The sequence below is a fragment of the Amblyomma americanum genome, chromosome 3 (genome assembly GCF_052857255.1).
Source record: "Amblyomma americanum isolate KBUSLIRL-KWMA chromosome 3, ASM5285725v1, whole genome shotgun sequence".
Lineage (NCBI taxonomy): Eukaryota > Metazoa > Arthropoda > Arachnida > Ixodida > Ixodidae > Amblyomma > Amblyomma americanum.
Genome location: NC_135499.1, coordinates 113,069,242 through 113,191,239, shown reverse-complemented (window position 1 = coordinate 113,191,239; position 121,998 = coordinate 113,069,242). Strand labels below are relative to the sequence as shown.

Below are 121,998 nucleotides of genomic sequence, written 5' to 3'. Positions count from 1 at the left end.
ATCGCAGAGGATACGGCTGCCAGGACATGAAGGGACATACTCGATAGACTAGGGCTCCCATTCATTTGGTCTATTGAGAACAGAGAGGACTTGGGAGATTAGCTTATAAGCAAGATCGAGGTGCAGTCCATTTCGAGCAATATGCACCCCGAATAGCATAAGAAAAGAAGGGAGGCGAGGGCGAACGCCATCAGGAGAACGTGGGGCGCGATGGAAGAGGCAATTTACGCGGACGCGACAGGACCGGTCAACGGCTTATCAATGATAGCATGCGCGGATGCGCAAGAGAAATTACTTAATGGGACATCAATTCGATGACAGAGAATCGCCCAGGCTGAGGAAGCGACGATAGCTTTGGCGATGGTTTCCAGGAAGGTCTTATGTGTTATTACGGACTCCCAGACTGCATGTCGTAGCTATACAAGAGGAATGATTGGTAAGCATGCAAACAGAATACTCAGAACCCAAGAAGATACAGACTTTAAATCCACTGTAATATAGACCCCAGGACAATCTGAGGATGTTGGAAACGAGGGCGCTCACGCCGCTGCCCGCGCGCCATTACCCCTGGTCCTCCAACATTCGCAGGAACACAGTTATTCTGAACCACTATTAAGCTACAGGGATTTACTCTAACATTTGAGATTAACGAAGAAAGTATACGCCGAACCACACAAAAATCTAAACAGGGAACAAGGGGTCATTTTATGGAAATTGCAATCGCATACTTATATAAATACTGTCAAAATCAGCTATATGTTTCCAAATTCGTATGATCTGCACTGCACCTTCTGATGTGAAGTGGCTGGCCCAGCTATACCAAGATTCAATGAATCAACAACTGATGACTGGGAGGCGGCGCTGTCCAGCTCACATTCGGAGAACCAGCTTTCGCTGGTGAACTGCGCAAGAGTGCCGGCAAATGCCAATGACCTCCTGGAATGAGGGCCCACCCAAACATTCTATCCATTAAACGTCTTTCTCTCTCTCTCTGGCTTCGATGTCCCGCGCACTGCGCACAGTCAGAAGCTGGTTGCCGAGAACTATAGGAAAGTAATTATCCGGGTGGACGCGGGAGTCGGCGCTCACCACTCATATCACGTGATTACGATGGCCTGGCCCATGGGCCAACAGCAGAAGGCACAAATTAGATGAGTTGCCGTCTCCCTCCCAAATGGCGATTCCATCCACCGTGGAGAAAGTACACTGCCTTTGTGGAAGAAGAAACCGAAGAGCACTAGCCGCCCCGCTCACGGCGAGAAAATTCATTGGCAGCCACCTCATTGCATTAAAATTGCACTGCCTGCAACTGCAGCCGATATCCTGTACAGACGTGGAGCTTGTCAACGTCGCGTACCGGTTATGTACGTGTAAAAGCAGTGAGTAGATCTCTGTACCTTCTCGGCACTACACTCTCACAAAGTATGCGCATTGTTGATCCTGTCCCGGGTATGCACCCATAAATTGATTGTTACGCATTCTGTGGCAAAAGATGTAGGCTCCTTCACTTGTACGCCAACCAAAAGAAAGTTAATTCAAGAGAGTAATTACCTATTAGCAACCTTACACAGCTATAGCCAATCTAAACGGTTTTCTCACATTTGAGTAGTTGTAGAAAGATTCTTCCCGATCCGGAATTGGAATCCATGGGACCATCGCCGCTTCAGGCAGTCGCTCTGGCACCTAAGCCAACCAGCATGACTTGCCCAATAAACTCGAAGCGGAAACAATGCGAGTCCAACGTACCTACTATACCGACGCCATACCGCTACAGACGCAATATCTAGAGCTTCTCCAAGTATTCACAGGTGAAGAACAGTTCACCGTGGTCCATGGCTCGAATCTGGTACCATCGATCTTCCATGGCATTCACTGCATTAAATAAGCCAACCAAGACGGGCTATAGCTACGCGTGCGTAGAAAGTTGTAAGATGACGCACATCTCGCATAGGAACAATGGACACGCAGAATAACGGGCAGCCTAAAAATAACGTCCAGAAGAAGAACCCGAAAACTGCGCAGACGGTCCCGCCGTTCAACGGCGCTATCGTCACATGCAGCGCATTTAAGTACGAAAACTCGGCACTTAAGTCTCCAGATAGGCAATCAATCCAATCGAGGGGACCTCCTTACTCGGTACCGGTAGCTAGATTACACACAGCAGTTGTATTCAGCGCCGTGGACGACAGCGTGAGAGTGCAGACGAAGGTCTAGAACACTGCATCGAGCTGTCGCTGTTTCAATTCCTGTTTCTGTTCCAGATTTCAAACCACTAAACTGACCACCCGAATCAGCTGCGTTTCCAGTCACTGCGCCGAGCGTGTCACTATTTTTTTTAATGCTTTGAAGTGAGAACCTCAAACCGCCCGTAAATGCCGTTGTAGAGAACCATGCGGTTGTTTCGCCAAAACGCTTATATATTTGCCGAGGATCCGCCCCCTGCGGACTCTCCCGAGAAAGGAACGTAAAATCAGCTTTTAAGACTTCTCTTCAATGACTGCTCTCTAATAGCATACCGCAAGAAAAAAACTGTTAATGCACGTGCGAGCGAGATGCAAAGGAATAAAGTTTTAAATTGTGAATTGTGGGGTATAAGATCCCGAAGCAAGACATGGACTGGAGGGACGCCGTAGTAGACGACTCCGGATTAATTGATACACCACTTATTGTTTCTTTGAACAGAGAAAGGCACAGCGCAACTGAGACAGGATGAAGGAAGTAGGCAGACACTGGGCTTCCTTCTCCCTTCCTCGTGTCTCAGCTGTGCCTTTGACTTTTCAACATCCGATTAGCTCAACTGAGCAATGTTGTGGTGTTCTTTACCGTGTTCTCACGTTTCACCTCAAAGATAAGACCATAGACAAAGACGGGGAAAGCAGTAATGATACACAGTATTGAATATTCCCCTCCATTTCTGATCAATTCTTGCAGTTTCAGAGAACCGCGCCACAGAATCGTTAAACGATCCCGCGACGTCCGACTGCACCAATGTAGTCGTATCGCTCTGTGCCTTCACCTGTACCGTCACTCTGCCTCGATCGGCGAACCACTCTAGGTCATTATGCTTGCGTACGCAAAGGCTATCGACTAAAACAACGAATCTGCTGCGCGTTTTAGACCTGTCAACTGCTACAAACGAGCCATCTTCACTGAGCGTACAGAAGCAGCCCGAAACGCTTTACCTTCTCATGGTATCGACCTGATGAATTAACGGAGAGACAGTCTACGGTGCAACACTCTCCATCGTCCCTCGCCGGGCAAATGTCAATAGAGCTGTTTGTTGAGCCACGGTAATTTCCATATAACGATCTCGGCGCAAAGCGTACCGTGACTCTGAAGTGAATCAATGACTTGCCGACTTACGCAGACAGGATCGTGCAGAATATGGGCCTCCGCCAGGACCGTTCGCTTTCACTTATCATTCCACTGCGTCCACGTTTGTGTGAGCGTCGTAAGCAGTATGCCTCAAAGGCAACCAGGAAAGGAAGTGTACATTCTTTGTTTCTTGCACAATCCCTAATACACACAGCCGGGAACGGCCGAGAACGTTATATCGACGTCACGATCGCGCTAAGCAACGTGGTGCGGGTCATGTATAATTGATCCGCTCTATTTTCCCGAAAGTCACTGCGTCATTTATGCAGCCCCGGGAGTGAAACGAATCCGACAAATGAAAGGAGATAGCTAAAGTATGCGAGGGACGAGACATCTTGCATCTGTCTACAAACGGCAGTGAACGAGCCGCTTAAATTGGGTTAGTAGGGTCCCGCGTCTCCTTGTTTTCGCATGTGTTCACTCCCGGATGGTTGTCGCAAGTGTCAATTCGATCAAAGCGCGCCCACGCTTCGCAAGTACCCGAGGTCAGTGAGCTGCGAGTGAAAATGCTTCAGGGCAGCCCCTTACGCTAACTGCGACTGACGTGCCCGCTGTGTGCGACGTTGTAATCGTGATCGTGCCATCGCCCCTGCCCTCCCCTCTCTGCAAGCGGTGAGAGGGCTACCGCGACGAAGCATGGGGAACAGCTGCTTGACGCGGACGACCCGAGTCACGCCCGAGGTAGTGGTGCAGCCCTGGAAGCATGCCGCCGCCGGAGACAGGCTGCAACGTCTCGGATGGGAAGTCGGACCTGAGCCGCTTCCAGAGCGCATGACCGACGAGGTCAGTTTTGCCATTTCTTTGCTGCTGTGTTTAAATTCCTGGCAATGGAGTTAGGCCGGAACAAATTCCCAGTGCGTGCGAACAAGAGGTCCGACGTCTGCGACTGCTTACCTGACGGCTTATATGCCACGTCAAACCGCAGTTATGCAGCTGACGACACCTAGCGAGTGCACTGAGCAGCTATAGATTAAAATATCTTCCATACGCAGTTCGGGAGTCCTGACATGTGCCAGGGTCAGGGAGTTGAGCCGAGCGGAACTCCAAGCACGCGAGTGGCAAAATGTAGGCAGTCGTGACGGCAGTTTCTGTACACAGCTGCATGGTGTAATCAGAGCCACCGTGCTCAGAGACTGGCACTAGCCCACAAAGCAGCAATTCATTCATTCACGCCAGTGACTTGATGCAACCCAACAAACACGAAACCTCCCCAAAATCTCCCAGAAATATTCCATCAGGACATTTGGAATGTCCCCAGGAGGTCCTCATTATTCCCGAAGACATCCAAAAAACGTCCCTACAACTAGCCGTGTCCAAAAAGTTGTACGTCCCACGGACGGCCCCAAAAGGTTACTGCTAGATTTCTCGGCTCCGGCTCAATAAAATTATTTCTTCTTTTTCATGCAGACTTCAGGCATCTAAACGCACATATGTGCGAAATTTCAGGCACATGCTTACGTTACAGGTGGCGTAATACATGTGTCCACTCGCGTGAATGCTTGCTGGCTTAGCCATTCAGACTTTCCTCTTTACATCAAATGTGCTTTAACCTGGTGAAAATTTGGGCTGGTTGGTGCATGATCTTGTGACGGGAGCAGCGCAGCACAAGACAAAGAGAGAGGCGGGACACGACGCTGAATAACAACCGGATTTTTAATGCACGTTCGTCGAATATATACATCTCGCTCGTATAAGAAGGAAAAGAAAGAAGCGGTAAAAACGCATAAGATGTACACGTGGTGCAATATTAAGACATCGTACGCAGATAACCGATTTCTCTGTCACGAAGCGCTATTGCAGGTATGCAGACGCATATGTCGCTCTTTGGTCGGATGTTGAAGGCTTCTTCAATCTCCCTGGTCCGTTGGTCAAAATTTGACAGGATGACCATTGTGTTGATAAGCTGCGGAGCGCATTCATGATCTCTGCAATGTTTTGCTAATTCACTGGTGATGGCGTCCTTTAGGGATCTTTTGTGCTCTCGAAGCCGTTTATTCAAACAGCGCCCTGTTTGACCAATGTATGTGCGTCCGCATGACCGAGGTATTTCATAAACCCCGCTTTTCACACATTTCACATTTTTTTTTCAGGTGCTTTTTCTTGCATTGATTTTTTCTTTGCTCGCTGTTGACTTTGGCACACAGGCTCCTTAACTTGTTAGGTGCTGACATGAGCACTTTTACACCAGCTTTTACATCACCTTTCTAAAGGGATAGTACGGTTAAGTAGAAGTTGGCCTGTATCAATAGGGCACTGCATTCTAATCACAGAGAGACTACTCACTGAAAATGGAACTTACATAAGACAGAAAAGAGCACGAAACGAAATGCACAGGTCGCCGTGCGCCGCTGGCCAACTTTGCATGCATCAACATCAATTTCTGGGCACAGGCTACACCACCAATCACTTCAAAATGGTGGCAACCCATGCTTTTCAGCATGGACGTAACAAGTTTGAAACGACTGGCAGGAAGATTGTTAAATCGAATTTTGACACTTAAGGCACAGCTACCATGGTAGTTTTCATTTCATCCCAATGACATCACCAAGAGGCAAGGGTGAGTGTTGGGGGAAAAGGGTCTTGATGGGAGGCGTAGTCAGAGGAGCGAGCGAGGTCAAGTGGTTTAGCAGCGAGTGAGAGGGAATGATTGTGTGACCTCTCGCGTCCAGTATGCAGCAATGGCAACGTTCGCAACCCTATTGGCAGTGTTCTGTTTGTGCTAAGGAGTGTCAAGTTGGGGTTCGCTGCAGTAAATTGAAAGTTTTCAAAAATACCACCAAAGTCGATCCTTACCTACTGCGCACAGAGTGTTGAATTATCGAATGCCTGCCAACCCCCCTCGCCCTCTTCCCCACCTTATGCAAAGAAACCGGAAAACACTTTGCATCACACTCAAATATTTCTTTGGTGAAAAACTGAGCAATGGCCGGTCTGCTGTTAAGATAAAAACAACGAGAAAATGGCGATTTTTTGCAGTTTTGTTAAATGCTTAGTGTGTCCACGCTGTAGGGGGTGTCTAAGTAGAACTGCTTCATAATGCATTCTTCGCAGTGCGATGTGGTACCGGCGTGTTGTCCACTAATATGCAGCGGCGGCATTTGTGAGGCAGAATCATTGCACAAACAGCGACTGGAGGGTGACGAGCGCATAGTTTGGGCACGCATCAGCGCAGGAACAGCCAGGCACTTTTCTAGAAAAAAAAAAAGACCAGCAAAGAGCAAATCACTGCCCGAAACTGCATGCAGCCCGGCTCGGCTGGTTGGTCTTCATAGGGCTGATAGCCACAATCACCGCGAGCTGGCAGAAAACCTGGAACAGCTAAACCAAAACTATACAGCCAGGTTATTCTAGAGTCAAGCGATGGCGGTCTACCGATCGTCATCGCATTTGCCATTGCCCGCAGGCAACGATGCCATAATGCACCACGAAATTCAAGCTTGAGGAGAGATATTTGGTCGCTCACTTGCAGTGGTGGCCACATCTCAAGACAGCCTCCCGTCGGGGGCCCATTCGAATACGGTTAGCGGCGTCCGAATTAAGATTGTCCGACGCCACAGACTTACATCAACGTTGGCGGGGACCGTGCCGGCAGTCCGATTTATCCGGATCTGCGAATTAACGAGGGTTGAGTTATCGAGTTTTTACTATCAAACTTGTAGCTGTTGCAATACACGACTGCCAGGCAAAAACATGGTTCACAAAGTATAACATTATAATTTAAAAACTGCTACAAATGCCAAGCAACACAATCTACCTATATACACAATTTTTATTCCTACAAACTATCAAATCAAGCCATGGTCTTTCGTTTTTGGTGCAAAGGAAATGTCTTCCTTCTTCCTTGCTTGCTCGACATGAAGGTCGATAAACGTACGAATCTTCTGCTTCACTTGCATGGTGTTCTTGGCATCCCTTGCTATGATCGGAATGATTTCGTCGAAGTTCATGATTTGTGATGGCCTGATGTCTTCGTCCAGTAAGGATGCTGAAATTCAAGAAGCGAACAAGATGCACAATGGTTTTGCAGCAAACAAACCTCTCCCCTTTCCTCACAACACAGTGCTCGAGAGGGCAAGTTGGTTCCACACTGCATAAACCAGTCATCTTTGACATAAGAAAAAAATGACAGTCAATTTGCACAGTTAGGTCAAACGCGAATTAGGAGCCGGTGTTCGGATCCACTGTTAACGGATTGAAGTTGCTCGGATAGAGATTACAAGGTAATGCCCATATATGTGGATTTGGTCATTCTCTACTTAACATTCATAGACCCCTAGGATTCCTCATACTGCTCCTGGCACAGTGATGCAGTGGTTAAGCGATGCGCCACTGCCCTGCAATAGCAGGTGCTGCCAGCAGTGGGGCCTGTCAGACCCATGTTGCTCTTCCCGAACAACCTCTCGTGAGCAAACAATAACTGAACTGCCACCTTCTATTGTGGGCAGTTGCTCACAATCCGGTGGGAACGTAGCAAGGTGTATGTGTGTTTCACACACAAACACACACCTGGACAAGTAGACAGCCTGCCACAAAGCAGGCTTCAGATAAACAAACAAAAAATATAGACAAACAAATGAACAAACACACAACGGCTAAATGTGGGGAATGGCCACTATAGCCACACTGGGGAATGCATAAAAGAGGCACAAAGCATCATGCTGCAATGAATATGCAACGAAGAAAACGAACAAAGGAACTGTAAAGCTATTTGGCATAAAATGACAGCTGTGGGTGTTTTTCAAGGTCACTGTATTTTAATGAAACTTATACTGTAGGTGCTCTTCTCGCCCCAGATTTTTTGGTTTATGTTTTATGGGGGTCAAACGCCCCAAAGTGACTCAAGCTATGAGGGACGCCGTAGTGAAGGGCTCCAGAAATTGTGACCATCTGGTGTTCTTTAATGTGCACTGACATCGCACAGTTAATGGGCCTCTTCGACTGCCACGACAGGGACCGAACCCGTGTCTCTCAGGTCAGTAGCCGAGCGCCATAACCACTGTGCCAACGCGGCAGCTCCAGATTACTCCCACTAGGTTTGGCAGCCATGCGGCATTTCATTCTGGCACAAATCGATTTTCCATTTCCCTGGCCTCAGCTCAGGTGACTTCTACAAGCAACACTGCACTTGCAACATCACAAATATTCCCCACATGTTAAGATCTGCTGCCTACTTCACTAGCAATATTTTGAGGTTCGCAGTAGGTCATCTCAGGCATTTTATGAAAGGACTCATCGTTTTCAGTCACAACTTCAGCCATTCAATGCGGGCGCAAGTGTTTTTCTAGTAATGCTTGTGATGTCTTTGATGCGTCCCTGCAAGCATCATCCCAGGCCAAGGACCGAGTTTCAGTTTTGGTTTTCCGCTTTCATTGCTTTAAAGTATTTGGTATTTAGCATTTTGGAATTTGGCAAAATGTTTTTTTTGTGGCGGAGAGAGCGGACTCGGAGAAAATGCAGATTTATGGGTCACTTTAGATGGGGCGGTTGGCGGGAAGGGGGTGGTTTTTCATCTAAACCATGTATTTCTTCTACTTTTTTGGCCGAAAAATAGAGTTTGGCATGGTTTTCTTATGAAACATTTCTCGCTGTAACCCCAACTGCCCCCTCCCCGCTCTCCGTGTAGGAATCTGATATGACTATCAACTCAAAGTGTCCAAAAGGCACCGAGAGTTGCCATTTATGCAAGGCTGGTCTGTTAGACACTCTTCAAAAGAGCAAACCAAAATGATTCACTTAAACAGTGCAGTGCTACAATCTGCTAATACACCAGCCAGCTTCGCATAGCATCTTGTTTGGTCTGCATCCCATGGCCACAAAACATTCGGTCAGTCTCTATCATATGCATAAGAGTTTTGTAATACTATTAAAAAAAAAAAAACTGTTTGTGCACTATGCACGTTTAAAAGTTAAAACTTTGACCTTTGCAGACTACCTATACGTGTGGACTATAGAGTATATTTTCTACTTCAATACTGTCCATTATAACATATGCCTAGTATGAACCTCCACTATAACACTGTTTTTTACTGTCATACTTGCAATGTGCTGCGTGCATCGTGTGGCTGACTGGTTTTGCACCTATTTACTGGCTTCTTGATTTCAAATTGCATTGCTCACATGACTTGTCGTTAATCATGTAGCATATCATAGGTATCTCTTTTTCATAACACATGTATCACTGGGTGTTATGACCCACCAGCAAAACCGTGGTAAAGTCAGTGCAGTAGAAACATTTCAGAATGTCCATTTATTAACTGTTCAATGCTACACCTACTCTTGATATTGTTCATCTAAACAAAGCTGCTGAATTGCACAAATACCTTGACAGTAGAATTACCCGTGAATTTAATGTATGAATTGCTGATGGAAGCTTCATTTGGGTGAGAAAAAGCTCTATTCAGGGATAACAATACTAGTAGAATGCATCTTGAAACCACCCAAAAAAGACAAGGGACGAGGAAGAAACCAACAGGACAGAGTGCGGAACTTCAACTGGTTTATTACAACAGTGCGTCACATTTATACAATCATCATAATCACATTATAACATGACAAACGATCATCACGTAACATTTGTGCGCAGGCGTGTATGGGACACACACAAATGTTACGTGATGATCGTTTGTCATGTTACAATGTGATTACGATGATTGTATAAATGTGACGCACTGTTGTAATAAACCAGTCGAAGTTCCGCGCTCTGTCCTGTTGGTTTCTTCCTCGCCCCTTGTCTTTTTTGCGTGGTTTAAAGATGCATTCTACTAACAGTCACCAACTAGCCCGTCTCTCTCGATTATATTTATAACAACACTGGAAAACTTTATACTTTTTTTTAACATCACATACTTTTATCAGCAACATTCTATGACAGTCCTCAAATGATTGCTATTGTTTCTTTTTAGGTATTATTATTAACAAAATAAGAGACCAGGCTTCCCAACATTACAGTCTGCTAAATCAGCAGTGCCTGGCAGGCAGCGACAAAAAGTTTAAATGTGATGTAAAAAAAAAAAAAGAAAACGAAAGAATACTTCATAAAGACCTCACTCCAGTCTCACAGAAACAACTCTAAGGATGCACACATGAATGTTTTCCTGTCACTTCAGTGCATTTCTCAGTCTGGAAAACTTGGTTATATTATAGTCACCACGTGGCAATGGCCACTGCTGCCAGATATGCTTAGGCAATAGATGCACATGATTAAAATTTCTTCTGCATTAATTTCCAATCCATGGGAATATCGTAACATGCTTCCACTCAATGAGAACTGCAAGAAACGGAGCACAACAAATTGAAGACGCACTCAAAAATGTTTTAAAATGTGCACCCCAACTCCTCTTCTTACTTCTATCCTGCCTTGGTCTCATCGCCTCTCCCCTGTTCTGGTCTCCTTCCTCACGCCTTGCTAGTGAGTGCAGGCACATGTCCTCACTGCATCAACCCAAAGGCAGAATGCAGCAGGAATACACTGAGCATGTAACACATGCTATTGAGCATTAGTGCCATTCAGAAGTGACAAACCTTTGGCAACTGTTTGCACAACTTTGTGAAATTTTCCTAAACTGTCTGCATGGAAAAAATAATGCAACAATATGCACGTGCATCAAACCCCCTGAATGTCCCTTTTTTCCATGTTAAATCTATGCAAGCCAAGGTGAATTTTCACAGAAGTCAAATCATCAGATAAAACTGGTTCGGGCCTGACAGTACTATAGCTTTTTTATTCACACTAGCATGACCTTTGACAACGAAAATGAAAGAAGTCTGTATTATTCGCCTTTTTTATTTTTGAATTTTGCATATCACTACACTAATAACCTAGACATGCTGTGGAAACATGAAACAGCCCGATCCTCAATATGCACACACTATTTCAGTATTTCAGTCAATTACGATGTAACACCAACGAAACATCTATGAAATGCATGCTTTTGTGCCTATAGAGCCACTAAATGCGATAAGACAGAATTTAGAAGATAACTTACTTGAAAAAAAAAAAAATTGAAAGCAAATGCAAAGCTGCTTTTATAGCAGTCCAAATCTAAATACTTCCTTTTCCATTTTTCTTTGACTGAAACTGCCAGCCAAGTTTAAAGCAAAATAGTAACATCACAGTTCTTTTGCATGCATGTTCTTTTGCCTAGGTCACGGTTTCCATGAAAGCCCGGAGCCCCCAGTTTTCCAATCCTTCTGTATTACTCCCTCATACTGATTACCTTATCTGGTGGTGATACAACAATCAAAAAGGTAGTACTGAGGCTTCTGATAGCAGGATGGACTTCAAATGTATCGAGCACTACTTACTTTTCATCATGTACATTCACCAACTTGCCCAACATATTATTTATGTCATTCCCATGGCAGTGATAATTTTCAAGTCAACAGTAGAGCTCTTGTGCGTAACAAGCGTAAGACTTCAGTGCTGAGCACTGCCACGAGTGCTCATCACTAGATGCAGCAGCTGAAGTTCTTCCAAAAAAAATGTTGGAGCACATTTACAGACTCAATACGTCAGTAAGTTAACTTTCTCAATGCATCAAATTAAATCCTGTGAGCGAATTTAGCACTTGTAAGAAGCAATAATGTAGTGACATGCGCTGCACTGTTACTAATATAGCAACCATAGCGTCGCACCTATTGTTACTGTAGCCACAGCACAAAAGATACAAAAGAAAAATGCTCCATTACACAGCCATTGGCAATGTGAATCATGCGCTCATCACTTCCTACAGTGGCCTGCACGTACTTGAAGAATACCATCCGTCAGTCTTTTAATACAGCTCTAGGAGAGGGTAAATACTAAAGAGGGCGTAAATAACCAAACCACTCACTGTCTTGTTTCTCAAGGTTTTCAAGGAGCTCTTCATACTTGTCCATGGCACCCTCAACGTCCATCTTGTTCACAGCCAAAATGGCTGGCTTTGTGAGGAGGTCCTCTTTGTACAGTTCTAACTCCTGAAAAGTTGATGGGCAGCATTCAGGGCGGTGTTCAGGTGTGCAAAGTGCTCTATCACAGCAAATGCTGCAGGCCTAGTTCATCTGCAGCAGATAAACTGCACTGTCAACATGTGCAGTTTCTATGCCTTGAACAAACTAGCTCAATTGATGAACCATGCTTCTATGAAGGAACAATCTGTCTGTGTTTCTGCTGTTCGTTTAGATGGATCTGCTCTAGCACTTCTCCTGTCCTGTCTCCTTTCCAGTCAGAGTCCTTAAAGGGACTATGCAATAAATTAATTGAGATTACATAAAGCAGACAAGAGATAGGCATTTCATCACTCGTCACCCCAACGCAAGAATTTTTAAGCTAGCATCAACAACAACGAAGATATAGACGATTAAAAATTACGCTCCTCCTCTCCCCCCTCAACTCGTACATGAGGAGCACCAGAAAAAAATAAAGAGAACAGCTCTGGGACTGAGCCCTGCCCATGAATACGTCATCCGCTGACGTTTATTTTGCAACTTCCGGTTGTCGCTCCTAGCCCCCCAGCAGCAGCGTCGGCGGCGTGGCGGCATCTCTCCGGTCTCTTCACCTTCGTGGATTGTGGCGCGCGTCGGGTTTCTTTGCTTGTCATCTGTGGTAATCAGCAGTAATAAGCCCGGACCTTGAGGTGCAACTGCTCGCTCTTATGGCCGCGATGGGCATCGAGCCCTATGCGTGCGCACGAAGAGCCGTGCGAGTGGCTCCGGAACTCCCGACAGAAGGAGGCGGCAGAGGAAAATTGAAACTATATGCGCGAAGGCAATGCCCTGGCTCGCGCTTGCCCGAGAGGCTTGAGCGGTGGCACGAGCAGACGATTTTCACAACTACTGGAAGTGTGCCCGTGACGTCGTGGCTGCCGTGGCTCCAGCGAATGAGAACGTGTGGTGGCCTGGCAACGTCATGGTACAGTGACGTCTTTGTTCCACGATTTTAGTTCCAAAATCGGTCACTACGAGCACACCAATCGGCTCGCGAATTTTGAAAAACACGGTTTTTAAAAGTTCATAATAAATTGCCGGCTCTGTTCTGAAGACTCATACTTGGTGTGAATGCTTCTTAGCATCATTTCTAAGCATTGAAAACATTTACAAGTGACTTTTTATTCGTTGCATAGTCCCTTTAAGTGCACTGTTGACATGTATACAACTTATAAGAACTATCATAGCCCACCGAGAAAAAGGTGCCCTGGTCTATATTGCGATTTGTGATTGTGACTTTACTGCAGTCGTGGCCAACTTCATTCAGCAAAAATATTATCTCTGCTCTGCAAGATCTTCTCGCCGACCTTGAAAGATGAGCTCTGTCCAGAAAGCATCTGTCCAAATTTCTTATCTTCAGAACCAGTGGCTTAGCTTGCCGCTCATTTTGCTGTGAGCTACGTCACATGCATGAGTCACTACCTTTATCTTTGTTTGCTTCATCATCAAGGAGACATCAGTGAACGAAATAGTGAGCAGCAAGTCATTCACCAGTGCGACTCAATCTGTGCATTTGCGTTGAATTCTCCTTATGCACTGCGTGTTGGTTCATGGAAATTATCCCGGCGATTCCTAAATGGTTTTGGGAATGATTCCACAAATACTGTGGTGAAACGACTGAAAAGAATTAAAAAAGAAAAATATCCCAGCCAATGGCAGCGATCCCACAGGTAAAATGCAGACAGATTTCTCACACCGCCAGTTCAGTGGTGGCAATAGTGACAGTGAGGCAAGTGTGCCGATTAAGCCACTCCGCCTTTCTGAATGCAATGCTGCCACTGCCTGTCACCTCCTCTAATGGTGTCTCACTTTCGAACTGAGCTCATGAATGGGCATGTGAGAATATTCGATTCGGTACGAATTCTTGGTATTCGAAATCTCCAAGTACTCATCTCAAACAAACAGAATTTCCGGACAGCTTGCTTTCTGTGGTTTCAGTCCGAAGTACTTCCTGCAGGATGGCATTGCGACGCGCGTACAGCTGAATGCAAAAGCCACACGACAGACCAGCAGTCGGAGGGAAGCGGTGATTACAGAGGACAACATGGCGCAACTTTCATGTCTTCCACTCGCATTTAGCTGGGCTCACTAAGCGGCTAACCAACTCAAATGAGCTGCCGTGGTCCTGTATTTTCGGATCCTAGCATGGTACAAGCTCCGGAGGTTACCACAAGAACTGAAAGTTCGCTCTCGCGCTACCTACTGCTTGTCTGAGAAGGTGACCACCAGCATTGACTGAGCCAGGTAAATGGCACGCAATTCTAATTTTCATTAACGAAGCTGATTTGCATACAAATTGCTTCATTTTTTGCTACATGCAGCTCCATGAATCATGGCGATAACAGGCACCACCATGATGTGCGTAATATTTACGGCTTGGCTCAGCCTATTCAGACACCGTAGATAGGAGGCTGGCGTAAGCTGCCTTCCTCACTTTTGAATGGTCAATTGTGCTAAAGGTTGGCACAGCTTGAATGAATGTGACAAAACTTCAATGCACTCTTTTTTTTTCTTTCATGTATTGACCTTGTCTGCCAAAAAGATTTCAAATATTTGAAATATTTGCTGCGAAATTATCCGGAAAAAAATACGATTCACTTCAAATTTGCTTGAAACCAAAAAAAAAAAAAAAACGCTATTCGCGAAGGCCTGCTAATGGCACAGGCATCAACAGTAACGTCTCCTCTAACAGACAGTCAAATGAGAAGCAAACTCAGGCACAGGGTTGTGAACCATTAAATCTAGTTAGGAACTTCCTAAAGCAGCCTCATTTACTGAAGCTAATAGCCTAGCGACCATGCTAAATACAGAATCCATCTGCCAACACTGGTAATTAACGTATGCAGTATCAGGTTATAGCCAGTGCCAATGACTACACAGATCATCCTTCAGTGGGTAAAACATGGCAGCCTTTCTCTGCTGACCAAACCTGCATGCACACACACACGTGGATGACAAGCGGCAAGGTACACTGACTAAAAGCTTTTGCACCATGCAAAAGAATGAAGTTACTTGACCACGATACAAATCAAAGACTAATATGACTGCCAATGGCAGCTGGTAGTCAAAACATTAAAACAGTGCACTGAACAGGTGCTCTTGCATCTTAGAGCTGGCTTTGCTCAAGATGAACAAAAAAAAAAAAACCTTTTACAAGTTATAGGTTGTGAATGAGAGCAAGAATGATATTTATGCGGTTCTATAATGATAGAATAACCTTATCCCATTCAGTTGCAAATTATGATCCGGAGGGGGAAAAGTTTTCATAATATTTTCGTAAGCAGCATACCAGGACTCCACAGATAAATTCTCACCTTTCCAAATAAGTATTTTATGCAATTTATCTCTGGTACTCATAAATCTACATTGTCACTCTACATTATCTTCAAGGTCTCAACTGTACTTCTTTTCATTCATTCCTGTCACAATGGGTCATTATGCAAAAAATAAATACGTTTTAAACACTAAAGGGTTCATATTTGCAAAACGCACAAACGAAAACTGACGCTCACCGTTGCCATGCCAGAGCTGCCAAACACAGAGGCATAGATTTAAGAAAACAAACTCCTTCGTTCATTTCCCCTGCCCGACCTTTCTATGCAAGGTTCTTCAGAATTCCATGCACTTTTTGCAGCAACATTTTTGGAAAGTGCCCCTGGTATAGGCGACATCTGATTCTGCACCCAACCAGGAATTCTCCAATCCATAGCTTTAAGAATTTTGGTGGGTTGTTGACACAGCAGACACATTGAATGCTATTTACTTATTTCTAAATTTCAGTACGACAGCAAAAAAAGCTAGAGGGGACACTTAAGCTCTGCCTAAAAGGTGCACTAAAGAGGATTCTGAGCTTGTCTTTTTACCACGGGAACTCGATCTACACGCTTTGAGCATTTTTAGAAACTTCGCATTATTGTCCTGTGTGGCCAATTTCTTTATGAAACCGGATTAATCGTCCCGGCTCCCGCCTTGTTTTTTCTAACTGACCTCCGAGTGTAGGAGGAGTCAAACAACGCGTGAAGTGCCTTTTAACCAAATGCGTGGTGGCTTCACTTTCAATTTTTTTTTAAGTTTCCGTGAGTAAATAGTTCCAGCCGCAGACATCATAGCCACAAATTACGCCCAGGGAAATAAAAATAAACGTGGGCTCTTTGCTTTTGCAGATCATTCCGTGTATTACTATGTATTGATGGCACAGCAGCAAGCCATCACGCGACTAGCTGAAAGGCACTCCCATGCATTGGTTGACTCTTACTCTCGGGGGTCAGTTACAAAAAAAGAAGTCGGGAGCCAGTACGTTGAATCCAATTTATTAGAGAAATCAGCCACACAGGACAATAATTCAAAGTATCTAAGAATGCTTGGGGCGTGTAAATCGAGTTCCCATTGTAAAATGGTGAGCCTAGAATCCTCTTCAGTGCACCTTTAAGGGTATAACGTGATAGTGTTAATGGGTTAATGCCAGTATATGTGGAATTCGTAATTCTCAACTTTACATTCATAGATCCCTGAGAGTACTCATACCCCTCCTGGTGGAATGGTGCAGCAGTTAAGCGATGCGCCACTGCCCTGTGATGGCAGGTGCTGCCACCGGCAGAGCTTGTGCAACCCAGGTTAATCTTCCCGAGCAACCTCTCGTGGCCAATCATTAATTTAACTGCCACCTGCTAAGGTGGGCAGTTGGCTTGCAATCCACTGGGAAGGTTATGATTACGCGACAAGGTCGCATGACCTACGTGGTTTACCTAGGTTACCGGAGCGGCTGGTTGCTCTAGCCACATCAGCTAAGAGGCTTCCAACGGCTGCCAACACCGACGCCAGACAATTTTTCCCATCATGGGGAGTACTAAAGCTCTCCCATTAAAATTTTCTCTCCATACCAACAAGCAAGTGACCAAGTGCAAATGAGTGCTGGCTTCATAGCTTTAATTCTCAAATAAAAAGCTCAAAGACCAAGATACCTATTGCACTATTTGAAGCGGCACACGTATCTTGGAATATATATATATGTAGCGCTAGTTTTGCCCCTTTTTTGGCAAAAAAAAGGAAGCCCAATGCCACTGCCATTTTGCTTGGAAACTTCAGCCACTCATTCATTACAGTTGCACTATCTGAGCACAAAAAGGAATTAGTTTAGCTTGTACTGCATGGAACCAGCGTGAAGAGTGATATGTGGGAATAGGAGAGGACAGTTTCTGACCTTGTTGAGGGACATGACTGTCTCGTACGCACTCCTATGGGCGGAAGACTCATTGAGGCGGAAGCCATTGACATCAACAATGAAAAGCAGCATGCTTGTCCGCTCAACGTGCTTCAGAAACTTGTGGCCCAGGCCAAAGTTGCGGTGGGCACCTTCGATGAGCCCCGGCAGGTCGGCCAGGGAGATCTGCGTAATGGCAGCCCAACACGAGAGGGTCAGAGAATGATGCACAGATGAAGATAAACAAGCACCTTCTCAGTCTTGCACTGTTCCTTTTTGCAACTGCATGCCACACAAACCAATATACAAAAACAAAAAGACTGGTAGATAACTGTTTGCAAAGTGTGCCCAATTAAATTGCCAAAATGAGGAAAAACATGGAGGTCAATGCAAAGCCAAGAACCAGAAACAACAAAAATTATGTAAATAAGCTAGTACATATAGCGTTCGTCACATTTTCACAATTAGACGCTAGCTAAAACATGTTAGTGACAGCTGCATCCGTCCCAGTATGTTGCAATAAAGGTTCTAAGAAACCTGTCCTCTCAATCAGATAAAAAATATTTAATGGCACTCCATAACAACAACAATCATTTATGCCACGCGTAGAAAAAAATCATGAGTAGGCAAAACAAATGGCCTCCATTTCACTCCAAATTTTCAAACAAACCCAAGCGTGATTTCAAAAATTCAAAAGTCACTTCTGTAGCAACACTGAAATAATTTGCTCACGTTGTACAGTGCAAGCATTGCTATAAATGCAGTATGGCCTGTATCTGAAATTTCTGCACTAACTGAAGAACCACACAAAACTACTGGCCTATTTGCACTCAACACCCTGAAAAATACAAGGCACAAGAAGCGCACATGTAAAAGCCAGGAAAATTCTTTCCTGTTGATGGCTAAAGATGCAAATCATAAAGAATTAAAATGCTAAGAATATTTCCTTTCGGCAAGAATTGTCCACTAGCCATGGCAACAACTCAGTATGATTGCACACCATTTCATTCCTAGCTACATGAAGATGGCGATGCTTCCAATTTGCTAAATCAATATTGAAACTTAGAGACAGATGTTCCTATGAAAACACTGTTAATAACTCCAAATTGCACAGTCTGGTCATTACATAAGTACCACATAAAAGTGAACAACACACATCTATACTATTAAGTGACTAATACAACTGTAGACAGCAGCTGTGTGTTGTTAGCAACCAAATGTCCCCTGCTTACCTGTCTGTGGTCTGCATACTCCATGATTCCAATGTTTGGGCTAATTGTTGTAACTAAAAAGAAAGAAGCACCAAATTTGTACTAACTTTCTGTCATGAAGTGACTTGTGCATTAAGCACAAGCTGTAGTCCATTAATACAAAGGGACCCTGAAATGATTTCGATGGGCATATTCTAGTGCAACAGACTTGTAGAGGTGGTCTTTGTGGGTATTCGAGACAAATTTGAAAGCTCTGCATGGACCGTATTATTTAGAAATAATTTTTAAAAATCACTGCTCCTAGTAGCTCGCAACCGATTAGGGCGACACACCTCACCACACATCCTCCTACCTTGATGCCGTCAGTGGCCAGACGGGGCGAGCTTGAAAGCTGGCTCTTCTGCCCACTGACGTCAATGTGTAGGGGACGCGCGGTGAGGTGTGTCACCCCAATCGGTTGCGAGCTACTACGAGCAGCGATTTTCAAAAATTATTTCTAAATTATAGGGTCCACTTAGAGCTTTCAAATTTGACTCAATATCCACTAAGACCAATTCTACAGGTCTGTTGCACTAGAATAGTATGGCCATGGAAATTACTTCAGGGTCCCTTTAAGGGGCATATCTAATATGGCAACAAACAGGAGATGAATGCACACTTCGAGACATTATCAATTCCATCAATGATTACAAAGTGCAGTTGCTGCTTTCAGTAGAAAAACAAGACCATCTGTACATATTTGTGCCCCCGCAAAAACAAGCAGCATATTTCTCTTCTGTACATATAAGTACTATATCAGCTACGATACACTCAATCAACTACAGTGGAAAAACCTTGCGACAATTCTTAACCTACCCTTAAGAGTACAATGCAATAGCATCAGAGATCCCACCTCCACAAGTGCTCCTTCCCTCTCACAGACTCATAAATCACAGGGAGTCCTCATATCACTGCCGGCGTGGTGGCCCTGCAATGCACTGCAATGCAGCAGTGCACGAATGCTCTGCAATGCAGCAATGCACTACTGCCCTGGCAGGTGGTCGTTTCAAAACAGCTTCCAGTGTGGCTTGTGAGACACAGTTTGCTCTTCCGAGCAATGTGAGAAGGAATAGCTTTCGCAAGCTTAATTTTTGTACAGGTAGTTCTTCAAGAGCCTGTATATCTCTCGACCAACAAGCTGAAGCACAGTGCCATGGTGGGTAGATGGCAACTGCATTGAATTAAATTGAATTAATTTCACTGCCAGCTGCCATGGTGGGCAAGTTGACCACAACCCATTGGGCATGTTGCCACCTGCCAACTGTGGAGGTGGGCTACTTGCTTTCTTTGTGACATGCATGGATGGACACGTGCTTTTCTTAAAAACGGGATGTCCAATGCTATTGCATCAATATCATAGCAAAGTAAGCGCTAGCAGGATTTAAGATCAGCACAAATTTACCTTTGTACACTGACATGATATGTGGAAGCAACTGCTGCATCAGTTTGCAGTCAAAATATGAGCAATACAGCTGGAAGCAAAACAAACTACTTTAGCTGCTCTGCCATGCTTTAGGACCTGTGGACATGATGTAGGATCCGCATTTGCCAGATCATGAATGCATTATGAGCATCCGCAATCATCTGGAACCGCAGAAGTGTTTTTTCTGGCCAACTAACAAGTAGAAAAGCACAATTATCAAGTGAGTCTTACACATTTTGTACACTCTTCAAATTATAAATTGACTCAAACTATTTGCAGCATTATTATGCGAAAAAAAAATTTTTTCCGGTGAATAATGCCCATCAATTTGTTTCTAAGACGCCCCTCAATGCTGCAAATGTCTGCTGTTCACATGCTGGTATGTGCATTCATATGGCTTGCAATTTAATGATGACTTGAATTCCATACAAACAGCGGTAACAAACAAACTTCCTTGACGTTACCTACTGTTTTCTTTTCCCAATTCCAGTTTGTAATAATTTGTAATTTCAAAGCCAACATCTATCTAATGAATAGCATTAAGCTCACAGTTTGAGTTAGGTACTTAACAAATAAGGCCATACAATATTCGCTTCACGACTGCCATTAAATAAATAGAAATATACAATCACTCAGAGTTAAAAAAAAACATACACAAGCCAGCCAACAAATTTAGAGTGATTTCATTATTAAGAACTTAATGAAAACAATAGCAGCCCCTAACATAAGTCCAGGCATGCAACTCTGGGAGCAGCAGGCAAGTGCAATGTCATGGTGGCAAAAACACTTGGCCAAATTCAATATTACAGGACTTGTACATACAGGGGTAATTGGCAACCTTGGGTGCAGCCCTTGAAAGTGCTCTAAGAAGCGTTGATTTGCCAGCATTGGGAAAACTGCAGAAGAAAGAGAGAAAAAATGAGAGGGGGGAAACATACTACACCGCACGCTCTGCAGTGGAGCATCAGGCACACAATTCCAGCCCGTCCGCACCTGCCCAAACGACTGTGCAAACTCAATGCAACAAGACAGAGACAGCACTACAATGCAAGCCTTACTAGGAGAAGGTTCTCTGGCATGTTCCCACCAGACCAGGGAATTTTTTTTTTCAATAAAAGTTTCCTCTCCCTCTCTCTCTGTCTTGACGGCTGTGAACGCTTATCTAAATCCACTGGTTGGGCTAGCTAGTAAAAATTCAAGATGGAAACAATCAGCATAATCAAAACGAATGGCAGGCAGGAGAGGCACCCACTGGTGCACACTGGTCAGTGCTGGTGTGCATGTCTCCCTTGCCTGCCCCCAGTATTGTGCATCATTTTTCTCGCAAATGCTGCATTTGTTCTGCCTTTAAAAGTAAAGCACTATGTAAAGCACTAGCACTAAAAGTAAAGCAATGTGAGGTGCTCATGGCCCTTGAAGAGTGCTGTGTTAAATTCATACCATTTCAGTTGTTTCCTTCAAAGAAACTTCACCACAGTTCCAGCTGCACTTTCTGGACTTTAAATGAAGCCCTCAGGAGACTACACAATCGTTACGTGACTATGCACTCCCATGTTGCGATATTAGCACTTTTGAACACACTCCGATTGAAGGAACTCTGTTGCACAAAGCTGCAGTGAATGAACAGGCCAACAGTCACAATAATGATCCCACATTAGGTGCAAGAACCTTATTTTGTTGGAATCATGATGTTGCAGTAGAAGCACGACCATACCTTCACTGTTCTACATCATAGCGCAGGTATACTCCATCCCAGTAGTTCCTCGCAGCACTACCAAAGCTGCAATGAGTGCACAGGTAACGTTCTGATGCAGCAGAATGTAGTGCCAGTATAAAAAAGGCATACAGGCATATGGGACTGCGTGCTTTAAAGTGTGCATGTGCCAAGCACTATCTTATATCAAACCTTACCGTAAAGCTCGCAGTACGTGCGCTATTTCCCGAGTTAATCGTGCATGACTCTTGCATGCTTTAAAAGATCACTTCCAAAATCTCTAGCACCTTTTTTTTTTTTTTTGACCACATGCAACCAGCTCGGCTGTTTAGTTAATTTGGAGATAATGTGCTGGGCAGCTGTTTTGGCTAGTTGGTAATGAATCCACTCTTGCATATTCAACAGCGCAAAAGACAGCACCCCTGTTGTTGTTTCGTATATCTTGTCACCGCTGTATATTGTGCACTGTGAAATGTGAAAGGTTTGGCCACTGTCAACTAGCCCAAACTGCCTTCCTGCTACAACACATTCTTTGTACACCGGATGCCTTCCTATCCATTCCAAGAGAAGTACAGTAAAACCTCGTTGATACATTTTAAAAAATGGGAGGGGAAACATATTATCTGGGAAAATCTATAATCCAAAACACAATTTTGAAAAAATCTAACTGCTGAAAGAGGCACAAAAGCATTTACAGATAATTTTACTTCTTAAACGAAGAAGAAAAGCTCCCTTTCTAGTGGTCGCCAAATTCATTCCGCATTTGCATTGTCTTTAGCGCGGAACAAACTTCGAAACACATTCGGTTCGTTATGGCAAAGGCGAAAGTATTAGGGATTTCTTTCCCACAGTCTTCTTGTGCTTCGCCCCATTGCATAAATGCACTGTGGAAAAGCCACCGTGGCTGACCCCGGACGGCTTTCTTGCGTGAAAACGTATCGTTGTAATTGTCAGATGCTTCGCCGCCTCTTGCTGTTCGCCACTGCGCAGAATCCGCTGCATATTTTCGCGTCGCGTCCGTGCCAGCACGGCTTGCTTGTAAGTTACCACACTAGCTTTTTTTTTTTTGGCTTCACCCCTTTGTACCTAGGCAAAGCAGAGAAGTCACCATGACGGGTGAGTGCTACTGCATTTCAGCTTTTCACGCCTCCTGCCCCAGGTTCGGCCCACTCGTAGGTTTGCACATGTACAGTAAGTTGCTAAACATATTATGCAACCAGAGTTTGTCAATATTTTGAACATAGTAGCTGACCAACCCTGTTATTCGGAAACATATTAAACGGAAGAAAAATAGTGCAACCCTGTTATTTGAGAACATGATTTTGAGTGTATGAACCGGGAACATATCAACGAGGTTTTACTGTACTCTATAGGCACTGCCTGTGTGCCTTTAACTGTAACTGTGGACCATCACCTGCGTAGGAAAAAAAGAAAGTCTGCACTGGCATAGTCATTATTCATGTCTTGTCATCCTCTTCTATTTTGCATTGTTAAACATGGAGGAATAAATGCCGGGCTGCAACACATTCTCACCCCACAAAGCCAACGTCGGCAATGAGCTTCAGGCTGAGAGTTATGTTATCGACTTGTCCCTTCTGGCCGTGGAACTGGTTCTGGGGGTGACCCCCCATGCCTCCTCGCACTACCAGGATCCGTTCATCAGGCTTGATCAGGTCACCTAGTGTAAAGAGCACAAGACAAAGGTTACTGCACTTAAGTAAAACTTACTGCTGGGACAGTTGGCATTTCCTTCCGTTTGATCAGAACAAAGGGTGGACGTGTAAAACTGTGTTCGGGACAGGCATGGAAAAGTAAAAATGTTGGCACATGGAAGACAATAGAACAAATATCTGAAACATGGTTTGGAAAGTTACTCAAGAACAACTCATCTAAACATGGTCACTGTCAGCACATGACTAATTTAATGCCTACGACAGGCGTTCTTATTAAGGCGGAAACTTTGGCTAGTTGCAAGGTATTTGAAATCATTTTGTTAGCGCTTAGTGAACACACAAGACGAATACAAATACACAGGACAGACGCTAGTCTTCAACTGCCGTTATTGTCATATATTGAATGTTTTTCGAATAAACGGCAGTTGAAGACTAGCGTCTGTCCTGTGTATTTGTATTTTTTGTCTTGTGTGTTCACTAAGCACTAGCAAAATGATTTCAAAGGCATTCTTAAACTGTGTTAGGTGGAACCTCTCATTTCCTTGGGGTGCAAGCCCCAACCGCCACCTTTTCCTTCACTCACTCTTTTGGGACTAATCATACTATGACTACTTATAGCAGACGCTTTCATAAAACAGTCAGGCATTTTTAATTGAATTTGGGCATTTTTTTCAGTGTTGTGTGTCTGGATGCTCTAATTTGCATGCATGTCAGGCAGGAGGAGACGGAAGCCAAGACATGCGGGGTTCCTCAGTACCTCTTAGCAACCAGTGGCACTGTCCAAGGCTAGAAAGACTAATAGCCCATGTTCTGCATCAACGAGGCTCGGACTCCAATACATACTGTAAATGACAGCTTTTGCGAGCACCTAATTTTCACTTTTCTTGCGAAGCACGAATATTTGTAAAAAAAAATTGTTGCCACTAACAACATAAGACAAAATGTGAACGTAATTTTAGCAAAAAAAAAACCTTTTTAAAAAGAGCACGCTGTTCCTATCTTTATTATGTATTTGACACAAGTTAATGATGCCAGGCAGAATTCACACTTAATCAAATACATTTGAGTTTGAGGAAACACTTGGTTTCCTGTACCAAAAATTTATCTTTTACGTGACTGAAGAATTCGACTTCTCCGTTGTTCTACATATAAGTTTCTTTTTTGAAACTTGTATGTTTTGTAACAAGTTGTAGACAAATATTATTCTTAACTGCTAGTCCTATGCTGCCTTATAATGCAGCCATGCTACTACCAAAACATGCTCAGATTTCCCTATGCCAAAACCATGCAGCAACTTGTTTAGTGCATTAGTTAAAAAGTTGACTAATTTTGTGATTTCCAAGTGAATTACTAACGACCAAAAAGCAATTTTAGATTTCTAGTGGTATGCTAATGTCTGACAATCACAGACTGGGCTTTTGTCATGTGACAACATTTCACCAAGTGACTGATAAACACAACAAAAAAAAGGCAATTTACCAAACTCTCTTCAGAATTTGGTACCCACATAAACCAATAATTTTACTTCTAGATTCTCAACAACTCTGAAATTAAAATAATGCCATAAGTGGTGCAATGACAGTCCTAAATGATGCCAGTGACATGAAAAGAACAGGCATGCATGCCACTCAAACAAACTTTTTTATTGGATGAGCCCGTGGCCATAAAAAATTGAACAACTCGGTGGCATCAAAGGTCAAAATTTCTCACAGTTATCGGGCACACTTAGTGTAAAAGCAACAGCGAACTTTCCAGATCAGGTGCCCGACACACCCACAACAATCTGTGAACAACATAAAAATTGGTGCACGAGACAGTTACCATTCCAAAGCACCGTGTTTGTGTCTCGAGTAATATGGATGTTAAAGATGCTAGCAACCAGTGAAGGCAACCAAAGGAAAAAGAAGAAAACAACAACGCTTCACTGTGGTAGAACCTAAACCACACAATCTAAACATTAATAGAAACCACACCAATAATGAAATAGCTTATATTGCTATATTTAAAGTAGTATATTACACATCATTTCCACAGAAAACAGACACAATACGGCTGCAAGCAGCCAGACCCACATACCGATCAAGTGGTTCTGTCCATTATAGACCGACACTCCTACTGGTACTGCCACTGTGACATCATGGCCAGGGCTGCCAAGGATCTGCGTATGTCTGCCATAGAAGAATGGTGTTCAGTAATGACTTCAGCTAAAAAAAGACAATTTCTACTTCAAATGAACCACTTCATACAAAATGAGTTAGCATGACTTTCAGATGCATTCCTCCACTGGGCTGGTACAAGATATATTAGTTAATCTTCTGAGGCACTTATCAAAGAACCCAGTGCTCATTAGCCCAGATAAATAAGCACTATGAATCACACAGAGCTGTGTAACTCGGCTGACACACTTACAGTAGCACCACGACAACTTGCCAAACTCAAAGGAGGCTGAGGATATCTCTAATTTGATAATTTAGTCATAAAAGAAGTATATAGCACACTGAATACCAACAATCTTGCAGCACTATAAGAACATACTACCTTGTCAGGAACACAGGTGGCAAGCAAGAGCAATTGCCCTTTTAATGAAGGTTTTGCAACTCAATGCTCTCAAGTCCTGCAGGGCAATGTCATTAGCAATATGGATAATATAGTTAACGTAGCCGAATAGTTCTACTCAGACCTGTACAGTAGCCAATGTAATCAGAGCGTTAATGAGAAAGACAGCAGTGCACAGCAATGCGTCATCCTGCCAGTAACGAAAGATGAAGTGAAGAAAGCCTTAGAAGCAATGAAAAGGGGAAAAGCAGCTGGGGAGGATCAGGTAACAGCAGATCTGTTGAAGGATGGAGGGGACATCGTGCTAGAAAAACTAGCCACCCTGTATACGCAATGCCTTATGACCTCGACTGTACCAGAAGCTTTGAAGAATGCAAACATTATCTTAATTCATAAGAAGGGAGACGCCAAGGACTTGAAAAATTACAGGCCGATCAGCTTACTATCCGTTGCCTACAAAGTATTTACTAAGGTAATCGCTAATAGAGTCAGGGCAACGTTAGATTTTAATCAACCAAATGACCAGGCAGGCTTTCGTAAAGGATATTCCACAATAGATCATATTCACACTATCAAACAGGTGATAGAGAAATGCGCAGAATATAACCAACCTCTATATATAGCTTTCACTGATTACGAGAAAGCATTCGACTCCGTGGAAACCTCAGCAGTCATACAGGCATTGCGTAATCAGGGGGTAGAAGAGCCTTATGTCAAAATACTGGAAGATATATATAGCAACTTCACAGCTACTATAATCCTCCATAAAGTCAGCAATAAAATTCCAATAAGGAAGGGCATCAGGCAAGGAGACACGACCTCGCCAATGCTGTTCACCGCATGTTTACAGGAGGTATTTCGAGGCCTGAATTGGGAACAGTTGGGAATAAGAATAAATGAAGAATACCTAAATAATCTGCGATTTGCTGATGACATTGCCTTGCTGAGTCACTCAGGAGGTGAACTGCAAATCATGATCAATGAGTTAGACAGGCAGAGAAGATCGATGGGTCTAAAAATTAATATGCAGAAAACCAAGGTAATGTTCAACAGCCTAGCAAGGGAACAACAGTTCACAATTGGCAGCGAGAGCCTAGAAGTTGTGACGGAATACGTCTACTTAGGGCAGGTAGTGACAGCTGATCCGGATCATGAGAGGGAGATAACTAGAAGGATAAGAATTGGGTGGAGCCTATATGGCAAATTCTCGCAGATCATGAGTGGCAGTTTACCAATTTCCCTCAAGAGGAAAGTGTACAACAGCTTAATCTTACCGGTACTCACCTACGGGGCAGAAACGTGGAGGCTAACGAAAAGAGTTAAGCTTAAGTTAAGGACAACGCAGCGAGCGATGGAAAGAAGAATGATAGGTGTAACGTTAAGAGACTGGAAGCGGGCAGAGTGGGTGAGGGAACAAACACGGGTTAATGACATCCTAGTCGAAATCAAGAGAAAGAAATGGGCTTGGGCAGGGCATGTATTGCGAAGGCAAGATAACCGCTGGTCCTCAAGGGTAGCGGAGTGGATTCCAAGAGAAAGTAAGCGTAGCAAGGGGCGGCTGAAGGTTAGGTGGGCGGATGAGATTAAGAAGTTTGCAGGCAAAGGGTGGATGCAGCTGGCAAAGGATAGGGTTAATTGGAGAGACATGGGAGAGGCCTTCGCCCTGCAGTGGGTGTAGTAAGGCTGATGATGATGATGATGATGATGATGCTCTCAAGTCTCGGCCCTTGGTGACTGCATTCTTCTATGAATGCACTACCACACTCTGTTCTGTGGCAGGGGTCTATTCCACTTCTGTTAGAGAGTTTAATTCAGCGCAAGAATTTAAATGCTTTGACGGCCTCAACCTGAGTGCCTTCATTTCTTCCGCCCTCCATACTGTCCTGAATCAAACACAGCAGTGAACAGCATCCACACAAAAATGTGCTCCTTAGGACATGCACTATGGCAGTAATGTTCAGAGTACTACTATTAACTGAGTAAGGGTGGCCCACCAAAGTGAGGGTGGCCCACCAGTGGGCCACTCTTAAATTTTCTTGGATCCGACATGATCCACCAGCTTCTCTGAGCCACCAGAAGATGGCAATAGCGATCTAGCATGTGCGCTTCTCGCAGGCTCTTTGAAATGACTGAACTATCCACAGCATCATCACATTACTAAGCATATGCTGCCGTGTAGGTTACACATCAGATGTGATCCATCAGAGGCCTACGACACAGTGAACATGTTAAGCAATGTCACTAGACGACTAACAGAGAAGTCACAAGGCCTGTGCATTTATCTGGCTGCTCTTGCTCGTGGGTGTTTTACCTCAAACCTATCAGTTGCTGACATGAGCCGATGGATTACTTCAGGTTTTGTCGCCCTGCAAGTCTCGGAGCACAATCCATAATGCTATCAGAAATGCTGACGGGCTCTATATGCAGAACTTCATTAGATCAAACAAGTCTCCCAGATTCACCACGGTGTGTTATCATTATGTCAGTATTCCATTAGGTCAATCATTTCCTTTAATACAAAGAGAATGCCAGGGTTTGAGATGAACTGAATGAGTTGGCAGAAAAAAATGAACACACCGCCAGTAACAAGCCACTGGCCATGAAATGATTACGGTTGTGAACAGCTTCATTTTTAAAAGTGAAATTATAAATTATGGAGTTTAATGGCCAACTCAGGTGATTTTTCCACCTCTTCTGATTTTACTGAAACTTTCACGATACATTCTCCGCAGTTTTTCGGTCCTTTGTGCCAAATTTTGCAGTGAGAATGTGTTTTGGTTCTGCTCTTAGTACATTGAAACTTCCCATTTTGTGGCCTCAACCTTGCGTGTGTGACGTCACTGGACGCACAGCCGTTGATATTTGCTCTGCAGTTGCTGCAGGACAAAATTTCGAGCTGGTTTTTGGTCCTTACAGACAAATAATGACCCGAGCTCTCCCTCACAGTCGCCAGTTTTACCAATCCATGCGCATATGATAGATTTTGTGACAGTACCCATGGCATCACAAGACAATCTGTCGTGACATCATCGTGTGGTCGAAACCAAGTTTCAGTTTTGGTTGCCTGGTTTTTGCTGTTTTTGAATACTTCTAGTTGGTATTTTGAAAAATGGTTTTTTTGTTTAGGGGCGAGGGGACCCTAAGGATTGTGATGCGATTACCAAGTCGAAATATTCAAAAAGTCCCCGGAGTGGGCCTTTAGCCTCAGAAAGCAACATATGGACTACAGGGACACTGTAGTGGAAGGCTCCTCTTTAATTTAGACCACTTGAAGTTCTTTAATGTGCTCTAACATCACACATCAGATGGACAAATTTTGAATTTCGCTTCCATCGAAACGAGGTGGGTCGGTTTTTAAAAACATTTTGTCTTATTTACATTAGTAACACTTCGCTTTGACAAAAAACTGCTATGCTTAGCATAACAGTCTCCTTCACTACCACACAGGCATAAATGGAAGTAGCAGACCTGTTTTTCTTAGAAAGCCAAGCAGAAAATGGGACAAAGCTTTGGTCTATGTTTACATTTTTGCATGCTTGAAAGTTTTCTCTCTACCGTTTGGTAACTGCCTACCAAAAACTGAAATTGTACAGGCCGTTCTCAAAATCATCAAGATTCCGACCACTGGCTTCACATTACCTAGTCAACAACTTTCGAGATACTGGGCAGCACATCGTGTTTCTTATTTACAGACCAGTCTGATACTGTGAATGAAATTCTGTGCATGGCATGACTGGACACTAAAAGCCCATGAATATAGGCTCCCAGAAAGGTTTACTTGAGGGACTGAAAAATAAATCAATAATTTTATTCACCCACTGATGTATTGATGGTTAGTGAGCATGTTAACCTATCACGTACATGGCAATGACAAAGAAAACAAAGAAAAAAAAGCTGGGCTTGTTTAGCTCCATGAAATAAAAAGAAAAGAAGGCAGAAGAAAAAACGTGCTGAGTAGCTCACAGCTCATGACAAAAACAGTTAAATATGTCACTAAATATATGACATATTCAGAAAGTACCATGCATCACATAATCAATCAGAAACAAGAAGCTGACACCAGATGGCAGATAGCTGCAACAGCTTAGTACAGTGCGGCCTACTTGTGTATGAGAAAGATGTATTGTTTGCTCAGGTTCACCAAATCAATTTTTTTTTAGGTCATGAGCAATGCAACGTAAAGCAAAGAAAGCAAAATCTTGCACAGCATACCATAGCTATTGCACTGAGTGCACACTGCCATCTGCCTTTCCGGAACGTCAATTCAGGTGCATGTGCAGACGAGCAGTGTCTGTGGAACTTAATGAGGCTATCGTCTGATGTCGTTTCCTTTGCCTCCCAGCACACTGCTCGCACTCTCTGCACAAGCTGCAGTGGCCCCCTCCTCAAGCCTTGCATGCGGATATCTTTAATGGCAACGGTCTTCAATGAAGCTACTTGTTGCGTATGAACTTCAGAGCTTTCTACTAACTTGCTGTTTTGTCCATTGCCGGCCTTGATGCGTTTGTCCGGGTACTCCCTGACAATGTCCTTCAGCTCCACTTTGTCACTGGCCTTGAAGTACACACTGCCGCCTACACCACCGATCCCGCCATAGCGTGGAAGTCCTGTGCCTCCGGCGCCGCCTTGCACATTCAGCCGCAGCCGATCCATGAAGCGCTTAAGATCACGAAGCGGCCGGTGCCTTGCCACCTCCTAAGATACATATTCATTTCACAGTGAGGCCTCGTCAGTAGCCATGCACATATCTTTGCCATGTGACTATACCATTTCTCAAGCCGAACAAGACGGAGAGCATGAACAGTTCGTTGAACAGGCATCGTGCAGCTTTGGAAAGGTGGGGGGATATGATAAAACAAAGTGGTGTCTAGTCTGCCAGCAGCCGGGAGAATTTACCTCTGACTGGCTACAGAAATTTAAGTAACACTTTGTCATGAAATTTTTGGCGCTATCAAGGTTGTCTTGAAGAATTCAAGTGCTCTGGACATTCCATGCCGCAAAGCAGCTATAAATTTTCATCAATAGAAACGTGACTGCTCTTTGGGTCGCGAGCACCTGCGAGCAGTGATGTATGTAGGCTATCTCTACGAGACAGTTTTCATGTGAGCCAAATAACACCCAGCAGTCGCGGTGTCGAATTTCTGCGCAAAGAACTTCGAAATATGAGCAATTTATCGGATGACGTTTCCTTTGCCTCCCAGCACGCTGCTTGCACTCTCTGCACAAACTGCAGTGGCCCCCCTCCTCAAGCCTTGCATGCGGATATCTTTATTGGCACCGGTCTTTAAAAAAGTTACTTTTTGCATATGAACTTCAGAGCTTTCTACTAACTTGCTACTACAGAGCTTAGCTCAACCTTTTGTCGCACTGGGCACAAACTACTGTTAATTGCGTCCGAGTTCGGCTATAACTCCCGCTACTTATGTGGAGCGGGGAGTCCTCCTCTGTCGGACTCGTCTACTATCTGTGTCGAGCGGCATGGGTATTTTAGCACTCCGAAGTTCTCAGTGGCCAACAACGGACTATCAATGGCAACAGCCGGGTCAGTGTGGTATTTCTAAAAGCGCAGAAAAATTGTTCTCACGGCGCTCTAAGTAGCCACTAAGAGGCGATTAAGTGTCTCACTCGCGGTGGACACCGCGCCCGGGCAGAACAGTGAAGGACGGGGCGAAATGAGAAAGACTGAGAAAAAAAAATTTACCTTAGTGGAGGGCTTACAGTTTATGTCGATCATGCGGAGTTTTTTTAAAGCGCACTGACGTCGAACAACAGCCTACGCGTTTTTAGCATCCGTGTCGCACACTGCGGCTTCGTTTTCCGTCGCGTTCCTCCCCTCCTCTCCCCTTATTTACTGATTCATCACACATCACAAACTCATCAAGGCATGCACACACGGATAATCGAGCGTTTCACACAAATGTGCAGACTGTGAAACTGCGGGAAAAGCTCACACACATGCGTGTAGCTGACAAACAAGCAGCGAAAATAAATTTTGAAAGCACATAATCCTCGCGCTTACTTTTACAGCATATAGACAGAATGTTGTGAGTGCAACCATTTCTGCTGCAACCACGCACTTCACAGGAAATCACAAACGGAGCACATCGGTCCGCCACAAAACGCACTCGCGCACTTTTCACTCCAGCCTCACGCACGCTGCTCGCACTCGCGCACTGCGTACTTCGGCAGGGCTTGGCTCGAATGGAAACAAGCTGTATTGATTTTCAGTATTGCATCGGTTTAGTCTTCGTCTATCGCTTTTCATTTATTTTTGCGTTTTTTGTTTTATTTTGTAATTGTATTAGGTAATAAAAAGTATTGTGGGTATTATTTGTAGTTAGGACTTTGCGGGGGTCGTAGTAGACGAAGCCAAACAACCCCCAAACTAGCCGTAATGAGCCATATCAACGTGAGTCGAGCCGAGGAGGGCAAGCATCTGTCGATTTGAAAACAAGATCTTCGCGTGGCCTCGGCACGGCAGAGTCGGTGCGACGTCCACGTAAGGTCAACTAGAGCAGAATGTAGCCCTGTGCCAAGGCTTCCTTGAGCTCTGCAACCTCGAACGCCAGAGGGGGACCATTCGATTGCTCGCTCCACACATGTCGAGGAACTCCTAGGGTCCTGACTCAAACGTCACTCCTTGTCTTCGAAGAGAACTCAGGTAACTTGTTACCGCGGCAGCGCTTCCGACGCTGCTCGCGCTGTTGCTATCGGCTCGCTTGTCATTATCCTGCGCTTTGTCGTGCATCGTAGTTAAATTCATCGAGTGAGATTATTTCGTCGTTTTTATGCTGCGTTTCCTCTTTACATTTGCGTGGGCGGAGTCGCTTTGACTACACGCGCGCTCAGTTAGCGCAGTTTGGGTAACGTCAGTATGCTGTTCACTCTGCTGCAGTAAAGCGCTGTTTCGACTCCTTGTCAATGCATGGACACAATGCCATGTACGTAATCGATGACTGTCGTCAAGGAAAACGTGTATTCCTTAGTAAGAAGCCTTGCTTCAAACGCTGAAACCAGTAATGCTGGGGTATTATTGCCTGTTTCGCTTATATCCTTCATCGCGCACATCACATCCGTCATATAAGTGTCAAGGAATACCGACGTCGCCGCGAAGATCCGATCGCTTCAGCCAAACTGCATTAGCTCTCTCTTCGGGACGAATGGCGTTCTCTAGGTATTTATATGTGCTGCGCACTCTGCGGGCCCCGTTGTGTAATTTCGTCGGCCGCCGGGGTCCTCCGCTGCTTCAGGCTCTTTTTTCGGGTCACTTTTTTTTCCGCCTTCGGAACTTGGCGGCGAGGCGAGGCGTAAGTCCGGCAAACTTTTTTCCGGTGAGCCGCGCGCGCGCTCACTCCTCCGTTTTGGTCCCGTGAACATACATATATAAAATGTGTCCGCTGGCCGCGATTTCCCGCAGGAAATGGATCGCGCGTCAGCCGAGGAAGCCCGGAAGGAGCGCGACCGGCTCTACGTGAGCGACGCGGAAGCGACTTTCGCCCACGACGAGCTGCTGCCAGCGCTGCCGGTGCCGCCTCTCAGGCAGACCGTCGACAAGTACCTCGACTCCGGTGAGTGCTGCTCCGAGGCTTCCCCCTCAATTTCATTGTTTTATTTTTTACGGCCGCAACTGCGGGACTTGACACGCACCTTTAAACGACTAGTTGGCGCGATAGCCGCCGCGGTGGGTGGCTGAGAGGCTATGGCGCTCGGCTGCTGGCCCGAAAGACGCGGGTTCGATCCTGGCCGCGGCGGTTGAATTTCGATGGAGGCGAAATTCTAGAGGCCCGTGTACTGTGCGATGTCAGTGCACGTTAAAGAACCGCAGGTGGTCGAATTTTCCGGAGCCCTTCACTACGGCGTCTCTCATAGCCTGAGTCGCTTTGGGACGTTAAACCCCCATAAACCAAACCAACCAAACTAGTTGGCTCGGCAGTGTGCAAGCGCAAAGCCTAGACAGGAAAGCAGAAAAACGACCTGAGAAGTGATCGTGCCGTTCTTTTGCTTCGGAATTAAAGCAAGCTGGGTGTTATTCAACTGCTTGAAAAAGCCCGAAAGGCAGTGGACGAAGTAGGCACAGTGCTTGTCCCTAGTCTTCTGCGCGGCTTTGAGTCATACGTCCTTTAGACGCTTCTCTTTCTCCGTGTCCGTGATCCCACATTTCTGAGGTGTTACATCTGGTACTCTTCCCGTAGGGGCTATGGCAGCGTTGTCGGCAAGCTTCGCTGTCTTACGTCGTACCCTGTCCGCACTTGAGAACCAGAGCTGCCGTGGATTCATTTTGTCGTACCGGCGTTTTGTCTTCATTCATATAAAGATGCTGAAAATATTTTTCGTCAGTGCCCCTAGCGCGGACAGGGTCATAAAAAAAGAGGGGGTTAAAAGTACCGTTAGGGGGCAAAAAGGGGGCGTCACTGGTGAAGCAAGGAGTTAATGCGGCTGACACTACGGCGACAGCTGCATGGCATCGTGGTCGCCCCTTCATTTTTCGAGACCCCCTAACTCGCACACGGTGCAGCCATGTTACGTGAGTAAGATAGGTAGGAAATACAATCTGAAGATAGTGCATGTACAAGAGCTGGCGTACCACCGAGCGCCCACGTTCGCAGCGCGAATAGCAACGAGCTGCCGAAGCGTGGTCGCGATAAAAGACCCTGCAGGAGCTGAAAGAACGACAATCGCAGACGTTTTCTTTCAGCTGAGTAGCCATATATATACCTGTGCTCTCTGTTGTGGGGAATAGGGTGAAAGCATTTTTTTCTTTATATATTTGTTTTCTCCTTCTTTTGTGTCTTTAGCTGTCCAGTACACAGCGACTTAATTCATTTCTCTTCGTGATTTATGAACGTCCCTTTGATATCTCTCTGCGACGACCCGACGCGGTGGCTCTGTCCATTCGGGTACCGAGTCCAAGGTCGCACCGGGAAGCGTGTGCTTTTGGTCGAAACTATTTCAGAGTCCCCCCTTTACGACGTCCCCCATAGTCCATGTGTCCCTCTGGGACGTTATTAGCCTCCACGTACAGCATCTAATATCCCAGGTACCGCTTGCCGTGCCACTGAGCCATTGCAGTCTTGCGCAGTCCGGCATCCTCGAAGGGTGTCTTTCCCCCGCCTTCCGTTGTCTCCGTCGTGTGACAATGCGACCAGGATGTTTTCCGGCCCGGCACAAAGGGGCTTAGCGCGTGGCACCTTCTGCTCGTCTCATCCACTGCTGCACGTCGGAATGCGTGCCGAGGAAAAATGTAGCACAAGAGCGGACGCGGCCTCTGCATAGCAAGAACAAGGAAAGTTGATTTCCAGACAAAGGCGACGAGGCGCTTTCTTTCGCGCCTGTGGCCATATGAGCCTTGCCTTTTTTTATTTACCGTGCGCGCCTGGTCGAAGGTTCGACTCCCCCGTATTTGGACGCAGTTAAGCTGCGGCATTCCCGTTTTCATTCCAGTTCATATACTTACAAACGAGTGTAGACTCATCAGTAGTCCTTTTTTGCACGTTGAAAGCGCCTTCAGTGAAGCCGTTTTGTATTTACCGCGCTCAAACGCAATTTGTAACGCGATCCATGACATCATTTTATAGGAACAGTGATTATCGGATTTCGGGGTAATAGTTATTGTAATAGGGGTCGTCAGTTTGGCTCCTTGTTATTGTGTTGGTGTAGATAACGTTATGGGCCGCTGATAAGGTTGCGTTTTGAAGCCAAAGTGACCAAAATGACATGGAAGATGTTTATGTGGCGGGAGTAATTCGCTCCGGCGCCTGTGAAGATGCCAAGTCGGTGAAGTTCAACCGTGTGAGAGCGATTTATTTTGCTTATTCTTCTTGGACCAAAGTCATAATTCTTTTTTAATTAATTTTGTTATTGATTGGCAGTTTCGTTCGCCGGTCATCACCTCTTTCCGCGACAGCTCTATGAATTGTTGTTATCAGTTAAAATTGATTATCTGACTCATTTTTGGTATGCTAACGTTACTCCAGCAACCAAATAACATTTATGGCAGCGAAAATTTAATTTAAAAATTTTCTCGCCACTCGATTCAAACTCGTGGTGTTCACACCGAAAGAGAGTTCTGGCCTCCGTTTTAAAGTGAATGGCGCTGTAGCATAGCCTCCGGGACCCGCGATTACCATTTCCGGCAATGGCAACCAAGGACCAAGGGCTTTCGACTCGTGCTCGTAGCCTCCGCACGCCACTGCCTACATGCTGCGACACGGAGGGCCTGTTCCTTCTCCACGTCCGAGTTGAGCATTGTCAGCTTGTTGATGCTTCGGAAAGTCAACGTCTATTGTAGCCAGCGAAATGCCTGCAGACTGTACGTGTTCTCCCTCACCGGATAACAGTGGTGAAGGCGCGATGAAAAAAGCAATAAAGGCGCATTGCGCTCTGCCAGCGGAGAAAGCACTGACAAAGGAACACAGTTGCACAACGTATGGATCTTTATTTAACAAGGAGATAAACGGTAGTGACGTCGTGATCTGACATCTTAGGCGGGTTTCCCCGCGAGAATGGACGTGTATGCGATATATAGACGGAGGTTAATGATGAGGTGAATAAACTGGTTATATTTTTGCAATATTTTATACATTTTGGAGTCATGAACAGAAACGTACAGAATGGTAGTCGAGAGCTGATTGAGAGCGGAAGGCGTCGGAGAAAAACTTGGTCCCGGGTTAAATAGGGTTCCGCCGCGTCATTCCGCCTTCATCGACCAATCCGCCCGGGTCCCTCTTGGTAGTGGTCTGAAGTTGGATTGCTGGCTCCCATTTGGCCATTCTCCAGGCAGCAGCCATGACGTCAGCGCCTGGTTGGCCACGAGGGATGTCTTTTCTCACGGAGCGCTAAGCTTCTGCCGACATCCGTTCGGGGCGACCGCGGCATCCCGTGGGAGCCGTACGTGTTTCTGAGGAAGGGCAGTTCGAGAGACTTGTCAGAAGGAGGGCTAGGATCGGTTCCAAGAAATCGTGCTCCTCGGCGAGAGGGGTTTCGCCATGTCACAGGTCCCACGGGCTCTGTCTGGCGTTGATAACTTTCTGTAGCACTGCGGTCAGAGGATCGAAGCGCCTGTGTCATTCCGCGGCAGAATATAATCCTGAAGCACGGAGATAGAAGTGTTCTGACTTCTGGAGGAAAACAAGTTGGGCGAGTTGGTTCGATTCAGCGCGAAAGACGAAGACAGTAGAAAACAAGGCGAGACAAACGCGGCGCGCTGACGAACTGACTAGCGCAGTGTTTGTCTCGCCCTAGGATTGTATAAAAAAATTTGCCTCCTAGGTCTCGCCTCGTTTCCTTTCGTCTTTCGCGCTGTGTTCTGAAGTCGATGCTGACGAGGCCAACAAGTTTGCACAAGAAATTCTACCCGCTCTGTCGCTCTCAGTTAGAGAACGGCCCCGCGAGTGGCTGCGTGACGAGAATTAAGGGGTACTTAAGGCATTGTTTCGGCGATAAAAGCTTCGGTCCTCGGTTTCCGGAAGAAAAAAAAGGAAAAGAACCCTCCTTTACAGGCCGGGATACTTGGCGCAGTGACACGTGGGTAGCGGCCCGGCTCTTTCAACTTCCCGCCTAGCCTGTAGGCAGCAGTGCCGTTGTCACGCAGCTGTAAATGCGTTACGATCTTCCTTTATAGTTTGTTTGTCTCTTCTTCTTTTTTGCCACAATGAGAGCAGGCCCGCACGTCAAACGGCCTGGGAGGTCCATTCAGCGACCCACATTTCGTCCGCATTGTACCGTGAACCTGTACGCGGCGATTTCGTGCTTGATTCGCTGGCGGCTGTCATGAGCCCCTGGAGCCCCTTACTTTATGACCCGTCGGAGAGCTGCCTCTGAATCCGCCGCATAGTATAGTGGGCAGTGCTCGTTAATCTAGCGACATGTGTATATACGGACGCCATCCATGCGCTCTCGCCTGGAGCGATAGGTCGCTGTGCCCCTTATATGCATATTTGCTCCTTATCTCGCGTCTCACCGGTGGTCTAGTGCTGTGCGGACGTTAGGTGCCGGAGGCGCTGCAGTTCTTGCCGCGCCGACACTCGGCACGCGTTCGGAGTAAAGTTGTGTTTCGAACTCGGGAGACCAACGTGGGAGTGTTGTGCCAACTGTGTCGCCTGTTGCGTACACTGATGAACAAATGAAATAAACGGTATGCGCATTGTACAGGCGCACGGCGCTCGAGGGTTCATAGACAAGTCTGTAGATCGCCTACTGACGACTAAATACGTCACTCCCGCCAATCACTGCCCTCGCAGATGCGGTTGCACTGCCGTTCGAGCTGTTTCGCTCTATTTTCTCTCATTGAATAAATCTTTGTAGCAAACGCTGATTCCCACATTCTTTTTCGACAGTCCAGAAAGCACATTCAGTTATGCTGAGAGATGACTTGCGCACCTTCGTGTTTGCGGGCGGAGTTGAAACTTTGTACTACAAGGTCTCATAACGCATTAACTGCTGGTGTTCGTGGTACTTCCTGCGACGACCACGCTGTATTTTGCAACCATTCTCGCTACTATAATCGTTGAGCATATATAAAGGGACCTTCCTCACTGTACAGGGCGTTCTTCCCGACAGCTTCATCTTCTCTGAACATGCGCGAACGGTAAGCCTTGCAGTTTGACTATAGGTATATGCACAGTTTGCCATCACCTCGTCCGGCGAGTGGAACCGCAGCAGCTGCGCGCGAGGCAGCTTATTCGGAAAAAGTCGGAGGAGTCATTGTTCGTCTTTCTTTTCAATAAGCTCGGCTCCGTTTTAGGCGCGCGGCGAAACAAAAGATCCGCCGGACGCGCAGCGATGGGAAGGAGACTCCACGAGGGCTCCTCAAAGGGCGAGCGAATGACTATAGCTGGCGGGAGCTCGGCCCTTGCCCGCCGAGCCTGCGCGCCAAACGGTCGATGGGTCGCGCTGCGCTTAGGATCGAGTTTCGAAATTTGTTCTCAAGTGCTTGACCCAATGCCTGTGATTAATTTTGAACGTTCGCCGCCTTATGTTTTAGTGTACGAAGCTTAGCAAGGTCGCGTGCTCAATCACCGAGGCCACGGCGGTCGCATTTCGATGGAGGCAAAACGCTGAAATGCCCCGGTGCTGAGATTTCGGTGCGCGTGGAAGGATTTCAGGTGGTCTAAATTAACCCTGGAGTTGTCCACTATATACGATGTCTTATAATAAACTGCACATCTCCAACCAAAAATTTTAACTTTAACCCAACGTTTCGAAGCCGACTCGGCTCAGGGGTGACTTCCTTTGACCCCCTCCTCCCCTCCATACTTAAAGGCGCTAGCTACTACTCTGTCACCCCTGATGAAGGAGCCGAGCCGGCTTCGAAACGTTGGGTTCAAATTAAAGTTTTTGGCTGGAGATGTGCAGTTTATTATAGGTCTTCAAACCAAACCAGACAGGCAAATCTGTCAAAATGTTTAGTTTTCAATATTGCCGCGAATATTTGCAGTTATTTTTTTTTTTCAAATCGGCCGCCACACCACTTTATCGCTTTGTTTGCGACGCAAGACGCGACTAGATTTATCTCGATTGATCGCAGCCAGGCAGAGCTGATTCTACGTTGTTCCGAAGTGTTCTAGTAACTTTGCACGCTTTATCTTGAAAGTTCGCTATCAGCTTTAAATTGAGCACGGCCGACAGCGGCGGGCATTCTGTTCGACGACCGCCGAGCACGCTTGTCGCTTCGCCGCCGCCGAGTGATTCAGTCCATTTTGGGTGCAAGTCAGCCCAATAAACAGTTTCCTTTTAGAAGACCATTTTGTCCGTCTTCATCGCTGCTTCGACTGCCGTCACCACTACGTGGCAATATATACGATGTCTCATAGCCTACGCTTTTGCTTTGTCACATAAAAACGCATTAGCAATGAATTGCCCGTATGTAGCTATCTGCGCGCAGAAAGAAAAGATGTGTGGTGTGCTTGTAGTGGATCAGACTGACAATTTTTCTCCCACTTGCCGAGAACTCTTCTTAGCCTTATAACTATAATTCTGAAAGTGTTCACTTCTGTCTTAAAGCCTTAGATCTGTCTAGCTTCCCTTCCCGTTTCTGTGCCCGCCAGTGCTTCGAGGCAGAAAATGTGCTATAGTCGGGTACAGTTGTCAAGAAAAAAAAGCGGCTTTTCCTCGTCAACGGACCCCCTTCCAGCCAATGGCGTAGACCGATTCTTATGAACCTGCTAGGATGACAATGCTGGGAAACGCGTGACAGTGCAGGGGGAAGGGGGGGGGGGGGGGGGCTCTATCCCTTTTCATCTGCCGCTCCCCGCATTGTCACGCTAGCAGGGACATGATACATGATAATAGGCCCACGCCACTGGCTGGAAGGGGGTACTTTGACGGGAAAAGCCGCTTTTTTCTTGGCTTGTATCCGAAACAGTGTCGGTCGTCACTTATTAACGGGCTCAAGGTGCGTCTTGATAGCGTGTGCGATGCGTACAGGTGCGGGCTGGGCACTTGAGGGCACAGACAGAGAAGCTATAGTCCGATACAACTCAACAACTCAGCGGCTTTTCCCCGTCAAAGGACCCGCTTCCAGCCAATGGCGTCGGCCGATTCTCATGACCATGCTAGCGTGACAGTGCAGGGAGCGGCGCCACAATGGAGAGAGGGTCTATCCCGGACCATAGAGGGAAGGTCTTATCCCCTTTCATCTACTGCTGCCTGCTTTGTCGCTCTGGCAGGGTCATGAGAATCGGCCGACGCCATTGGCTGGAAGCGGGTCCTTTGACGGGAAAAGCGATGACTGCCACCTGGGAGTCCGCGGTGGAGCACAGCCGCCGTTTTCAGGCCACTTTTAAGGACAAAGTATAATGGCGCGTCGGAATTAATGAACAGCCGATTTCTTCGAGGCCTCCGCTATTTCAGTCCCCAGAACCTTAGCGGGGCTGAGCGATTAAAACCGCTAACTGGAAGCTTTATAACCGCTTTGTTGCGCGGTAGATATTCCCGTGAATACGTGCGCTGGTAAAAATTTCATGCACGCTTTCGCTGTTGAATAACGAAGCAAGATTAGTGAGGGTGTTCTCGCTTCTTGGCACTGCACTCCGATTTCGTGCTGCGCATGAAAACAGAGGCGTTTCTGCTTAAACGTTTGCGCGTGACTAATGGAATGGGAAGCTTGCATATGGTGATTCCGATAATGCTTTACGTTATTACAACAGCTATACTGATTAAAACCGGCGAAAGAGTTGGGTACCACGTGCAGTGTGAGCCAACAGACTGCGCCAGTCCAACATACTGTCCGGTGACAGCTGCAACGCAGGTGTGGCGCTGGCGGACGTCGGCACTAAGGAAGCGGGCAGTAGTGTGTGTCCGGCTTGTGCGCAGTATAGAGTTTGTCTCTTATAGTGTTCATGATTGTCCCAATTTAATACAAGTCGGATTTTATTTTTACTTATTTCCTCTTGGCGGATACTAATGGCACGAAGTTGCGGACTTGAGTGACAGGCTATGTAGGTGTATACAGGTGTATAGGCGCAGGCGCACTTGGTAGGCGCTCTTGATCATGGCGATCGCACTTCCGCAAACCCTCCGGCGTTGCACCGGCTTTACAGTGGGATTGAGGTGCACAGTGCTGATTTTTGCATGTCTCCTCTGTGTTCCTGCTCTTTACTGAGGTTGCGTAATAGTCTTCGCTGTGGTCACAGGCCTGCTTTCTCTGGAGCACTTGTTAAACAGATGTATAGAAGTGGAATCATCATCCGGATATGAACAAAAGGTGGTTACAGTCGCCGGTTCGTGCGATCTGTGTGCCCCTGATCAGCACGCCGCGTTCATCCCTGATTAAACCCTGATGAACATGCCGCGGCGTAGATTAGATGTATTGATCGCAGGTTCAGTACCAGTCGATGGAAGCTATATCAGTGGGCGCGTAACGTCAGCACACGTATACTAAAACAAAACCCGTGTACTTAGATTTAGGTGCTCGTTTAAGATGATGGAAGGGGGAGAATTATCTTTTATTGGGAAGACGGCGGGATAAGTTAATCCGGAGCCCCGTGTTACGGCATCCTTTGCAGCACCAAGCAGTTTTTGGGGTATTTCAGAGGTCACGGGTTGAGTGAAAATGTTCCCGTAGCGTCCAGGGCACTCATGAGTTTGCGCGGTGCCAAGCTATTTACTGTGTTTATCCTGTACACGCGCCTGCCAAACTGCCAAAGGTGTACACCTGCTACATAATGGTACCACTTGACGTTATATCGGTCGCTTTGTACATTTTTAAACATACGGGGCGCGCACAGTGCAAGTAATTCTATGGGGGGGGGGAGTATTTACAGAAAAGTTACTAATTTATAACACGAATGATGCAGCTAACCTTGCGATGCGCGAAGGAACGGAGACTTAACAAAGGTGAAGTATTGAGTGGATGCGCTAACCACTAGGCCACCGCAGTGAGGCCTGTAGGGGTTAGTGCGACCGGATCGCATGCGTAGGGAACTGGTTGGGAGGTACTGGGCTCTTAGGTGGGAGCTGCATTTTTACCGGTGGGTGCCCCGTTTGGGCCCGGACGTTGTGCATACCCGACGGGCAATGCGGATGGGGCCGCCACCGACGCCACATTTTTGACGAACGAGCTAAAAACAGCCACAGCTCTGTCGCTCCACAGTACGAACCAAAGAAGAGACACAGAACGCGGCTTTTTTTTTAACTTTTTAGATGAGTGCACCAATAGCCCAGCCGAAAACATGAAGGGCTCCCTTGGCTGCTCTCTTCGAAACATATGCGTTGCTTCGCGCTCCAGAAATAAACTCGGGAATTCCATTTCTCCTAATAATCTACTATCGAAGGCAAGTTGAATACCTTGTAAGAGGAAGGAACCTGCCTCCGGCAGTCGCAAACGCGTTCTCTGGCCGCTCCTTTTCAAGGACGCGCTGGACAAGGGGAAAATGGATATTGTCCTGTTTGCTTGAACGTCTACTGAGTCACCTGTCTGGGATGTTTCTGCAAGCTGCCAAGTCTGAACTGGGATGGCATACATGTGCGGGGTCACTAACCCAAAGAAGGCATGCAGGTGCTATAGACTTACTGGTAAGTTTCCGCAGGCACGGCGCTCCCGTGAAACCGTCACACAATGGTGCAGGTACTCTCTAATCTGACTGCACATGGCTTGCAGTAACCGGAACTTAAATGCAACTTTCTTTTAAGAGTTGCAGGGGGAAAACGAACTCGCTCAGTTGAAAATCGGGAAGCGTGTGGAACAAGGTTCCATTTAAATAGCGTTCTGTGTGGAACAGTGGTCCACGTGCTTGAATAATAAGGCGTTACGTCGAGCGATGAACTCTGAATGCGGGGTGGGGTGATCGCCAGTGTGTGTTTTCCATCAAAGGAGATTCATTCTTGATCAGACATTTACTTCATTATTCGACTTGCTGGGTCTGAACCTTTTTCGGTCTCTCACAGGAGGAAGTATTTGCCAGGCAACGCGCGCGCTTTCGTACAAGCCGGCGGGGAGCAGACGGTTTCGTATAGTCTAACCTTGTAAGTGGGTCCCGATGTAGCTTGGCGACGAGCGTATCCGATCATTCACCGGCTCTTCGTGTAGCGCTGCAATTAGCGTCGCCGTGTATATATGGAGGCGAGCTTTGCGCCTGTGGCACGCGTGAGGTGAGAGTTGTTTTCGTCATGGTATAGCGCAGTGACTTTCCTACGTGTTCTAGATCTGTCCTTATACCTGGGGGAAGACGTACTTGCTGTCGCATCTCTGCTACGTGACAGGTCGGTCGAGTGTGTGCTGCTTATTGACGCACGCATAGGAATTTCAACACTAGCGAGGGTATGCCGTTGAAATTCTTACCGGGGCAGTAATATGAGTTTTGTGTTTGAACTATGCGACACAGGCGGAGCAGCTGCCGACGTGTATATATACAGTGCAAAGACAATCCCGCCCTCTGTTTCTCGCGTGCGTCGTCATACTTTGCACGAATCCACCTCCATCGCGTCCCGTTTCATTTTATGCTGCGTGCCTTGTGTAAAGCAAATATTTTTCACGCCGCGGTGCTGGCGCGTTCGCGAAAGGCTCGTCGCCTTCTCGCTGCGACGTCTGTCTTTTCCGCGGCGTCCACTCGTGCGTGCCATGGCTTCGCGCGTAACTCAGCTTTGGTTGGATGCACCGGGGAGACCGCGACAGGCGTGGCCACGCATGGGGCGAGGCGGCGATGAAGACGGTGAAATATATGCGCTCGGTGCACTTTCCCGCGCCAACTATATAAGCACCTTTCGTTCTTCAGTCGCAGCACTCTTGTTTGTAAACAAAGGGTTCGCTGTGGTGCGGGCGAAGCGAATGGGCCACGGCGCGACTGCCGCCATTACGCCGCAATTACGTCCGCCTGGTTCGTGCACGCCCCGTACGCAATAGTGCGGTGCCGCTGGCGCATCTTCGTGACGTCACGCTCCGCCGCTTCTTTGTTTGATTTCCGGCGCTGCTGCATCTTACCGGCAGGGCACGCTGTCTTTAATTCCAGCCGGCGCTGATGAGAGGTTGTTATAGCCTCTACGAAACAGACCGTGCATGACGGCTTTCAGCGCGGGGCAACAACTTGGCTTCGAGTGCGGCCTGGTTGCATATTGGTAGGGTGCCTCGATGCCAGCGCCGGATGGAGACAACTTAAGCGACGCCGCCATATTGAATCACAACTGGCCTCCTCCATGTACCGCGAAATGCTCGACTGGTAGCCCAGTGTAGCTCTCGCTGCAAAAGGCCGTTCAAGTTAAAGCACTTTCAAGCGCGCCGAGAGCATGAACGGCGCCGTTACAGACGCTAGCGCCGCTGATCCCGAGTGATTCAATATGGCGGCGCCGCTGAAGTTGTCTCCACCCGGGCGGCGCTGGCATCGAGGCACCCTACATATAGGTAGATGGCTGCGCCCTCTGGCGTGCACACTAAACAAATTATCATCCTTAAGGGTGCAAATCAGCTGCCCCAGACAAACACCCTTTTGGGTGCTAAAAAGGGTGCAGAGATCAGCACCCTTCAGGAAGGGCGCACAGCATGAAAGTTCAGAGGGCGCGAATAAATCCAACATACATTCGTAGAGGTGTTATGGAAAAATAGTACCCTTTAATGAGGGTGCAACCATTACATCCTTTAAAGTATCATTAAGTGCACTGATCTCGGCACCCTTTTTTAGCACCGAACAATTGGAAAAGGGTGTTCGTCTGGGGACAGCTGATTTACACCCTGAAGGGTGAGAAATTGTTTAGTGTGTGGTTTGGACCGCGCATGTACGTACCTTCCGGACCACACGGTGATGCGCGTGCACCCAGAAGCATGAGGTTGGACGCCGTTTCGCGCGCCATTGTGCCTTGAAAGCCGCCAACATTTGCCTCGATCGAGGATATAAGGCGCGAATCCGCGTGCACCGGACCCGAGCTGGCGCTGGATATATACTCGGCGGACGTGCTCGTCACGAGGTGCAAGCGAACGATGCGCAGTCGCGCGAACGGCTCTTGAGACGGTCATGACTTACAGGATAACGACGACGATAGAAGCTTTGATCTGGCCACATCGCGTGCTGATCGAAGAAATGAGCTGTATTGGAGCTTCATTGTTTTCATCAGCATGTAGTCAACGATTACTGCCAGTATGGATGAACAGCATGCTCTGTTTTTTTTTAATTTGGTTTCTTCTAGGCTCACCTTCCCTTTAATGCCCTTTCGTGTTCGATGCAGAACCAGGGAAAATTTTGTCCTGTCAGTGCGATCATGAGTTTTCTCTTTTCTCTGTACTCTGCTACGAACAACCGGCTGGCGTCTGGGTCACGCTAGAGTTCGCGACACCAGTGCAAGCTACATCAAGTATACCTTGCATGACTGGCCTACATGAGCAGCAGTCTGCTTTCCCCCAGGAACTTCGCTGTGAGTGGTGGTCTGTGGGGTCACTATCAGTTACGCTGATATAGGAGTCCAAACCTACCGTTCCTCACTGCCTCTTAGGCCTCGGTCCATGCCTTAATAAAAAATTGGGGGTGGTTTAGCTCTGGCTAAACCTCGAGTGACGCGATAGCTACAGCAGGCCGAGTGGAACTTGGTCACGTGACCAACCACGGCGCCGTGCCGCCGGCAGCTGCTCCGCACCACGTGACCAAACACGTGACAGGGTGGCGGCGCCGCCACGCTGAAGGCTCAAAATGCTACCGTAATGTAGCTATCGCTACAATACAGGTGAAACACACACACGCCCTCTGCCTTTCTATCTTCTCTCTGTCTGTCAGCGATCTAGCGCTGCGCATTTTGTCTTAAAATATACTTACTCCGCAACTGACACTGATGGGCGCTGTATGGTGGCGGGAAAGAGTCCGTTGTCATACGTTTGGAACTCAACATAATGGCAGGTCCCAAGGACTAGCGCTGTTCTCGGAAACACGACTGAAACACAAGACGTCACTCGGCGTAAGAAGCCAGTTGCTGGTTTGCGGATTCCTCTGTCCTCGTCTCCGTTTTACCTCGCGGTCAGGTCGTGTTCCCCTGAAACAGGGCGTAGCGTTTGGATCATGCACAACCAACTGCAGTCGAGCCCACTTATAACAGCCGCGATTATAACGAATGCTCGCTTATTACGAACGAGGGCAGTTTTACCGTCAAAAGGTGTGCTACGGCTGTTGTGGCACAGCATCTCAGATAAAACGAACGAGTGTGGCCGCACAGTTCGGTTATAGCGAAAGAAGAGGTGCCGTAAACCGAAGAGCGTCTCCCAGCTCCCGTGATCTCTCCCAGCGAAAGTATTTACCCCTCCACCTTCCCCCCCCCCCCCAAAAAAAAAGAAAAAAGAGCGGTTTTGAAATCGCAGTTAACCGGCGACCAAGTTTAAGCGTTTAAAATGGACGTAGAAGCGTGTTAACGGTAATACAGGGCCAGCGTTGAAAGCGAAACCACTGACAGGGGTAGGGAGAGAGAAAAGCTCTTTAATTTAAAGGCAGAAAAATTCAGGCGGCGTCTAATTAAATTCGCTGACTTGCTTCTCTCACACAGCCGGTGATCAAACAGTGTCAGCAAAATCGCAGGTTCGAATACCTGAGCCGCCGCGGTGGCTTAGTGGTGCTCGGCTGCTGACCCGAAAGACGCGGGTTCGATCCCGGCCGTGCAGGTCGCATTTCGATGGAGGCGAAATGCTAGAGGCCCGTGTGCTGTGCGATGCCAGTGCATGTTGAAGAACACGAGGTGGTCGAAATTATCCGGATCCCTCCACTACGGCGTCCCTCATAGCTTGAGCTGCTTTGGGACGTTAAACCCCCTAGAGGCCTGTCCCGTGGTATGTCTGCTGGTTCGTCTGGTCAAGTGGTGTGCGTCGCCTACCCAATCGGATCTCCGCCTTCTGTGCAGCAGCGCGCAGACGGCAACGGCAACCTGTCTGCGTCATAATTGTGTAGAGCGGTTGAGCAGTGCGCACCAATCAATGAAATCTGACAGTAACCGATGGTTTTCGGGTAAAACGCTAATTCCCGCCTAGTTTGTAGGTCCATACGGCTCGACTTAAGCGGAAAGGTTGCTTCAAAGACCTGGTAACTGCAACCTGTGTGTCGCTTTGTTTGGAGTCTAATGTGCTGCTCGTTCCACGCGCACATGCGTTGCGGTAGTTTTGTCGTTGCACGCTTAAAGCATTGTGGTGGATTAAAGACAAGGGTGCCGACCTACTACAAGTTGCCGTGAATGCCTCAATCGCTCTCGGTATTATCCCGTCCCTATAAAGCGGCTCGTCTGCAGCAAGGGTCTCTTCCAGGACCACATGGCTGCGCTGGTGAGCTTAGGAAGCGGCTTGATAGGGCCTGCTTTTGGAGGAACAGATGCGTTCAGCGGACCTTTTAAAGAAATGAACGCAACTCTGGTCCGACTGTATATGTTTTGGCTGTAATAGGGCAAGCCCGCTTACTACGAACTTGGGTTGCAACGAACGCAATCCTTGTGACCGTCAGGTTGGTTATAAGTGTGCTCGACTGTATAGACCTCCGTCATTTCATCTCTTATGGCAGTGATGTGACGTGTTACTGGTAGCCTGCTGGTTGGGTGATTGTTCCGTGCCGCGAAGAACTCGCTTTTTTTATGTTTTCTTTTTTCCTGCCTTCTTTTGCAGTCCGTGCCGTTGTGTCGGACGAGGAGTACGTGCTGACGGAGGGCCTCGCCACCGACTTCGACAATGGCGTCGGTGCGGAGCTCAACCAGCGGCTCCTGCAGAGGGCGCAGAAGTCGAGGAACTGGCTCGAGCAGTGGTGGGAGGACGTGGCGTACCTGTCTCAGCGGCAGCCCCTGCTGCCCAACTCGCACATGGGCGGCACATTCGCGCTCTTCGAGGACGCCTTCCAGTTTCAGGGCGGCCGAAGCCTGTGGGCGGCGCGAAACATCACCTGCTACCTGCAGTTCTGGCTGCTGCTCAGGCAGTGAGTATATAGTACGCCTGTGATTTTTCGTGATAGCTAGGGGTCATATTCTTCAACAGCCAAGTGTATGTATAGCGCGGCACTTAATACGTCCCGCGCCTGGGTGCCTCCGCCGATATAAGCGCCCATGCAACTGTCAAGTCGTTGGCCCCCACTGCGTTGGCCCATTGATTGAAACGTGGAGTCAGTGCGCCACTGCAGTCACTATGGGGAACTTGCGCTGAAGTTTGCGGTGCCGATTGCAGCGCCATAACACTGCCTAGCGAGAAGAGCAAGCAGTTTTGGGTAGTATTATTAGTACTTTTCCGCGCCACCTTCAGGCGCTTATTGTCGTGCGCCTCCGCGCTCTGTCGAAGGCGTACGTGCCGTGCGTCAGCTATCTGGGCTACGCCGAGAGAAGCTAGGCAATGGATGCTGTCAGCCAAACGCGGGTATCTAATCGCGCAGAATGTGTTCTCGCGTTTGCAGCGGCCCAAGCGGCTGACAAAAGCAGGTTTGAGTCATCTAATGGAACAATTGCAGTGCCACCTTGGCAGCGCAGGTTCCCCATTGTGGCAAGAAAGGAGCAGCGACAACATGTCGACCTTGTCACTGCGTGCACGCACCGTCTATGAAATGCCGTCGAAATCACTGCGGCACTGAATCGAAAATTAGCACGCGGAAATTGATATTCCCTCGGCATCTGCAGGGGGCACGTTGGGCCTAAGCTAGCTGCGGCTATGGGCCCAACAGATTTTGATGTATAATTTATGTGTTTTGTTGAATAAATGACTGACTGACTGAAATGGTCAGTCCGTGCTAGAAACGTGTGGTCCCTCGTGTGACTGTAATCTAGCCGTGCATCCATATGGTCACTTAGCAACAGCATTACGTGCGACCATGCGTGCAGGTACGAGATGTGCAGGGGAAGATGCGTTGTACTGAAAGTAAACAAGGAAGAAAAAAACAAGCAAACACTATGTACCTCGCTGATGCTTAGGAAGTATAATTAGTGACTGCTTGCAAAATAATGTTCCTCCTTTCGTATACTGCCACGACGAGCACAGTCATGGACAAAAGTTCACGAAAGGTGGGTTATTCGCGGCAAAAAAATTTGCTGCGTTCTCTCAATGGTCAGTTAATTTATATTTGCTCCCCAGCGGATGGAGCAGTCATGTTCCGTCATGGTTCTATTTGCTTTTCATTTACCCCCCGTTCCTGGCCGCGGAGGAATAAAATTTTCCTTCCTCGAACCCGCGTCCCGAAAACTTTTGCCCATAACGTACACGGCGTCGCATTTTCTTCCTCGGTGACAGAAAAAGAAATAATAAAATAAAAATCTGGCCTACTTATGGCACCTGGGTGCAAAGTGCCGCTGATTGCGTAAATAGCACCCCACTTTCTGCGTGCGAAACATGGCCACCCGCGGGGCATTCTTTGTTAACATAGGGTTGATCGGAGGTTTCCAGGCCACACGCTCTGCTTTTGATCCTCATGAGGGGGGGGGGGGGGGGCACTTAAGTTAACAATAAATTTACTCTAAACAGGAAGGAGTGAAAAGATTGAGCTGGTCTCTAACGCACACCCTTTTATAAAGGGGAGCGCTTTAGAGGCCAGCTTACTCCCTTCTTACTCCCATGTAGGTGTATTCGTGTTTAGGGTGTACAAAGTCCCTCATGAGCGACTCCTCCTCGAGCCGCGCCTGCAAAGATTTTTGAGCGTATAGAGGCCGTCGTAAATTTCCCCACTTACGGACTCGAAAGCAGATCCTCCGGCCTGGGAACTTTCGGCGCGCTCTGTTCCTGCTCGACCGGTACTGCTAGAAATTAGTTGATAGCAACAGCCTTGAGCAGCCAAAAAGTAAGAACGGCAGTAAAATTGGGAATAAAAAATTTAGCTCTGGTAAACCTGGAGTGACGCGATAGCTACAGCTGGCCGAGTGGAACTTGCTCAGTCGAATTGCAAAGTTAGTCTTTCGCCGCTCCGTTTCTATGGGCGTTCCTTCTTCATCTTCATCCCACTTGACACGGCGCATGCGCACAGCTGTTGCAGCTCGGTTTCGCCGGCGCGCCGCGCCGCCGGCAGCAGCAGCTGCTCCGCACCACGTGGCTGGTCACATGACCAACCACGCTGAAGGCTCGAAATGCTACCGTAATTTAGCTATCGCTACAATAATGCCAGCCGCTATGTATGAACTCGCTGGGCGCAAACTTTCCTCTCGCAAAAGAAAAGCAAGCACAAAGATGTGGTCTGAACGTGATGGAACAACTTGCGCTACTGTGCGCGATGTGGGGTGGCATAATCTTCCTTGGCTAGCAGCGATTATACCGTAGCGCGCCACGGCCGACAAGACCGATTGACAGTTTACGTAAGGCTAAATAAGGCGTAATGGACCATTTTCAGAAATGTTTAGCCAGGTTCACAGCAACGCTGCGCATCAAGTAATGGCGGAACAAACGATTCTTAATAAGAAAAATTATTGATGTAGTTCTTGTGTTTTAGGACGTAGAATATGTTGACGTGGCTCCCGGGGTGACGTCACGCGCTGCTGCGAAACGTTGGAAAGCACTTTGAGCACTTCGTCTCACTGTCGGCATGCGCCGCTATCTCCACTGATGAGCAGCGCGGTAAATCCACCGTAAAGATTTTATTTAAAAATAATTCATTACGTTGAGTTTCGAAGTTTATTTTTTTCCCTCTTGATAAGTGGGCGCGTCACGTTTTGATACCAGGAAGGCGAAAAAAGCCGCACTGTTATTAATCTCGGGCTCATCTTCCAGCAAACGCTGGCATTCTGCGTTCCCTGCTGCTGCGCGCGCGCGACTGCCGCCCGGCCTTTTTCTTACGCAATGCACCTTCAACGTGCAGAAAGGCTTTCGCCCCGTGGCCTTGGCCGCCGCTTGTATCGCGCAATCTTCGATCCCTATCTGACTCAGCGAAGGAAGAAAATCCGCTTATACTCGAGGGCAGGTCGCCACCAAGGCCTTGCAGCATCATGTGCAGCAGCTTGTGTAATGTGACGTAATGCGCGAGACCTTCCTTCGATTCACCCGGTGCAGAATACAGCTCAGTGTGTGCATACGTACCATCGTGCACGCGTACCATCGTGCACGCGCTGAGCTGTGCACGCATACGCGTGTTTAGCGCATCAGTGCGGTCATGCAGTTTATCTGTGGGAATTCCCAGTGTTTGCGAGGGCCATATATCGCTCTTTCCTACGTCTTCTACTTTTTCTCTCCTTTCTTTGTATGCGGCGACTGCGGTGAATGTCACCTCACAAAAAAATGCGTCCTTCCGGCGGCATAAATTGTCCACGTGGTGCGCATGAAACCTTACCGCTACAGGCTGCAAACCGCTGTGTGTCTATGCCCTGCGCTCCCCGCAGTTCACATTATACTTTACCCACTTGACCTTCTGTGAGTTGCCGGCGTCGGGCCGCCGCTTTGATGGAGGGAGTAACACCGCATGCTCATGGGAGAGCAGACGATGAGGGGCAAAGTGTGTGGGTGGCTGTGTGCGAGTCAGTCGTCTTGTCGGAGCACAGTCTTCTGTGCTGTCTCGGTGCTACCGTGGCAAGTGTTCGTTACAGTATACGTAGGTATATGTTGTCACCGACAAACGTAGAGGACGCGGGAAGCACAACCGTTTACTCGGGCGAGGCTTGCCGAACAGCCGCGCACATTCGAAAGAAAGAAGACGTTCGGCCACGCGCTGGGAGACAGGTTCGGCCACCAGGTGGCGCCGGTAGAATGTCAGCAATGTGGCAATATGATGGCCGCTGTTGTTGAAAATGCGTTGTGAACTTTTGTCGAAAACATCCCGAAAAATCCACGACGAATAAAAAGCACTTCAAAACGCAGTGGCGCTATTCCTTCTGTGAGAGTACAGTCATGGACAAAGTTTACGTGATGCGGGTTGACGAACATAAAAGGCATGGAAGCATGAGCGGACATGCATGATTCGTTCGCTAGAACGAATAACAGCTTACTGTCGACCGAAGCAGCACTGGATTTATTTTTTTTCCCCCGCGGATTCGCATCCCGTAAACTTTTGCCCATACTGTTTACGTTTGCCAAGACAACACCGGCTTTTGCAAGAAACGCCTCGTCTCCCTTGTTTGTCGTGTCATTTTTTTGCGCTCGTTTGATTACTTGAGAGCGCCGCTCATTTCGTATGTGGGCACGCGTGTTTGCTGTAAACGTGGAGTGATTACGATCCGCCCGAGTGCAGTCGTTGGGCTTTTATAGCTGAGGAAAAAATCGCCTCTCTATCATGACAGTCAGCCAACAGGGGAAACCGCACCGCTTTTACTTTGCCCAGCGGATTGGCTCAAGCGGCCAACAGCTGCGATCGCTGCTTTCTCCGGAAACCTGCTCCGCCGTATAGTCATCACATCGGACTAAAAATGTGCACGTATATGCTTGCCCCGGGGGTTGGTCGCAGCTCTATAGGCGGGCGCCTATTGAGTGCGGCGGCTGTTAATATGCCTCCTGTCCCCGTGCACTAAAACCCAGGAGGAAGATGCCTGCGGCGGTATACTTGTTGTGCACGCATTCCCCGTTTCCTCTCTCTTCTGCTGTTCTGTGCCGCGGCGCCTGTATTCGGTTTCGCCGCAGTGTAGGCGTCCGCTTGCACGCTTGGGGGCGCTGCGTGTCATCGGAGAGTTACTTCTATAGTCGGATACAACTTAAGTCCGCAGTGAAGCTCCGCCCACCTTCAGACCGATGCACTGAGTTCCTGCACGAAAAAAAAAAACGTAGGCCGTCGATAAAACTTCTCTTGTCACCTAAACAATAGGTTAATCAGGAGAGAAAGTTTATAAGGTCTAGAATTTTGATACCTGACTTGTTTTATAAAGTCAAACATTAAAATGGTGATTTCCTGAACATTTGCGACTGGCTAGCGGAGCAATACAGTACGCCGCGGACCGTGGCGCAGTGTTAACTGTTTCTTTTTTGAAGTTGTATCCTACTATAGGCGCGCATGTGAGAGCCCTGCACACGCCATGGTGGTGTAGCGGTTAAGCCACTGTCGGGTCTCCTATACACTTCGCCGTCGCATTTTGAAGGGCGGACAGTTGTAACTGGCCAAAACGCAACTGTACAGCCAAGTGGAACCGAATGTAATCGGATTGGTTCTCCGCCACTACTTGATCGACCGGCATTGCTGTTAACTTTTGAGGAGGTTCTAAATTGGGACTGATGGGGAAACCAGTTGAAATTCGATCGGTGCCAGTTTGTTTTGAATGCAGTTTTGGCCATTTCCTATGCTGGCCCCTCGTTACTGGGCTGCTACATCTAACCAACACGTGCCACAGGGGCGCATTTTTGAGCGTCCCTTGGAGGGTACGATAAGAGAGGTTGTGGTTCCTATTAAATTCGCGCAAAGCACATTCACAATATCGCTAGCGATATACGTTTGTGTCTTCCTCATAATGCGAAAAAGCAATTGTGCGTTATTTACGAAAAAAAAGCAACCCGTTGTGTTGTTCGCTGCCATAAGACACCGATGAACAGTCAACGGAGGTAAGGGCATAGGGGACGTTTTTATTTTTTTTAATGTGTTATGTTCATCAATGGCAGGTTAATATGGGTAATTATGTGGAGATAATTGATTAGAAAGCAGAAAAAAAATCACATGTTGCCGGTGGGGTCCGAACCCACCACCTCCGAATATCGCGTCCGGTGCTTTACCAGCCGAGCTATACGGCGACGTGCTACTGCGCCTGTGTTTGTAGTTTTCGTTCCTCGTTCTCCTGTCCTGTCCCATTCGCGCTGTCCTGACCTTTTTTTTCCTTGAATGAATCAACTAGCCCGCAAGCGTTCTACTACACGGCTGTGCAATCTTCAGATGAACCTTGAGGGTTTTCACCAGCGCCATTGTAGATGTTTGTACAGGTAGAAGCGACATGAGAGGGAACACGGAAGCGCGTTGCCTCCGCGCTTTGCCGCCGACAGCCAACGAGAATGGGCGGTACCAGGGGCATGCACGGAAAGAGCAGCCGGCCGTGCTTACTGGGGAAATAGATAAGAGGGCTCGTTCCGTGCCTCGGAGCTGCTCCAGCCAGGTCGGAATGGAGGCCGCTCTATCACGCTCGCTGGCTGTTAGATAAGCACTGCGAGGACATCTCGTTTATCGCGGGCTTGCGTGGCGTCGCGCGGCCAAGGTGATAGCGTGCGGTCCTTTTTGTATCCCCGCCTCGCTTCCTGGTTCGTCACTGTTTGGTTGAAGTAAAACTTCGGTGCGCGCAAACATGCCCTATACTTCGTATGCGGCGTGGTTTATTCGTGGCATTGCTCTAAATTTAGATAGAAGTTACGGATGAGTCGAGACTGCGCGCTGCCCCGGGAGCTGCGCCTCGTGAAGCTCGTAGCATGCTGCGCGTGGCAGCCAATCGACGTGACGGTCACGAGTTGTTTATGGCGTCTGTGACTGCCGAAACTGGCTGCATGCCAATACAGTAAATCGCTGCGTGTGTTTTGACGGGGTCCGTAGCGTCTTTATCAATCTTAATGCCTGACGCCAAAATTGAAAACAAAAATAGATGGAAAAGTCCCATAACCAGGGCCATTGAAAGGGGACTATAGCAATCGGCCTGTTTTCTTTTTTTTGTTCTGTTCTTGTCCTGTCTCATTTTTTTTTTAGAAGCTGATTGACAATATTCGTACAGCTGACACTTACGGGATGGGACACATTTATTTCTAGTATTTCTTTTATTAGTCCCACCGCGGTATTGGCTTTTTTTACTGCTTTCTGTCCTCCCTTTATAGCGCACTCGCACGCACATCGTGTGTCGATCCGGCGTAGCCTTATCTCAGGTTTAAACATAATCCCGAGGACGCTGGCCACCGCTTTGCAGAATACTTCAGAGTATTTTTAATATTCAGTTCTGTTGAGTTAAATTTAATGTATATATTTTGTGATGTCATGGTGGGCACAAAAATTCCAGTGGCAAATTGTGCAGCGTCGTAGAAAACGTCTATAGTTCATTAGCTTTCATTTTTACACGATGTGTGTTCTTTTTGCGTTGCTCACAAAGCCCGCGAAATACAAAAAAAAAAGCTGACCATCCGCTCGCGATAGCAGGGAATTGGAGCACTAATGATATAGCCTGGCCCTCTGATGCTCAGAAAGAGACGGGGCAGTGGCAGCGACGGAGGCGCTGGCTGCGAACGGGAAGTTCGCGCCAGTGACCTCTTCGCGTGCAGTGCGCAAAACTGCGGCCGCGACAGTTCGCGGTATAGGGATTTGGCTTAACCACGAAGCAGCGTTTCCTTGATGTGGGCTCGGCATCCTGCCTGTGGCATCCCTTTGTTCGAAACGTTGCCTCGTTTCTGATGTTGGTCTGCTTTCAGCGATGCTGAGATTAGACTCCGACGTGAAGTATGAGTCGTGGCACATCATGGCTTAGGAGGTGCTCGTTTAAACGGTGCTGTTCAAACGCAGCTGTAGAACTACAGGGCTACCGCTGTTGTAGCTGGCGGCAATATAGCATCATTCTGGTGTGTGCACTGATTAGAGAGAGTGCATTGCCTCACCGAAGGACTTCACAAATGTTGCGATCACCCAAGTAATGTTGAAAAGTCTCAGAAAGCAGCTTTACTAGAACACTAAGCAGGAAGTGGCCACACGTCGCTGATCGTTAGACTGGAATTCGTTCTGACGAAAACTCGTCTGGTCGGGTAGAATATTCATGACTGAAGAAAAAGGAACGCCGACCAAAAGGTTGTTGTTTAAAACGAAGACGTTTCGGCTTCCATACGGAACCCTTGATCACGTTTAAAACGAAGACGTTTCGGCTTCCATACGGAAGCCTTGATCATGACGTTTCGGCTTCCATACGGAAGCCTTGATCACGTTTAAAACGAAGACGTTTCGGCTTCCGTACGGAAGCCTTGATCATCAAGGCTTCCGTATGGAAGCCGAAACGTCTTTGGTCAAGGCTTCCGTATGGAAGCCGAAACGTCTTCGTTTTAAACGTGATCAAGGCTTCCGTATGGAAGCCGAAACGTCTTTGATCAAGGCTTCCGTATGGAAGCCGAATCGTCTTCGTTTTAAACAACAACCTTTTGGTCAAGGCTTCCGTATGGAAGCCGAAACGTCTTCGTTTTAAACGTGATCAAGGCTTCCGTATGGAAGCCGAAACGTCTTCGTTTTAAACAACAACATTTTGGTCGGCGTTCCTTTTTCTTCAGTCATGCACGTAGTTTTGAATCGCTCTTCGAGTCGTGCGGCGCGGATTCTTGGTGGCTTATTTTGGCGGCCTGCTCCTATTTGATTTTTTTGCGCGCTTTAGGAAACAAACGTGAATTGGATTTCAAGCCCTCCTACTGCGCTAATGTGAAGGCAGTAATTTTTCATATGGTTTACATCATGCGGGATCGTTGCATTCTCCGTCGGTATTCCGCACTTCAGGTTCTTTGCCGCGCGGCTTTTTAAGCATGCACATGGGCGATTGCGCTGAGTGTCATGCTAAATCAAACTGTCAGGTCACTGCCGGCCATGTAACTGAATGCAGCCGTCCATTGTGATACATGCGATTCGACTGGTATACTGACGCTCGCATCGCCCTAAGACTACGGCCAAGCAGAGTGCAATTGAACTGGAGATATTAGACCTTCCTCTATATTCACGATCACTTTGAGAACTGTTTTTGTCAAGGCGCATGTAAGGCGCTTCTATATGCTCTTTTTTTTTCTGTTAAGGGGAGTCTACCGCGCATCCTTCACATGGTAGCAGTGGGAAGGAATTGTCTAAGAGGAGTGCGTAAGCGTTGGAGCATTCATCGTGTGCAGCAACTGAATGTCATTGAAGATCTTACGTGGTCATAATCAGTGAACCGTTGTCAGCCTGATAATGCTTTTGTGTATCTAAGCGCTGCCTCCCGTGCAAGTAAGCTGCTTTTTATAGCCAAAATATGAGACATATGAACAATGTGTAACACGTCTGTCTGTGAACGCGAGGCGCCATTACACAGAACATCTTATCAGCTTAGCTGTCTCGCTTCCTCCTTGCGCTGTGAATAATTGCATGAATTCGGAGACATTTTCTTTATTATTATTTTTTTGGGGCAGAGGAGAAGTTCATCGATACTGATGGTTTATTTCGTATAACTGCTCTGAAAATATCGCCAGAATATTGTTTGCTGAAGACTGAAGGTCACTATCCGGCGATCAGCTAAGCGCTGAAGACATCTTTGTACCCTCGAAACTCCTTTCCAGAGCCTAACCGCATCGCATTGAGTAATGCCCGGCCTGCGCTTCAACGCAATAAAAAGAGACGCGCACAAACTGCGAAATTGTGTGGGTAAGTCCAAGGCAGGCAGTGGTTCGCTCAGTGGCGAAATGCCAACGGAAAGGGAAACTCTCATTAGGCAAGTGCCACGCAACACACTTGCCAGGCACGTGAGCGTGGTGCGTGCAATTCTAGCGCTTGCAAAACCACGCGAGGAAACCACAAAACAGGTTGTGTGCCATTCGCCCTGTTTCTCGGCATTTTGCGCTTCTCTTACGTAGCGTATGTGGATTTATACATTTTTCGTGTGTATGCGTGCAAAACTGCGAACGTTTTTTAAGCGGCGTATTGCTCATTCTCTGTGTCGGGAGGAGGAGGAGGAGGAAATGACTTTATTTTTCGACAGAAATGGCATTCCAGCCCCAGTTCTCGTGAGGAGGTAACGAGCAGAGGGTTCTTGACTTTTTACAGCGCAGCTGCTTCTGGCTATAATTGGTTTTTGGGGAAAGGAAATGGCGCAGTATCTGTCTCATATATCGTTGGACACCTGAACCGCGCCGTAAGGGAAGGGATAAGGAAGGGAGTGAAAGAAGAAAGGAAGAAGGAGGTGCCGTAGTGGAGGGCTCTGGAATAATTTCGACCACCTGGGGATCTTTAACGTGCACTGACATCGTACAGCATACGGGCGCCTTAGCGTTTTCCTCCATAAAAACGCAGCCGCCGCGGTCGGGTTTGAACCCGGCTCGTTCGTGGCTGGAGCTTCGGTGTGGCCGTGCCGCGGGCTCTCTTCCCGGTCGGGTCGGCTCTTGTCAGACACAGTTAATTACTGAAAGACACCGTTCCGCTCTTCCCCCGTCGTCTGTCCACCGTCGGTCGCGTCTTGCGGGGAACCCGTCAGAGGGAAGGTCATTCGCACCGAGCCGAGCTTGGAAAGAACGCCACAGGCTCCTTTCCAGCCAGTCATCCTTTCTTTTTTTTTTTGTGAGGTCATCGTGGGGCCAAACGACGTGTCGAAATATCCGCTGCGGTTGCCGCTACCGCGTGGTCATCCCGGTCGATGAAATCTGCGCCTTAATCCTCTCCGGCTGGGGTGCATCCCGTCCATAGCAATGGAAACTGCCGTCGTGGCGTCAGTCTTGGGGGGGGGAACATATAGGCCGCAGCGTCCATTGGGTGGCCAACCTCTCGCCATGAACCATTAATTTAACTGCCACCTGCGAGGGTGGCAGGGTGGGCGCGCTGCCTATTCATTGTACGGAACACACTGAACGTTACAGACTCCAAGCCGCGTCTACTTTCCCGATACACCACAGCTTTCGCTCTCTAACCATGTAGGCTCAGCAGTAGTCAAACCGCATCTAATTATTTTTTTGGTGCAATGGTCACCGTCGAAGACGTTCGCAGCAGTGGGGCTCGAAGCTGTTCTGTATGAGCTCAGTCCTGTTGACGTACTCAACCCGCCCTTCTTTCTCCCCAGTGTTTTCGCTTTGTGCCTTTTGGTTTGTTTCGGAATCGGCAGCGTTTCCAAAAATATCGCCTGCAATCGATCGTCGACTCCCCAAGACGTTCTGCTTCATGATTGTGCGGGGAAGCGGCGTGCCCTTCTGAGCATTAGGGAGCGATTCCCTGGAGGCAGACTGGCCGTTCAGATTCTCATCGAAGCGCATTTTGTTTTTTCGCCTTTCGCCGGGACCCTTCTCATTTGTTTCCGCCGTCGATCGTCTATCATTATTGTGGAAATGCTTGTGTGTGTGTGTGTGTGTGCGTGCGCGCGCGCGTGTGTGTGTGTGTGTGTGTGTGCGTGTGCGTGTGTGTGCGCGTGTGTGTGTGTGCGCGTGTGTGTGTGTGTGCGCGCGCGCGCGCGTGCGTGCGTGCGCATACTCGAAGTCAAATGAGCTACTTGTTATTGATATATGTTGAAAACCAAGGAATGCGCAGCGGGAGGTTTCTATTGTGAAGGAAACTGAATAATGATTTAAGTGACGAATAATTTTGCAGAAAGTAGTTTAACCTACCACTGGCGGCAAACGAACCCACGACCGCTGTGTGTCGCGCACGGTGCTGTTCCAACTGCCTCATGGAGATGTTTATAGCGGACTTCTTTTGTTCTCAACTGGTCAGTTTTATGTTAGCAAACAGCGGTATCGGCTATGTGTGCGAACTTTCGGATTTTAAGGCGGATTAGCTCTGCGATGACTTCCATGCATAGTTGGCATAAAAGAGCCGATGGTAAGCACCGGTGGTGTTCCTACACGTGGCGTTAGTTTTAAGGAATACTTCGTGCCCAAAGAACTGCCCGCATTTCGACGTTTTTTTATCTTTCTAATGAAAGCTGTTTCGGTAGTGCGGGGGAGGGGGTGGTACTGTCACGCAGCACTGTGGCGTCGTTCACGATACGATGCACCCTGTAAATCAGTTATGCCGCTTGTAATATTACGCGGGCTCAGTTCACGGCTTCAGCCACTTACGCTAATGGTATACTGCTCTCGCTCATGAGGTAATCAACTTATTAATCGTAGCCGTTTTCTAGTCGTCCCTGTCTGCATTGGTAACTGGGTTCCATATTTCGCCCGATGCCTTGTTTTAAATATGGGCGCACACGGGTCCTTCTCTGTTTTTGATGTATTAGCCGCCACCCCACTTAACATTTGATGAGAAAACGCGCGGATGCTTTTTTTTCTCATAGGACGCTTGTGGAGTTCGCTGACCTTTCTGCGAACTCGTTGGTCTTGTGTTCTCAAGGAAGGCCGCTCCAGTGGGGTCGGAAGTCCCCAACAAAGGGGCCCGTCCCGTCCCTGCCTCCCCTTCTTGCGGCGGACGGCCTCGTTTACGCCGCGCCGTCACGGGGATGACCCTCCGGGAAAAACGCTAACCATGTACAGCTGTCGACATGTGGTTGTTAAGGGGTTGACGAGGTTTCGGGGGCGCACGAGATACGGCTGAGTATTAGCCGAGTGACCGGAAACCCACTATTCCCGTAACGACTGTGTTCGTCTCGTGCGGTGTATTCTGTAAACACTTTAGGGATCGTTTTGTCGCGTGTGCGAAAGAGATAGGAAAGGGGTAACGGCTGGGCCGTGGGAGAGGGTTGTCGCGTTTGTGCTGTTTGTCTATTTGATTGCAACCTCTCCTTTCCCAAATGTTTAATCAGCACTCTTTCCCCAGTCTGTGATTAGTTGGCGGAAACCTTATTTTCCTTTCCCTAACCACTTATTGGCGAGATGGGTCGTTTGTTATCTTATTGGTTGCTGTCCCCGCTAATGGCGGAGACAGAGGGTTTAAAACCAAGCGCTCTGGGTTGAGCGGGGGCTGAATTCGTCTGATCCACGATTTAGTCATGTAAATAGTTTTCTCCTTGCTTTGTTTCTTCTCGTTTTTTTACCTATGTTGTAAATAAATAGTTAACCTTCTCCTTTCCTTGAGTAATGTGAATGTTTGCGAGTAGAACCACCGGGTCATCAAGAAACCCCGATTTCATCATCAAGTAGTTTCCTCTCATCGCCACCGGAAGGGGAAACTCAACTGGCGCAGTCGACAGGATCGCAACTTCTTTCTACTCAAGGCATTGGACGGAAGGTGAGAAGAACAAGTCGGTGGACAAGCTGTTTGTCCTAAAGAAGAAAATGTGAAGCTGCGTCGCAAGACTGACGTCGAAAGCTTCAGGATCACGGGTCGAGTTCGAGAGGACGTCGGAGGCTCAAGTAAGCTATGAGCTGAAGGAGCCGGGCAACAACAAGCCATCGAGGGTTCGAGTCAGCGAGCTGCTAAAAAGAACCAGGCGTCCACATCGAACGGGTTCGAGTCAGCGAGCTGCTGAAAAGTAACCAGGCCACCAAGTCAAGCCAGTCACACGAGGCAGAAGTCAGCGAGCTGCTGAGAGATCCAGAGCTCAAGTCGTCCGCATCGAGGAGCCTGTCGTCATCACGGAGGACGACGAGACCACCGGGGCAGAGAGCAACCAGTAAGGTAGGAGACCTTTCTGCTTTCTCCGAATTCACCATGTCGGTGTAGTGTTTATGTGCTAGAAAGGATAGCACGGAAAACGGAGATGGCTGCCGTACGGTATGATCAGGAGGGCAGGATGCGACGTGTTGAGCAGGAGGAGGCAGAAAAGTTGAGTGAAATTGAAAATTTGAGACTCCAAATTGAGCTGGAAAAGAGAAAACTTGCACAGATGCAGTTAAAATTAAGACAGGGGGTGAAAGTCGATAGCGAGGTCTTATTCGCATCAGTTCAATGTTTTGTCTGCATGAAATTTGGGCATTCGATGATTGAGTGTCCGAAAGAGCAAGAACAAGGTGTTCCCGCGGTGAGGGGAGATGTGTGCGAGCTAGTAGCTCAGATAGAGATACTGGCGCCGGCATGCGGCGACTTGCAAACCGAAGGTCAGAGTTCTGAAGCCTGTGTGGATTCAGGGGCCGAAATAACAAAACAGGAGAGTGATCTAACGTTGTGTGCGAAAAAAATGACTGTACTGTAGGCATGGGGGCGTTAGTCACACCTGTGAAGCATTCGCTGTCAGAGCGAGCACATATAGAGCAGACCAAAGAGGGGCAGGAGTGTACTTCTCGTGAACAAGCGTTCAGCGTTGCCCACGAGCAGGTCGGCGCTAGCTCTGAGGCAGCGGGAACGCGCGAGGAAGATGTAAATCAAGATATGATAGTGGGCACACTCCTTGCAGGTGATGGTAAGCTAGCTGCCAAAAATGAGTTGGTTAGCAAGCTGGAGCTTACACTGTGCGCAGTAACAGCAGATGTAGCTGCAGGTGTAGGGAAGTTGATAACACTTGAGACGCCCGCGCTGCTAGAGCAGCCTGGAAAGGTGTAGCTGCAGGAAGAAAATGAGAAAGCTGATGTCAAAGAGCATTTCAAAATTCCGCGCGAATCCGTTATTGACAAACCTGAGGCTTCGGTAGAGCTTCAAGCAGATTCGGAAGCTGCAAATGTCTCTGCAGCAGATTGGGAGTTAACAGCGACAGCTGCAAAGAGTTTCACAGCAGGTAGGGAACTCGGAGATCCGGATACTGCATTCATCCCTGTAAGTCTAAACATGCATGATACCTCATTACCAGAAGTGCGGAACCAAGCTGGTAAAGGTAATTGTGGGGCAAGAATGCTTGAGGAGATGGTTTTTCTTCATGAGAACATCGGCTGCAAGCTCTGCAAAGAGCTAGCCTCACCTGAAACCCGATGTGAAGCTGCATGTGAAGTAGCAGATCTGAGAACTAACTTTAGTGCGAGATTCAGAGAACGGGAGAATGCAGACGCGATGACAGCAGCAATCTTCGTTGAGTTAAGGGAGCTGGTGAGCTCTGTCGATTTTGAGCAAGCTGACAATGCAAATCCGAAAGCGGCGGCAGCCTTTGCAACCGGCGATGTGCCGGATAATTCGAAATGTAGCGCCAATCTGGTTGACGAAGCTAAAAGGAAACATGAGCTTCTGTTTCGAGATGTAGGCGGCTAGAAATCATTTCTGCCAATTTGGTGCACCGATCTGACATGGTGGATTCTGGAATGTGCAGATTGGTGTCCTAACCTTGTGTGCACGGAACGAATTGAGGCTGTGTATGTGTGTGCGCAGTGCTGCTTGGAACCTTGTGGCCGGACTTTAATGTCACACTGACAGCAAGTGTCCGCGTGACATTCTTGGTTGGGAGGTGTGGAGTTCGCTGACCTTTCTGCGAACTCGTTGGCCTTGTGTTCTCAAGGAAGGCCGCTCCAGTGGGGTCGGAAGTCCCCAACAAAAGGGCCCGTCCCGTCCCTGCCTCCCCTTCGTGCGGCGGACGGCCTCGTTTACGCCGCGCCGTCACGGGGATGACCCTCCGGGAAAAGCGCTAACCATGTACAGCTGTCGGCATGTGGTTGTTAAGGGGTTGACGAGGTTTCGGGGGCGCACGAGATACGGCTGAGTATTAGCCGAGTGACCGGAAACCCACTATTCCCGTAACGACTGTGTTCGTCTCGTGCGGTGTATTCTGTAAACACTTGAGGGATCGTTTTGTCGCGTGTGCGAAAGAGATAGGAAAGGGGTAACGGCTGGGCCGTGGGAGAGGGTTGTCGCGTTTGTGCTGTTTGTCTATTTGATTGCAACCTCTCCTTTCCCAAATGTTTAATCAGCACTCTTTCCCCAGTCTGTGATTAGTTGGCAGAAACCTTATTTTCCTTTCCCTAACCACTGATTGGCGAGATGGGTCGTTTGTTATCTTATTGGTTGCTGTCCCCGCTAAGGGCCGAGACAGAGGGTTTAAAACCAAGCGCTCTGGGTTGAGCGGGGGCTGAATTCGTCTGATCCACGATTTAGTCATGTAAATAGTTTTCTCCTTGCTTTGTTTCTTCTCGTTTTTTTACCTATGTTGTAAATAAATAGTTAACCTTCTCCTTTCCTTGAGTAATGTGAATGTTTGCGAGTAGAACCACCGGGTCATCAAGAAACCCCGATTTCATCATCAAGTAGTCTCCTCTCATCGCCACCGGAAGGGGAAACTCAACTACGCTATTTTCACGCAGAAAGGGAGATGCGAACTCGCGACGTTGTGCTATATATCCGTATTCTTGCAGCCGTGCATATAGTGTTCCTGTATGGCTGTACGTGACCCATACGACTTGTGCACACTACTGGCAACAAGCTGTGGAGCAGTTATCGAGGCAGGCAAGTTGAGTTCAAAATTTTAATCGCGAGAGGCGGGCTGGTTGACTGGTTCTGCGGGCTGGTTCTATTCTAGTTCATCTGCCTTGTAGCTTTTCTTAGAGAGTTTTAGTTTCACGTACGTAGAGGGCTCACGTACGCAAACGTGAGAAGTCTACGTAGCCTGCACGCAGGTGGTTTGAAACCCTTATAGTTACACGTACGCGAAACACGCCGCGCGTTACGCCTAGCGCCATCTACTAAGAAACACAGACACTGGTTGTAGCCAAAATCATCCAAGACAAGTCATTAAGCGAAGTCATTCATAGCGAGACCGTTGCTATGACGACGAGCAACGCTACTTCGTCAGGCTTAGCAGCTGAAAAATCGCCCTTCTGTCTGAAAAACAAAAGCTATTTGTCGCTTGAAACCTTATGCGAGGGTAAGAATGGGCAAATCGAAGGCGAATACAGCAGTTTAGAACACCATATCGCCTCGAGGGATTAGCGACGAAGCTGTTATCGCCGTGAAGCGGCGGGCAGGGTGCCGCCATGTTTGTCAACGCTACGTACGCAAGCAACGCAAAGACCACAACGTAAAAATCCGAATCTCACGTACGTACGTGAGACTCGCGCAGGCCCTTTGCGTTCTGCGCATGCGCACTGGTCACCCGTAAGAGCGCTACGTACGTGAAGCCTCTACGTACGTGAAACAAACTCTCTCTTGTGTGAATATCTTTCATGCATTGGCATCTTCAGGGGTTATCCTAGTGTTCCTATCAAATGAAAACAAGAAATGATTTGATTGTTGATCTGAAGCAACTGACGCGCCGAACTAAACAGCCCCATGTCGTGTTGTCTTGGATGCGTTCTTAAAATCACTCGTGTGTCCTGAAGTGAAATTGTCGCCATATGATCGTCTACGCTTTCCTTTTGGCGTAAAGTTTCGGAGCAGTCGTTATTTTTTTTAATTATAACCTTCTCTATAAACGAACGCCGCGAATAATCCTGGGACCTTTGCATCATTAGCGCCCAAAATCGTCCGAAGGATTTCTTTTCAGCAGATGCCATTCGGTCATTACGATCGGACGGGTCGTGTATGTGCAGTTGCTTTAATCCCCTTTTATTATGATGATTTTTTGTTTTATAAGCTCTTACGCGTAGCGTATACCTTATTCGAAAACGTAGCTTTCCAGGAAAGTCGTGTCGTTAAGTGCACGCCGGCGAAACTGCGACTCGGCGCTCATTCCAAGTCTGGGCAAATATTTGGCGCGTGTGCGTCTTGTTGATGTTTTTTGTGCGCTCCCTCGTTTTCCGTGTTCGATATATATTTTTTTTTGTGGAACGCTAAAGAGCCAGTTTTTTTTTTCATCTCTGTTACCGGAAAAACACAAAGGCGCCCGTGTGCTGTGCGATCTCAGTGCACGTTAAAGATCCCCAGGTGGTCGAAATCATCACTACGGCACCTCTTTCTTCCTTTCTTCTTTCACTCTCTCCTTTATCCCTTCCCTTACGGCGCGGTTCAGGTGTCCAGCGATATATGAGACAGATACTGCGCCATTTCCTGTTCCCAAAAACCAATTATTATTATTACCGGAATGCTAAAGAACCACCAGGAATTAGATTTTAGCTATTGTCGGCGCTGTTCGACGGCATAGATAAAATAGAGTGGGCTAACAAAAAACAAAAAAAAACAATTCCCTGCCCAGGACATCGCAGGACGCCATCCTGGCGCTTGTGCTGTTTGCTGTGTGTTTCAGTCCTTGTTTTCCCGCGCCGTTGCATTTCAGCAGCTACAGAGCCGATCACGAAGTCTGGGTGCGCTGACCCGCGTCCATACTGGGTCTTTTATTTAGAGCGGCGTGTGGATAGCAGATCCAGAACACGAGAATGAAATAAGTAGAAGAATAAGAATTGGGTCGAGTGCATTTGTTAAGTGCTCTCGGATCTTGGATGGCAGTTCAATATGTATCCCTCAAGAGAAAAGTACACAACAGCTGTGTCTTACCGGTATACACTCATCTATAGGGCAGAGGCATGGAGGCTGACGAAAAAGGCTGAACTTAAATTGAGGACGACGCAGCGAGCTATGGAAAGTAAGATTATAGGTCGGACGTTAAGAGACAGGGAGTAGTAGTAGTAGAAAACATTTATTCCAAAAAGGTAGGATAGAGAGGCGAAAATACAGATTTTGGGTGGAGTCCTTATTTCAGGACCCCAATGTCCACCGCAGTTGCTCTTGCTTGGGATATCAGCTTTCGCTGCGTCGCCAAGTCAGAGCTGAGCAGGGCAGACTCCCACTGTTCCTCGGAGTGATGTTTGTCTAGTTCGGGGGGCTTGGGACCGGAGCAGCCCCATGTTACATATGTTGTTGGAATTCCGCCACACCAGGGGCAGTTGCTGTCATATCTGTCGGGGAAGACGATGTGGTACTTGTGTAGGTTAGGAAAGGTGTTCGTCTGTAGTTGTCGCCATTCCCTCGCCTCTGCCGCCGTTAGCTTATGGTGTAGTGGGGGATAGACCTGTCTTTGTGTTCGGAGAAGGAGGAGGCGCTCGCCGTACGTAGAGGGGAGAGGGGTGAGGTCGGGGAGGTTAGTCGCTCGGTTGGTGTATCCTCGAGTTAGACTGTCCGCGGCCTCGTTTCCCTCGAGCCCCTCGTGCCCAGGAGTCCAAGTTATTTGGTGCTTGCATGTGGAATTTTGAACTTGTGGGGTAGTCAGAATGGGAGCGACGGAGTGTGGAAGTCTGCCAGAGAGGAAGAGGCGACACGCGGACTGGGAGTCGGTAATAATTTTTAGCTAATTTCCCGTAGCATCGCCGTGCTGGATTCCGAGGGCAATTGCAGCAGTTTCTGCTACTGTGGGAGAGCAGTTTCGTAGGGAGGCGCTGGCGATTTCCTTGAAATCGGTGTCCAAGACGACCGCCACCGCGTTTGTTGAATCGGGGTACATGGCTGCGTCGACGTATACAGCATTTTGTGCCTGTCGATGTGTACGGCGCAGATAGTCCACTCGCGCCTTTCGTCGTCCCTTTTGCGAGTCCGAGTGCATGTTCTTCGCGAGTGGAGCTACATACACGCGAGTTCGCAGAGTTGAGGGTAGGTCTCGGTTGTCCTGGACAGCGCGTATGTCAGCCGGGGAACCCACTCTTTCCAAGATTGCGCGACCAGCTTTGTTGGTGAGAAGGCGTTCCTTTTGCGATGCTAGGACGGCTTCTCGAATTTTTTCTATTGTGTTGGTCAGTCCCAGGTCCTCGAGGTGGCAGCTAACCGTGTACATCGTCTCTGTAATTGTCTGTTTTATTTCACCTTACCGTCTCATGCTTTCGCCCAAACTTCCTTGTCTCTTTAAATGTCACCCGCCGTGGTGGCTCAGTGGTTAGGGCGCTCGACTACTGATCCGGAGTTCCGGGTTCGAACTCGACCGCGGCGGCTGCGTTTTTATGGAGGCAAAACGCTAAGGTGCCCGTATGCTGTGTGATGTCAGTGCACGTTAAAGAGCCCCAGGTGGTCGAAATTATTCCGGAGCCCTCCACTACGGCACCTCTTCTTCCTTTCTTCTTTCACTCCCTCCTCTATCCCTTCCCTTACGATGCGGTTCAGGTGTCCAACGATATATGAGGAAGATACTGCGCCATTTGCTTTCCCCAAAAAACCAATTATTATTATTATTATTTAACGTGCACTGACATTGCACAGCACACGGGCACCTTATCGTTTTTCCTCCATAAAAACGCAGCCGCCGCGGTCGGGTTCGAACCCGGGAACTCTGGATCCGGAAGAAGTTTGCAGGCATACGGTGGGCGCAGCTGGCAAAGGACAGGGTTAATTGGAGAGACACAGGAGAGGCCTTTGCCCTGCAGCGGACGTATTCATGTTGATGATGGGTTGTACGGCGATGGGTTTCACGGACGTCGTGTATAGGCCGCTTTGTCGTCGGTTTGCACAGACCACGATGAAAGGCCTCACGCTAATATACGTGTTTCCACCCTGCTCTGATGTGCAGGGTGGAAGTTACGCGGGGCTCAGCATCACGGCGCTTGCGGCGTCATGTGAAGTTTGTCTCATAGCGCGTTTAATACACAGTAAAAAATTGTTAAATTGGTTGTTGCGGGAAGGAAATGGCGCAGTATCTGTCTCACATCTCGGCGGACACCTGAACCGCGCCGTAAGGGAAGGAATAAAGAAGGGAGTCAAAGAAGAAAGGAAGAGAGAGGGGCCGTAGTGGAGGCCTCCGGAATAATTTCGACCACCTGGGGATCTTTAACGTGCACTGACATCGCACAACGCACGGGCGTCTTAACGTTTCGCCTCCATCGAAACGCGGCCGCCGCGGTCGGGTTCAAACCCGGGTACTCCGGATCAGTAGTCGAGCCCCTTAACTAAGCGCATTGCAGGTAGCGAAAGCTCCGGCCACCGCCCCGGTTCAAAGGAAAGCCGATAAAATCAATCTGTCCATTTCCAAGCGCGCGATTCAAGAGCATTAGTTGCCGTCGCGCGGCCTTCCTTGTTCATGATCGTGCTATAGAGCGGGTTTGCCGATGCGTTTGTGATGTGCTTTCGACTGGCTATAAAACTTCTAATTTCCTTGTTATTCCCTTGGAGGTACTATTTTTGCAGTCTGGTCTGGCCATGAGCGCGTGATTTTAAATTCTGTGCTAGCTACGGGCTGCCCCATCAGAAGCGGTAGATTCGCGGAAAGGGGCGGCAGCCTTGGGCCAGTTTTTTTTTTTTACCCGCAGTCTTCCATGGTAAGGCGATGCCGTCCACGCTGGCTGAAGTATGATCAGCCTGCGATACTCGATCCCCGCACATGTTTGTTCAGCCTTCGCCGTAGTGCAGATCAGACTGCTGAAGCCCGCCTTGCGCGCGCTCCGCGACCAACCGTGGCTGTCTTTTCGGTCTCGCCCTGACCGCCGCCGAGTCCCAAGGGATTTTGGCCGACGGTTAGGGGACTGAATGGGGGTTTAGGCTATATCTGTCTCTCCCGTCATTTTTGACGGGTGCAAATTAAAGTTATTGCGTCTCTCTCTCTCTCTCTCCGTATTTGTCTCCACGTGATGCGCATGCAATCTCTTAGAACGCGTCACTTTTTCTAAATGCTTTCTTTGTTTGTCTCGGCTAATTTTGCAGTGGGGCATGCTACAAACAAAACTTTTGGGACAACGCACTGGATAGAGAAGTGCTCAGAGTATTAAAAAAAAAAATCATCTGCGGCGGGCTCTTCCAGCATTAATCTTTGTTGCCGTTTACGCACCAAGCCGATTGTGCTAATGTATAAGTTTTAACCACCACTCGATAAACTCATGTTTGGGCATGGGAGAGCAGTGAATTTTACTGTCGGGGCGAATTCGAAGTAAATAGATGGTATTCGACAAATAATTTCGGATGGAATCGCTCCAATGCTAGAACCATCAGGTATCCCGTTGTTCAGTAGACAAAGGAAAAATTAATGTCGACGCGAAAGGCTTAGTTCAGCTCTATTATTAGTATGGATTGCAGTCGCGACATACAGTATTTCCATATTTTGATGGTTCCGATTAAACAGTTCAAGCAGTTGACCAGAGCCCATTCTTATGCTTGGCATTACTTCATGTAAAAGGCAATAAAAATTGCTAATGCTAATACTTTTTTATCAGGACTTCTTACATGTATTGAAAAACAACAGTAAACAATTAGACGGTGTCGTAAAAAAAAGAAACATTGTTCCAAATGTTCTCCGAAAACCAGCCGCCGCGTTTAGCTGACCATATTGCATGCTGCTGAAGTGTCTCGCTTCTTGTACTCGTATGTTCTGCAGTAATCGTAAATGCAAGAAAGAGAGCGGTGGCTCAGTGGTTAGGACGCTTGGCTACTGATCCGGAGTTCCCGGGTTCGAACCCGACCGCAGCGGCTGCGTTTTTATGGAGGCAAAACGCAAAGGCGCCCGTGTGCTGTGCGATGTCAGTGCACGTTAAAGATCCCCAGGTGGTCGAGATTATTCCGGAGCCCTCCACTACGGCACCTCTCTTCTTTCACTCCCTCCTTTATCCCTTCCCGGCGCGGTTCACAGCGGTTCAGGTGTCCAACGATATATGAGACAGATACTGCGCCATTTCCTTTCCCCAAAAACCAATTATATATAGAGAGAGAATAAACATTTAATTGTAAACGGAGACTGAAGCAGATTGTGGTTGGGGTCCTGCAGGCAAGGACTCCAGTAGCTTCCGCTGACAATTTGGCGAGGGCGATTAGCACCTCCTGGTCTACCAGGGTGCCACTGGCCAGCGTCACCTACCACTGCTCCAGCACCATGTTTGGCGGCTTCAAGTGGTTAGGTTTAGCTTTGCATGTTCATCTAATGTGTGTGAATGTAGGAATACCGCCACACCAGGGACATGTGTCTGCGTATAATGTTGGGTGAATGCTGTGTAGGTGGTGGAGATTGGAGAAAGTGTGTTTGGATGCGTCTTATAGGTGGTAGCAGTCTGCCGGTGAAAGTTACTTATGTGGCGGGGGTATAGAGACGCCTATTTCGGCGGAGGGCCTCTAGGCGGATAGAAAAATCAAATCAAATTTTATTCCGCAACAGAAAACGTTACAAGGAGGGCAGGTAAAAGCTGTGTTAAACAGCTTGAGGAACCCTGACCCCCTAGCACACGGAGCAGCATAGAAGCGTGCGGCTAAGGAAGTACAATACACTTGGACAAAACACACACATGAGTTAGGCAAAATCGCTCGAACAGAAAAGCACCAGGCAAAGAAAAAAAGTCACTGTATGGCATCATTATACAAATGTTTCACGCAGTTCTTTTGGTCATATGCCAGCGTTTTACGGAGGTGATATGCTGCGTTTTTATGGAGGCAAAACGCTAAGGCGTCCGTGTGCTGTGCGATGTCAGTGGATGTTAAAGATCCCTAGGTGGTCGAAATTATTCCGGAGCCCTCCACTACGGCACCTCTTCCTACCTTTTTTCTTTCACTTCCTCCTTTATCCCTTCCCTTACGGCGCGGTTCAGGTGTCCAACGATATATGAGACATACTACGCCATTTTCCTTTCCCCAAAAACCAACCAGATGTGTCAATGTTAGTTGCTTTTAATACACGATTGCGAAGTGTGGGCAGTAGAAATTTCAGCATTTGATGTCCATAATTGGTCCATAATTGGTTCTGCATTTGGCGACGTACCACACTTCGGGATGGCGAACATTGTAAACAGGGAAGTTTTCCGCTAGCCGTTGAGAATGCGAGGGCGTTCTTCTCTTCCTTTGTGATATCGTTATGCATTACCACTGCGACCACTGCCGCTACTTGTAACTTCACTAAGCCACTATCATCACTGTAACACTATCACCTGTCACTGTAGTCTAACAAGTTTCTAGCGCCGGTGTTTTGTTCTAGCAGGTGTTATAGCAGGTAGCAAGGGGAGAGGCTCTCCGCCTGCCACCTACCAGAGAGCGGGGACACATCAGCAGCTGAAGCATAGGCTCCTCATGCAGACGATACTGGCCCACTACGACGAAGGGAAGGGGCAGCCAATATCTTACGATGCTTCAGTGAACCCTACGGCATGAGCGCAGTCCTTTCGCAGCTGTGATGACCGGGGCAGGGAGGTCCCGATCGCTTTCCCTTCGCTGACGCTGAGGTCAGGAGAGCGAAACTGTGTGCGGCTAAGCATACAAGGACTTGCAGTAGTCTTTGCACCACTATAGTTCCACAAGTACGTCGCTGAAAGAAAGGTAGCCTTCGGCACGGAAAATGGAGCAACCACTGCTGAGCATGCTCGGTTCTCGGAAATCGGTAGCTGAAGTTCTTTCTCACCGAATTGCGACGTGGAGAATAAGGCTGTCAACAAAAAAAGGACGGACGATTTAGCGGGCTTAGGCCAAATGCGAATTAGCTGCTCTATAGCACTTCAGTTTTCACTTTGGTTTCGGTTAAAATGAAAATTGGTTTTTGAGGAAAGGAAATCACGCAGTAACTGTCTCACATATCTCGGTGGACACCTGAACCGCGCCGTAAGGGAAGGTGTAAAGGAGGGACTGTGAGAACAAAGCAAGAAAGATGTGCCATAGTGGAGGTCTCCGGAATAATTTCGACCACCTTGGGATCTTTAACGTGCACTGACATCCCACAGCGCACGGGCGCCTTGTGCGTTCCGCCTCCATTGAAACGCGGCGGCCGCCGGTCGGGTTCGGTTCGAGGCTGGGTTTTCAAGGTTAAGCGGGCTTCAGACAAAAGATCGGCAAAGGGGGAGGCGGGGGCTTAGTGCTCGCGCGCTAAAACTGAAGGGGACATTTACCTTAAAGCTATATGACGCTGTAGCGTTAATGGGTTAATGCCCATATATGAGGAATGGACCATTCTCTACTTTTCAATAATAGATCCCTGAGAATCCTCATACCAATCCTGGCGCAGTGGCTAAGCGATGCGCCATTGCCCTGCACCTGCCACCGGTGGTGCTTGGGAGTAATAATAATAATAATAATAATTGGTTTTGGGGGAAAGGAAATCGCGCAGTATCTGTCTCATATATCGTTGGACACCTGAACCGCGCTGCAAGGGAAGGAATAAAGGAGGGAGTGAAAGAAGAAAGGAAGTGAGAGGGGCCGTAGTGGAGGGCTCCAGAATAATTTAAACCACCTGGAGACGTGCGCCTTAGTGTTTTTCCTCCATAAAAACTCAACCGCCGCGGTCGGGGTCCCCGAACCCGGGAACTCCACTCCGGATCAGCAGCCGAGCGCTCTAACCACTGAGCCACCGCGGTGGGTGTTTGGGAGGTCCGGGTTGCTTTTCCCAAGCAACCCACCGCGACCAATCATTAACTGAACTGCCACCTGCCACGGTGGGCAGTTTGCTCACAATCCGGTGAGCAGGTTGTGATGACGTCACAAGATCACGTGACCTAGATGGTCCACCTGCCACTCCACCCAGGTCACCTACAGCTACATATTGCCACACTGCTGACTCTCTGCTGGCGCAACCTGGTGGCTGAACCTTGTCTCCCAGCTCATGGCCGAACGTCTTCTTTGTCTTAAATGAGCGCGGCGGTTCGGCAAGCCTCACCCCAGTAAACGGCTGTGCTTCCTGCTACGTTTGTCGATGACATATGGTGGAGGTGTTGGGTACATCCCATGTGCGCTGACCCCGCCGATATCCTTGACGCTTTTCCCCAATGCGCGGATGCCACACCTGTCCACAAAGCGAGCCGCCGCCTGCGAGGCCTGCAACCCAAGTTTGAGCCACTGACGAGGCCTGTGCGAGCTATGACTTCCTCCACTGGCAGCCAGACAGGTCAGTACTCCGGCAGTGCCCCGCCTTTCGTCCTTCTCGCACCTCGGTCGCCACGACCCTTCCACGGCGACCGGTTCGAGGATGTAGAAGATTGGTTGGCCAGTTTTGACCGTGTAGCAGCATTTAACCAATGGGACGACAAGCTGAAGCTGATAAATGTGTATTTCGCACTGCAAGACTCGGCGAAAACGTGGTCCACGAGGCGTCCTTCTCCAACTGGGCAGCTTTTCGCCGTGAGTTGCTCTCCACATTCAGTTCTAGTGAGCGAAAGGAAAACGCTGAAATTGCCCTTCGCTCCACGTCACAGCAGTCCAACGAGAGCGTGGCCATGTTTATAAAGGACATGACCCACCTCTTCAATCGGGCCGACCGGCCATGCCCGAAGCTACAAAAGTGCGACACCTTATGCGTGGAGTAAAGGAGCGGCTGTTTGCTGGCCTCATGCGCGACCCTCCGAGAACCGTCGCCGCCTTCGCTAAAAGCTACGAGCATGGAACGTTCACTGCAGGAACGCAGTGCCCAATACGGCCGTCAGGCAAATGTAGCGGCCGCTCACTACTGCGTGTCCTTGCCAGCCCCCAGGGATGAAGCACTGCGAGAGCTTGTGAGGAGCATTGTCCGCGAAGACTGCGACACCTCCACTTGGATGCTCCATCGGCAAGCATACCTTCTACAGGGGACGTCCACCGTGACGAAATCCGGCGAGCGGTGCAGCCACCACCAGCACCACTACTGGAGCTGCACGTCATGTCTTACAGTGATGCCGTGCGTCGACCTGCCCCCGCGCCAAAAGCGTTTCACCCCGTTGCCAGACTACGACCACCCGACCAATACCTGCACCCCGTCCAGCAGCAGCAGGACCTGTGTCCTCCTTTCAGCAAAGCGCACGCATGGCGAACATCCAACAATTGCCCGCTCTGCTACCACTGCGGGGAGCCCGGCTGCATTCTGCGGAATTGCCTTACTGGCAGATGAGTTTGAGAGGATTCCCACCAGACGCGCCTCGACCGCGCTGTCGTGAAAGACCGCAGGACATAGATGAGTACCTGGCCGCTCAGGTGCTGCCCCCGACCTCGCAGCGGCGACAGTCGCAGTCGCCATCCCCGAGGCGCTTTGCTTCGCCCAGTCGGCCCTCATCATCCGGTCAGTTCAGAGGCACGTCTCCTCACCGGGAAAACTGATGACGGCGTCCTCCGGGGGTAGAGCCGCCACCACTGCACAGAGTCAACAGCCTCCACCCGACGATTTGACGCGACGGCCTTAGCGGCGACGACCCGATCCGACGACCTCACCGGCGTGCTGCGAACGATTAGTTTCTTCATAAATTTTAGTAACCGCCGACAGTTATGAACTGACCGCACGCGTCAATACTGGCGCTGATTTTTCTGTGATGAGCAGGCAGCTCGGCATGACTCTCCGTAAGGTTCTGACGCCTTGGTGTGCACCCGTGATCCGCATCGCCGGTGGCCATGCAGTCACGCCGATTGGCGTCTGCACCTGCCACATCCAGATCCGCGGTCTTACTTTCACTGGCTCCTTTGCCGTATTACGTGACTGTTCAAAATACCTCATTCTGGGCATGGATTTCCTTCAAGAGTATATAGTGCGGTCATCGACCTTCGGGAGCTCATGGTATCTTTTTCCGCCCAGCGAGCCGTCAACACCAACACCGAGCCCAGCAGAGTAATGTTGCGCGTATGTGATGACCACGTAACAATCCCACCGCGAGCCAGCAGGTTCGTCGCAGTTGAGTTTAATGACAGCACCGGCTCGGCTCGAGGCGAGGCTTGCTGACTGACTGATGTTGTTGAGAGGAAGAAGGAAAAGGAAAGTGCACGGGCCTGCCTACTGGCTCAAGCAGGCCCAAGCCGAGCCACCCTCAGCTGCAGCGTGCTAAAAGTAGGAGAGGTAAAGGATAGGAGAGCAAAGAGTGAAAGAAAAGACATGGCCGCGCTAGTATGCCCTGGCCTATCCCGGAGGCACTGCAATACCGTGCCGACCTGTGCCAGAGTGGTTCGAGTCAAGCACTCCGCCATATTCCAAAAATAAGTTTAATATCTTAGGTCCACGGACCTGGAGCAGATATTAAATCAGGTATCAGATATCACCTGATATCAGGTATGGCTTGCCGAACTGCCGCACTCATTTAAGACAAAGCCGTCCAGCCACGCGCTGGGAGACAAGGTTCGGCCACCACGTGGCGCCGGTAGAGAGTCAGCAGTGTGGCATTAGGGAGTCGAAGGCTCGAGCACCAGCAAGTGCACGGGGCATATGCAGCTGCGGCTGTTCCATAATGATGGCTGCCGTTGACGTCCGAGTCTTTTAGTTAAAACCCATGCCGTGAGCCTACTACGGCTGACAGAACGTAACACTAGGTACACGTGCGCTTACCGTGGTTAGTGCAGGTATAAAAATTCAGCCGTGTTCCCGTTTTAGTGGAAAAAAATTGGCAGTGGCTTAGCTTGGCTATGCCAGGATATACGTAGCGAAAGCTAAGGCATAGCATGGTTAGCCATGATTAATCTTGATTGCAAGTCTGGTTGTCTAGCTATGTTGTCGTCACATTAAAAACGACACAACTGTGGTTGCGGCGTACGCAAGCTCTCCTTTTCAATCCTCGGACATGTTATCAGGCATGCGACACAGCAGGACAAGCGAGCGGAGGCAAGCGCAACGACGAGGAACGCGGTGTGACGTCGTCATACCAGTCGTACCAAATGGCGGCGAGCCTGCGGTGTGATGTCATGCCAGATGGCACAGCGAGCGCGCAAAGCACAGTAACTGAGCGCACAAAGCACAGTAACCGTCTCTCATATCTCCGGTGGACACCCGAACCACACTGTAAAAGGAAGGGATGAAGGAGGGAGGGAAAGAAGAAAGAGAAAACTGAAAATTGAGAGTTGCATTTTGAGGAAAGGTGCGATGCTGAACTGCACAACAGAACACCTGTGGCTCAGTGCTACTAGTGGTGCATGGGCAGTTGACTATGGAGCAGGGAGAGAGAAATGCACTGTGTGTCTGTCATCACTGCTCCTCCTCTCCAGGAATCACGGGAAGTAAACAAAATGACCAATGCATACATAGAACATGGCATGCAACTGCTGCAGGGGTACATTCCCATGTATGGACCATCCGTAAAGGCTCCTGCATTCTATCACCGTGGTTCTCTTCTACTTGGTCTTTTGTTTCTTCCAGGCTGTCGTGGATAACACTGATGGCCTGTCCTCCGGCCTTTGCGACCGTGTATATATATGTGCACAGCAAACGTGGCCATGTATACATTGTTTACTTTTAAAGACTTGTATCGTTTGTTGCTATTGGAGGTGAGCTCGGCAGTGCAGATGAAAAAAAACAGTGCTGATGGCCTAGTTCTGTTAGGCCAGGATATACGTAGCGAAAGCGCAAAGACTTCTGCGTCGGGAGAGTGCAATCACTAGATGCGCCTTTATTCATGCTTAAAGCTTGAGCCGTCTAGGCGGAGTGGTAGCGTCGCCGCCTCAAACTCGCTCTTTTTTTTTATAAAAGAAAATAACAAAAATTTAAGGGTGATCAATTGGATTTATGCAGAGGAAATTCGATAGCATTAGAGTAATAACTCCCGAAAGCCTCGTTTTTACGCAGATAGGTATCACGCCAAAGGCCCTGGTTTGATTCTGAGCCTCGGCACAGGTTTTAAAGCGAAAGCTTTACTGGCCGCGAACTTGCAATTTCGCCTTGGTGGTGTGGAGGCACATTACGTCACAACCCCTGCCTGCTTGCCTGCCACTGATATATTTCTCTCTCTCTCTCGCTCACTAGTCACTACTGCACATCCGCCACTAGTAGCACTTAGCCACAGGTGTTCCGCCTTTCAGGCGCGTGTAAGGGAAGGGATAAAGGAGGGAGTGAAAGAAGAAAGAGAGAAATAGGTGCCGTAGTGGAGGGCTCTGGAATAATTTCGACCACCTGGGGATCTTTAATTCCAGACCACCTGGGGATCTTTAATGTCCACTGACATGGTGCCTTTCCTCAGAATCCAACTTTCAAGTTTCAGTTTTCTCTTCCTTCTTTCCCTCCCTCCTTTATCCCTTCCTTTACGGGTTCCAGTGTCCACCAAGATATGTGAGACGGTTACTGTGCCATTTCCTTTCCTCAAAAACTAAACAAAACATGTGAGCCGACCGCGTTGACAACTTTGCAAAGTTGCAAAGGCCGTTCATTTTCACAAAATGAAAGGTGCACAACCGGCTCCGTGGGTCAGTGGAGACCTCAATCTCGCTTTCATGGCGGTGTCCAACTGCAAAAGGTTCCGCACACTGGATAGGCAGCACGCCCTCCCTGCCACCCTGGGAGGTGACATGCAGTTAATGGTTGATCGCGAGAGATTGGTCACTAAATGAACGCTATGGCCTAACTATTGCTGCAGTGCTGCATGTCAGCCACAACGCTGTCAGCGCTAATGCATTGAGGCCACATCTCTCTCTCACCACCGCCACATGTATCAAAGCACGAATGAGGCGTCCACATATCCAAAGAGCCAGTTATGCGCCCTTCCTTTCCTTGAAGCCATTGCCATCTAGAACATTGTCAGCGCTAATGGCAATGAGCACAGTGAACGCCGGCATCTTTCGCTTTGTATATCCTGGATTAGCTGAGCTAATCCACATTAATTTTTTTTTAGTCAGTGAGTGTGCGGGGGGGGGGGGGGGGTTCAGTGGCTCCATAAACGCCGCCACCAAATACGTTGGTTAGCGGTTAAGCGCAGGCTCTTTTAAGGCGCGTTTATACTCCATTGCAACGTGCGCGCGCGCGCTGCACGGTGACGTCACATCGGCCAAAGCGAGACCCTGTATACTCCCACTGCTCTTGACCGCCGACGCGTTCGGCAGCTTCGGCGCACTCTGACCGCATTGGCGTAGACTTGGAACGCATCTCTATTTCGCACCGAGTGCGCCAGCCGCCGCCGGCCCAGCCAGACCGTTTCGGCTCCGCGGCGAGGCGTGCGTTGTTACGTCATGTCTCCTCGGAGCACCGCCATGGTGAAATCACAAGTTCGCGGCCAGTAAAGCTTTCGCTTTAAAGAAAACTGCGGGACGATCAGGTACATTTTTTATTGTTTAAATAGTTTGTGTATGTTACCTCTCCCCATATATCCTCTCTTCCTGTCCCCTCACCTCTATTCTGCCTGCTATCCTTTATTTCTGCTGCCCCAGCTCAGGTGCTTCAGTATGGATGGCAGATGCCAGAGCTAACAAAAACCTTATCCTTCCTTTTTATCATTATTTTAATTAACCACCACTACAACAACGACGATCAGGCATCTGATGCTACAATTCTTTCGAAAGCAGTTGGATTTACCCTCTACGATTACTGGGATGCTTTCACTCTAATCAGTGATTTTACTCTAAGCTGAGGCTTCACACACAAAACAGAATGTTTCTGGAGGTCGAAGTTTGGCGAAAGTGGGTGGCTAGATGGTGGGCGGTGCTTCTGGAGTGTAGTGATGGGGTGGTAGATCGAGGGTTGCGGTGGGTGGGTGGTTAGTCCCCCACCCACCATAAGTGGTAATGGCGCTCGGCTGTTGACCCGAAAGACGCGGGTTCGATCTCGGCTGCGGGGGTCGAATTTTGATGGAGGCGAAATTCTAGGTGCCCGTGCATGTTAAAGAACCCCAGGTAATTGAAATTTCGGACCCCTTCACTACGGCGTCCCTCATAGCCTGAGTCGCTTTGGGACATTAAACCCCCATAAACCCAACCAAACCACCGTAAGTCGGTGGTTAGTTCCCACCCACTAAAGGTGGGCGGAGGTCACTGGTCCTGCTCCTGGGCTTCTAGTGGGCGGAGGCCTTATGGACTGTAAAGGTGTTTGGGGTTGGGGTGGGCGCAGGTGGATCGAGGGTGTATGGTGCTGCCACATGGGAGACTTCAGATCCACAGTTTCGCAGAGTGACAGTAGCACTGCTTCAACTAAAAGTGTTATAGGGGCCGAAAAATACATGGCTTGCAATCCCTACAGTGCATTTCTGCATTAACACGCGGAAAGAGCTTTGAAACCTTGCCCTTGTTCCTGCAGGGAGAGGCTAAAGCCGCAGTCATTCCGCAAGATTCCATGGACGATGCACCAGTTCAGGAGGTTCTTCAACACAACCAGAGTTCCAGCCGAAGGCAAAGACGTGCTCGTCAGCAAATTTCTCACAGGTGAGCTGCCATCACGCTCCGAATTGAGGACAAGCAAATTAACTCCAGAAAGTTAGCAAAGCCCAACTACTAGACTGCGGTTCCGTGTGCTCCCTGGGTGTTGCCATATTGCTCTCTGTACTGTTTTGTGCGCCTCTCGCTAGCGTGAGGGAAGCGGCTGCAGAACCGAATTGCAACAGCCTAGAGGAGAGGCATTTCAACATCTCCCTCGTGGGCACTTTCAACAGGAGAATGAGCAGATGGGGATGTGGGATAGAGCGGCTTCATTCCATTGCCTTGTAGAAGCGCGAAAGGGTTTCAAAGCTGAGTTGTTGGTGCGTATGCATTTCTTTAATTTGAAAGAGGGCCAAGGCAACGACGGACAGAGAGATACTCTAAAAAGACAAGGCGCAGAACTCACATTGGGTCTGTTCTAGAGAGAGAGAGAGTAAACTTTATTAATATAAAGTAATTACACGGGTGGTTCACCCAGGCCCGGGAACCATGCATTGGCGAATACGCCATCCAGGCCTGACCGATCAGCTGGCGCTGAGGGGGGAGCTCTGTGTGAGCCAGCTTTGCTTCCCACTGCTCATGGCAGAGTTCCTGTAAACTGTGTGCTCTACATTGCTTGGGGGAGTACCTCTGTCCATCGTCGCCTTCGGAGTCAAGCTAACCACAAGAGAAAATTATAAGCGCAAGAACTTTTGTGTCTCTGACTTGTTTGAAGTGTTTCTGTCATTCAGTGCTGTGGTTTGGTTGGCAGGCGCATTTTCTGAAGCTGCAAGCTTGCATCGCCCTTTTTTGTATCCGCGTTCGCACTTATTTTTAGTCGCTTCTGGTAGAGAACCTTCAGTGTCTCGGTCTCGTCGTCAACCATTTCAGAGGCGGAGGAGAGCTACGCGGGCGAGTCTCCCAGCCATGTTGTGGTGCTGCAGAGCGGCCGCGTGTTCACATTCGATGTGCTCAACGATCGGCGGGAGCCTCTCACGACGGCCGAGATCGCCACCCAGCTGGATCGTATCAACGACGCGTGCACGCGCATGGGACGAGGAGCCGGCGTGGGCACCCTCACTCACGGCGACAGGGACAGCTGGGCCCAGGTCGGTCTCCAGCAGGCACACTCTGCTTATTGGGCGATCCTCACGTCGCTCGCGTTAGCACTAACTGCCCTTTCATGCCAAGTCCTCACTGGAGCTAGTGCATTAGTTTAATGCTTTAACATTACTACTCCCATCTTCGCAAAACCTGACCGTTTGATGTTGTATAATGCCACTGAGTGGAATGGGAAGAGGAGGGTGGGGTAGTGTGGAGAGGAGGTACGACAGCCAGTCAGATAAGGGGAGAGAAGGGGTGAGGGTGGAGAGGAGGGAGCACATTGGGAGCCTAGGGGGGTGGAGGTGGTGGAGACGGTTTTAAGTGGAGAGGAAAGATCAAGAGGAGGTATGTCGAGAGCGGATATTTACCACAGCGGACCAAACGGGGTCCAAGCAGGAATTGGGAAGTGAAGAGGACAGTGACCCTTAATGCCAGGTGTGCGAGTTCCACAAAGGATGCCGTGGGGCCTGCGCATGGAGAACACATGCACATGACTTGCCACTTGCTAACGCACATTCTGCTGTATAAATCGCATTGACTATCTGGATTTTTTTTTACTGCACAGCTGTTAGTGACTTGATTGTTAGCCGGCTGAGTGGCATTGGTGGTTTGTCAGATCACGTACACCACGGGTCGATTACGAGCATCATAGAATGCTTCTGGTTGGTTCTCAGGATCGCGTAATTTTCACTCACGTGACTGATACAGTGCTTCAATTGGTACTCAGAAATGTGACGTCATCACTCACATGACTTATAGGACACTTCTTATTGGTTCTCAGAATTATGTTGTCATCTCTCATATGACATCTTCGACACCTCGCTTGTTTACCAGAATAAAAAAGAATTGAGAAAGATGTGCCGTATCTGAATAATGTGTGTTTAATACTTAGTATAAAAATACATAATGATTCAAGTGCAGAAATCACCCACAACAGCTGCGCTGTAGTACTGCACTACTGAGTATCATGATCACCCTGTGAGTTTTATTTGCTGTCTCTATAAAAATCCCAGTCATGCCTGTCCAGATTGCAATGCCATGTGTATGTTTTACCTACATGTGGCTGGCTTGTTTGTGGGCTGATTTGACCCTTGTTGTAGCTTGAAAAATGATTTTCAGGATTGGATCATTTTGTATTGACAGTCAGAAGTCTGCTAAATGGGGCGTAGTAGGAGAGAGACAAGCACTAACCGAATGTCGCTGACGGATTTTTCGTACTCACCGGAACCCGAAAAATGGCCCGAGTAATCAGCCAGTCTAAGAAATTCTTGCATTTTGAATAATATCTTTACTCAGATACAACTGACTTGAAAAAAGATTGGTGGCGGTTTAGACTTGCTTAGCACAAAATATTGTGCAAAAGCAGTTTTTTTCAGGCAGACACCGCCACATACCTGGAAGTGGGATGGAAGTGTCCACTGACCCAGGGAGCCATTTATGCGCCTTTCCTTTCCTCTAAATCAACTCCACCACCAATGAACCCATTGAAAGCCGGCAGCCTATTGCTCCAGTGCCACATTTCTGCCAAAATGTTGTCAAAGCAAATGCAAGCAGGTCACATCCCTCTGTCACTACTGCCAGGTAGCTCAAAACATGATTGACAGGACCACTGATCCAGGGAGCCACTTATGTGCGGTTCCATGTAGCAGATTAACACAAGGCATGATCAGTTGCGGCGATAGCATAGTGCTGTCGTGCAGTGGCCAGTGTAGCTGATCCGTTTGTGCTGCCACGGGTTCGAAACTCAGTTGGGGCAATATTTATTTTATTTCTGCAGGTATCTGAGAGGCTTCAGGCAAACATCAGCCTTTTCAGAATTTCTTGCGAAGTAGTGCATTTGCACTAAATTACCTACGTCGCCATCGAAATGACGTTTCATACTCTCACAATCGGTCCTAGGATGAAATTGGTTGTTCTTCACGAAGAGATGACACCATAGACGCGCTGTAAAATCAGAAAACTACTTTGACAGCTTTTGTTTGCATGTATTCCTACGGGTGCCAGCCCTATTTTTCGCCCCTAGTCGCAGCCTGCAATAGCAGCGCCACCGTATCTTGCTTGCGTCACAGATTGGTGTTGGTCTATATCATTAAGATGGGCATAGTAACGTCCGTCTATTATGTCGCACGAGTGGCATGCCAGCCTCGCGCTTCCTCCAGCAACTAGCTACAGCCTGCTGTTCCTTTTTTTTTTTTTGCTGGCAAAAAAGTGAAAATCAAAAAGTGAAATTTCAATTGAAAATTCAAGTGAAAATAAAGTGCTATATTGCTGCCCCGTTTAAGATCTTCTCATTTTGCTGTTCTCGTTTCAGTTGTCTTGTTCGTGTTTCATTTTTTGCTTGAGAAGTGTGATGGTTGCTCAATGTTTTCCAAGATTTTGTGCAATCCAAATTATCAAAACATTCTCATTAGTAAGCATGAGTGAAAATTAAAAATAATTAAATGAATTGCATGGCTCCTTCGAAGCGCTAACTTCTTTTTCAACCTTTCAACTGTGCATTACAGAACCGACGAGTTCTGCTTGAACTGCATCCCGACAATGAGCGTTCTCTCCGCCTGATCGAAGATTCAATGTTTGCGATTGTCATAGATGATGCTTCACCCACCAATAGAAAAGAGGTAACATGGTCTTTTTTTTTTCCTTTGCATTTATGAATTTATTTCAGCAATGAAAATGTAGTTGGGGATTGAGATATTGCTGTATGGAGGGCAAATCAAAATTGTTTCCAGCCACAAGCTTGCACGCATCTTGTTTTTCTTTTGCCGTGTATAGTTGTCGAACTGCTTTTGCTGATGTACCATTTCTAGGCACGCATTTATTTACCTGGTGGCCATTTGTAAACTTCTAAATTTTTTCTTTAACAAATAAATTTCTGGCTTTTGCTTGTGCAGGTGATGACCGAGTGCCTGAAGGGTGACTGTACAAATCGTTGGGTAGACAAGTCATATTCGTTCATTGTTTTCGAAAACCTCACTCTGGGCTCGTCTGCTGATGTAAGTATGTGTTAACGAAGAAAAAAAGAGTTCTTGTATCAATTTCACATGCTTTACTGTTTTCAGTGTGTATTTGTACATGCGAAAATGTACCTCAGGAACTTATCAAGAGCTTAGCACAAAACAATGAGTGATGCCTTGTTAGCAATGTTCAAGTTTGACATCTAGAATTTCTTGCTTGCTGCTGAAAAACAGATGCATTATGTTTTCATGTGGGCACTACGATTGTCGAGAATTATTTGTGGAATCCTTTTTAGGACATAATAAGCACAAGTGTCGCAACAACAAATGGGATCAGATGGCAATGCATGCCATAAATATGTAAGTAGCCTGAAAAAACAAATACTTCATGCAAATTCTGGCTGTGCACTCAAAAGTCTAGTTTGGTGTTACGGCATTACTTGTCAAGCCAGATAAACTTATTTCTGCAGATTGTAGACTACATAAATTTTGGAACCAGCTTCATTATTTGCTGGTAAAAATACTGAAAGTACTCTTTGGAGTGCTCTTTTGCACTGTGCAAGCAAACTTTAGGGTGGCATATGTCTGAACACCTCAGGAGCAGACCTGATGTTAGTTCTAATATGGAAGTCTGAATATAAACAGTAGAATCGAATCCTCATATGACATTTGTATTTTGTCAGAATTAAAAATATTGGCACCCTTACAATGTTTTGTAGTTGTGCTGGCAGTTGAATTGCATACAAACTTGATCAGTGGCTTGGCGTGTCTGGTTACTAGGAATGTGCATATGCAATTTAACATGAAAAGTATGATTTATTTTGGAGGCTACTGCAACTGTGTCGAAAGTTGCTTAGCAATGCAACTTCACACGCGCCATACATGCATAAAACTGTTTCTTTCAGCATTAGCATTTCAGCAGTAGTTGAATTGAAATATATTGTGCTTAATGGAATCGGATGCAATATTTTTTATCACATCTAAATACAAATGTTCCAATATTCAAACATTCTTTTTAGCTCTTGTAATGTGTGGCCATAGTTTGTCAACAAGCATTGTCACCTATGCTACGCTGCTTTACTTTCCTTCTGAATGTTTCATGTGTATTATAGGAGGGCCCTTGTCAAAATTCTGCCTTTGGCCTCCTTCCTGAAGTATATGTCCATGCGAATCTGATGCGCTTCTATTCTAAAAAGTGTCTGCATGTGGGAATTAACTTTGTAGTTTGTTATGTGAACAGTACTGTCTCTAAATTTCAGATTGTTTGAAACTAGTTGTGGTTTTTATGGTGTCTTGGCTTGTTTTTCTTTGTGTGGTTTTACAGACACTGTTTCTGTTTGTAGCACATACTCGTTGAGTGGAAAAGGTCTGCATTGTAACTATTTTCTTTTTTCGTATTATTAACATCCACAGCACACGCCATTTGATGGGATGGTTCCTGTGACCTGTGCTCATTTTGTCCATCTAACGTACCTTGCAACGCGGCATAATCAGGTGAGCATTTTTTTGTGTGACAAGTACAGGTCAGTTTATTTATTTTTAGTTAGCAAGTGAGATAGTTTATTTAGTTACCCCCAGCGTCATGTCTGGCGTCACATTGGAGCTGTGGGGCTGTAATGCAAAACACAAGACTGACCGAGCAGTGTGTAATGATGGTGCAAGCATATCTTCAACAATACTTATACAAAATGCAGAGAGATAGTGCAAGACTGGCAATTAAGTCAATCCATGCAACGCTTTTTTCGTGAATGTTACTGGCATGTTGCACACACTCGAGTTCTCTGGAGTCTAAGAAATCTCATCAAATTCTTTCATAGGTGGTTTTTCAGATTTTGATTGGCCTGTAATTAGTTTCTTTGCATCACGTGAGCCAAACAGGATAAAGAGAGAGAATGATGCGTTGAAGGCCTCAGCTAGCAGTTGTCATCATGAAAAGGGCTCACTAGCTGATTTCACTGAAAACACCACATCCATGTTTTTAGTGATGCTCTCGTTTTTGTTTGTGTGAATGGTTAGAAGGGCCCCTTTCTGATCACATATGCTGAGAGTGTGAGGAACTGTCTGGAAAGAAAGGTCAGGAAAAGCTCAGTTGTAAATTCATATTAATATCTTTTAATTGCGGGCTATAATTACTCATCTGATCGAGCAAAAATATAGACTAAGTTCAATTATCACAGCCATTTCCAGGCCTTAGACATAGAGTAATCTAGCATATGCTGTATATTCTCATCTTAACCATGGTCTCAAATAATGTGGGTGTGAATGGTGTCATTTGTAATTGCTTAGCATTCTCAGTTGCCATATGAAAACTTCAGCTTTGGATTGTGATGCATACTGTGGCATTTGGTTTTTGGCCTAAAAACTTGAAATAAAGGAACAAATCTTTCTTACAAACGGTAAATGGTAGTTACAAGTGGTAAGGCAACAAATGTTTCTTTATTTCCGGTTTTTATAATAGCTGAAGCCCATGTTACTGAACTAATGAGAGCAGCTTTGTAGCTCTGCCTCCTTGTGTCACTGACAAGACTTCTAATCGCATGCCACATTTCATTTGCTTTTGTAGACTGTAGTGATCGCACTGAGATCGTGAACGTTGTGAGCGGCTCACTTGGAAATGTGTTTCAGGATGATGGCGATGTCGCTGAGTCCCTCCCGATGCCGGAAGAGCTGCACTTTCATCTCACCGACCATCTCATGTCGGAGATGGAACGCGTAAAGATGGAGTACCACGCCCTGGTAAGGCAACACACTTCGAACCTTTCATTAATTTTCAGAGTTGCTATGACCATTTTTTTCTTCAGAAAGGTGTCTCTAAATCAAAGCTGTCAAAGGATAGGATGTTACGCCTTGCATTTTTACCTTTACACCACACTTATGCCAAAAGGGGGTGCTTGTTCTATTGACGTCTGAGTGCATCATCAGTTTGTAATGGAATAGAAGGCCAGGGAAATATTGTTTAACATTCTCCTGGGAGGTAATTAAGGTGTATCTTGCATTAAACACAGCAAGGGCTTGCACATGAATACTTTACGAGCACTCAGCTTGCATGGTTGAAACACATACTCTTGAGAACCGCCTTGGGTTTAATTTTTCATGACAGATGTCGCTTCCTAGAGGCTTTCCCAATAATTGGTGCACTATTGCAGTACTTTCCTAACACCCAGCACTTACTGTGCTCCGTTTTGTATACAGTGCAACAACCTGGACGTATTGTGTGATGTGTTCACTGGCTATGGCAAGGGCTTCATGAAGCCAGTGCGAATCCATCCAGAAGCCTATCTGCAGGTCGCGATCCAGTTGGCCTACTACAAGTTGCATAAAAAGTAGGTGGACTGTGTATTGTTTGCTCTTTTTGGCTCTTGCGATTATGTAAAACCATCCGTGTTTCAGAGCACATAATTTGTACGAATGAACTGTGTGCCCTAAAATATAATGTCCAGGCACAGATGGTATTGGTTGCAGGATTTTCACTAAACTTTAAAATTCTTAAAATTTACATGATTGTAAGTCGACCTATTTTTTTTATTTGAAAATCTGAAGTGGGGGTAGACTTACAATCTAAACGAAAACAATCACTCTATAAGTAAAGGCAAGACAAATGAGATATCAGGCATGCTACAGCGTGGTTGCATTTTTGCTGCCTGGCTCCGTCACATCGCTCTTGGTGCTGGCCTTGAGCAGCTGCTATGTCAATGCGCAGAACTGGCATCCCCTCCCAGGTGAAAATACAAAGTGGGCCCACATCAAAGTGGTTTATGGAACAGGTACCACTTGCAAGTGGAACCACTTGAGGAAGTGGGACCACTTGACAAAAAGGACCATTTGATACCTGGTCCAAAAAAACAAATCATTGGAAAATTCACTCAGAACCAGCATGATATTTCAGTTGGTTCCAACTGGGTTTTAAATTGGTTTCGAATCATTTTTAAGGTGCAAAAGAAAAACTGATATGTGAGGACTGCAGGGCAATGCTCAGCCTTCGTACCCATGTTTTCACAGGAGAACTGTGTATGCCGTCATGGAAATCGACACACACTCTTTACAAGCATGCATTACTTACAAGAAACACATATACATTACATACATTGTACATTACATGTACATTAGTAAAATTGGCTCATGTTTACATCCGTAGAACACACTACGGTTCCCATATATATACTCCACTTCGAACACTCTCATACTAGGGCCAGTGGTGCTTGCCCATTGAGTGCAGTTATTTCTTATGATTTCGACTGCAGTGACTGAGCAAATAATGAATGCCATTCAGTAGGTTAAGCTGCTAATGGTTCTTATTTTAAAAGTCGTTTTAGTCTTAATTGTCTTGTTTGCCAAATATGCAAATGTTTGTATGGATTGTGGCCCCAGCTGTGGCCACTTGCAGGCTTGTGGTACCACTTGAAAGCAAGTGGGGACCATTTGTAAAACCACTTGATATTTTCACCTGCCCCCCCCCCCCCCCCCCCCCCCCCCCCCCCCGCCGCGCGCCCGCAGTCAGCGGCTAATGGCGGCTATCGGTAAGCAGCAAACTGGCACCCCACACGTGGCTGCTGACTGTGGTTGCTGATAAGCGGCGGCGGCCCGATAACGCAATCACGTTCTACGGGAAGCTGAAGCGTCCAACAAGTTTTCTTTTTACTTTCAAATGTGCGCTCAGGGGAGCGTTGATAATTGACGGAAGGGCCGCTGTTCCAATTGAGGCGGCACCCCCACTCGGAACGGCAGTGATGCCGGGGGAATGTCGGTAGCCGGCGGAAGAGCCGATGCCATTCACGTGTAGTTTTCTCTTTGGCTCTGGCGCATTTGACTACTGCTCCAGGTTTGGAGCTCGTTCAGAACTACATTCAAGATGGCTGCCATTTTTTACGCCGAAGAAACGAACAGCCGTGCGCTGGGCTGCAAGTATGACGTTTGCAACGACAGTACAGGTGTGGCAGCTGCAGTGAGGACAATTTTTAGCTGTTCCACGCGATGTTGTGATGTGGCTGTTTGCGAAGTGCGGGATTTCGCTGGACGACGACGTTAGAACGACGTGCTTCGGAACCGCAGCAGCGACCACGACGGCAGCGGTAGTGAGGACGATGGCGCAAGTGTGGACGAGTAGTCCAGTGACTCATACATTTTCGTTTTGGAATGTGCCCACGGGCACGCCCAGCGCACGGCAGCCGATAACGGCTGGCAATAAACGGTGGGCCGCTGGGTAATGCTATCGCATTCAGCTATTCAAGGCCAAGCTTAAACAACCTCGGAAGTTTTTTTTATTTTTCGGAAATGCGATTTGGGGGGTCGACTTACATTCGAGTCGACTTACAATGTATATGCGTGGTAATTTTGAGGGACTTGTAAATCTTACACGTTTTAGCATTCTGTAAAGCTCATTGCACTCCTGATGCAATGAAAGTGAGTGGCTATTTGGAGTAATAATTCCAGGTTAACTTTTAAAATATCTTTAAAAGCTTTGAGCTTGCGTATTTCCAGTACATAAGAGATTATGTACAGTTTGCACATAATAGGTGTACAAGCGCCCACAAAAGTTCTTAGCATGCTGAAATCATGAAAAATTCAAATTTCCTTGCAACCTAGACTCGCAGCTAGGCATTGTGGCTGCATTGTGTAGGTCGCACTGGAAAGTGCAGAGCACACCATTCAGTTCATAGCTGCATGGTTCACAGCAGCCCTCATAGCCTGAGTCACTTTGGAACATTATAGCACTACAATCCACAATCTGATTTTTTGCGCAGTTTTTAAACGAAGGGACTTTGAAACCTTCATGCAGTAATGGTGCTAGCGAGTACCATGTCATGCTTAGGCTCAAAGACTGCTGCACCTTCCGAAGTCGAAGTTCGGGGAAGCCATCTTTTTAGGTGCTTTTGATCATAAACGTCTGCCTAACTTTCAGTGCACTACAGACTCGTTTCTTGCATTGCATTCGTATATACTAAATTTTTTCTTTTTCGAGCCCACAAAGTCGGCCCCTCACATTTCTGTCATGGTTGCACTACATTCCGGTGAATGCAGTATATATCTCAAGAGATGTAACTCAGCGAATGAAAAATGCATAGCTCTGCCAGTCACATTCATAAAGCGCACTAAGTAGGAATACAGTCGAATCTCGTTATAACGAAACGTTTTATAAGAAAGAACTAATGGATATAATGAAGTAATGATGATTCCCCTTGGAAGCTCATTCAACATGGGCTATAACGAAGTAATCACCCCTTCAACTTTGTTATAGTGAGGTTCAACTGTAGTACACTTTCAAAACCTTTTGTTTAAGTCTGGGAGCTTATCAGGTACAGAAATCTTTACCACAGATTAATTTAGGCTTAAGTAACGACAGTGACTTCTTTACCCCTCTAGTAACACATGAAACATTGCTCCAGTAATGCATTCAAACTTGAAGATGGGTTTGTTTTCCTTCTTTATTTATTTTTGACACCCTTGTGCAATATGCATGTGCAGGCCAGGTGCTACCTATGTCACGGCATCGACACGCGGCTTCTACCATGGGCGGACTGAGACATGCCGGGCGTGCACGCCAGAGTTGGTGGAGTTTGTCCAGGCAGCCTTGGACGGCAAAACCTCCGTGCGTTATTTGACTTGCACTCATGGTTGTGAGTTTTGACCGAAGTTGTGACAACACTGCACCCTGTAAATTTAGGATGTCAATTTGTACTGACTGCGAATCGTGTGTTGAACTTCATAAATGCAGTCGATGATAATATGTACTTTCATTAAGTGTACTTGCTATAAAAAGAATGTTTTGTGCAGTTTTGTAACCTTACATTATTGGAACATCATATGATTCAGACATTTGTTTTCCACTTCCAATAATACCATATGCAGTTAGCTTAGGGACAGGAATGTAAATATTTTTTTATTTATTTGTTTTTATAATTTTTAAAAATAATTTTTGCATTTCCTATGCAAATTATTTCCTGCACTATATATTGTAGTGAAAGTGTGCAAGCAGAAATGCAATTGATTCCTTTTATAATGGCTCGTTTATGATGAACGCTCACTTAGTGTGAATGAAAGTCTCATCACTGTCATAGTAAATGACAGCTGTGACACTGAGTCTCGAATAGAACATAAGCCACTGACATGGGAAGTAGTTTCAGTGAAAATAAGCAAATGTTACAAATGCACATATAAGAACGCATGGAATAGCAGTAACCTCTATGGTGGATCTACAGTCAGTCTGATGAAACATGAAGGGCAATCTCAAAATGACAAAAATAATTATCAGTAGAGAAAGAATGCTATTAGCTCCATTCATAATCACATTTTAAGGGCAGTCACTGCACTCTGCTAGTGATAATTAATCCATTATGTATTTAATATTGTGTAGCAAAGCATAATCTCAACTTACCTGTTGTGTTTCAGCAGTTCAGGTTGTGTTTTGTTTGACATTGATAGTACAGGATCCACTGTAGAGAGATTTTCAGGAAGGAGGAAGGAGGGACTCTTGACAACAGAGGAGAAAATGAATGCGGTTTGCAGAGGGACGTCAGTCCGCTAGCTAAGGTTTCGACCAGACAAGTCTTCTTGTCGAAACTTTGGCTATTGGACTGATGCTTGCCCCCGACTCTTGTTCATTTGTTTCATAGATAGCACAAGGGCGCGCAGAAGTTTTCGGATTACGGAAACGTTGATAATGCTTAATTGCTTGACAGTGCTAGCATGCAGCTAGGAACTTCAGAATGTGCTCTTCATTTCCCTGTACAAGCTACACACCACAGTGTTCGATGTCAAGGTGCGCCTCTAGGCATGGCAAAATTTGTTTTCTTTTCATTCTTTTCCCGTGGCTCCCCTGTACTTTGAAAACTTTAGTGAGCACCTGTACGTGAATATCAGAAGTTAAAAGCCTTTTACTTTTCGTTCAAGCAAGATGAAATAGATGCACGTTATCAGGTACGAGGAAAACCAAAAATTGTATTCCATGTGCCTGCATCACAGCATTGCTGTGAATGCACTGCCGCAATGTTTGGCAACAAAAGAAGTGACTTGGCACAGAGTAAAGAAGGGAAGGATGCTCATTGCCAGGTGACGCTACCTGCCTGTAACCTTTTTTGACCTAAGGCTTTATTTCTTCATATGGCAAGCCATAATGAACAAGATCATATAGTGTGGCTTAACAGTGTCGCAGGAAGCAGTGTAATTTTGTCACACAGGCGGTCACTCTATGAGGCCAACACTTGAACAGTCTATTAAGGCATCATGCATACTACCTGGAAGAAGCTTATTTGCTGTGTAGACACTATTTTCTTTTTCCTAACAATAAAAGTGCACAGGGTGAAATTAAAAATGTGAGTATAATGAACAATATAAGATTTATGCTTACAAGGCAGGGCAGACTGGTTTTTGTTCTCTTCCTGATATTTATATGATTGTCTTGCTTTTTTTTCCCCGCTAGAGGACACTTTTGCTACATAGGTAAACTGGCTCAACCCCGGGTGCTTCTTTTTTATATTTTTATTATTGTCATCCTGCATTAATAGGTCAGATTAAGTAGTGCATGGTGACCTTGTTACATTTGTGAATTTGGGTATTTAAAAAGAAAATAATGTTGTCCTGCCCACACCTGATCATGTTACAGCATGAACAGTTTTTGCATTCACTTCAAGGGTGCTTCACTTATGTCCCTTTTTACAGATAACAAAAGTCCTGGATCTCTTAAAAGTGGCTGTGACAAAGTTTGAAGAACTGATGGTTGAATGCTGCAAGAACCATGGTGAGCAACATGAGTTTCCTCCAGTGCATGCAGTCCGGTGATACTTTCTGGTGATGTTCCACTAGCAGATAGCATTAATTTTTCAGTACCATATTTATTCGTGTAATGAACCCTCACATAATGGGTCTACCCCCCACTTTTGTTTTTGAGAACCTTTCTTGTTTTTTTAACCTCACGTAACAGATGTGCACCTGTCCTTCAGGGCCAGTGTTCGGCATGTTTGCATTATCTCTCAGCAGTTGGCCAGTGCCGTTGACTATTACAAAATCGTGGGATTGTGCCAGAATACTTCAAACATCTTTTGAAATGAATGTTTCTAAACATCAGTGAGGGACATGAGGGACGTGGGGATGAAACTTGTCGACCGCACGCACGCTTTTGTTGATGATGGATGGACAGGACGGAATGTGAGGGGTGGATGGATGGGAGGACGGACATATATGGAATTTCGACTCTTACAAAAATGTGTCATATTTTTTTGTTTTCATAGTGGACCCTCCCCCCAAAATGTAGTCAACTTTTTATGGAAAAAAAGGGGTTCATTGTAAGAGTAGATACGGTTGTTTAAGTGTAATTATGAAGGACTTAAGGCCCTGATGAACTATTCTGAACTGTGTATGCATCCACTTCTGTTTTCTTCATGCCCTGTTGCATTAGAGCTAACACAGCATGTTTCTTGGGCTTTTGTATGTTTAACACATGGAGCAGTTCCCTTTTCTTAAAGCCTATATGTATCATTGTTCATCTGCAAGCACAGTGCATGCTGTAACAATACTTTAGCCATTAAAATACTCTTGCACCAGAAATTATTCATTAATCATGTTTACCCAACATGCAGTAAATTGGATTCATGTCATATCAGGCTGTGTATACAAAGCTTATTTTCATTCATGTTTCACATATTTCTGCTTGTCACAGTGATAGTGCATTGTGCACAGTGACTTTTTTTAATCCTGCAAATAGAGATAGTGTTATTTATTTATTTATTTTATTTGAAAATACTGCAGCCCCATTCCAGGGGCTATAGCAGGAGTGGTTAAATATATCATGCGGTACAGTTGCGTGCATAAAGGGGTACATGGCAAAATGTGAAACAAACGCTGCATACAACATCATATAATGCTACGTCTCAATTTCAGACGCAAAATCAGACACAGAAAAGGCATGTATATTTCCATTTAAAGAGTTCCAACTCTCCACGGTACGCGAAAAAAAACTGTATTTGAAAGCGTTAGTACGGGCAAAAAAGGGTTGGATATTAAGATCGTGATGGCTCCTGGTTAGAGATGGTTTTGAAAACGTGATATGCTTACTCTCTGAGAGGCAATTAGCAGAATGCACTATTGAGTGAAGAAGTTTTAAGGACTCAGTTTTCCGGCGGGATGCGAGCGGACTTATGTTTAAGGAAGATATCGCAGATGAGGGTGAAAAATGAAAGTCGTAGCGGCGAAAAATAAATCTTACAGCTTTTCGTTGTACAGATTCTATCTGATCAATTTCACATTGCTTATATGGATTCCAAACATTGGAAGCGTATTCAAGAATAGGGCGAATTAGACTTTTATACATGACCAACTTCGTCTCTTTAGGAGCATCCCGTACTGTGCGCCTCAAGTAACCTACCTTTTTAAGAGCTTTAGCTGTGATATGATCGATGTGTTTTGACCATGACATATTGTGTGAAAAAACAACGCCAAGATATTTATATTCATGTACCCTTTGCAGGGATGAATAATCGTAATTAGAAGGGCATGAATAATTGTAATTAGAAGGGCATAGGCGGTTGGTGAAAGACATGACAACTGTTTTGCTGAAGTTGATTTTCATCTGCCACGTATTGCACCAATCACAGAATATACCAAAAGACTCATTCAGAAGGAATTGATCACTGACAGAGTTAATAGTGTGGTACAATACACAATCATCGGCGTATAGACGGATCTTTGAGGTTATACTGTCAGGCAAATCATTAATATAAAGTAAAAACAACAAACGGCCAAGGACAGAGCCTTGGGGAACACCTGAGGTTACGTCAGCTTTCGAAGAATCGACGGAATTGAAGCGAACAGACTGGGAGCGGTGCGAGAGGAAATCGGCAATCCAGTCAACAAGTTGAGAGTTATTGAGAATGACTTTTAGTTTGCATAACAGTTTAGAGTGAAGAACTGTGTCAAAAGCTTTTGAGAAATCGATGAATATGGCATCGATTTGGTTACCGGCATCTATGCTGAGAAAAATGTCATGCGCAAATTCTGTTAACTGAGTCACTGTACTAAATCCCTTACGAAACCCGTGTTGAGCCCTTGACAGAAGTTTAGTTGCTTCAAGAAATTCTATGATGTGTTTATAAATAATGTGCTCTAGGATCTTACATGAATGTGCAGTTAAAGAGATCGGCCTATAGTTAGAAAGAAGTTGTTTGTTGCCGGATTTATAGAGCGGGAGTACATTGGCGAGTTTCCATGAGGAAGGGACAATGCCAGTAGAAAGAGATTGTTGAAAAATAATTGAGAGATATTTTTTTGAGTCAAGGTGCAAGATAAGATTTAAAACGCCCTGAGTGCTAACCGTGATATCAGAGATAGAACGGTCAGGATTAGGAAGACTGAAAGATGGAATGATGTTATTATCACGTGCAAAGACCGAATGAAAGTAAGCATTAAATGCATCAGATATTTCAGCGGGGTCAGAGACAATTTCTCCATTAATAACGAATGAGGTAGATGAAGTGCCTGAGGGTAGGACAGATCGCCAAAATTTACGAGGGTTATTGCTAAGCAGCCCTTGAAGCTGAACGCGGAAATAGAAATCTTTAGCAGAGTGCATTTTATTACGAAGTTCATTTTTCGCAGCTTGAAATCGAGCAATGGAATCAGGGTTATTGTTACGTGTCATGCGCCTCAGCCGAGACACACGACGTGACACCGTGAATACCGTCGTACTTCACTCCGACCCATCATCATTCAAAAATCCATCGAATCAACCATGTGCCCTGAATTCCACTCCCTCATGTAATGCCCTTTTAATGGGGCCGTTGAGGTTGTAATAAATAAATAAATAAATAAATAATTTATTTATTTATTTATTTTTTCTTGCTCCTGTTTGGCCAGGGTGCGACCGTCATTTAATGGGCCTTGCACTCACCGCTGTGGAAGAGGGTGTGCCCATTCCAGAGTTGTTTATGGACCCTGCATTTATCAAGAGGTTAGTGTTAAACTCTTGATCTAAACCTGGTTGCAAACAATGTTGTCCTTACCATCTTGTAGTTTGTTGTTGTACTGCCACTTGAGGAATACTGCTTCTGTTGCCTGCTGTTGTTGCCGTTGTCGCTTTTGGCAAGAATTTGTGGCTTGTGAAAAGGTAAAGCAGGAATTTGTGGCGCTTTCTCTATATTTCACATTACACTAGCCCAAGTTATTGAAGTAGAGGAACAGTTTAAAGCAGACTTGTAGAACTTGCAGGAAGAAAGCAGCTTGGTTAGTGACAGTTTTTTATTCATGTCTTGGTGTCACCCCCTATTGATAATCATTAAAATGGGGTTTCGGGTGTGCTTTGTCTCACCAGGGAATACTGGAATTACATGTTAACATCAGGAACCGTGCAAGAGAAAGCAGAAGGAAAAAATAAAAGTCCAGTAGCTGCTACCAGGAGTTCTGTACCTGTCTGCTGCATGAGAGAAAGTTGTGAAAGTTCTTAGAGAGAAATGAGTCTCACTGTAATGGCACTTGCTGCAGTAAAAAATAAAATGAGGCACACTCAGCATGGCAGATCATATATAACTATGGGATCTTCTGGTGTATAAGCCACGGTTTCTTTCTGAATTATTGCTGGTGCATCCTATTACCACAAATCTTTGTACTTAATCTTGTGACACCAGATGACCTGACTTATCTCAAATGATAACAGCCATGTGCAACTTCTTGCATGTTGTTGCTTTGGTGCCTTATCTCGGTGGTTCCTTGCCAGCTTTAAATTGAGTGTAGTTGAGAGCAGCAGGTAATCTGTCCTTCAACAACTGCCAAGCACACTTGTTGCTATCACCACCGCCAAGTCGTTCAATTCTTTGTGAGCAGGAATCGGCCAAATAAGGAGTTTCTTTTGGAAGCCTTTTCCTGTCTTCCTGACTACTGGACTGCCGTCACCACTTTGTGACAATATACAACGATGCTACTTGTATACGAGAAAAATTTTGTGCCTTTATGCCTCATCTTTTGATGTGTCCAGTAACTATGTTCTAAAAAAAAAAATTGGCTTGTAAATGATGAAAATAGCCAAGTTTTTTCAATTTTACCTTATGGGTAGAATAGTAACATCTGCCTTTGCAAGTTTCATTTTTGGCATCGATTTCGTTGGCGTCACTTCCATGTGTGTTACGTGTATAGTGTTCGCATGTGTCATGTGTTCTTCTCGCTCAACATGACACGACTTGAAATGCCAAGGAGCTATGATGTAAACTACAACTTGCGTGCCGTTGAATATGCACTGGGAACAGGGAACCACAGAGGCAGTTCGACGTGAGTCACAAAATGATCTGGGACTAGCACAAAGATGCAAAGGATTCCTGTGAGCACAGGAATAAAGGCAGAGCGCGGGAAGAAGGCACACTGACCAGAGCTCGAAGATCGCCTACGCATGGCAGCTGCCGCAGGAGTGTGTTTTCATCACAGTCTCTAATAAATGAATCCTTAGCTCATTTTTTGTAGCACTAATTGAATGAACGGTTGAAATGGTGCGTCATATACACTTGTGTGCCTTATATGTGATTTTCTCGAAAAAGCTGCTATTTGCAGCAGGGTGTGCCTTGTACTTAGATGCAACTTGTAGACCAGAAAACATGGCAAGGGATGTAAAGTGCAAGGAATATAGATGAAATAATGAAAAGGCATGCAGCAGAAAACATAGTACATAGATAGTGCATTATAGTGGGCGCCAATATAAAAAAAACAGCAAGGGATTTCATAACTTGCAGTCTGATGTACATGCCTTCATGAAGGATGAAAAGCCACAACGTGCTACTGCCACTGGTTGATTGCAAAGGGCTCATGTTTTTTTTTACCCCTTCAGTGGTGGCAATGGGAACTTCATTCTGTCAACCAGCTGCAACGGCTACACGCCTCTCATTGGCTGTGTAGCTCCAATGTGTACAGATGGCTACGGTGTCTTTTACAGCATTGAAGAGAACAGGTGAGGAGGCACTCACTGATATCTCAGCCTTAAGTTCTGATTGAGAATTTGTTCTCACTGGTCACCAGATACTAAAGAAAAGGGTGGCTTAGCACTCTAGAGTTGAACATTGTCTTTCATTTCTGAGGCTGCTGCTCCAAGAGCTAATGCTGCTCCTGGAGTGCATGTTGAGTATTGATAAATGAAGAAAATGGACTATGTTAAGTACCAGCAATGGTGATGAATACATAGTGCACTCTAAAGGCAGTCAATAACTTAGAACATCAAGCTTTGCAAGAGCATTACGCACCATTACTAAACTCGGATTGACACACGCAGATGAGTTTGCTGGAAAACATTTATTCACGCCTGTGGTCATCTATTTGATAGCTGTGAACACTGGGTGTTGTGGCAAAAGTTGCCCTCCTTTTACCTTCAAGGACATCTGGCAGATGTTTCATTATCAGAGGGACATCTGGTAGTCGTGTTCGTAAAGGAACTTGCTTAATTTAAACAACTGAGAGTCCCTAATTGCATTCCTCATGCCAAAGCAATTGCAGTTTCCCACTACTTTCGTCAGGCTGGTGAATGGCTGGGCATCCTCAACGGTTCAGTCAAGCTTCCAGCTATCTATAATAACCTTTCTTCTCCTTACACAGCATACCACAATGATGCAAACCAATCGGCCATTTGGTACTGTGGATAGTTAGGCAGTGCTTAACCGAATCCTTTTATTATTGTTTTAAAACGGTAAAAAGGTTCCTTTGCTTCTAAGCTTGTCGAAGTACTCTGCTTAACAGAGTGAACTCAGCACAGTAAGCTTTCTTCAAGTGAATAGCTTATCAAACAAACAACTCAACAAAACATGCTCGGGTGGAGTGCACTCCCTTGCTCTGGAGAGTACACTGCCTTTAGGGGAGTACCTTATTATTTTACTAAACTATCTTATTAAAGTATGTGCAAGAAATGCACTCTTTTCAAGGGAGTAGCTTATCAAACAATTCAACAGAGTACACTCAAGGGAGTACAATTCTATTATTGTTGACTTGCACATAGAGTCCCAGCTGAGATTTTTTGTCTTTTCTGTTTTCCTCTCAGCAAAATATTGCCTTCTTATCTTTCCTTTTTCTTGAACAGGATCATCTTTGCCTTATCAGCCTTCAAGGAGAGCAGTGAGACTAACGCTGAGGCGTTGTATCAGCACATCAAGCAGGCCTTGTTTGACCTACAGGGCCTGCTGCTCTCAGCCAAGCTCTAATGGGAGATAGCGGAGAGACCACACAATAGATGTATTATTATAATGCTTTGGATGAGCCACATGCACTGCCCAGTGTAGATCAGCCGAAGACCAAGGGCTGCGTGCCGATTGGATCCTCCATGACACTGTGATCGTGCCGTTATTGCTTTCTTTCCTTCACGTTTTTTACGTTGTTTCTTCTAGCCGATTTTTTATTAGGTAGCTATCTGTATAATTAGCCTTTTTTACCACAGTGATCTGTACTCTATATTTCTACGAGCAGCGCAAAACAAATGTATTCAGGTGTGGTGTTTATACAGACAAGGGAAAAGGTGTACAGTCTGATTTTTTTTTTACTGTAAGGTTCTTCTGTGGGCAAAGTTTTGCAGAGAGAATTTTCTCCGTTGAAGGAGCACAAAACCTTGCAGTCCGGACGGTACTGATTTTATGTCTGGAAGCATAGATGGGGGAAAGGCTTGGCAACTGTCACTGCCTCCTTCTGAATAGAAAAAAGTGCATTTAGGTATGTTGGGGCTGGTGAGTTGACGTAATAGCAATGGGGGCCTTCTCACCTGCTGCCACCCTGTTTAGCTGGCAGTGTAGCAGTTTATATTTATCGAGCTTGTTCTTAACCTTGTGTTGTACTGCCAAAGATATATAACCCAACCAAAAGCTTTGCTTTATCGTGAAAAGACAAATGGAACATGCAGTGATGTTCTTGTTTCACTTGGAACAAAATTACTTGCAGTATACTTGTGGCCCCGTATCAGAAATTTCTGCTTTCTAGTATATTTATATTTTTTATTGTGCTCATATTTAGTAATGGCTCAGTTGCATTTGAAGGTTTTTTTTTTGTTCTGTGAGTGCCATAAGTAGTCTCACTTCTGACAATAGGGGGTAATTCCATTCTTTTTTTTTACATGTTTGGGCTACACAAGAGTCCAAGTGAATATTATAGGTAGATCCTTTACACAAAGATTTTAGCTTTTTTGTACAAGTGATTGTATATCAAGTTTTGATCTTCCAAATCTTGATTGTGTAATGGCGTGCATAAATCCCCTAATATCAATCAAAAAGAATTTATCAAGTGAACTAAAAAGTTACTACTGATTTTACTTTTGCACAGAATACTTATGTAAAAAGGTAAACTCTCAATGCTGTGAAATGATGCGTTCGCTTTTTGGCATGCTTTTAGTGCATATGAGTTGAGACAACAAAGTACAGAATGTGCATACATATCATGCTGATCTGATTCAAGCATGCACCTGCGTTCCAAAAATGAAGAGCTCTAAGGCATGTTCAATAGGATCATAGAACCGATTATTAAATTGGTGGTATTCTTGTCACCAAGGATCGGATGCATGTAAGAAATACCTCTGTGTTGGTATTGGGTGTGTGTTGTAAATAGGAAGGCTTTATATATGTGGTGCTCTTTGCCAACATGAGTTCTAGAAAGTGTCATGCTAAACTGGGGTGCTAAGATGACACGTTTACTTAAAGTATTTGGGCCTTTCTTTTACTTAATATTTTTCATTCTTTTATTTAAAAAACAGTTGACGTAGCTTATTGAAACATGGTGATTAAGCCTGCCTGTGTTTCTACTTTTCTGTAAGCATGCTGGAATAGCCATTATGAAGGCAGGTCTGAAGGACAAAGCAGTTTGCCCTGACTAAAGAGCCACTCGCAGGTTTTGCAGTGATTCGTTCGACCATAATGTAAGCACAGCTGCACTCGAATTCTGTGCGTGCAGTGCACTATGTGCTATGTCCTTTGTGTGTTGTGGAACTGTTGTTTTTTCTATGAAGGAAAACTTTTTAACGAGATGCCTTTTTGTAATTTTTATTTTATCTGTAAGGCAAGCGGTGAAAGTTTTCTGCACCATTGTCTCTTATTCGCTTTTGTGGCAGAAGTCTTGTAATGTTCTGCTGAAGCCTACAAATGCTTTATGCAATCTTTTGGACACTGAGGTCATGTGATGCATAAAGAAACAAATGTCTCATAGTTACCTTCGTGCTATGCTTTACTTCTCTGATTGTGTCTACAAGTGATCCTCTGCACATTTAGAATACTGTGTGACATTTGAAAAATGGTGAAGTGTTGCTTGTCTTGTGAATGGAATATTGCTGCTGACTAGATATGCTTTTCCCCCTCTGCTGGTTTCATGACTTGCAGGTGCTTTGTCATACGAAACATGGGTGAAGTTTCTTTCGACACTAGACTGGCCGCAAAATGTTCATTGTATTCAGGTGAAGAGCAATGCAAAGCAAAAGCTGCAGTTTCTCTGAATTTCCTCTACACATCTAACATTTGTTTTAAAATATCTTTCCACTGTTGCTTCCACCCTTTTGCTTGTTCTTTCATATTTATCACGTTTATATTTTTTTTACGTGTCAGTCACTTCTTAACTCGACGGACCCTAAAATTTTTTAAAATCAGTTTTTTGAGGTTTGCTGAGTTAAAATTAAGGAAAGCCTTTTTAATATACCTTGTGTTATTAGGACCTGAGCGGTAGTTTGAATGAATCAGATTTTCAGATTAAGTGGGTTTGAAACAATGGGAGTCCACTGTAATTAACTATTTTTTGTGATACGGTACTGGTGTGGGTAGGGGCTGCCTCTTCTATTTAGTAATCTCAGTCCGCATTCTGTCTTTGTAGCAATCTGTTTACATTTGTACTTTTGAGTTCTGAGTGCAGGACAGGGTAGGTATGTTAAGCAAGAGTAGCAGACACAGTTTATTTTGTCTTGTTGATATGCCACATGTTAAGTCGTAAAGTTTATGTCACAAAGTTACTGAGGCTTTCACTTCATTGTGCACATACACCCTCTGAACCACAGCTCACTCATGCTGTGTCATACATCACCTAAAAGCATGGCTGCATATGTGGCGGAGCAGTATATCCAATGCTAAAGAGCCTTTACGTGACTATGACACAAAGCACTGCACTCACAACCTTGGGCATATGGCATGTCAATGCTCAGATTTCGTGCGGGGTATTGCCACGCAGTTCTTCTGTGGTGGACTTTGCCTACTTCAACCTTGTTCCCTCTTGGTGGTGACCAAGCCACCTGATCCTCAGGCTTTTGGATTCACTACAGAAAACATGCATGGCTTCGCCGTATGTCATAGTGTTGGCTGGTGCAAAACTTTAGGCTCAGGCTGTGAATCTTTATGCCATGCATGTTTGTTTTGTCCGTTCCCCCCCCCCCCACCCCCTTGTTTGAACTGCGTTTAGTGTGCGGCTGCATTCCGAGAATCCCACCTCAGACACATGTTTGTAGATTGTTCGCAATATGCCACCACAAATGACAGACAAGCTGGAGTCTTTGGAAGCACATATAGTTATTCTTTTCTTGAGGGATAGAAAGGTAGTGGTAATGTTATGTTAGAGAACCTTGACTGCAAAGTAACATGAGGTTATTGTGGCATTTAAGAAAAGTTGGAGTGGGACCCCGCGGACAGGAAATATACCTGTGCACCTGTATTTTCAATGACAGCAGTGCCGTAATGCAGAGCCAGCAGACAGGAAAAAAGTTTGTTTGGTCAGACACGTGGAAATTTTCTGTGTGCGCCGCTACTTATCACGCAAGATTGTCTAGGAATTTCTTCGAGGTTATCGCAGGTTGCAAGGAAATCTCTTTCTATTGGAGGCCATAGCCCTGGCTAGGTACTGGCGAGTAAAAACGCTATGAATAAGGTGCATGTGTCGCCTGTTTATTTTTCCATTTACTCACAAAACTCTAGTTTAACATGGTGTATTATACTCCATTTCATAAACAGCAGTCTATTCTGTGGAGGCTGCATATAAGCAGTGTGCGCCCGCAAAACCACTCATTCTTCAAAAAGCCTTGGTGAGTGTTTGGATGCTAAAGAATGTTATAAAACGAAGTGCTAGCACTGGGAATCTCCTTCGAAGCTGTGATGCGCTCAGTGTTCGGGTGCTTCACTGAGTGTGAACTACTTTTTAGGCATGGATGAGTGAGTGATTTGGCCGACGAGCCACATATACTGTTGCATGTCATTCTTACTTCTCGAAGTCTAGATGAGTCGCAAGAGTAAAATGTGGCAAGAGGTAAAATGAAGCGCAGGAGGATGCCAGTGAGATCTTCGACAGCCAGATGTGCTTGTCTTCACATTGGTTGCATGGCAAACTATTTTTTGGGCACGGACTTGTCCTAAACTAGCAGGCATGCTAGCTTTGACTGCTATGTATGAAACTGAATATAGTAGTATAGTTGTGAAGCTGGCTCTTGTGTTTAAATGTCAGCCTGCAAGCATTAGCACATGTGCATATGCTGGTGTTTTGTAACCCTACTGAACCAAAAAATAAAACTGGACATTGGTTTGAAGTATCATTAATAATGAATACAAATGAGGGCGTACACCTACTCCAGAAGTTGTTCATGATCAGGCACAAGTTTGCAAACAACATGCATTGCATTTTGGCCTGGCTGCTAAACATTTTCGAAATTGCAGCAGAGCACATTAGCATCCGGTCATGCTAGTGAATTACAACGTTTCCTCATGGTTGCTATTCCTAGCGCTTCAGCCCTGTCACCAAGTCGTTTTCGTATGTGGATTTGATGTTGAGTTTATTGCATCAAAGCTGTTCATGGGATTTGAAGTTGTCCTGTGCAATTGCATCATTGTCATTCAGTGGGCACATATTTTTTTACTACTTTTTTATACCTTCATTGCATTCATTTTTCAACCATTCCTGGCTTTGTAGCTATAGGTCCGATCATTAAGAACCATGGGTCATAACATGTGCGCTGCTTGAGAATTCTGGGACCACGTGCTGTAGCAAGTGCGTTTTACAGCCAGTAATGGACTTGGAGAAACTACGCTTGCGCAGATTCGCCACATTTAACCATGCACAGTTGTCTCGAGCTTGCCAGCTCTTACTGTGCTGCAACCGGATTCCCAGTGAGCTATTTATCTACTCGGCATTTGACTTGTGGCCAAAGGGGCCAAGTTAAACTGTGGCACTGGAAATGTACGAATGTTTCAGATTTGAACCCATGTTCTCATTAGCTCTTCTTAATAATATAGCGCTCCGCGCCTTTTCCTGTGTGGTCAGCATTGTACACCGTAAATGTGAAAAGAAAAGCGGGACTCGATGGCTGTTGCTGTGTGCCCCCATATCTCTGTATCAATGCAAGCGTTTCGCCGATATGTAAATGGAAGATATTTTCTTTGTAATAAAGTCATATCGGACGCCTTTTATGTACTTTTGTTGTACGCATGTGCAAATGATTTTTCATGCTGAAACGATTACAAACAAGGAACACTGCTGTCTAAGTGGGCGTGCTGGTTTGAATGAAAGTTTGAGCTCTGCTGTACGGCAACCGCGGCCAGGCAAGCACAGCAGCAATAGCAGTGGCGACGTGTTACCGCATTCGCTGTACTAGCTCCCTCTATAGGCACGTAGCGAACATCATTCCTGCAGCTGCGAGGGCGCCGCTTGCAGTGGCGAGCGTGCAGCCGGAAGGGTACTGTCGGCCCACTCGCTGTCTGAAAGCGTGTTTGTGCACTGTTTTGCACATAACTATTGCCTTTTCTGAGCAATGCCAAAGTGCAACGTGAATTGTTGCATATGGGCTGCAGCAGCACGTACAGCAACTCGCCAGGAATGAAGATTTACAGGTTTTTAAGTTGACCGCATGAAGTACAATGGCGTCGATGCTGGATCGTGCTCGTCCGATGGCAAAAGCAACCCGTTTTTGGTTGCAGCGTTATGCCAAGTGCGTTAACCCTGAATCCATTACTTTTACAGCAATGATGGCAGCAACGGAGACCTGCAGTGCATACCAGGATATGCAGCAAACATTTCGTCGGTGGCACGAAATTGAACAAAGAACGCCATCCTGCTTACTACCCCTTGATATTTCCTGCTGCATACAAAGCAACGACTGTGCCTCTGTCAAGTGACCGCTTTGCGATGTAGAGCGTATGCATTTTTAATTTTCCTCCAGCTTAAGGTAGTGCGGCTAACGCCAACTGACTCTGTGCGTCGACAGTAGGTACGATTGCATGGTCGCGGTGCTTCGGTGAACCAATCCCAACTGAAAAAGTTCACTGGTTCCAATTGGCAGCAGCTTGTCTTTCTGGCTGTGCCAACTGATGTTAACTGGAACCAGTTGGAGTCACTGAGTTGCAGTTGGCTGCAGCTTGTCCAACTGGATAAATCCAATTGGTTCTCTAGATTCCTATTGGACATTCCAATGTGTTAGAGGTTTCAGGTGGTCGGTGTCCTAGTAAGTAAAAAAAATTGGCTGCCAATTTGACTTTCCATTTATGGTATTCACAGTTGTTCTTCCAAGCAATTGGAAGCTTCAACTCCACATGGCATGCCTTGAGCATTACAAACAAAAAAGTGAGCCACTAAAATGTTCAATTGGATGTTCCAATTGGGTCCAAATTCACAGCTGCATATTGCTCATTATTGACATGCAACTGTGAACTCAAAAAGATTTTGTTAAAAGGATATTAGCAGCTTTACTTCCTGAATTGTTTTCATCACATCCACCACCACCGTGGGCGTGAGTAAATAAAATAACTTCGCTCAACAGACAAGCGTCACTGGCACCAGCTAGTGACGCTAGCTCCAGCAGGAGGGTCCTATTAATGGGGTATAAAGTGGAAGCAAAAGTGTGTTCTGAGGATATGTATTGAGCTTATGGTCCTTGTGTGATGCTTTTGTGATGGTTTGTTTGGCTTCACTCCCCTAACAGTGTACAATTCTCATAATTTCACTTTCCCTGTAACATGTTGACACAGAAGTCCCCCAATGGCCCTGGAAGAAAATCTAATTGGTTCCAGTTGGAACCAATTGTTTTTTGACGCCACAGAAACCACTTGGAAGTGCATCCAATTGGTGTCCGAAAACCAACTGGTCCCAATTGGAACCAGTTGGAAGCACGTCCAATTGGTGTCCGAAAATCTAACTGGTCCTAATTGGAAAATTGCCAATTGGAACCAGTGGACTGTTTCAGTTGGGATATTGTTTGGCTGTGACTACCCCCACAAATTCTAAGCGACGTGGTCTTTATAATGCTTTTTTCGACAGAAAAATAAAGCATCAAGAGCGAAAGTTGCAGGAGTGCTGTGGAGTTCGCTGACCTTTCCGCGAACTCGTTGGTCTTGTGTTCGCAAGGAAGGCCGCTCCAGCAGGGTCGGAAGTCCCCAACAAAGGGGCCCGTCCCGTCCCTACCTCCCCTTTGTGCAGCGGACGTCCTCGTTTACGCCGCGCCGTCACGGGGATGACCCGCCGGGAAAAACGAGGACCAAGTACAGCTGACGACATGTGGTTGTTAAGGGGTGGACGAGGTTTCGGGGGCGCACGAGATACGGCTGAGTATTAGCCGAGTGACCGGAAACCCACTATTCCTGTAACAACTGTCTACTTCCCTTAACGACTGTCTTCTCTTTGTTGCTGTCAACAACCTGAGTCATCGCCTCGTCGGCACATGTTTCTAGCGTCTGTGGTGGCGTGGGGAACGGAAGTCGCATTTGTGTTGTTTGTCTATTTGATTGCAACCTCTCCTTTCCCAAATGTTTAATCAGTACTTTTTCCCCAATCTCTGATCAGTGGGCGGACCTTGTTTTCCTTTCCCTAACCACTGATTGGCGAGATGGGTCGTTTGTTATCTTATTGGTTGCTGTCCCCGCTAAGGGCGGAGACAGAGGGTTTAAAACCAAGCGCTCTGGGTTGAGCGGGGGCTGAATTCGTCTGATCCACGATTTAGTCATGTAAATAGTTTTCTCCTTGCTTTGTTTCTTCTCGTTTTTTTACCTATGTTGTAAATAAATAGTTAACCTTCTCCTTTCCTTGAGTAATGTGAATGTTTGCGAGTAGAACCACCGGGTCATCAAGAAACCCCGATTTCATCATCAAGTAGTTTCCTCTCATCGCCACCGGAAGGGGAAACTCAACTGGCGCAGTCGACAGGATCGCAACTTCTTTCTACTCAAGGCATTGGACGGAAGGTGAGAAGAACAAGTCGGTGGACAAGCTGTTTGTCCTAAAGGAGAAAACGTGAAGCTGCGTCGCAAGACTGACGTCGAAAGCTTCAGGATCACGGGTCGAGTTCGAGAGGACGTCGGAGGCTCAAGTCAGCTAGGAGCTGAAGGAGCCGGGCAACAACAAGCCATCGAGGGTTCGAGTCAGCGAGCTGCTGAAAAAAACCAGGCGTCCACATCGAACGGGTTCGAGTCAGCGAACTGCTGAAAAGTAACCAGGTGACCAAGTCAAGCCAGTCAAACGAGGCAGAAGTCGGCGAGCTGCTGAGAGATCCAGAGCTCAAGTCGTCCGCATCGAGGAGCCTGTCGTCATCACTGAGGACGACGAGATCACCGGAGCAGAGAGCAACCAGTAAGGTAGGAGACCTTTCTGCTTTCTCCGAATTCACCATGTCGGTGTAGTGTTTAGTGCTAGAAACGATAGCGCGGAAAACTGAGATGGCTGCCGTACGGTATGATCAGGAGGGCAGGATGCGATGCATTGAGCAGGAGGAGGCTGAACAGCTAAGTGAAATTGAAAATTTGAAACTCCAAATTGAACTAGAAAAGAAAAAACTTGCACAGATGCAATTGAAGTTAAGGCAGGGGACGAAAGTTGATAGCGAAGTCTTATTCGCAGCACTTCAATGTTATACCTGCATGAAATTTGGACACTCGATGATTGACTGCCCGAATTCAAAGCAAAAACAAGACGTTCTCTCGGTGAGGACAGATGTGTGCAAACTAGTAGCTCAGGTAGAGATACTGGCGCCTGATAAGCTACATTCCCCGTCGGAGATGACTGTTAATAAGGTCAGTCAACCAGATGGGACAGAGGATCTGGCATGCGGAGTCTTGTATACCGAAGGTCAGAGTTCTGAAACCTGTGTGGATTCATGGACTGAAATAACGTTACCAGGAGAACAAATTCAGTCACTTTCTAGGGGTGAGTGCTCTGAAGAAACAAAACAGGAAGGTGCGGTTCTCCAGGTAGCGGACGCTAATCTGACGTGTGTGCCGATGACTACAGCTTTGACAGCTGCAGCGGTTAGACAGCAGGGCCTAACCTTGTGTGTCGTGCCAGAAGAGATAGGCATAGGAGCGTTAGTCACTCCTGTGACGAACATGCTGTCAGATCAACCCAATATAGACCAGACCCAGGAGACACTTCAGTGTATTGCTCGCGAACAAGAGTTCAGCATCGCGCCCCAGCCAGTGTGCGTTAACTCTGACGCAGCATCAAGGGTCGAGGACGGGGAGAAGGCGGACCTGATTGTGAGAACGCTCTTTGCAGTCGATAGTAATCTAGCCGATAAAGATGAGTTGTTTTGCCAGCCGGTGCTGACACTGTGCGCGCTGACAGATCTAGCTGAAGGTGTAGGGCAGCTAGTAACATCGGAAACACACTCGCTACTAGAGCAGCCAGAAAGGGACCAGCCAGATGAAGAACATCAGAGCTCAGATTTCGATGAGAGTTTCAGAATCTCGCACGAATCTGTTCGAGACAGACTCGAGGCTTCAGTGGAGCTTCAGGCAAATCCGGAAGCTGCAAATGTTTCTGCATCAGATTGGGAGCTGACAGGGACAGCTGCAAAGAGTTTCGCAGCACATAGGAAACTGGTGGATGCGGGCAATGCCTCCATTCCTGTAGGTTTCCACATGGAGCAACCTGCCCCATTAGCAGAAGTGTGGAAGCAAGGCGGCGAAGATGATCGTAAAACGATAACGAATGAGCGCATGCTTTTCTTTGAGGAGAACGCCGGCTGCCAGCGCTGGAAACAGCTAGCACTGCCTGAAACACGATGTCAAACTGCAGGCCAAATTGCCGATGACAGGCCTAACCCGACGGTAAAACTAAAGGTAAGGGTGTATGCAGACGCGATGACAGCAGCAATCTTTGTGGAGTTGAGGGAGCTGGTGAGCTCTGTCGATTTTGAGCAAGCTGACAATGCAAATCTGAAAGCGGCGGCAGCCTTTGCAACCGGCGATGTGCCGGATAATTGGAAATGTAGAGCCAATCTGGTTGACGAAGCTAAAAAGAAACATAAGCTTCTGTTTCGAGATGTAGGCGGCTAGAAATCATTTCTGCCAATCTAGTGCACCGATCTGACATGGTGAATTCCGGAATGTGCAGATTGGTGTCCTAACCTTGTGTGCACGGAACGAATTAAGGCTGTGTATGTGTGTGTGCAGTGCTGCTTGGAACCTTGTGGCCGGACTTTAATGTCACACTGACAGCAAGTGTCCGCGTGACATTCTTGGTTGGGAGGTGTGGAGTTCGCTGACCTTTCCGCGAACTCGTTGATCTTGTGTTCGCAAGGAAGGCCGCTCCAGCAGGGTCGGAAGTCCCCAACAAAGGGGCCCGTCCCGTCCCTACCTCCCCTTTGTGCAGCGGACGTCCTCGTTTACGCCGCGCCGTCACGGGGATGACCCGCCGGGAAAAACGAGGACCAAGTACAGCTGACGACATGTGGTTGTTAAGGGGTGGACGAGGTTTCGGGGGCGCACGAGATACGGCTGAGTATTAGCCGAGTGACCGGAAACCCACTATTCCTGTAACAACTGTCTACTTCCCTTAACGACTGTCTTCTCTTTGTTGCTGTCAACAACCTGAGTCATCGCCTCGTCGGCACATGTTTCTAGCGTCTGTGGTGCCGTGGGTGGCGTGGGGAACGGAAGTCGCATTTGTGTTTGTCTATTTGATTGCAACCTCTCCTTTCCCAAATGTTTAATCAGTACTTTTTCCCCAATCTCTGATCAGTGGGCGGACCTTGTTTTCCTTTCCCTAACCACTGATTGGCGAGATGGGTCGTTTGTTATCTTATTGGTTGCTGTCCCCGCTAAGGGCGGAGACAGAGGGTTTAAAACCAAGCGCTCTGGGTTGAGCGGGGGCTGAATTCGTCTGATCCACGATTTAGTCATGTAAATAGTTTTCTCCTTGCTTTGTTTCTTCTCGTTTTTTTACCTATGTTGTAAATAAATAGTTAACCTTCTCCTTTCCTTGAGTAATGTGAATGTTTGCGAGTAGAACCACCGGGTCATCAAGAAACTCCGATTTCATCATCAAGTAGTTTCCTCTCATCGCCACCGGAAGGGGAAACTCAACTAGTGCTGACTATCCATTTATGACAGTCAACAAACAGGGTGTGTAACGAACCCCGAACCAGACAGCCCGCCTTACAGTGACAACGTAAGTGCCTCAGTTTGTCAGCCTTGATCCGGGCCTCCGATTGCCAGCACGGCAATGGCAGCTCCCCGTGAGGTTTTGTCTGCTGCCGTCGATCTGCAAGCATTAATGTCTCCTATAATTCCATGCGTCCACGCGGTATAACGAGCGCATCTCGCTTGTGAGTCGATTTTCGTCTGCGGAAAATACACCTGGCTGTTACCTCTGATACGTACGAGTCCAGCAGTTCTCTCACCTCGTAGACTAGCCCCGCTTCAAACAGTCTTCCTTCCTCCAAATTCTTTACACAAAAATAGCTGTCAAGATCTTCTAGCTCCCGAAACCGGGATAAAACTAATATCTGCACATTGGCGCCATCACTGCCATTTGACAGGGCGCCAAACAGCGCGAGCCAGTATATCTATAAACTTTGGCGCGAGCCGCTGACGCCGCGAGTAATCCTGCCGCATTCTAGGTATAACGAACGCCTCGAGTTTGAGCGTCTTCAAAGGAGACACTTCCCTACACCTCATAAAAGATTAGACATTCCAGATGCCGCCTCTTGGCGGCAGATACAGACGAACACATTTCCAAACCTCCATAGACTACATATCATACATCCAACATCATACACCGGCAGCTGTCCCTGGTGCCAGGCCCGCCCTGCGCCGTTCCACATATCGTGGGGATGTGGGGCCAAACCAAACTCTGCAGACGGAAGACTAGTCTTTTGAGCGGTGGGAGGGGCTGGTGACCAGCGATCACCTGGGGGACCAATGGGCCCTCATACAACAGGTCCGCAGGACAGCTCACGCCAATGGAGCCCTGGAATGAGGGCCCCACCCTTAAGCTCGCCCAAATACTCCACTTTAATGAAGCTTTTCGTCTTCCTCCTGCCGCATTCGAACTGCAAAGGCGCCCGGGTGCTGTGCGACGTCAGTGCACGTTAAAGATCCCCAGGTGGTCGAAATTATTTCGGAGCCCTCCACTACGCCATCTCTTCCTTCATTCACTCCCTCCGTTATCTCTTGCGGCGCGGTTCAGGTGTCCAACGATATATGAGACATACTGCGCCATTTCCTTTCCTCAAAAACCAATTATAATTTTCCGCACCCGCCGCGGTGGCTCAGTGGTTAGGGCGCTCGGCTACTGATCCGGAGTACCCGGGTTCGAAACCGACCACGGCGGCCGCGTTTCTGGAGGCGAAACGTAAAGGCGCCCGTGTGCTGTGCGATGTCAGTGCACGTTAGACCCCCAGGTGGTCTAAATCATTCCGGAGCCCTCCACTACGGCACCTCTTCTTGTCTTCCCTCAGTCCTTCCTTTATCCGTTCCCTTACGGCGCGGTTCAGGTGTCCGCCGAGATGTGAGACAGATACTACGCCATTTCCGTTGCCAACAACCAATTTTCCGCGTTTGAGCAAACGTTCGCCAGATAGCGGTATGGGTCCGAATGACATAGGATTCCTTGATGCGCGTGCCGAGGGGCACGCGTATTCGATCGAGGCACCCTAGAATGACAGGGCGCCTCCTATCGCTTACGTGCTTGTTGCTAAAGGTGCGGTCACATTAGGCCGATCGCAGCCGGCAGACCGCATGCGCTCGCAGTTTCTGCGTTGTATTTGCTTGCCTTTGTTACACCACGCCGACGGCGCGCCGATAGACGTCAGTGTCGGCGGCCCGTCGCCGAGCGCGGCAGTTCCAATGTCTTTATATAAAGAAGTCGGCTGGCGGTGGGCCGATTTCCTTGCACTACGACGACACGTATGGTGCCTCACTGTGCGCACTTACCAATTGACGTTCGCTAGGGGCGTGTAGGCAATTTTATTTTGTTTCTTTTTCGACAAGGGAGTGCCCCAGGGTCCATCCTCGGACAACCAATTATTATTAGCTTGGCCAAGACCCGTGTTGTAGAAGCGCTCGAAGGAGACACCTCGGCCCCCTTCACCATTTGCGCAGATATCACTATGTGGATGGAAGCGCTGCATTGCCAAGCGAAGAGCACGCAGATGGACCGACCTGCAAGCGGAAATATTCTGCCCTATATACTGACAGCTTCGACACCTTAATTCGGGCAACAGCTATCGCCAGAAGAAACGCAGCTGATCAGCATAGATGGAAAGAATGCCACTAACGTCAAAAAATGGATCTACCTGAGAAAAAATCAGAACTCTTTACACATTGGAGAGGATAGAAACCTAGGCGCGGACATGAAATTTACGTTAACGACACCCATGGAGATACCGGTGGTGGAGACGCTCCGTGTATTGGGATTACAAATTAATAACCGGGGTAACAATGCCACGGCCTTGAAAAAAATAAAGTCCACCTAGGAAAAAAAATGTACGATGATTGTCAGGATATCCGGCAAGCACGGTGGTCTTCTCGAAAAAGGAACCGTTCGCCTAGTTCAGGCGGTCAGGCGTATGTGGCGCCCTACCTCAAGCTGAGGAAGGGCGACCGCGAGAACCTCGACACGGTGATTCGGGCGGCGGTTAAAAATGCATGCGCTGGGACTCCCTGCCAAGGCGTCTACGTGCCAAGGCGTCTACGGAGCGCCTGCTCCAACTTGGCGTCCACAACTCGGTGGAGGAGCTGATTGAGGCCCACAGAACAAGCCAAACTGCCAGGCTGTCGGTGACCAGCGCCGGCAGACAAGTCTTCCGGCACCTCAATCTCGCGCTGCTCCCCACCGCCGAACGCAGAGTCGACATCCCGGTAGCATGTAAAAATACTTTAGCAGTCAAGCCGCTCCCCAAAAATATCAATTTGGAGCGCTTGGTCTGTCGCTGAGCGTGGACAAATGGGTGGCCATGGCCTGCGTTTCGCGCTCGCGCGCGCACCTTGCGCCACTGTCACTGGACGGGACTCCGATTCTTTGGCGTGAATCAGTGTGGTGCCTTTCCTTCCGCCCCGCGGCGACCAAGGCCTGTCTGCCGATGAAGAGGATCACCGCCGACGTGCACAAGCTCATCGCTCGAGGCCAGGGCATCTCCCAGCAAGCCGCGCTGCGGCTATACAGCCGTAGCTTTGGGGTGGCGCTCTATGCGTTGCCGCTCGTCACTGTGCGCAACCGTGCTGGAAAAAGCTCGAGCTCCAGCACCGCAAGTCCCTCCGCGTGTGCCTCGGCCTGCCCTAACACTCGCAGTCCGCCGTAACGTTGGCCGAGTCAGGAGCGTAGCCACTTGAGCTCCAAGCAGCGCGCAGGGCACTGAATCACATCGACCGGCTTCATCGCGCACCGGACGGCGGCTCGCTGCTGCAGCGTATGCGCTCGCACCCGCGTTCACGAATGGGCGCGACGCTGCTCGAGTATGAGTAGTTGACTCAAGGCCCACCCCCTACGGCTCCTGCGCGCCCTGGCGTGCTGATTTGGAGGTATACATCGAGAGATCGTCGGAATCGCGGGAAAGCGGAGCACACTCCTCTGTGCTGTGCAGCAGCTGGCCAGAGCCGTCCTACACGACGAGCTCCGAGACCATCTACTCGTGTACACCGACGACTCAGTGGCCCGCTAAAGCTGCTCCCTTGCAGCGGTGGCTACCATTCCCGCCGTGCGGCTGCACAGTCAGCAAGACGCAACCTTCCTGGGCTCCTCCACCATGGCCGAGTTGATGGGGCTCCGGCTCAGGCTGGACCTGCTTCTCGCCCTCGTCCCTCCGCCGCCCAGGATCGAGTGCTCTGCTGTGCGACTCCCGCGCCGCCCTCAGCCGCCTGCAGTCCAATGGCCGCGGTACTCCACTAGTGCGGGAAATTCGCTCGCGCATCGAGCGCCTCGCGCAGAGAGGATGCGCCGTGCGTGCACAGCGGGTGCCCGGTCACTGCGGCATCGCCGGCAACGAGGAAGCTGACGACCCCGCGACCACAGCACATTAACTACCTCCCAGCAATTTGTCCCTTGCGCTGAAGGACGTGCGTGCGGTCATCCAGGAGCATCTCCGGAAGCAGTACCCTGACCCTCGCATCGTAGGAGGTGAGCGTATCAACAGCATCACCGGCCGCCTCGCACTTAGGTCGCAACGTGCAATGATCCTCCGCGCGCGCATTGGCTGCGTGTGTCCCGGGGAGCGACGGGAGCGTCACAGAATCGTGACGAGTGATGTCTGTGATGGATGCGGTGCACCTGCTCCTTCGCTGGGCCGCGTTCGCCGATGCTCGTCGCGATATGCTTGCGGCCTGTAGGGCGCTGGGCATACTACCAGTCTCTCTCAAGACGCTATTGTGGCCGCAGGGCAGTTCGCGCACCCGTGAGCGAACCTTGGTGAGCCTCTGTGCGTTCCTCGAACAGACGTGCTTGACGACCCATCTGTTCTCCGCCAGGTAGTTACGCGTAGTGACCGAACGCTCCGCGAGTGCTACCTTGGACAATTAACAACCGGACGCCCCACTCCAGTTAACATAGTGCTGTGCGCGTATGTTTTATTGCTCCATCATGAACTAATCACGCGCCCAACCTGTACACATTTTCTTTCTGTTGTGTGAATAGTTTGTGTATATTACCTCTCCCCATATCCCCTCTTCCTGTCTCAACACATCTTTCATTTCATTTCTCTATTCTGCCTGCTATTTCCGCTGCCCCAGCTCAGGTGCTTCAGTATGGATGGCAGATGCCAGGGCTAGCAAAAATCTTATCCTTCCCTTTCTATTATTATTTTCATAAACCACTACGACTGTAATCAGGTAAGGGGTGAAAATGGAAAAAAAATTGAAAATTGGTTCTTGGGGAAAGGAAATAGCGCAGCATCTGTCACATCTCGGTAGGCACCTGAACCGCGCCTTAAGGGAAGAAATAAAGGAGGGACTGAAAGAAGAAAGGAAGAAAGAGGTGCCGTAGTGGAGGGCTCCTGGTGTCGTGAAGCCACGGCAAAGGTTATTCAAAATTACTACGGGAATAAGACAGGGAGGATGCAGCGGGTCCAACCGAGGAGGGCATCTGCACCCCTGCAGTGGTGCATGAGGGAAAACAGGTGAACGGTCTCTATTTTAAAACTAGCGACGTGCTAATGGTGGTGAAAGTGGCGATTGCACTGCATGGCTGCCACCCACTCCGACGCAGCGTACATAATGTCGGACTAACAGCAGGCATGCCGAAATTACGTGCGGGGTAGGAAGCGCCACTCGCCCGCAGAATACTATTGGCAGCTGAGAGCAGTTCGGATTCGGCGTTAAGTAAAAAACATAGTATGGGTGCCCGGTGATCAGGAGGTTGAAGGGAACGAGGCCGTTCACGCGGCTGCCCGAGCGTTCGATCCTTCCCCCGGGTTTTATTCCATCCCCCGGTTTCTGCCACGGCAGTCATACCAATCTCGCTAATTTCTTACGCGGATATTACAAACCATTTACGCCTCTGCAGGAGGGTACTCCCGAGACCCATCAAGGGTCTCGACAGAACCGAGGTTTGCCACCTTAGACTGCTCCAAACCAGGTCTTTCTTAAATCCCGCCATACTAAATCACGTGTACCCTACATTCACGGACAGGTTCAAATTCTGCGGACAGTATACGCTGCCCTATACTACATGGTGTGGGCCTGCCAATACAATACACATATAGCCGTTATAAGTCAGCCAACAAGGGAGGGCTGGAAGGCGGCCCTGTCCAGCACGGACCTGGAGGCCCAGCGGGCCCTGGTCCAGAGAACACGGGCAGCAGCGGCGGCCAATGGCGTCCCGGAATAGGGACTGCCACCCAGCGCAACAACCATTCCCACCCCCCGCTCCGAAGTCAGTACAGTGCAGTAATAAATGTTTTCTCCTCCTTCTCCTCCTCAGGACATTGGCGGACACGACATCACGTCTCCAAACGGGCAGATCAAGATCTTGGGGGCACAGGCCGCTAGCTATAAGATCCTCGCAAATGGATTTGTGCACTCGATTCAAACCGGGCTCCGATATGTTGGGCATAGTCAGAAGAATACCGAATGTAAGTATGGTGGAGTGCGGCGGAAATCGTGCTAAACGCTCGCTAGAGGGTTAATTGAAGAATGGATGAGGCCTTTGCCCTGCAGTGGGCGTGGTCAGGCTGATGATGATGATGACATCGCACAGCAAATGGGCGCCTTTTGCGTTTCGCCTCCACCCAAACGCGGCGGCCGCGGTCGGGTACGCACCCGGATACTCGGAAAATTCCGGCGTCGTTGTTCTGAGCCTCACTGAAAATGGAGAAAGAGTTGGAGGGGACAAAATGCATGCAGAAATGGAAGGTGTAGTTACCCTGGCCCCATATGCATGGGTTTCGCGAAGGTCTCCGCTGTGTCAAACTTGGTCATGTCACACAACTCTAATTTGCATTGCTGGCGCAGACTCCACAACATCAGTCGAAATCATCGCCCGTAATTCTTATATGCAGTACCGGTATATTTACCTGCTATGTGATTCGTGACATTGGGACAGTCACTGCCATGGTGAAGGGCTTCGCCACTCCCGGCCACTTAACCCTGTTCTGTCTCGGTTGTAGCCTCCCTTCCCTGCTAACATCTCAGCGTTGTTCAGCAAAATTTTCGCTCTAAAATTGAAAGGGAAGACAGAACTTTATTGAAAGGGAAGACAGAGCCTTCACAGGTTTCAAGGAAAATTTAGCAGAGATTTAAATGAGGGAAAATTTTTCGGGGATCATAGCCAAAGCGGGGCACAAACCCGGATAATAATTAGTGGTTTCTGAGGAAAGAAAATGGCGCAGTGACTGTCTTACTACTCTGTGGAAATCGTAAAGGGAATAATAATAATAATAATAATAATAATAATAATAATAATAATAATAATAATAATAATAATAATAATAATAATAATAATAATAATAATAATAATAATAATAATAATAATAATAATAATTGGTTTTGGGGGAAAGGAAATGGCGCAGTATCTGTCTCATATATCGTTGGACACCTGAACCGCGCCGTAAGGGAAGGGTAAATGAGGGAGTGAAAGAAGCAAGGAAGAGAGAGGTGCCGTAGTGGAGGGCTCCGGAATAATTTCGACGACCTGGGGATCTTTAACGTGCACTGACATCGCACAGCACACGGGCGCCTTAGCGTTTTTTCTCCATAAAAACGCAGCCGCCGCGGTCGGGTTCGAACCCGGGAACTCCGGATCAGTAGTCGAGCGCCCTAACCACTGAGCCACCGCGGCGGGGCAAAGGGAAGTTGAAACGGTTTTCAAATCGCATGAAACGCTGCGGTTGGGAAGAAAGGACCTTGAAAATCATGTGCGTAATTTTTTTCCAGATTCTGTCTGCAAACCGAGCTGCAATCGCTTCTAAAAAACCCGCCGCCGGCACGCCCTCGTCGCTTCCGGAAGCGCCGGGTGGGGGGACGTAATAATAATAATAATAATTGGTTTTGGGGGAAAGGAAATGGCGCAGTATCTGTCTCATATATCGTTGGACACCTGAACCGCGCCGTATGGGAAGGGATAAGGGAGGGAGTGAAAGAAGAAAGGAAGAAATAGGTGCCGTAGTGGAGGGCTCCGGAATAATTTCGACCACGTGGGGATCTTTAACGTGCACTGACATCGCACAGCACACGGGCGCCTTAGCGTTTTTCCTCCATAAAAACGCAGCCGCCGCGGTCGGGTTCGAACCCGGGAGCTCCGGATCAGTAGTCGAGCGCCCTAACCACTGAGCCACCGCGGCGGGGCTGCTCCGAAACGCAGAAACTTCTGCACTTACCCCCTGCGTTGTTTTTTTCTTTTGCATGCTGAACACGCTTTTGTAGAAAAATTATGCTCCGAAACGCAGCCATAATTTTTTTCCAAAAGCGTGTTCAGCATGCAAAAGAAAAAAAAAACAACGCAGGGGGTAAGTGCAGAAGTTTCACGGTTGAACAGTAGCCCGAGTATGCGAAAGAAGGAAAGCGCGCCCCGCCGCGGTGGCTCAGTGGTTAGGGCGCTCGACTACTGATCCGGAGTTCCCGGGTTCGAACCCGACCGCGGCGGCTGCGTTTTTATGGAGGAAAAACGCTAAGGCGCCCGTGTGCTGTGCGATGTCAGTGCACGTTAAAGATCCCCAGGTGGTCGAAATTATTCCGGAGCCCTCCACTACGGCACCTATTCTTCCTTTATTCTTTCACTCCCACCTTTATCCCTTCCCTTACGGCGCGGTTCAGGTGTCCAAAGATATATGAGACAGATACTGCGCCATTTCTTTTCCCCCAAAACCAATTATTATTATTAAGGAAAGCGCGCGCGGGAGCTTCCTCCTGGTCGCACCGTCTCTTCGCGCTGCAGTACAGCAGTGAATCCACTCCAACTCATTCAGTTTGGCATTCTTTTGTAGTTCTAAAAGGCCTTCGGGAGTAATTAGGCAAGTTACTATAAATAAATGAACAAACAGATGCTTTACCTTGCGCGACTCGTGTAAGCGTGCCGGTGATCTGATTTATATCATGTTTACAGACGCTACAAGAACTGCGTTAAGAGAAAAAAGCAAGCGAAAAAAAAGAAGCAGGACCAGGAGAAGACACACAAAGACTGTCGCCGGAAAGAAGTTGGTGGCCAGGCTTTTATGCAGCAGCGGTACACAGCAAAGTTTCGGCGCAATTTCCTTTTTTTTTAATTGCCACTTGCATACGCACCTACACAAAATATATGCACGCGCATGCACCTACGCAAAACATACGTATCAGTCGACATTTGGTTTTCGTGTTACCCTGGTAGGACGTGAAAGACCAATACTGGGTTAACGAAATTTCCGGCTTGCAGGCGCCGCCATGCGGTCGCTTCTCTATTACTTAGCTTCTTATCCTGCGGCGGCACCAGTTTTCTCTTTCGTCTGTAGTTCTCAACGATTTCGGAATAGGTTTGCGCGCGCTCGTCCAGGTTCAGACAGTTCGGCGGTTCCACGGTTACCCGGAAGCAAAGAATATAGGAATGCGCCGACTACCCCGGAGTCGACGTTGATACTGATGATACCAAAACGTACTCCTTAAAAGCCAGCTGAAGCAACGCGCTACGCAGTAATGCCGTCGGTGCCGGCCGGAGATCCCCGTGGATGACGTCACGACAGTCCCGGCCAATCGCGGGCAAGAGCGGCGTTCGCTCGGCGCCCTGAGTCGATGGGGCGCGTTTTCTTCTAAAAAACAGCTTTTTGCGTTTATCTCCGCTCTTTTTGAATAAGCTTCTTTTTCAGCGGGCTAAAAGCTATAAAATAACGTAGAGAACTCATTTTTTTTTTCGAAAAGTTCTTCAGCTTCCCTTTAATCGCGCCGTAAGGGGATGGAGGAGGGTAGGAGTGAAAGAAGAAAATAGAGACAGGGGTGCTGTAGTGGAGAGCTCCGGAATAATTTTTGACCACCTGGGGATCTTTAACGTGCACTGGCATTAAAGAAGAGAAAAGGAAGATAGGGAGCACCCGCCACGGTGGCTCAGTGGTTAGGACGCTCGGCTACTGATCCGGAGTTCCCGGGCTCGAACCCGACCGCGGCGGCTGCGTTTCGATAGAGGCGAAACGCTAAGGCGCCCGTGTGCTGCGCGATGTCAGTGCACGTTAAAGATCCCTAGGTGGTCGAAATTATTCCGGAGCCCTCCACTACGGCACCTCTTTCTTCCTTCTTTCGCTCCCTCCTTTATCCCTTCCCTTACGGCGCGGTTCAGGTGTCCGCCGATATGTGAGACAGATACGGCGCCATTCCCTTTCCCAAAAAACGAATTTTCAATTTTCAGATAGAGGGAGCAGCGCAATCGATGCCAGCACGGAAAACCTTTCCTTGTGGCAGCTTTCTCACTGCAACAGTTTCTACCACTGTTACTGCGATTATTTGTCACGCCCACTGCTGTGCGATGTGAGTACACATTAAAGAATCCTTGGTGGTTGAAATCAATCCGGAGCCCTCCACTATGGCTCAGCTTACCCTCTTCTTTCGCTGCCTCATTCATCCCTCCACGGCCTGGTTGAGGTGCCCATCGAGACAGAGCGAGAGAGGAAGCTACTGCGCCTCTCCTTTTGTAATGCCAATTTTCAAGATAAGGCTGATACGGCGATCAGCACTAGTGGCCGTGTTATCACCTCTCTGATAGCGTGTTTGCATTATCGTTGTGCCACGGCCGCTTGATGCAAAGCGCGAAGCGAGGTGCGGCCCCCCACGTCGCGCAGAAGCGGCGTCTTGGGCCTAGTTCTCCGCGCTCCCGCCGCGGCGCCACTGCTCGGGGACAACAGCTCACAGGGAACCGCCGCGACAGCTGCTTCGGTACGCCCGGTGCTGACTACAGTGTGTTTTCTAGTTACTCATTACGGACTGCATTTTTAAGTCGTCATTGAAAGCGCCGATGTCACAAACCACCGCAGCAGGTGTGAATATACCTTCTAGTGTATGCCTGATCTTTATCCATGACGGCTGCTTACATGATCAATGACCGGGCGAGCGGATCTGCCTTAGGATGCTGCTTTAATACGCCTGGAGCTTTTAATCTGCTTTTATTCACTTCTCGCGAGCCCATGTATGCTTCCAGTTGTAGCTGATAAGGACGGTGAACGAGATGGACAGACACAGCGCTACAAAGAGCCCATCTATGTAAGTTATTGCAATTTAGAAAAAAAAATTCAATACAGGTGAAGTTGAGACATATGCAACGCCAGCAAGGACTCGCCCGGTGAGGTTATGCAGCATTTATAAGCGCAACTGCAGCCGAGAAAACAAGAAAGCACTTCAACCAGCAGCTTGGCACCTTTATTGTATGGTCATACAAAAAAGGAAGGAACCATTCACATACGGAGAACCTTCCTTGAGAGAGGTTTGTGACAAAGCCTCAAAAGTCGCTCCACTGTAGAATTAACATTCCCAGCCCACTTAGTTATCAGAGCTAGCAGTAACTTGCTTAAAGGTATCTTGCAAAGCTCCTCAGTGTGGGCACGGTCGTTGCTTTCACAGGTGAGTTGCGGGAACCGTGTAAAGTGTGGGAGCAGTACTGACATCAACAGCTAGCACAGCTTACTGCCGCGCCTGACCTCTGGAAGTTTCATTACTCCGTTCACAAAGATGCACGTGCGTTGGCAAATCTTGACCGCTTCCATTTTAGGGTACATCAACCCTCCACTGTCCATGTTTTTGATTAGCCCGTAAGCTGGTCCGGTCGAATCTGATGCCTGCAGCAGGGTCTTGCATGACTCGCATTTCACCTGAAGACCGGTGCCAAAATCCCATAAAGCAACAACTCGGCAGCGATAAAAATGCTCCGGCTCAAACTATCATAGCAGTATATATAAACAGTTATGCTGCACGAAGCATAGTGCACAGGTTTTCTACCAAGACCACTCAAACTAGACAAATTACACGTTTGTGTCTACATAGAGAAAACTGTTCAAACCTTTTCCTTACATTGTCTCGCTACGCAGCCAGCCAGAAAAGCAACTGGTGCTACCTCAAGGTCTGCCTCGGGACACAGCGTCACGAACCCGAGCTCACTGCACAATTCCCTGGTAGCAAATTCAACGACCGCTGGCAGGGTAGATGTTTCGGCATCCGGAATTGCCAGGCTCAGATGTGCCTTCATTTCATAAGAAGTGGGTGCATTGCCACTTCTAGCGGCTTGAAGGATACCAACCTGAAAAAAAGAAATATAGTAAATTAAGTATATTTTAGAGATTTTTTAAATAACAATATTTTTAAAATTTTTAACAGTACCTTTAGCAGTTTCTCCGCTGTAAAAACTGCAGTCCTGGCATCCACCCTGCCGTTGCCGCCATTGAACTGCCGAAGGCAGCTAGACAGTGATTCCACAGGGTCGCTGTTTAGGCCGCGTGTTAAGACGTTGCGGAAGCTGCAATTAATAAAATTACTTCTATAACACACTGATGTAAATAACGAAAAGCAGAGCCGAAGAAAAATAATTTACCTTATGTGGCCAAGGAGATATTCAATCAGTGCCACTGTTGACCTTG

The 121,998-nt window shown here is 47.4% G+C and overlaps 2 protein-coding genes across 4 annotated transcripts; one reads left to right on the top strand and one right to left on the bottom strand.

Moving 5' to 3' along the window:
- Nucleotides 1-7,126: 7,126 nt before the first annotated feature.
- Nucleotides 7,127-32,335, bottom strand: LOC144124821 (GTP-binding protein 10). Its single transcript, XM_077657721.1, has 9 exons — nt 32,175-32,335; nt 30,627-30,850; nt 25,676-25,767; nt 23,460-23,604; nt 21,035-21,108; nt 18,772-18,824; nt 17,540-17,725; nt 12,207-12,330; nt 7,127-7,360 (listed from the first exon to the last, which is right to left on the bottom strand). Exons 1-9 carry the CDS (start codon nt 32,211-32,213, stop codon nt 7,161-7,163), a joined length of 1,137 nt encoding a protein of 378 aa, XP_077513847.1. The 5' UTR covers nt 32,214-32,335; the 3' UTR covers nt 7,127-7,160.
- A 241-nt stretch (nt 32,336-32,576) lies between these two features.
- CROT (Carnitine O-octanoyltransferase) lies at nt 32,577-104,190 on the top strand. Of its 3 annotated transcripts, XR_013313283.1 has the most exons (16): nt 32,577-32,816; nt 33,573-33,723; nt 48,207-48,510; nt 79,673-79,797; nt 80,662-80,879; nt 83,379-83,492; nt 83,766-83,867; nt 85,242-85,322; nt 86,454-86,564; nt 87,021-87,151; nt 90,291-90,414; nt 92,484-92,562; nt 95,673-95,766; nt 97,627-97,746; nt 98,863-102,153; nt 102,198-104,190. XR_013313283.1 is itself a non-coding variant. In XM_077657720.1 (15 exons), exons 2-15 carry the CDS (start codon nt 33,576-33,578, stop codon nt 98,981-98,983), a joined length of 1,872 nt encoding a protein of 623 aa, XP_077513846.1. In that variant the 5' UTR covers nt 32,577-32,816; nt 33,573-33,575; the 3' UTR covers nt 98,984-104,190. The 3 variants fall into 3 exon arrangements, 2 of the variants coding, with proteins under 2 accessions (XP_077513846.1, XP_077513845.1); XM_077657720.1 differs by having other exon boundaries at nt 98,863-104,190; XM_077657719.1 differs by lacking the exon at nt 32,577-32,816 and adding an exon at nt 33,301-33,462 and having other exon boundaries at nt 98,863-104,190.
- Nucleotides 104,191-121,998: the final 17,808 nt, after the last annotated feature.

Bases quoted from the DNA above. Each gene is read 5' to 3' on its own strand.
- LOC144124821 (XM_077657721.1), bottom strand. From the start codon at position 32,213: ATGGTTGCACTCACAACATTCTGTCTATATGCTGTAAAA. The intron at 21,109-23,459 runs GTGAGAATGTGT...TTTCTTCTGCAG, and splicing joins GCCGACGTTGGCTTTGTGGG to TTTTCCCAATGCTGGCAAAT. The intron at 12,331-17,539 runs GTCAGAAACTGT...TCAACTTTTCAG, and splicing joins CAGTCATGTCCCTCAACAAG to GAGTTAGAACTGTACAAAGA.
- CROT (XM_077657719.1), top strand. From the start codon at position 33,316: ATGGCGTTCTCTAGGTATTTATATGTGCTGCGCACTCTGCGGGCCCCG. The intron at 48,511-79,672 runs GTGAGTATATAG...TTGTTCCTGCAG, and splicing joins TTCTGGCTGCTGCTCAGGCA to GGAGAGGCTAAAGCCGCAGT. The intron at 85,323-86,453 runs GTGAGCATTTTT...AATGTGTTTCAG, and splicing joins TTGCAACGCGGCATAATCAG to GATGATGGCGATGTCGCTGA.